The sequence below is a fragment of the Equus przewalskii genome, chromosome 26, assembly GCF_037783145.1.
Source record: "Equus przewalskii isolate Varuska chromosome 26, EquPr2, whole genome shotgun sequence".
NCBI classification, from domain to species: Eukaryota; Metazoa; Chordata; class Mammalia; order Perissodactyla; family Equidae; genus Equus; species Equus przewalskii.
The window spans coordinates 19970257-20114435 of NC_091856.1; the positions used below are offsets into that span (position 1 = coordinate 19970257).

The 144179-nt window shown below is 39.1% G+C and overlaps 1 long non-coding RNA gene across 1 annotated transcript; it reads left to right on the top strand.

Annotated features, from left to right (window-relative positions):
• The first annotated feature begins 23879 nt into the window (after window positions 1-23879).
• Window positions 23880-111672, top strand: LOC139079684 (uncharacterized). The gene is made up of 6 exons (XR_011533527.1): window positions 23880-24020; window positions 28638-28711; window positions 41235-41386; window positions 108760-108923; window positions 109742-109858; window positions 111041-111672. It is a non-coding gene; the product is annotated as an uncharacterized lncRNA (long non-coding RNA).
• Window positions 111673-144179: the final 32507 nt, after the last annotated feature.

Here is a 144179-nt window from a genome sequence, read left to right on the forward strand (position 1 = left end):
CAAAATTGGGAGGCAGCCAAATGGACGTCAAGATCAGTGTTGTAGCCACCCTGCAGAAACAGGATGGAACCCCATCCAAAATTTGTTTTAGATGTAGAGACTGATGACACCACAAACATACCAAGAAGGTAGGAAAAAATTACTTACTTATATAATTAAGTTTTCTGGGGAGAGCAGGGCAGGCTCCCAAGCTGGTCTGAAGACTAGCTTGAGAATGCAGGAAAAGGTGACTGGCTTGGGGTTGTTACTGTGGTCAAGGGGCAGGTGGGATGAGGGTTCCTCTGTGTGGACAGGGGCTTGCATGGTTCGAATCTGCACTGGCCCCAAGGAAGGGAACACCAGGCTTTCTTATAATCTTGCCAGGATGTGGGGCAGAAAAAAAGAGGAAAGACTGAGACTTAAAAGCCATCAGGAGCCAAATGTCGAAAGGTAGAGTCAGACTCTTTATCACACTCAGAAAACAGAATAGCTACGTTTCTTTCTGAAAAGGCTGAAGGTGTTCCTGTTGGCATTCTCCCAGTTGAGAACATTTATGGGTAGATGGTTGCAAGAGAGAAAGGGAGCATTCCCTCTTACAATATCCAACTTGAGTCCATGTGTACACTGCATCTAGGAACTTAAACTTCACAATATATTCTGAACATCTTACCAGGTTAGTCACCATTCTTATAAAACAGTAGTTTTTGATAGCTGCATGCTATTCTATCTTTGGCTATTTGGATAAACCATATATTGTACCAGTTCCCAAACGATGGGCATTTATATTGTTTCTGGGTTTCCTTATACATTTTTGAAATATTTAGTCTATGCCGAGAAGTCATGGGTCCACTCCCCAAGTATTTACTGAGCACTTATTCGGTGCTAGGTACAGGGTGAAAAAAAAATAAAAGCCACCTCTGCTCTCCAGACAGAGAGGACTCTAAGCAAACAAGACTGTGCTGTTGCACCCAGAGGCACATGAAGACAACCAGGAGAGACAACAGATATATTTCCCTTTTTCTTTCTTTTTTTTATTAATTAAATGAAAAATCACAAATACATGCTCATTCAAACAGTTTAAGCTCCACCAAAATACATAGGTGAAAAGGTATAAATGTCACTGAATGCTCGCTCCCCTGAATACCTATCGTTCTAGACTTTTTGGTGTCTACGTGAATAAAAGTACACACAAACACACACACACACAATACACAGTACGTAAATATATCTTCATATAATTTGGAGATTCTTTGACGATGAGTGGGGCTAGAAAATGGATAGATATATAGATGCACAGATTTATAAATAGTTCTGGCTCTTCAAGAATTTTCAGCTAATATTATATCTTTGCAATTATCTACTTTTTGTCAATGCTGTCCTGTTCTCAAAGGAAGAATCCTTGCAGGTTAACATGACCCTTTCTCCACTCTTGGACACTAAGTCTTCCCATTTTTAAAAATTACAAAAAGTGCTACAATATAAAAACTTTCTTACATATTTATTTTATGTAAACATTAAAGTAAATCTGAGCATAGTATCCTAAAACTAAAATTGTTGGGTAAAAGGATAGACGACATTTAATTTTTTTAAATAAATTCTTCCTCCAAAAAAGAGTACTGATTTAAACTCTCAGTGAGTGTTCCTCTTTCGAAATTATCTTGCCATGATTGGTTATTTTTATACTTTTAAATACTGCCATTCTAATGGGGAAAGTCTCTGATTGTACTGTCATATTTTTAGATCTTTAAACACAGATTTTTAATGTTAAAAATCATATTATGTTATCTGTTTGTATGAAGATTTGATGCTTAAGGTGTAGAATGACAGAATTTTATTTCTTTGACCTTGACGTTAAATCAAGAAGAAGCTCCCTTACCACTTTTTAAATATCATTTTGTTTCTAGAAAGACAAAGTTAATGGTTGAATAACTTCTCAAAGAATTCTTTGTAGGGGCTGCTCCGGTGGTGTAGTGGTTAAGTTCGTGCACTGTGCTATGGTGGCCTGGGGTTAGCCGGTTCAGATCCCAGGCACAGACCTATGCATCGCTTATCAAGCTACGCCATGGCAGGCGTCCCACATATAACGTAGAGGAAGATGGACACAGATGTTAGCTCAGGGCCAATCTTCCTCAGCAAAAAGAGGAGGATTGGCAGCAGATGTTAGCTCAGGGCTAATCTTCCTCAAAAAAATAAAAAGAATTATTGGTGAAACTTGAGGGTAATTTTCTTACTACTAATTAAATATAACACAAAAATTCATTACAAACCATTTTTATATTTTACATGGAGACAAGTGTGCAAGGAAATCTGATTGATTATTAAGTTACTAAATAGCTACCTAAAATGGGTTGGGATGACCCAGTTTGGGTTTTTCTATCACGTGAGTGCCTCTACCTTTTTGTACCATTCCTTATTTATCTTTAGGGCAACTTGATGCACGTCGTCTGCCATCTTGATCTTCTTTGAGATATTGTGATGTTTTTCCCCCAAAGTTTGCACTCTCCGTTACAGAATCCCATAGGATCTTAACTTCCTTCATAGTACATAACACTTGTGCAATAATTTGTTTCATTGCTGTTGCCTCTGCTAGACCATAAGCCTAATCAAAAGCCAGCCCTACATGTAATTTGTTCAGCACTGTATCCCCAGCACTTAACACAAGATGCGGTGCACACTGTAAATTCTCGAATCTGTGATGAGCCGTTTGCTTTTGTGAAAGGAAACACAACTCTCCCTTCTACAAAAGTGTTGAGGACAATTGAGCTGCTGTATATATTTAAAATAACAGTAAAATTCCACCTGCAACGTGGTGAGAAGCGTGATTTCAAGATAACTCACTTTTACATGCATGTAGCTCAGCTGTCATTTGGATTCTCTGCCTGAACCTCCTCCTCCCTCCTCACTGATTGCATGACCTGTGCATTTCCATGGGTGTGGAAGTCGAAGGGCTAACCAAACATTCAACAGATACCCAGCGGCTCATTTCGTGGGGCCTCCTCTGCCTTCTGAGCTCCTTCTTTCTCCGTTCTGTTTCTCCAATAACATGCATGATGTCAATTTTAGTGAGACACTCAGCCTTATCTTCAGATTCCACAAAACCCCATCCACACCAGGCAGCCATTGACGTGGTGGAGTTTACAGTTAGGATTTATATCAGATTAATTCAAGTAATGAAATCATTCCCTTTAAAAAATATCCCTTCACACCACCAAGGACATCCACTCATCCTTCCTGAACTTCTTTCATTCTCTTATCTTCCCTTTCTCCAAAGGCTCACAAATGCATTCCTCCCCCATTCTTATAAAAAGCTACTTTGCCTTTTTCCTCTGAATTCCTGGAACCAGCCAACATCAAGTCCCCTGGGACCTCGATTTCTATCACAGACATGCAGTAGGGAACTTTTGCCCAGTAAAAGATAACTTACTCCCTAAAGAGGAAACTGAAGCTGGTTGTTAAAACAATAATATTTTGCTGTACTAGCTACATTTACACATATTACATCTAAAATCTGGGGACATTTTATATACATGCAGTTCAATTAGGTTTCTGTAAACAAAAGAATAGCACAGTAATTACTGTTCTCTCTCTCCATAAACCACTGGGCAGGCCTATGTTATCATTCAGAGAAAGCAGAGCGTGGATCATGGATAAGGCCCAGAAAAACATGCCTTTCACGCCACAGTAATTTGTGAGAAGGGTAGATTCAGAAGCATTTTGCTGAGAACTGCTAAAAATGAAGCGTGGAAGAACACAAGTGCAAAAGTCATTAATTTTCAAACCAGTAAGGACTAGTTTGGAATGTTAAAAAAGAAGATGTGAATTACATCACAACAAATTTATGGGATCCTCCCCTTGAGTACACACGAACAATCTAGCCATCTTTCCTGAAAAATTGATGTAAGTGACACAGGACAAGGTTTGTCTAAAAATTTTTTTAACATTCCATTGAAGTATAACATAGGTATAGAAAAGTGCACACATCAAAGTTGCACAGCTCGATAAATTTTCACAAATTGAATGCACACTCGTAACCAGCAGCCAGATGAGAAGCAGAACGTGGCCATCTACCCAGAAGCCTCTCTCTTATACCCTTCCAGCACTCTCCACCAAGGGTAATCACTCTCCTAACTTCTGATACCATAGCTTCTGACAGATTCATTTGGCCTGTTTAACCTTATATTGATGGAATCACGTAGCAGGCACTTTTTGAGATGCAGCTTCCATAGTTCAACATAACATTCGTGAGATTCTTCCCTACTCTTTTTATTTACTATTATCATCATTATCACTTAATATTATTAATTTCATACTTTAAATAGTAGTTACTGAATTGCAACATTGAATTCCTTCTGTTGGGATATACTTATTTCATCTTTTTTTCTACTGTTTGTATTTTTCTTTTTTTATCTAGAAAAAATAATTCAAAATGAAACCACAGAAAACGTAAATCATCTATAATCCCAACACACACACACACACTGCACACACAGGTGTCTAATCTAGTCTGTGCTTTCCAGGGAGTGGAACTGACTTCAGTTGTGGTAGATTCCGCAGGTTCTAAATCTTAAAGAATCTCCTCCTACTTCTTCCTTTTCCTCTTCTTCTTCCGCTTCCCCTTCCTCCTCCTCATCCTGCCCCTCTCCCTCCTTCTCCTTCGCCTTTTTCTTTTCTCTCTCTCTCTCTCTCTCACACACACACACTCCTTGGGCCATTCTCTGTTCACTGAGATCCAGTATTATTAATAATCCAACCTAGGTCTCTCTGTGTTTATGGAATTGGAAGCTAAAAGAATGACAATCTTCCTTCTCCCATCAGGACCTTATAGATTGAGAGACAATATTACCCTAGGAAAGGGGATGTTGTTACCACACAAAGGGGGTTGGACAATCAGACTGGGTAGGAGAAAGATATGGACATAACAGCATACCAAGGTCAGTGCACATTATAGCTAGTCTGTAGATGATGTCTTAGTTTGTCAGTAAAACAATAATCCAATGAGTTAAGAACAGAGACTTTTAGTCAGTTCTACACCTAATGTCTAGATTTGAGAGATGTCTATTGTTTGATGTAAATACATTTTTACGAGGACTTAAAGAAAGGTTGACATGACTCCAATTTGGTTGGCTAGGAAGTCAAGCCCCGTTATATCTGTAGAGAGAAGGAGGATGAGCTGTATACTGCCAGACTGAAGTCCAAGTGGCTTAGCCAACCCGGAACAGCACTCCCTGCATTGGCCCTGGAGAAGGCTCAATGCTTGAATAGCTTCCCTGGATACTGATGTGCCTACAGGAGTGAGAGCCCGGGCTTATCTACTGCAGACATGCATCCAGGCTCTCCAGCTGGCAGCAGTACTAGCTGTACACATGTCTGACTTCTCCATCTCATTAGACCCTGCTGTCCCTGGGAGATGACACCCTTGACGGATGGATGAAGGTGGAGTGAGAAGGATAAATAATCAGAGTTTCTCTGGTATCACCATTTTTGGTAGTGGATAGTCCTTAATTGGTACAATTATTGCACAGTCCGCTGTTGTCCACATTTTCAGATAACCAGGTTAGGCTTTTCCTTTAATGGATATTGTTGTACATCTTTTGGATGCAGAGAACTAGTAACATGTAGACTTCTTTAATATAGTGGATTCTTGGTAGAGGCTTGGAGACTAAAGTCACTGTTTCTTGGGTATTTATTATAGAAGAATAAATGAAATGAAGGACTCTGATGCTGTGTTAATTTTAAGAAATGTAGAATCATGCTATATTTAAAGGATGTGGAATCCCCATTCATTCATACATTTGATGTGATAGACAGATAGATAGATAGGGTGATGGTTAATTTTCTGTGTCAACTTGGCTAGGCTAGTGTACTCAGACACTTGGTCAAACACTATTCTAGATGTTTCTGTGAATTTTTTAGATGAGATTAACATTAAAATCAGTAGACTTTGAGTAAAGCAGATTACTCTCCATGATGTTGGTGGGCCTCATCCAATCAGTTGAAGGCTATAAGAAAAAGACTGACTTTTCCTGAGAAAGAGAGAATTTTGCCAGCAGACTTCATTTGGACTCAAGCTGCAACATCAACTCTTACCTGAGTCTCCAGCCTGCCAGCCCACCCTTCAGATTTTGGACTTGCCAGTCTCCACACTTGCATGAGCCAATTCCTTAAAGTCTTTCTCCCTCTCTCTCTCCCCTTCCTGTTGGTTCTATTTTTTTCAGGAGAATCCTGACTTGGAGAAAGGGAGAAAGAGAGAGCCTACTAAATACTCAGAACTGTTCTAAGAAGTCCATGAGAATCACTTCACGTCATCCTTAGAAGATGCCCAGGGTTAGGTATTGATATTAGCCTGATTTAACAGTTAAAGCTGGAGCTAGAAAAGATAAATTCCTTGTCCAAGGTCTTATGGATAGTTAGTGGCAGACCTGCATTCTAATTGTGGGATGTGTGCCTCCAGATTTTAAACTCACTTTTCTACAGTGCCCCATTGCCTTTGGGGGACTGAACACATACATGGGTCTCCTTCGATCTGCTTTATACTGATCGCCCCGCCTGCTCACAGCAAGAGCAAACGCCGCCTCCTCTCTCTGCATGCATTCAGAACAGCTCCATTCACACCAGGGGCATTCTTCCCAGCTGCAACTCTGGCCTGGAGTCTCTTCACACAGTCTGGTGCTAATAGAGATCCCAGAAGTTTCTGGCTTCAGTGACAACATCAGAAGCAAAAGAATGCAAAATAGGAGCAGTGAATATTTTCCAAAGGAAAATGGGCTCCTTGCTTGAGCAGACCTTGCTTGACCTTTTGAGCAAGGGCAGAATGTGGGAATACGGCTGAGAGAGAGAACTGAGGCGCCCCAAGCTGCCATGGAAACATGGGCAGGTGTTACACTGGAGCATTGTTACATTCCTCGCTTCTCCCTTTAAATTCTCACAAATTATCTGCACTATTTTGTTTACTTATCTTTATTGACTCATCCAATCAATATATTTTTTGAACATGCATCATTTGTCAAATGCCATGCTTGGTTCTGGAGAGATGACAGAGAATAAGATGACCCTGTTTACTAGTTGCTAGAGTCTATTTCTCTGGTGAGATACACAGGTAAATAGCCAGGCAAATCCAAAACATTGTGATGGGTGATATGGAAGGGAGAATTGTGCTATGAAAGCATAAGGAGGACATAGAAGCAAACGCCATTCCATGTGAGTCAGGGCAGGCTTTCTCCAGAAGATGACATTTAAGCCAAGACCTGAGGAAATAATGGGGTTCTCCAGTAATAGGGATGGGGATGGAAAGAACTGTTTTCTGGGTGGATAGAAAACGAGCTGAGGTTGAAGGGCTAGATTTGAGAGTGCACTTGATGGTTACAAAGAACTCAGAGTTATTCAATGTGACTTAGGTAAGATACCAAGGGTGGGGCGGCATGCGATGGGTGTCAGGAGATGAAGAAGGGGAAACAGCTTGAAGCCGATTCAGTAAATTGCTTGAAGGCAGAATCTGTAACAAAGCTGACATACACAGAAGCAATAAGAGATGGGAAATGAGGGAAAGCATGAGAACACAATTTGTTTTTCTCACCTGTAGGTGCTGGTGTGAGTTTGGCTTCCATTCCTCACTGAAAGGCATCCCCTCCTCAGGAGCTCACGCTCCACATCTGTCAAAGGAGAATAGTCCTGCCCTGTCTACCTCATAGATAATTATGAAGACCAAATCAACAGTGTCTGGGAAATGACTACACACATCCTGATCCCCTCTCTCCTTGGAGGTCTCAAGCTCAGGATGGAGGTACCACTCAGTGTCCCCAATACTCGGAGGTTTTATTCTTCAGAAGCCAAGAGAGTCTTTCTTTGGCAGTGTTTCCCATGGAACACTCTCAGTCTTCAACCCACTGAACAAGACCACCAGCCTCTTCCATTCATTCTGTTCACGAACCTGACGCTCTGGCCACACGGCATTTCAAATCTAGTATGCCAAAACCAAAACAAAACAAAGCAAATGAAACATACAAGAATAAAATAAAATGATTCCCTCCATTGGTCTATAAGTTTGATTCTTCACCCCTCCCCCACCTCCACAACAATACAAAGTTAATGAAAAAGACCTGAGACTTGGATACGATTTCAGGCATCTGTGCCTTTGTGCAGGGTGTGCCCAGTGCCCAGACTTCCCCTTTTGGACCATTTTCTTGAGTTCACCTGCACTAATTTTCAGACCTCTCTCCTTGGGAAGCCTTTCCTGACACCTGGTGCGGCCATTGTTGGGATGTCTCCTCTATGTGTCCATAGCAAACGACATCTCCAGTATCAGTTAACTTCTATGAATCGCTTCTTGGACTCAGAGTGAAAAATGGTCACACATGTTTTATTTTATTAATTAATCTCTCAGATCCCCATTTACATCATTACTGGATATTACTCAATTATATTACTTCATTATTGCACAGTATCAATTTTATAGAGTACCCTTGCCCCAAAAACTGTTAAAAATAAACAAGCAAAATAATAAAAGTAACAACAACAAACAAAACAAGGGCTTATGAAACCCCAAAGTGAAGTCAGTCCAATCTCTACAACAAAGTAAGAGGAGTGGTGTCAGATATGAACATTTCTGTCACGGCTCTTAACTGCCAAATCTAAGCCTCTGGAAATCCCTAATCCTCACTCTGACAGGCCACGCTGGCTCAGCTTTCCACAAAGCCTGCCTTGTCCAATCGCTGTGCCACCTGCTATGGTTCTTCAAGGGAGAATGTGCTCACATCCTCTGAACTAGGCAACGACAAGAGGCCCCCACTGCTGGGCTCTCCTTTTGAAAGTCCTCATGCTCAGTTCTTTCAAGCCCATACCCAGGCCTCTCTCAGGTTATCAGGTAGACCCTAGAATTCTGGTCAAATTAATTATGAAATCTGATGGATCGGCATCTTAGAATCCCTGTGCCCTTCTCTTCTTGGAAATCGGCTTAAGAGGAAATTTGGCAGATTTTTCACGCACATGGGCTGGCTTGTTCTTTCTCTATATGAAGAGGTGATACACCCATCCTACCGAAAGATGTGCCTGTAGTTTCTCAGCTCCTTTTTGAGAGACTCGAACCTCAGTGACTCAAGAGTGATTTACCTTTCCAGTGGAGACTCATCAAGTGATTCCAACACATCTACATGTGCATCTATATTTCCAAGGTACCATCCTACTCTGCTCCTGCCCCTTGAAAGACTGCTCTTGGTGAGTCAAAAGTGGGTTCCTGGCATAAATCTTGCTGAAGAAGAGGAAGAAAAACAAAAATTTAACCTCTGGTATAGATCCTACCACAATAAAATTTATGATTCTGCATTGCAATTATCTAGTTCCTTGCCAAGATGTACTAGTAAACTGCGGATTTGTTCAGAGCAGGAATTATATCTCATTTATATCCTAAGGTATTGCATCTTATTTCTATCCATGCCCACCATTTCTAAGATGGATCCTGATGCAGAGTTGGACTCTATCTAGTAATTTATTCATTTTTAATGAAAGAAGGAAGAATTAATGAAAGCTTTGAATTCCTGCTAGAGTCCTTTCTGGGTACCTTATTCAACATGAAAAAGAATCTGTAGCTGTAAGAATTATATTACTGAAAAAGACATTTGAGTTTTCCTTTGATAAGTCCACTTACATGTTATCTGGCTTCCTGGCTATCTGTTATTGAGAAGCCATGAACTCAGGGCTATCTAACAACAATGCAAATGAAAGTACTAAATGCAAAGCCCTCTAAATAGTCCCAGGATGGAAAGACCCACCCACCATGAAGGAAAGTTGCAGTCTCCTCATTAACAATACCAGGTAAGAGTAATACAAAATCTTTCACACCCAGGCACCTACTTGTCAACAAGGCAGTTTATGTGAACGTGGTGTCCACAGGTTCTGGCTTCACCTCTGCTGCCAACTCACTGGGTAACCCTGGATAAGTCTGTCTCTTTCTGGGCCTCAGTTTCCCTTTCTCTAAAAAGCAGTGGCATAAATATATTATCTCCGTGCTTACGTGGAAAATTATATCCCTATTGACTCAGTTCCTTGAAGCTCTTATGAGCAGCATGCATAAAATTAGAGGTGACATACTGTTGTGGCTCACAGGTCCCTCCCTTCACCATCTACCCTCAGGTGACGACTTAGCCGTGGAAGACTTACTCAATCATTTGCCAGAATGGTGTATCCCGAAAGAAAGGCAGTAATCTGGGACTGGGTGCTTGGAGTTTTCAAAATCCTGAATAGCAGCTATTTACTGCTCCCTGGTGGTTCACGGATGCTTCTGCAGACGTCCAAAGAAAATGTCTCTCTGAGACGTAGACTCCACTCTTATCTTATTGGAGGGCTTAATGAGCGAAATATGAAACACGCTAATGCAATGCCCTCTACCAAACAGCTGTTGAATAAATTCATGTTCACTTGTCCCTTCCAAGGAAACTGGCTTCAGAATGTTGTGTTTAGAAAATCCTTTAAAAATATTATAGGTATGGAGTAAGAACATAGAGCACATGCTAATAACAAAAACAACAGGAAATAATGGGTATTTATTAGATAACACCAAGAAATTAAGTGACCCAAGCAGAAAAGAGGTAAGGCAACTCTGAAAAAGAATATTTATATATTCATTCCTTCTTTTATTCATAGTTCATGAAGGTGATAAGAATAGGAAAAGTCTAATTCTAGTTTCTGCATCCCCCATGTTTTATGTTTTATTACATTGAATGCACAGAAAAACCTAATGATGTAGGAGTGAGTAGCTTCACCTCCACAGGACAGAACTAAGGCTCAGAGAGGCAAATAACTAGCTGGAGGTCCCATAGTTAATGCATGGCCAGCACCTAGAATTTAATCCAAGTCGGCACTGCTCCAAACGATGGCTTCTCCTAATACATCACCCAGACTTCTAGTTTTTCAAATCATTGCATCCTCCTACCCCATTTACAGATGGAGAAACTGTGCCTCAGAGAGAGGTGATATTTGTCTAGTGGTGTGCTGGTAAATGTTTAAAAACTAGCTCAGGGTGGTGGTGGTGACAGGCTGATTATAGTCTATGCTAATTCCCATGGTCTATTTTACTGAACATGGAATTGGGAAGAAACAGGCACAACTGAGCACATCACTGATCTCATGTCTCACAGTGACATGTTACAAGTATATATTGAATACCCACATGTCCCAGATTGATGTGAAAAGAGCTGAAGTGCCTGGGTCCTTGCTGATGTCACCCTGCTAATGGTCTCACCAACTGACAATGCTAACCTCTGATTCCTCCCTTTTCCTACTGACTCAGGCCTCAAGACATGAGGAAATTAAGTACCAAGGTGAAGTGGCAAGATATTTAAGGAGGTTGAAATAAGTGGCCACCCATCTAGATTCCTACCTCTAAGTGCAGAGAGGAAGCGCCCTCCCTCATGGTAGGTTCCCGTCAGCATCAGCCAGATCTCTGCAACACACTTTATCCCAGTGGACTGAATGCCCCATAGAATCAGAATATTTTTTCTTTTTATATACATTGCATCTCCAGCACATAGAACAATGGACTGCTCCATTGTAGGTACTCAATAAATGCTAGTTGAATGACTGTATCTCTGGTCATTATATTAAAATTTCACCATTAAGATGAATTCCTTACTACTCTGTGATATTGGATAGGTCACTTAAACTCTCTGGAAATCAGTTTTTCTGTCTGTAAAGTGAAGAAAATATTAGCTACTACGAGGGTTTGTTGTAGGATTAGACTAACGTGTGTCGAGTGTTAGGTACATAGTAGACAATCAACAAAGAGCAATTCTTCTTCTTCTTCTTCTTTAGCCTTTTCTATTTTCAAGATCACCATAATATAAAGGAGGATCCTTGAGAAAGGCAGATACTGATCATAATACCTTATATCCATTTGGTGGAGACTTTTACATCACGTACCTCAGTTGATTCCCATAACTTCCCTCTGTTAAGATAGGTAGCAAATATTCTATTTTATAGATGAAGAAATGATATCTGAACAATTAGCTCCTGGGAATTCTTCCACTAGAAAGCTTCTCTACTTGGATAACTCTTCTGTGGCATGCATTAAAGCCAAGTTTGATGGTTCTGATACGTCTTCTGACATCACAAGCATTCCACCTGCTGATCATCCATCTGTCTTAGGCAAGTTCAGATTACTTCCATCTCCCTCAAACCCCAGTGGATAGCCTTCTTCTCATCACCAATTCCAACACCAGGCCCCAGTGCCTGACGTTACTCAGTGTCCCTGGCTCCTGGTCATCTTACCTCTAAGTCAGCTCAGCATTGGCCCTTCATTTTCCCTCACCTAGCTATTAGAATCCATCTCCTTCAGGGTCCCAGAAAGTGACTCCCAACTTGTAAAGCAAACCATATTCTATGGTGTTTTTTTCTTTTTCTTTCTTTCCAGCTTTATTGAAATATAATTGACACATAATAGTGTGTAAGTTTAAGGTGTGCAACCTATTGATTTGATAGACTTATATGTTGCAAAATGATTATCACCGTAGCATTATGGAACACCTCCATCACATCACATAATTGCCATTTGTGTGTGTATGTGGTGGGAACATTTAAGACCTACTCTCTTAGCAACTTTCAAGTATATAATAAAGTACTGTTAACTATAATCATCACGTGGTACATTAGGTCCCCAGAACTTATTCACGTTATAATTGGAAGTCTGTACACTTTCACCAACATCTTCCCATTTGCCCCACCCCTGAGCTTCTGGCAACCATCATTCTACTCTCTGTTTCTATGAGTTTGGCTTTTTTAGATATTCCATAAGTGATATCATGAAGTATTTATCCTATAGTGTTTTGAACTAAAAAATTTCTATGATGTTTTATAACTCATGTATCATGAATTACTTTGGCTCCTAGTAACAGAAACCCAAAAACAAGTGTCACAAATAAATCAGGAGTTTTGTTATTCTCATACAACAACAAATCTAGAGGTAAGAAATCCAGAGCTTCTACAGCTATTTGGAGATGGTAACAGGAACCCAGGTTCTTCCTGTTTTTTGTTTTTGTTTATTTTTTGGTGAGGAAGATTCATCCTGAGCTAACATCTGTGCCAATCTTCCTCTATTTTTTATGTGGGACGCCACCACAGCATGGCTTAGTTGGGTGTAGGACTGCGGCCTGGGATCCGAACTCGTGAACCCCGGACTGCCAATGTGGAGCATGCAGAACTTTAACCACCCAGCCCTGGGGCCGGCTCCTCTTCCTGTCTTTTTGCTCAGCCCTTCTTTAGTATGTGTTTTCCACCAAAGTAGCTGAACCACTTCCAGTATTACAGTCATGGTCTAGACAAGAAGAAGGGGGAGAGCATCGAATAAAAGGTATATGCTGGCTGAGCAGACCCCTGTTAAAGACCATTCTCTGAAACTCTACCAACAGTTCTGCTTATGTCTGACTGGATAAAATCTAGTCACAAGGCCACTTCCAGTCGGTGCTATAGTTGGGCTATTAATTGTCACACACGGGCAATTATTTACTGAATGTCAAGGTGCTCTCTCTGTATTATTTCATTTACCCCTAAGAGCAGCTGCTTTTAGAACACATTAGGAATTGTATATTTAAGGTAAGTTTTCTACTTTCTAGAGCTACAAGTGATGCACTGGGTCTTCAGCTGAGATAAACTGCTGCCTGTTCCCATGTGCCTTCAACAACTCCCTTTTCCTCCCTCTGAGAAGGTCTTTAATGAAAGACCACATCATCATTTGGGACTAGCATTTTAATTACACTATAATTAAACTTTTTTTTCCCTGTGGAATCACATGGTCCCACAAGGCTGAGAACCAAGAAAAGCAGAGAATAACCCAGAGTGCAGGAGCAGTCTCCCAGAAGCTAGTCTCACACTGGATACATGGAGGCTTTTTTTCCCCCAACCTTAGTTCTTAAACGTAATCAATCATCAGAATCAGCTAAGAAGCTTTAGAAAAAATATATTTCTGAGTCCCATCCCGAGAGTCTCTACTTCAGGAGCCTTAAGCTAGAAACCACTGCTCTACTTTTTATATGATTTTACAGATCTCTGTGATTCCCTGTGCATAGAGACTAGCTGATATTTTCCGGATACACAGCTTTTGTCAAGCACATTCTGTTTGCTTTGTGAACGCACAGCCTCACTGAAGCCTAATATTTGTGAGATAGATGGCACTGGTTATTCCCGTTTTCCAGATAATGCAACTGAGGCTTATGAGGTGAAGCCACTTGATTAAGGGCACATGGCTACTGGATGGTGTTTCCAAGATTCCAACCCAAGTCAGTCTGACTCTGAGGCCCAAGGGTTTTTCCATTCTGATATGTTGCCATGTCTGAGTCTGTCTCGTTAAGGAGGAAGGACATCCTTGAGGCATGCCAGAATCATTTCTTACCAGCATCCCCACAGACCCCATGCTGACTAATAAAAGCCTACACAAATCTTGTATCACTGCTTCCCAGCAGTCCCTGCCTCCATGGTTTCTCCAGACCCATTCCAAAGGCCCCAAAGTACTGACAAATGTCATCGATGCAAATTGGGAGCAGGTTAAAGGAGGCAAAGGGATGGATGGTAATATCGAGCCAGGCTGGAAAATTAACGTTCCAAACAATTTTCAGTTGGCACAAGTGATTTTTCCTCTTCCAATTTTGTAATTCATGTTTATTTTCATGAAATTCAGTCCATCTGTATCTGATTCATTCACACTTAATTCATCAGCAGACGGCTTCGTCACAGAAACGGATTCCGATGTGTCTCTAGCATTTTACTATGGAATCAGGGTCTGTCTGGAACGCCAGGGCAAGGGGGCTTGTGAGAAACATCTAGAAAAGCAGGTGAAGTGGTTTCACACCTCCCATTCCAAGATGTGCACTCCTCTGTTTTGTTTTCTGTGTGTTTTAGGTAGCTCTGATGGTCTTCACAATTATTTTGCAATCAGGCTTAAACACAAATCTTTCCCCCTCTGCTGGCTCCTTTCTGTCTGCCCAGAAACACGCTCACTTTTCTCTCATCCTAAAACACAAGGTGTCCCCAAACAAAAATATAACAAACCACAATAACCCTTTCCCACTTCCATTCATCCACAAATACATTTCCATACAAACTTCTCAGAAGTTTGCACTCTGCACTTCATCACCTCCACTTTATTTCTCATCCTTCTGTTATGTACATCTGCCTCCTGTGCTCGGCTGAGACCTTCTAATGAAAGTCACCTTTCAATTGCCAAGTCCAATGATTGTGTTCTATTACTATTTGATTGGTCTCTCTGGTGCATTTGCTGCTGTTGACAATTCCCTCCTTCCTCACACCCTCTGCCTACTGGTTTCCTTCCATCCCTCCCCTTCTCTTCCTTCCCTTCCTTCTGGCTCCACCTGTCTCTCTCCTTCCTTACTCACAAAAAATGTATGCATTATGGCCCCTAACGCTTCACTAAAGATTCTCAAGCCAGAATGTTTGGATTCAAAGCCTGCTGTGCCATTCCCAAACTGTGTGACTTCAGGCAAGTTTCTTAAGCCTCTCTATGCCTCAGTTCCCTCAAGTCAAAATTAGGAAAAATTAGGGGCCGGCCTGGTGGTGCAGTGGTTAAGATCGCACATTCTGCTTTGGCGGCCCAGGGTTCTCAAGTTTGGATCCAAAGTGTGGACCTATGCACTGCTTGTCAAGCCATGCTGTGGCAGGCATCCCACATATAAAGTAGAGGAAGATGGGCACGGATGTTAGCTCAGGGCCAGTCTTCCTCAGAAACAAAAAGAGCAGAATTGGCTGCAGATGTTAGCTCAGGGCTAATCTTCCCCCCCCCCCCAAAAAAAAAGAAAATTAGGGAAAATTTTAGTTCTTACCTCATAGGGTTGACATAGGGATTAAATTAATTTATTGCCCATAAAGTTCTTCAAACAGTACCTAATATTAGAACAAGTCAATAGATTTTAACTGATAAGACCAGTACTAAACCACTCTAATGATCTGTAAATGCTTATATAGTAGGATTGATGATGGATGGTAATGTGTTCTAATGAAATCATTGTGATTCTTTTAGAGTTATGTTGGATGCATATTCTACACCATAGGAGACGAAGCCCAAGCCTATAGATGATAAAAAGTCCATATGGTTTTACTCACGTATATGCACCTAAAGATAGAAACTACAGTTAAACCATTGACTAATAATATAATAAAAGGCAAAGCAATGGAAAAATACATAACTCACCAAAACTAATTACAAGAAAGCTAGAGTGATCTTATAAATATTAGTAAAAATAGACTTCAAGAAAAAGAGTATTACCAGAGTAATATAGAGACATTTTATAATGATAAAAGGGTCAACTCATTAGAAAAACATGAACTCATACATGTCTATGTACCAAATTAAAAGCGATAAACAAGTAACAAATCCACAACCAGACTGGCAAATTTTAACTCTTCTCTCCGCACTAAAACTGAAAAAAAAACACACGACAAAAAAAAGTCAGGAAAGTTGTAAAAGATTTAAACACTGTCAATCACCACTGGTCTAACTGACATTTACAGAAAACTACTCCAACAACTGCATGATACACATTCTCCTCAATTTCACTTGGAGTGTTCACCAAGACAGATAACATATTGGGTTAGAGAAAGTCTAAATGACCTAGAAAAAAAATTGTTTTCTTATAGACTTTATTCATTGATCTCAACAAAATTAAATTTCAATGTCATAAAAATAAGATAACTAGCAATATATCTTACACATGGAAATTAAATACCACATTTCTACATAACTCTGGGTCAATGGAAAAATAATGAGAAAAAGTAGAAACTATTAGCAGCTGAATGATATTGAAAGAACACATGTCAGATATTGTTAGAATGCATCTAAAGCAGTGGTTAGAGAAAAAAAAACATAGTTTAAATGCTTATATTAGAATGGAAAAAAGCTTTAGAATCAACTACCTAACTTTCTACCTTAGGAAGATGAACAAATAAACCCAAAATTGGTGAAATAAAGGGAACATAAAATTAAGAGCAGAAGCCAATAAAACAGAAAGACAATAGAGAAAACTAACAAAGCCAAACCTAGGTCTCCAGAAAAGCATAAAAAATTGATAAATGTCTAATAAGACTCATTAGGAAAAAGAGAGAAACCTAAATTCTCCTTATCATAAGAGAAAAGGCATCACTAAACATCCTAAACATATTACAAAGAGAGTAAGATAATATTATTAACAATGTCATGCCAATAAATTCAACTTAGATAAAATGGGGAAAAAATTCTTGAAAAAACGCAACTTAAAAAAACAAATTCAAGAAGAAATATAAAATCTAAGAAGCTCTGTATCTTTTAAAGCCATTGTTTTTAGTCTGGTCCCCAAACCAGGACTATAACATCATGCAGTACTGTATTAAAATGAAAACCCTTTCGCCTCACCTCAAAACTAGTGAAGCAGAAACTCTGAAACAATGCTCAACAATATGTGTTTAAAAGCCCTCTAGGCAATTCTGATGCATGCCAATCTTTGACAACCACTCTTGTAAAGAAATTGAATTTACTGTCAAAAATATTTCCATAAAGAAATCTCCAGACTCAGCTGTTACTACTGGAGAATGCTATCAAATATTTAAGGAATCAATAATAGCAATCACAAACTTTCAGAAAATAGGGGAGGAGAGAACACTTCGCCACTTCTTTTATGAGGCCATTGTCCTGAGAGAAAAACCTGAAAAAACATTCTCAGTAAATAAAATGATAGACCAATATCTTCATGAACTTAGGAGAAAAAATCCTGAACAAAATATTAACAAATTGAATCCAACAATACCTAAGTGAATACAACAATTACATAAAAAAAATTGAGTGACCTCTACCCTAGGAAGAAAAAGTCATTTTCATATTTTAAAAATCAAGCAATGAAATTAACTCTATTAACTGAGTCAAAGAGAAAACACATAATAATATCTTAATAAATTCTAAAAAATCATTTGAAAAAGTTCAATACCTTTTCATGATAAAAACTTTTCACAAAGTAGAAACTTTTGTCAATATGATAAAAGCATCTATGACAGCAATGCTAACAAAGGATGGAGTATCAATAGCCAACAAGGACACAAAAAGTTCTCAGCACCATCAATCATCTGAGAGATGCACACTGGGACCACAATCATGTGCCACTGAAAGAACAGTGACATCAAATATTGGTGCGGTTGAGGAGTAATCAGACTCTCATACATTTTTAGTGGAAGTGTAAAACTGCAGAACTACTTTGGGAAAAAGTTTTGATATTTTCTTATAAAATTAAATACACCTCTACTGTGGTGACTTGGCAATTCCAGGTGTTTAGCCAAGGGAAATGAAAATCTATGTTTCCAAATGAGTCATAAAAAATATTCACAGAAACCTTATTCATAATAGCCTAAAACTAGAATGGATAAGAAAATTGTGGTCTATTCATATCATGGAATAACATTAAGTAATAAACACAACAACAACTTACTGATATGTTCAGCAACATGGGTGGATTGCACAGACATACGCTGAGCACAAGAAGCCAGACACAAAAGAGAATGCACTGTATGATTCCATTTATATGAATTCCTAGTAGAGGCAAAGCTAATCTATGTTGAAAAAGATCCAGAGTAGTTATGCCTCTGGAGGACACTTTAACTGAGGCTGGAGAGAAAATTCTAGGTTGACAGTTATATTCTATAGATAGGTATGTGGGTTGCGTGGATGGATGCATTCGTCAAACCTGATGGAACTGTATCTTAAGACTGTGAATCTCTCAGAATTTAATTTTATCTTTAAAAAAATCTACATTAAAAAAAATCTCTATGCTCTTTGAATCGACAGCCAAATTGCTGGCTTGGTTGATCCTCAACAGCAAAAATGTTGATTAAAATCTACCTTAAGAGAAAAGATATTGAATGCAACATTATAAAGCTCCTCAAAGTCTTCCATATGTCTATTGTATTTGATTTTGTGTGTGTTTTTCACTTTCTTAAAGCCAATATCAATATTTATGTGTAACTTGGGAAGCCCTTTCTTGCCAGAAATGTGTAAGTTCTCTTTTCCTCTTGCTAAATGGGATAAGTCCTACCAAACATTTTTTGAAAATGAATGAGTGGAACATTAATTTCCCAATACTTCAACACCCCAGCTTTCCAACAGTATTAACTGTTTTCATGTGTTTAGTGTTTCATTGGTGGAATTATGCATTTCTGAATATAAATCTCCTTTTTTTGGAAATTAAAGAGATATTTAGTTTAGTTTATATATTCCCTCTACTATATTTTTAAAAGTTAATAACTTTCTTTTTCCCTTAATATCACTCAGCAAGAAAATGCACCAGGAATCATCTGTTGGTGCCCACAATTGAACAGACAAATGAGAACACTATTATCTTGCTTTTATGAAATATTGAATATATTGGAGAATAGAACAAGATGAGGAGAGGTAAATAAAATTCTGGTGGAATTTTTTGTGCTGATTTATATTAAAATTTTTTATATATTACATGATATGTTTTCAAAAATTGGAATTTCATTCAATATCAGCTTGCTCTACAGGCCTAGCAAGCTATAATGTTCTATCACTTCAAAAGGTTTCTGAAAATGTATTGAGTCCCATACCTTGAAAACACAGAGATGAAAACAAAATACTATCCAAGAAACACAGTCTAGAATAAGGGAACACACAGCCACTCTAACAACATAAACTTTAATAGGATATGACTAGTGCTAATACACAGAAGCAGTGGGCTTGGGCCATAATTTTAAGCGACAGCTAACACAATTCCGGGGAAGTACATTTGGAAAGATTCCAGATCCTACTCTACTCTCCTTACCTTTCCCTCCCATCACCTCCATCTTCACCTGGCTTATTTCCATTTCTTTCCAGTATCCAATTATATATCGTGTTTTTAGAGACATCCTTTCTAAACTCTAAGACTATGAGGTATCCTTGTTATATACTTTCATAGCACCATCTAATTCACAACATTTATCACAATTGTAATTGAAGAATTTTGGGGTAATTATTTGTCTAATATTGAACTCACCTGCTGGAGTGTAGGTACCTTGTTTGTTTTAGTCTTTGCTTTATTGCCAATGATTACCATGTCACTTGGTACATATTAGATGACTGAAAGATTCTTATTTAACAACAACAGCAATAACAACAAAGAATGAGCTAAGTCCTGAGGGACCAATGATTTTCAGTGTAGAGCCATCCAGAGATGTTTTCTTCTCTTACCTAAAACTACGACATGCAGCGGGTCGGCTACTCTGTCAGCCAAAATACTGGTTAGAAGAAGCCTACAATGGGCATGCATACCATGTGAGCAAAATTAAACCTGTGTTGCTGTCAGGTGCTAAGAGTTCAAGTTGTTTGTTACAGCAATATAACTTAACTTAGCCTCACTGATACAATGGTCATATCTCAAATTGACCTCTGCCTGCTAACCCAGTATCAAATATGTGCTGAGTGCTATGGAGGTATATACAGATTACTTAAATGTGGCCCCTCAACTGCTGGGTATCACAATTTCAGTCTCTTCTTTCTAATGAAAAAGAGCCCTCCTTAAGTTCAGAAGGAATGCCTTTTTCATATTTAATATGAAATCGTAGAAATGGGTAGTGTAGTTTGAGTCATAAAGTCAAATAGATCTGAGTTATAAAACCTAGAGGTTAACAAGTTTTCTAACCTTTCCAAAGTTTAGATTTTTGTTATTATCATTGTTAAGATGGGAATAATACTAATCACATAAGGGTTAACTCTTTTAAAGTGTCTATGTTAGTCCAGGCAGTAAATCACGTTATTTATAATAAATAAGAAAAGAGAGAAGATGATATGCTGTTATTCTAAGAATTTTCTGTTAAGTTTCCCTACATGAAATCATATCTGATTCATTGTTATAGAAGAATTGTGTCTTACTTGTCTTTATATATCTGATAGTTAACACAGAGCTGGACACACTGCTGGTACATGATCAATGAATGTTGACTTGAACTCTGTGAGGATTGAGAGAAGAAAGGGAGGCATTTCCAGTCTGAGGATGTCAGGGGAAATTACAAGATGTCAAGGAAGTAGAAACATTTGAACTTAAATCTTGAAGGCAGGGAAAAATTTTGATATGCTGGAGACAGGACATGATTGCCAGAGAAAATAGCAAACGCCAAGACATGAGTTAGGACCTTCTGGGGTATGCGAAGCAAATAGTGAGTAGTTCAGTTTGGGTCTATGTAGGATACAAAAAATAAGAACTGTGCAAAAGGCATGCCAAGGTAAGAATACAGAGAGCATCTTGAAGGTCAAGTAAGGAGCTGAGCCTTTAGTCTATAGCAAGAAATTTACTGAGAGTGGCAAAGGAAGAATAAGAGGTGGAAGCCTGTCTTAGAATGTAGGGCCATGTTACGTGCTCTATAATTACAACAGTCCTATGAGATAGAGAATATTATCTTCATTTCATATGAGAAAACTGTGAATCTGAAGTTAAATAACTTGCCCAAGTTATAACCACCCATAAGTGGAAAAGATATCATTTAAATACAACACTTTGATTCAAGCTGTATTTTTTCCATTTAAGACCCAAACAGAAAAAATTTCCCTTCAAGATTTTTCAAATATATAGGAAAACTCATCTTCATAGATAATGCAGCTCTATGGTTTGTGAAGCAAATAGGAGTCTCCTTAATCTATTTTTTTTAAGATATATTTTGAAGATGATTTGTGAAGCGTACTGTTAGAAGAACACAAGCTGTTAATATCAATGCTAATTGGACAAACTGCTTGGAACAGTGTTGTTTAGACCTTCTAGGTCTTTTCTCACACTAGCACAAAAAAAGAGATTATTAATTTAATTACTTTCTCTTTTTAATCTAATTTGCCTAAGTGCCATATTTACAAATCAAAAAGACCATTGATCTCATAGAAATTCATCCCAGTGCTTATCTTTAATTTTAAGTTCTACAGAAGGTTAAAAAGATGTCCAGCCTATGAAAGGGAAAAAATTCCAAGTGCTTGTCTGATAATGGAGACCAAAACTGAGGAATACTTCGGTGGTGCAGGATATGACCTTTTTAGTCCAAGTGGCACAGAACATAGGCAAGGGCTTCAGATGGTTCAAAAAAAATTTAAAAGGATTCCTGCATGTTGAGTATATATTCTTACTGATTCAACACTTACATTCAGAGGATGAGTCTTAGGACAGGGTAAACAGAGGAGGTCAATATCATAATAATTGTCTTTCACTAACCGTCCACCTTGACTGGATCCTTGGTCATATTATTTCTAATCTTCCCAGCATCTCTTCAGAGCATGTATTGCTGTCCCCATTTTGTAGATAAACAAAATGAGAATCAGAATGCTTTAAAAAGTTTTCTACTCTTCCAGCTAGTGTGTGCCTAACTGGAGATTTTTCACACACATTTTTGGAGTCACAAGCTCACATGCTTTCTACTCAACCACCTTGTCCAAGTTCCCTTCAACTCCAATATTCTGCACATCTACCCATCACCACATCCAGTTCTTTCTCTTAAAATGGAAAGAGAGGGTGATTGCAGTTGAGTACAGTACAGAGGAGTTAGCTTGTTCCAGCCAAGAATGAACTCAATGGAACATTGTCTTCTTGCTCTTTCCTTCCCAAGCACTGAAACACATCTATAATTCCTGTTCTTCTATGGTTTATGGCCACTCTTTCCATTACACTCTTGATGAACAACTGTTGACATAGAGCTCTATTAGACAGTCAGTCCTGTAAGACCCGAGGACGCCCCTTCTCTCTTCATTCCACTAGTCACTCACTACTAGAATATCTTTCTTTTTGTTCTATTTCCCAAGCAACAAATAACATTTTCAGACTCTCTCTTCACATGATTCCCCAACAACAATAGTCACCAACTGAACTTGAATTTTATTACCTCTGCATTATTTAAAACAAATTCAGATAATCCTCTGCTTATTACCACTCTCCAAAATTATAGACCTATACCTATTAGGGGGTTCACCAGAAAGGGGTGGTTATGCTCATCTCCTTAAATGGCAATTAACCTCATCTTACCTGGGGTGCTTTATCATTATTTTTTCCCAAAGAAATACTTCCTCCAAGAAAGAATTTGGTGAATGTAGCTTCCCACATTTGATTATATGGATCTTTAATTATTGGGCTGTCTTATTTGCTGGTTACGGAGCATCTCAAATTCTTGGAAATACACAGAGTTTAGGTAAAGAAATAAAATGATTTAATGCCAGAAGTTGCACCAGAACCAGTTGGCCTGAAGTTTTGTGTCTTCTTCCATATGTAGAACAATGGAGGAAATGGAGACTAGATTAAGAGTCTCCATTATAACATATTAAAGGAAATATTGCCTACCATTTATTTATAGTTTCTCACTTACTGTGCTGGGTATCTCCTAAACATGCACTCTTTCATTCCTCACCTTTGCCCTTAAATATAAACATTGTCTCTATTTTATAGATGAAGAAACTGAGGCTCAGAGTGGTGGAGTCCCTTGCCTATTTAGGTCTTCCTAGGGAACTGTGCTCTTCCCACTGTGTGCTCTGACACAGCACTCCTCAAATCCTAGTTTAACAGAGAACGAACTATTTGGAGAATTTTTGGCAAATTAATTTTTATTTGAATTAGTTTGGAAAGAATATCACACTGCTCTGTAAGTCTGAACTTTCATGCTTGGGTTTGTTTAAAGTAGAGGTGGCAGGATGTACTCAGATGGGATTATTGGAGATTATCTCCATAGTCATAAAAAATGGGGCTAAAATTTCCAATGTGTATTTATGTATCATGCCATGGGGCAACGGGCCTGCTGAGAAAGCGACCCATCAGAACAGTGCGTCTTTCTGCAGTGAAGCCCCCTTCATTTTGTCATGGGGGATCCCCGGGGCCAGAGGACATCAAAATGTCATACTGGTAGTGGCAGTTGGAGGACGTTTCATTGCAGTTGTATGATTCTCTGGAGTAACCTTAGAATGTTGCAGCTGGCCTACTGAGGTCCCTGTGAAGGGACTTTGACAAATGCCATGTGGCTTTTCTGGGAACAATCACCTCCTTGATTCTTTTCTGGGAAGACTGCTGGTAAGAAAAATCAAAGTGAGGATTGTTAATATTTTGCTGATACTTGCTCTGTTCAATGTGGGCAATGAAACTCAGCCACTAGAACAGTGTGCCCTGGGGACACAGGTACAGGGGCTTATTCATCTTAATGTTTCCCACCCCTGGCATAACGTTTATCGTTTGTCTTTACTCCAGTTCTCCGTGCCTGACAGCCATCTATGCCTCAATCTAGGGAGACAGTAGAGGGAGGAACACGGATTGCCTTGCAGAGGAGACAATGTTGAAATTAATCTTTGAGAGAGGACAAGAGCTAATGGGGGCAAGGGGCAGTCGTTGAAGGGTCTTAAGAGGAAGGTCAGATTTATATTTTGGAAATCTGACTGTAAACAAACAAAAAATATCCAAACCTTATATACAGCAAAGAATACACAAAGAAAGAAGACAGACAAATGAAATAAAGATTGGCAATAAGGGGAGTAAATATCTCTAACAGAAACAGGAAATTCACAGAAGTGATCTGATTATATACTTGAAAAATCATGCTCAATCTAACTGGTCATCTAGGAAAGGCAAAAGAAAACAGTAATTCATCATCTTTGCCAATCTGATCAACACATTTTAAGATTAAAAACATCTACTGCTGATGAAGGTGTATATACAGTGATGATGAAATTGCTACAGCTTTTTCAGTAAGGTATTTGGTAGCATCTATAAACATTCAAAACTTCTAAAACCCTTTGAGTTGACTATCCCAAACTAGCCATCTATCCAACTGAATTAAAAGTCCAGTATGCAAGGATATACATATGATGTTCATTATAACATTATTTGTAAAAAGCCAAACAGGGGGCCAGCCCAGTGGAGTAGTGGTTAAGTTCACACACTCTACTTTGGCAGCCCGGGGTTTGCAGGTTCGGATCCCGGGCGCAGACCTACATGCTGCTCATCAAACCATGCTGTGGCGGTGTCCCACAAACAAAATGGAGGAAGACTGGCACAGATGTTAGCTCTAGGACAATCTTCCTCACCAAAAAAGAAAAAAAAAAGAAAGAAAGAAAAAATAAAATAAAATAAAAAAACTAAACATAAAAAATTAGGGAGGAATAACCTCTGCTGGTTAGTGACCTTTAACCTTTCTAATCCTTTCTCAGTCTGTACTGACTAATCCCTTGGGCTCCTGGCACTCTGGTTTCCAACAGGCATCAGAAGATGGGAGAAGAGAGAGGATGGGGTATTTATCCCTCATCTCACCCCTGCCCCCTGACGGCACTGGTCTTGATAGTAGATGTGCTTCCCTACTATGACCACAGCTTTACAATGACCATTTCTCTCCCACAACCACACCTCTCACTAGGTTCTGGTAACTATGCTCTGCCCCCTGCCCCTTAAGGTCTTGGGGTGTAATGGATTTTCTCCCTAATTACTTGCTTCATTCAACTCTCCTTAACTCACTTTTTGAGTGTGCCAAATGTTTCCCACTGGAATCCAACTGAAAAGGAGAGTATGAATTGGAGATGGTAAAACTAGATAGGACAGGTGGGTTGGTCCTCACATGATTCCTATGTGACATGAGGGAAAGAACAGGGACACATTCTAGTGACTTTTTTTTTTAGGAAGATTAGCCCTGAGCTAACATCTGCTGCCAATCCTCCTCTTTTTGCTGAGGAAGACTGGCCCTGAGCTAACATCTGTGCCCATCTCCCTCTACTTTATACATGAGATGCCTGCCACAGCATGGCTTGACAAAAGGTGCCATGTCTGCACCCGGGATCCGAACCAGTGAACCCCTGGCTGCCGAAGCTGAACTTGCAAACTTAACCACTGTGCCACCATGCTGGCCACTCTAGTGATATTCAAGACAATATTTTGTGTAATACATAGTCAGTCTCTTTCTCAGGCACCCTCAGTGAATGGTCAACTTGCTGTTTAGTACACTGGGGTCAAGGAAGGAGGGTCAAAAGGAAGGAGAGGTGCTGTCCTGCCAATGAGAAACTTCCAAGGAGACTTAACTTGCCTTAAATGTGCCCCATCTCTAGCTCTAGGAATACTTGTTAATTGTCCTAAAGATTCTGGAGCTCACAGAGGCAGTGAGAGAGCTTGGGGCTTAAGTATGCAGGCTCCTGCAGCCAGTACCCTGAGTTCATACTCTGCCTCCTCGTTGACTAGCTGTGTGATCTTAGCAAGCTACTTCATCTCCCCATGCCCCAGTTCCCTCATTTTTGAAATAGGAATACTACTAATACCTCTCTGATTTAGTAGTTATGAGGAGTAAATGAGTTACTACATATAAAGATCTTATAACCATGCCCAGCACATAGTAAGGGCTTAATAAACATGAGCAGTCATTATTATGTACCCACCACAGGCCACTGTAGACAGAAGAGAGACAGAGTCCAGCGGCAAAGACAAAAAGGAGCAAATGAAAATGATGATGACCTCATTCCGCTTCTTTGCCTATGCATGTGGTTTGGAACCTACGACCATATAAAAGAAGAACATGTGGAAACCATTACCCAGGCAGCCTCATTTCCTTTTTTGATAGGGTTACTAGACTGATGGATTGGGGATGGCTTTGGAAGCAGAGAATCTTGATTTTTGAAAGACAATTGATAGGCTTCTCCCCTGGTCCAGTTCAACTCTCTCCCTTTCCAGGAAGCTCCCAGAGCACCTTCAATGGGATGACCTCTCACTAACTTCTACTCCGGGAGCCTTGTGAACTCTCCTTTGTAGCAGGAAGGTCAATTTGCCCTTTGACAGAGTCATTTATGTGTATGCCTCCTAGACTAGGAACTGCTGGAGGTTAGTGTTGCCAGGATTATGTAGTGGGCAGACAGCAGAGGTTAGCACAAGCTGCCACGACTTCACAACCAGATCAACATGGGTTCAAGTACTGGTTCTACCTCTCCCCAGTCGTGTGTTCTTAAAAAGTTACTTAGTCTCTCTGAGTTCAAATCCTTCATCGGTCAACCTGAGCTAGTAATATATATATATATATTTTTTTATCGCAGCTAACATTTATTGACCACTCATTCTGTTTCAGGTAAGGCCTTATATCACCCCATAATAATGGTACTCTCAAGCCAATAAAACAATATTATAACTGCAAGTTTGTACCTTTTGGCCAACTTCTCCCCATTTCCCCCACCCCCAAGACCCTGATAACCACCATTCTAGTCTCTATTTCTACGAGTTTGGCTTTTTTAGAGTCCACTTGTAAGTGATATCATACAGTATGTGTCTTTCTCTGTCTGACTTATTTCACTTAGCATAATACCCTTAAAGTTTGTCCAAGTTGTCGCAAATGGCAGGATTTCCTTCTTTCTCATGGCTGAATTATGTGTGTGTGTATATATATATATGCTCCACATCTTCTTTATCCATTCATCCATTGATGGACACTTAGGTTGTTTCCTGTCTTGGCTATTGTGAATAATGATGCAATGAACATGGGAATGCAGATATCCCTTCCGGATTCTGTTTTCATATCCTTCAGATATATACACAGAACTGGGATTGCTGGATCATAGGCAGTTCTATCTTTAATTTTTTGAGGTACCTCCATACTGTTTTCCATAGTGGCTAAACCAATTTTCATTCCCACCAACAGTACACAGGGTTCCCTTTTCTCCACATATACATACACTTGAAAGTTGCTAAGTAAGTATATCTTAAATGTTCTCCTCACAAAAAAGAAATGGTAATTATGTGATGTGAAAGTATTAACTAATGCTCCAGTGGTAATCATTTGCAGTATATAAGTGTATCAAATCAACACATTGTACACCTTAAACTTACATAATCTTATATGTCTATTATATCTCAATAAATCTAGAAAAAAAGGAAAGATACTACCACTTTACCAATTTACAGGGATGAATAAACTGAAGCACAGAAAGGTGTTCAACAAAAGCCCACCTAAGTTACAAAGGTGGTAAGTGGTGCAGTCAGAATCTAGCTCCCAGCAGCTGAAGCTAATATTTCTAACCATTGCACCGCACAGCTTCACAGATAGGCAGTGCCTGGCTTGTTGCAGATGCTTGGAGAAGTTGTTTGTTGAACAAAGGCTTACTGGGATGTGCTTAGATGTCAGGCATAAAGCAGTGATGATACAATGGAGGTCTGATCTCACAGACGTTTCCCTCCAATGTAGAATGCAATAATCAGATAAATAAAAGAGGTGATAAGATAGAGAAGACCAAGATAGCAGAGAAGACCTAGTGCAATATGTTGGCCCTAGTAAGGACTCAAACAATCTGTTAACTTTAAATAAGCATAGAAAGGAGCCACGTAGGGCAGCTGTTAAACGCTCTGTTGATTTACAACTGATTAACTCATCCTTTCCAGAGAATGCTTATCAGTACCTCGCTGTCATAAGGAGAGAGTGCTTACCCTGTCCAGGGCTTGAATCATTCTGAAAAATGATATCTGGTTTAATACTTTACAGAAAGTATGAAGTTAGATTTTGAGATATTGGAAGCTTCAGTCAGCTCGAGTGGAAATGATAGAGAAATGCCTGCTTTCTTTTGCAAAATATTATGGAAGTCATTCATTTTAAATATCCATAAACATCAGGTTTTAAATTGAGAAGCCCCAATATTTCTATACCTTACCTGATGCTTTTTTTTCTTCATATTTCAGCAATTAGCTAAGAGCAAACAAAACCATCCTGACTAGCCAAGTCTCTTTTCTGGAACTTCTATATCATTTCCAAGGTAGGTAAAATGTTCCAAGTGCTTTCAGCAAATGATTTCTCATCCACACATCAAGTAATTTATGAAGAAGAAACAATACAATATTTTATGTCATACAGCAGTCATCTTAAACATGTTCTCCCCAACTGGAGCATGCATTATTGGTAGCTTTCAGTTTTCCAAGTCCTTAATTTGGCCCCAGATGCTCAGGCTCTGAATTCCTGGGAGAAGATGTTATCGTGATCAGAAATGGTCTCAGAAATCCAACACCAGCTAACATCTTATGCAGGAGTCAAATACTGAGTCCAGTTAAAGATAGTGGGCCCTGTTAGGTTCTAAACATGCACCAGGATGAATGAATTTAGAAAATTAATTTTTATTGGCAGATAAACACCTCATCTATTTTTCTAAATGCCAGTATGTGTTCCAGAATTGAATATTTGTAATAATGTAGAATGCAGAATACCAAAAGAGAATAAAAAGGAGATTGGCCATGTAACAACAGCATATTGGGGGAAGTGGGGGCGGGACTTGGTGGGGGTAATGGTCAGGAGGCCTGTTTGTCAGAGCTGTCTCTGCCACTGACTGGTTCTGCCATTTGGATAAGTCCTTTGCACATTCTGGGCCTCTTACACTCTCGAGGTCTCAAGTGCTTTCTTTGAAAAATAAGAATACAGAACTACATAAGAGGTTGTATTCTGGGTACACAGGAAAAACCTGGTCTGCAGAATTTTGTGTTAGGGCTTAGAGTTTTTGGTTGTTTTTGATTCTCTTTTGTTTTTAATAAAAAAAAAGTTATTTTTTTGATAAAATTTCTACCTTATAGAAAAGTTGCAAGGATAGTATAAAGGACTCCCAAATATAAGACTCATCAATGACTATATTATCCCTGAACCATTTGAGAGTAAGTTGGAGAAATCATTCTCCTTTACTCTAATTATTTCAGTGTGTTTCCTCAGAGCAAAGAAAGCCATGTATATAACCACAGTACACTTGTCAAAATCTCGTGCATTATTATTGTCATACAAACTACACTTTCGACTTGGCTTCTTTTCCCTTTCATAAAATCCCATCATTTTATGAACATTCCTCTACTTTTTAGCATAATATAAGGTTCCAGGTTTCTACTTGAACATCAATATGAGTTTTGTTTAGACTTGCTTGTCTTTTAAAAAATGCATTTCTCATATAAGGGTAGGTGACTCATTTCTCTGGAAAAATCACAATATATTACTGAGCCTGAACTTTCTTGACCGTCTGCTGGAGGCAATTCCTGCTGAGCTAGAGCCTTGTCAGCTTCCAGTTACCATTACTCACCTGGTCACCATATTATTCTAGTTTTTCTCCTAACTCACTGTTCCCTTCTAGTGTACTTCCCTGGTTCCCAGTGTTTTCCCTCATATCTTAAGCTGGAATCAGCCTCCCTCAGACTCAGTTTTTGGCTCTTTTGTTTTCTTTATTTACATTCACTCTAGCAATGATATCTTCTGGTCTGTTATCTTTAAATACCATCTATATGCCAACAACCCACAAACTTATTTCCAGCCCAGACTTTTCTCATGAACTTGATTTGTATATGCAACTGGTGTCTCAATGTCTCCAATTAGAATTGTAATAGACAGATAAAATTGAACATTCCTAAGATTTTACTTATAGTCTCCAATCGTAACACTTGTCGTCTTTCACATGTCAACTGATGGCAACTCCATCCTTCCACATCTCAGGCCAAAATAAGAGGAAGCATCTTTCCCTCCCATATCCTAACTGCAGAAATTCTGTTGATCTACCTTAAAAATAAATCCAGAATATGAACACTCGTTGTTACTACAACTGCCACAACCTTTGACCAAACCACTGCAATGTCTCATCTGAATCACTGTAATAGCCACGTAACTGTTTTTCCTCCTATTCTTGACTCCTCCCCAAATCTTCAGCATACAGACTGATCCTTTCATTGTGGAAATCTTGCCTTCAGGTCCTTTTATTTTTCCCACTCTTAAATATAATAGTCTTGAGTATTAGATGGTGTTATAATTTTTGTCCCAACCATAAGATGTAATTTATAAAACTTATGAGGAGAAAGAATTTTTACTGTATTTACCCATATTTCTGCTCTTTCTATTGTTCTTTCTTCCTTCCTGATGCTCCAAGATTCCTTCTTTTATCATTTCCTTTGTTTTAGATACAGAATTAGTGATTGACATTTCTTTTAACACTTGAAAAATATGCTACTTCCTTCTGGCCTCCATGGTTTCAGATGAGAAATCCACTGTCATTAGAATTGGCGTTCCTCTATAGATAGCGTGCCATTTTTATCTGGCTGCTTCCATGATTTTTTTCATTATGCTTAGTTTTCAGAAGTTTCTTCATGATGTATCTTGGTGTGGGTTTCTTAGTATTTATCTTATTTGTGGTTTGCTAAACTTCTTGAACCCTATGTTTATGTCTTTTTGTTAAATTTGAGAAATTTTCAGCTTTTTCCCAGTTTTTAATTGGATAGTTTGTTTTCCTATTGTTTAGTATTGAGTTCTTTGCATATTTTGAATACCCGTACTTTATCAGATATGTGTTTTGCAAATATTTTCTCCTAGTCTGTGGCTTTTTTCATTCTCTTGGAAGATATTTTTAAAAGGACTCCAAATCAGCTTCTAGAGGGGGAAACTACAATGTCTGAGATTGAAAAACACACTGTATGGAATTAACAGCAAATTAAACAATGCAGAAGAAAAGACAAGTACACTTGCAGATATAGCAATGGAAAATATTCAAAATAAAAGGAAGGAAAAAGAGGAAAAAGATAAGCAGAGCATCGGTGAGCTTAAAAAATCCTCAAGTGGCTTAAAGTGCATGTAACTGGAGTCTCTGAAGGTGGGAGAATGGGTAAGAAATATTTAAAAAAATAAAGGCCACAGTTTTTCTAAATGTGATGAAAACTATCAATAAAGAGATTCACAAAGCTCATAACCTCAAGACTAAAGAACATGAAGTAAATAAAGCACATTCTAAACAAATTGTGGTAAGGAGTAATCGTAAAAGCCAGAGGGTAAAAAAGATATGACACATAGAAAGGAAGAAAGATAAGAGTAGCTGCTAATTTCTCACTGGAAGCAATGCAAGAGAGAAAACAGTGAATCAATATCTTTAAATGACTAAAGGAAAACTTTTCAACCCAGAACTTTTCTTCAACCAGGGAAAATCTTTCAAATTTGGGGGCCGGCCCCGTGGCCAAGTGGTTAAGTTCACGCGCTCCACTGCAGGTGGCCCAGTGTTTTGTTGGTTCGGATCCTGGGCGCGGACATGGTACTGCTCACCAAACGACGCTGAGGCAGCGTCCCACATGCCACAACTAGAAGGATTCATAATGAAGAATATACAACTATGTACTGGGGACTTTGGAGAAAAAAAGGAAAAAAAAAATCTTTAAAAATATCCCTCATTGACAAATAGAAATGCTTGCTTTAAAAAAATTAAAAGAAAATCTTTCAAAGTTGAAGATAATATAAAGACTTTTTCAAACACAAACAAAGAAGCTAAAATAATATATCAGCATCAGATCTACACTGCAAGAGATGTTAGAGGAAGTCCCTTAGCCTAACCAAAAATATGAGTTTACACAAAGAAATGAAGCATTACAAAAATAGTAATTATATGAGTAAATATAAAGAACTTTTACCATTATTTAAATGATTTTAAAACATATTCAACTCTATAAAGCAAAGACAATATGGTGGTATCTACAACATATGTAACATATGAATATTAAAATGGATCACAACAACAACAACACACAGGCCAGCAGGGAGAAGTTGAAGTAGGCTGTTTTAGGATTCTTATGCTCTGCATGAGGTAGTATAATATCACTTGAAGACAGGCTATGATAAATTAAAGTTGTAGACTATAAACCCTAAATCAACCACTAAAATAATTCAAGAAAAAGTTATAACTAATAAGCAGAAAGGAGACAAAACAGAATCATAAATACTTTCCAAAAGAGCAGAATTTGAGAGAGGGAACAAGAAACAGTTTGAATAAAGAGAAGACAAATATCAAGAACGGATAGATTTAAACCCAATAATGTCAATAATCACATTAAATATAAATGGTCTGAATACCCTAATTAAAAGTCAGGGCTGGTCAGATCAGTTTAAAAAGCAGAACCCAACTACATACTTACAAGAAAACTGCTTTAAATGCAAAGAGACAAACAGGTTAATGTACAGAGCATAAAAAATTATATATCACACTGACACTAATGAAAATAAATATATAGTGCTAAAATTGATGTTAATCTAAACTTATTTCAGAGCAAGGAATATTACTAGAGATGAAGAAACTCACTTCATAATGATAAAAGAGTCAATTCATCAAGAAGATATAAAAATTCTAAAAAATTAGCACCAAATAACAGATACATGACACAAAACTTGACACACAATTACAATAATGAATTTCATTACTCTCCCCTTAATAATTGAGAGAAACAGTAAACACAAAATCATTCAGGATAAACACACTAAGATAAATAAATAAGGATGGATAATACTTGAACAACTCTATCATCCAACTTGACTTAATTGATAGTCATAGAACATTCCACCCAACATCAGCAAAATATATATTCTTTCCAAGGTCACAAAGAACATTTACCAAGATAGACTATATTCTGGACTATAAATCAAGTTCAATTTAAATTAAATTTTCAAATCAAATTTAAATGGATCCAAGTTACACAAGGTGTGCTCTCTGACCAAAATGGAATTATATTTGTTCTCAATAATAGGAAGACATCTGGAAAATCCTCAAACATTAGCAAATTAAATAAAATTCTTATAAATAACAAATAGATCAAAAAAGAAATCAAAAGGGAAGTTAACAAGTATTTTGAAATTAATAAGAACATATATCAAAATTTGTAGGATGCAGAGAAAACAATATTTAGAGAAAACTTTATAGAAATCAACACCTTTTGAAAACAATGAATATCTTAGGGAAACATAGTGAAATAGAAAACAAAAAATCAACAGAAAAAAAATCAATGAAATTAAAAGCTATTTTTTTGAGATCAATAAAACATATTAACCTCAGTTGGAATAATAAGGAAAAAGTAGAGACATTACCAAAATCAGAAGTGAAAGAAGTGACTTCTTTATAGACTTTACAGATATTAAAAGGTTAACAAGGGGAATTATAATAATTGTATGTCAATAAATTCAACTTGGATGAAATGGAGAAATTTCTTGCAAGACAAGAAATTTCAAAGTTACTCAAAAAGAAATCGATTATTGGAATAGCCGTATATTTGTTCAAGTCATTGAATAAGTATTTTAAAACCTTTCAACAAAGAAAACTCCAGAGTTAGATGGCTTTAACGGGGAAATCTCACCATAATATTCCAGAAAATTAAAGAGTGGAGCACACATCCCAACTCGTTCTATGAGGCACAGATACCAAAATCAGACAAAGATATTCCAAGAAAGGAAAACTACAGAAAAATATCTCTAGTGAAAAAGATGCAAAATTCTTCAGAAAATTTTAGTAAATAAAATCCATCAATATATGAAAATGACAAGACATCATGGTCAACTGGGGTTTATACCAGGAATTGAAGACCAGTTCTACATTCAAAAAATCAATGTAAATCATCATATTAATAGATTATAGAAGAAAAAATTGATTGTTGTAATAAATGGAGAACAAGTCCTTCACAAATTCCAGAGTTCATCCTGACAACAATCTCTCAGCAAACTAAAAATAAAAGGGAATTTTCTCAATCTGATAAAGGACTTCTACCAAAAATCTACACTTAACATCACACTTAATCACAAAAGAGTGAATGCTTTCCTCCTAAGATTGGGAATAAGAGAAGGCTACCTGCTCTCAGCCCTTCTTTTCCATCTTATACTGGTGGTGGTCGGAGCCAGTATGATGAGGAAAGAAAGTAAATAAAAGGCACCCAGATTGGAACAGAAGTAAAATTGTCTTTAATCATAAACAACATAATCATTTTTGTAGAAAATCAAATAGAATCTAAAACAATCTATTATGAATGACAACTGAGTTTAGCAAGATTGGAGGATACAAAATCAATCTATAAATATGAATTGTATTTCTGTTTACTAGCAACAAACCATTAAAAATTGTAATTTAAATGACCACTTACAATAACATCAAAAATGGACACTTTTAGGGATAAATTTGACAAAGATGTGCAAGACAAGGTATACTGAAAACTACCAACATTGTTGAGATAATGAAGATCTAAATAAATGTAGATGTATTCCATGTTTATTGATCAAATGATATCCATGAGTTAGGATATCAACGGTCCCCAAATTAACATAGATTTAAAGCAATTCTAATCAAAATGCCAACATATTTTTTTCTTATAGAAACTGACTAAAATTCATAAGGAAATGCAAAGGACCTAGAGTAGCCAAAACAACTTTGAAAGAGAACAAATTTGGATGACTTATGCTATATCTGACCTCATGATTTATTATAAAGCTACATTAATCAAGACAATGTGGTATCATCATCAAGACAGAAAAATAGATCAATCTGGAAGAGAACAGAGTCCATCTGAGTACCTACACATATGGTAATTAGATTTTCAACAAAGTTGCAAAGACGATTAAATGGAAAAAGGATAACATTTTTTAACAAAGCTACTAGAAAAATTACATATGAAAATGCAAAAAATTTAACTTTGATCCACATCTCACATCATATACCAAAATTAGTTCAAAATGTACCACAGACCTACATGTAAAACCAAAAAGTGTAAATTTCTAGTAGAAAACACAGAGGAAAATCTTTGTGACCTTGGGTTATGCAAAGATTCCTTAGATACAACAGAATAAAAGAAAAAAATGGATAAATTGGATTTCATCAAAGTTAATAAATTCTGCTCTTTGAAAGGCATTGTTATGAGAATGAGAAGACAAGATGTGGGCTTCCAGAAAATAACTGTAAATCATATATATAAGGTTTTATCCATAATGTATAACAACCTTTCAAAACTCAATAATAAGAAAACAAACTACCCAATTAAAAAATATGACAGTTTTGAAAGATGCTTTATCAAAGAATGTGTATATCTGGTAAATAAGTACACAAAAAGATGCTCAGCATTATTAGTGCTTAAAGAAATGAAAAGTGGGGGCCGGCCCCGTGGCCGAGTGGTTAAGTTCACGCTCTCTGCTTCGGTGGCCCAGGGTTTCGCCGATTTGGATCCTGGGTGCGGACATGGCACCACTCATCAGGCCATGCTGAGGCAGCATTCCACATGCCACAACTAGAAGGACCCACAACTAAAATATACAACTACGCACTAGGGGGAGTTGGGGAGAAAAAGAAGAAAAAAGAAGAAGATTGGCAACGGTTGTTAGGCACTAACCTTTAAAAAAAAGGAAAAAAGAAATGAAAAATAAAACCACACTGAGCTATCACTATATCTACCACAATGGCTAAAATTAGAACAACTGAGAATACCAAGTATTAACAATGACAGGGAATAACTTTCATGCACTTCTGGTGAGAATGTAAAATGGTACATACACTTTGGAAAACAGTTTGCCAATTTCTTAAAACTTTAAACGTACACCATCTATCACATGACCTATCCATTCCACTCATTGGTATTATTCAAGAAAAATGAAAGCATATGCACACAAGTGCTTGTGCTATAATATTTTTAGTAGCTATATTTGTAATAGTCAAGAAATAGAAACAACCAAAATATTCACCAAAGGGTGAATGGATAAACAAATTATGGTGTATCCACACTACAGAATATTACTTAGCAATATAAAAGACCAGCCTATTGGCACACACCAAAACATGGATAAATCTTAAAATAATTATACTGAATGAAATAAGCAAGCAGAAAAATGCATATACTGTAGCAGTCCATTTATATAATTCTGAATACAACACAAACTTACGTATAGTGACAGAAAACAGATCAGTGGTATGCGGGTGTGAGGATAGGAAGGGGATGGGCAAGAGGTGGAATTACAATGGGATGCTAGAAAACTTTTGGGAGACAATAGATATGTTCATTACCTTGACTGTAGTGATGGTTTTACAGTTGTATACATATGTCAGAACTTGTGAAATACTACACTTTAAATGTGCACAATTTATTATAGTTCAATTACATCTCATCAAAGTTGTTAAAATATCTATCAATAAATTTGATCAAACAAAACCACAAACAGCAAGAAATAAATGTAATAGATGTCCAAGACATCAAAAGGTAAACAACAAAACACATCTAAAAGTAAATTAAACCCAAATAAATGGACAGACATACTATATTCATGAATTGGAAGGCTTAGTAGTGTTCAGATGCGTATTGTCCCGAAGTTGATCTATAGATTCATGGGGCAGACTTACAGACTTATTAACAGACTTTATAAGGGACTTCTACAAATCAATTTTAAAAAAGGCAGAAAATGCAATAGAGCAATAGACAAAAGATTTGAATGGCACATCACAAAAGGAGAACAAAATATATATATATGAAAAGGAGCACAATTTCACCAATCATCAGAGAAATGCAAATCAAAACCACAAGATACCTCTAAACAACCAACATATTGGCAAAAATAAAAGAACAGACATTAGTAAAGGTGGCATTGGACAGAGTTTCTTAACCTCAGCACTCTTGAGACTTTGGGTCCTATTTGTTGTAGGGGCTGTCCTGTGCATTGTAGGATGTTTAGCAGCATCCCTGGCCTCTACCCACTAGATGCCGGTGGCACTCACCCCTCTACCCTCTCCACGCTCCCAGTGTATCACAACCAAAAGTGCTTCCAGATATTTTCCAAGAGAGAAAGATCACCCCCTGCCCCATTGAGAACCAAATACATTGATGGTGGAAATGTAAGTGGCATATCCACTTCAATATTATCTAACAAACCTGAACACATGCATATTCTATGACCCAGAACCTGGGTAGATATTTAAATCCAGGGCAGGTATAAGAATGTACATAGAAGCACTATTTCTAATAGCACCAAACCAGAAACAGTCTATGTTCATCAATAAGAGAATGGAAAAACATATATTCAAAAAATGGAATGCTATATAGTCATGACACATGCATGGATCTCGCAAACATAATATTTAGCAAAAGAAGCCAGATTCAAAAAGAGCATATCAGTTCAGAAACAGGCAAAACAATTTACAGTATTGTAAGTCAGGATAGTGGTTATTCTTGACAGGAAGAAGGTAATGACTAGACGGAGCACAAAGAGGATCCTTCGGTAATAATATCCAGCTTCTGGAACCAGTTTAGGATTATCTGTGTGAATTCACTTTCTAAAAATTCACTGGACCTCACATTTATAATTTGTGTTTTTGTCTGCATTTTTGCTATGATTAAATTAAAATGTTAACTAAAGAGGGGAATAAAGATGCAAGAATTAGAAGAACTCTAGGCAGGCCTGTTTTATCTGCTTACATTTTTGTTTCAAGGCTAGGCTCAAGCTGGGTTTTCCTCTTCTGCCTGACTTGCCCTCAAAGTGTTCTGCCCAAAGACTTCAACTGTTTCTGTACTTAGAGATCGCTGTATTACTGAAATTTTCTGTATACCTGAGAGTTGAAAAGCATAGGCCAGGACATCCGGCAGGTGGTAGAAAAGGAAGCTGAAGATGCATTGTTATCTAAATGTCGCTTACATCTGTGTGACCTCCTCCTCTTATTGACTGGAAATAAGTATCTCTGAGAATACCTTGCAGCCTGTGGCTGGATGGTGGGGGTAGGAGGGCAGTGGGAAGTTATAAGTCATGTCAAGCAGAGGAGGGTAAACACTTACTATTCTTTCTGCCTGGTATTCATTTCCCCTTCCTCTGGGTCAATATTCCAAATTTACTTTGGGAAACCAGCCTTCCTCTTCTCTTAGTCCATGTGGCACACAGCTGAGGTGGTCTCACATCTGATGGTCTCATGGCCAGGCCTAATTAGAAAAAATGGTGGGAATGAGACTATTTAGTGGGCATTTTGTTGATCTGAACTAAACTGGGATTTTGTTAGCCAGAAGATAGTGGGGACAAATTTTGGGATGGCAACTAATGGTGTCTTTGGGTCAGTGTCTGCCATATGAATAAAATGATGCTTGTTTTAAAAGATACACATATACGCCTAGAAAAAAATACTGGAAATATATGGCAAAATATTGAGTAGCTATATTTGAATGGAAACACAAAGGTGATTTTCCACTTTTCTCTGAATTTACACTATTGGAATTAAATATACAGTCTTGTGTCACTTAACGACAGGGATATGTTCTGAGAAATGTGTCGTCAGACGACTTTGACATTGTGCAAACATCATATAGTTCATTTACACAAATCTAGATGATATATGGTACTAATTTTATGGGACTTCCATTGTACAAGCTGTCCATCGTTGACTGAAACATCGTTATGTGGTGCATGACTGTAAATACATATAGATGAAAAAACCATTTTAGAAAAAGAAATTAAAGCAAAACACAGCTATACATGAGGCTGTAAGTAACTTATTTGCCATTATTCTTCTCTGTCCAGCAGGGAGAATTGGTACCTATCAATTACTTAAAATATTTGTTGAACTGTAAAAATAATGCCAGCCAGTGCACACTGGCAAGAATATAACAGAAAATGAGCCCATTTGTAAAAAGCCATTGACATTCAAGGCTGAGTCACAGATGGCTGATTATGTTAGTCTTCCAGATTAGCTCATGTTTTAGCAACCAAATACTGAAGGTTAAGAAAACTCTCTCAGAGTTATGATTAGGTGTAACAGTATATGCCAATAACATTATCATTTGTTTGGCCTTATCAAAATGAATTCTTTAAGCCTTGCTCGGTGAGATGGCTTACTCAGATACTCCTGTTCCCATTTGAAAATGGCACAGACCGCCTAAGAGCTGATATAAAATCACCCCAGTAGATTCATGATATGATCAAGGCTAGCATATCCTCAGCCTGCAGATAAGCTGGGAACAGAGCTTTCTCAAGCACATTCTCCTAAAATATGATAATAAATAGCTTAGTGTGATCTGATTCTATTTCTGGCACTGTTCTAAGCATTTAAGATATATAAACTCATTAAATAACCACATCATCTCGTGGCTTATTATATACCTATTTTATGGCTGAGGAAGATGAAGCACAGAGAAGTTAAGGAATTTTCCCAAGGACACATAGCTAACAGCTGGCAGAATTGGAATTCAAACCTAGATACGATGATTTCTAGGCCAACCCCTCCAAATGACCTCATTGGAAAACAGCATTATTTAACATATGTTTTGAGGCATAAAGATAAGATAGTTCAAAGTGTCTCCTTTTTATATGAACTTGCTCCTCTGATAGAAGAACCTGGCAGGGTTGTTTTCCAAGTAGTTGGGTCTTGTTTACTTTTCTTTTTTAAAAAATTTATATAAATTAACAATCTCTACCCGTTTTTTGGTAGGTGGGAGGAAGATTGTTGCTGAGCTAACATCTGTTGCCAGCTTCCTGTATTTTACGTAGGATGCCACCACAGCATGGCTTGATGAGCGGTGCTAGGTCTGCACCCAGAATGGGAACCTGTGAACCCCAGGCCACCGAAGTGGAATGCATGAACTTAACCACTATGCCACTGGGCTGGCCCTGACAATCTCTGCCTTTTTAACTGAAGTGTTTAGACAATTTACTTTTAATCTAATTATTAATAAAGTTGGGTTCAAACAAAGCAACTTCAGTTCAGTTTTTCAGCTTTGTTGAGGTATAACAGATACACAAAAAATGTACACAATTTGATGAATTTGGACAGATGCATACATCCGTGATGCTATCACCACAATCAAGGTAATACAAATATCGGTCACTTCCAACAATTTCCTTGTGTCCCTTTGATTTATTTTTTTGAGCCCAACTCTTCGAATTTCAGTTTCACTTTGAGCTCAGAGTCTATCCAAATTATTCACTTGCTTGTTAACTGCATACAATGGCACAGGTCATTTCTGTAAATGGATCCCCCAGCAAGGAGACAACTGTGTGCTAAAACTCAGCTTGCTATCCACCCAAGACAAGCATGCACTGGCTGCATTTCTCTTGGGAGGCCTCCTACCACACATTTTCACAAAAGCTCTGTATGCTCTCTCCATGTGCTTATAGTTAATAATAATAATCAGCAATTGAGTGCCTGTGTACTCGTGTAAATCTTCCATCAGTCCTGAAAGGTCTTATATTGCTTTCCATGTTTTCCAATGAAGGAAGTTGAAGCTTAGATACTTTTTCCAAAGCTGCACATCTTTAAATGGAAGATTCTGTCTTCAATCCAGATCAGTGTTATTCAAAAAAAAAAAAAAAAAGCCCATACATACAGGAAAAACAAAAGGAGATATACCTCTTCCTACTGACTGTAGTACTTCTGTTAAATGCAGTACTACAACCTCTCCACATAATCTCCTGTCCATTCAAAATATAAACAACAGCAACATTAGTGACCATCCCATGATGGTCATCCCATCTGATACACCATCTTTAAATGCATTACTCTTTTTATTTTTCAGGGGAGTGATGAGAAGGCTATCAACAGCCTGCTATTTTCTGCACAAACAGAGCTATAGCTAATCCTTTTTAGTCAAACTCCAACCCCAGCAGACACCCTGCTTTGATGCATCAGGAATTTCTTAACATGGACACGAGGAATGGGCTACAAAAGGTAAGGATACCCTCTTAATTCTACGTACATTTATTTTTTAATAGTTAATTTTTATTTTATTTTGAGATAATTTCAGACTTGCAGAAGAGTTACTAAAATAGCATAGATCTCACAGACCCATTACGCAGCTTCCCGTTATGTAAGTATCTTACATTATCAGAAGATATTGCAAAACTAAGACATTAGCCACGGTACAGTACTATTCCCTAAAGTAGAGAGCTTACTGAATTTCCCTTGTTTTTACACTAATGTTCTTTTCTGTTCTAGGATCCAATCTGGAATCCCACATTGCATTTGCTTGTTCTGTCTCCATAGACCTCCCTAATCTTGACAGTTTCTCAATTTTTCTTGTCTTTTATGACCTTAATCCTTTTGAAGTGTAACAGTCAGTTACTCTGTAGAACATCCTTCAATTTGGGTTTTCTTATATTTTCTCTTGATTAGATTGAGGTTTTGCATTATTGGAAGGAGAGAGATGATTTGCCCCTTTTCAGTGTACATGTCTTTCACTTCTTTGCTTAGATTTATTCCTAGGTATTTTATTCTTTTAGATGCTATTATAAATTAAATTTCAAAGAAAATATCTGGCCCTTACCAGGAAAAAGAGGGGACAGAAAATTTTTTCTTTTTAATAAGTCTTCCAAGCCCTGAGTGAGATTTACCTCCAACCGAGATCATGCAGGCAGGATCCGATGAAATTTTCCATTTTGTGAGGCTGTCCTTGCACTCAAAGCAGAGAAATGCACATGGTTTAGACTCTACAAGGCTCTTACTGCATCATTCCAGGGGTTATAATGTCAATATGTATTACTGATTGTGTTAACCTTGATCATTGGCTAAGGTGAGTGATTGATGGCATTCTTCACTGTAAACTTCGTAGTTTCACTTTATAATCATGTATTATTTTGGTAAATTCTTCGACGTTGTGCAAATATCCCATGTCTGTTTAACTTTCTCTGACCCCTTTTAGCATCCTTTGATGGATCCTGCCTGTAGTAATTATTGCTGTGGTGTCCTGATGGTGATTTTCTATTTCTCTCCTTCTTTCTACATATATAAAAGGGAATACCTCTGTAAGGAATTGTGTATGTTTCAATGTCTGTTCATGTGGAACCTGGAAAACTGGCTCTAAGTTTTTTTTCTTTGATGTTCACAGGGAAAAATGACCTTAAAAAGTAGTTTTTAAAACTACTATTTGGCAATGAGAACTAGTTTCAAGGAAAATGTCTGGCCCTTTCCAGGAAAGAGAAGGGACAGAAACATTTTTGTTATTAAGTCTTTCAAACTTTGAGTGAGATTTGCCATTGACCAAGCAGGCAGGATCTGATGAAATTTTCCATCTTGTCAGCTTTCCTTAGATACCTCTACTGATAGCAGAGGAACGCACATGATTTAGACCTTTAAGACCATTACAACATTTCCTCTCCCTTTCCTACCATCTTCTTCTGCTTGAGAACCACATCTTGCTCAGTTATACTAGTGAATTTAAGAATCATTGGTTATAATTGGAGATATTTATTTCAAGGCCCCAAACTCTAAGATTTTTCTAACCTTCTTTTCCCCAAAAGTATCCAGAATGACAAAAGGTGACCTTTTAGATTTGGGGAGAGGGTACAAGATAAGTAAACAAAAATCACTTATATTTCTAAACACTAGAAATGAAAAATCCCAAAAGGAATTTATAAAAACAAGTCCATTTACAATTGCATCCAAAAGAATAAAATACCTAGAAATAAATTTAAACAAGGAAGTGAAAGACTCGTACACTGAAATCTACAAAACCTTGCTGGAAGAAATTTTAAAAGACCAAATAAATGGAAAGATTCTGTGTTCATAGATTGCAAGACTTAATATTGTTAAGATGGTGATGCTGCCCCAAGTGAGCTACATGTTCAGTGCAATCCCAGTTAAAATTAAATGATCTCTTTTTGAAGAAATAGAAAAGCTAATCTTCTAATTCACATGGAATTAGAAAGGGTCCAGAATAGCCAAAACTATACTGAAAAAGAAGAACAAAGCTAGAGAACTCGCACTTTCCAATTTTAAAGCTTACTGTAAAACTACAGTGATCAAAATAGTGTGACAATGGCATAAGGATAAACAAATACACCAATGGAATAGAATATAGAGTCCAGTAATGAACCCAAACAGCTATAGCCAATTGATTTTAGAGAATGGTGCCAAGACCACTCAATGGGGAGAGAATAGTCTTCTTAACAAATGATGCTGGGACAACTTGATATCCACAAAGAAAGAATGAATTTGGATTTCCACCTTACACCATACAAAAAATTAACTCAAAATTTAACAAACAAGGTTAAAAGTGACCAGTTGTCTCCTTCCCCTTCTCATATGAGGCACATTAAAACAAACAAAAAAAAGGTCTGGGTCTAATCTACAATTCAGAACTTTAAGAAACGAGAAATACAGTCATTAAATTAAAACCTCAGTAGACGTATTAAACAGCAGATTAGGCATAATTCAAGAGACAATTATAAGATAGTTCTGAAAATAATGCTAGAGTACAGCACAAAGAAACTAGGAGAGGTAACATAATTTTCTCCTATTGTAAAAACACAACAAAACGAAAGACATAAAAGATTTGAACAACAAAATCAATAAAATTGATTTAATGAACATATAATAATGGATGGCATTTCCAAAATGCTAGGCACTGTTCTACATATTAACAAATGTAATCCTCTCAAAAATGGTATGAGATAGATATTAGTATAAGTCCCAATTCATATATGCTTAAACTGTGGCATAGAAAATTTAATTTATCTGCCCAGTTTTTTTAGCCTCCACTGACACAGCTGGCATGCAGAGTTGGAATTTGAAACCAGGCATTGTGCTTCTGGAATCTGCACTTATAACTGTTTCAGTATTTCACATGCCAACCATATACCCAACAATTAGAGAATACACATTTTTTAACCACATATACACTCTATACATACTAGGTTATAAAGCAATACTCAACTATCTGAAAGAATAGGCATCATACAGCACATGTTCTTTGACTACAACGAACAATTCAGTTAGTAATCAATTAAAAAAGTATTAACTAAAATATCACATGTATTTGGGAATTTAAAAACACTCAAATAAACACAAAATATGTAGTAGAAAGTTTTATCAAAGTAAAACTAAAGCTATTAGTGTAATAAAAACACTAACCTATCAAAACTCTGAGATATGATGAAAATAGTATTTCAAGAGATACGTTAGCCTCAAATAATCATATTAGAAAAGGGAAATGGCTGTAGAGCAATAATGAAGGCGTCTAACAGAAAACTATAAGACTAAAGAAAATAGAATTGAGGCGTTAAATAAATAATAATGATATGAACAAAAAGCAATGAAATTTAAACAAAATTTTTTTTTAAAGTCCACAAAATCAAGAGGAGATTTGTTGAAAATGAGGTCTGGATTCAACCCAGTAAACGGAGAAGGGAAAAGGAGGACTGGCTGGCTGCTTTGGAACAGAGCCAGCAGAAGCTGCTGCATTGCGACTGCCCTGCAGTTACAGTCTGTCAGGACAAAGAACCTATGACTGTTTCCCAAGGAACAGGTGAAGGCCAAGTGAGAAAAAGAACTAAGTGGTGTCTTAGTGGGTCTTGTCCAATAGGTCTGCATGGAGGAACTGGAACTCAGCAAAAGGAAACTGGTGGTGTACCTATGAAGGCCCACAGAATGAGGACAGATCCCAGAGACCTCCTAGAATAGAATTGGAGAAGCCTGGGGTCAAGAAAACTGCAGAGGAGGGGTATTCAATCTCTGAGGAGTGCAGGAAATTACCCTCAAGAGAAACAAACACAAAAACAAAAAGAACTGTTTTACTAAACCTGGAGAGTGAGAAGTCAACCAGGCAGGAGAAATGGTCGATCTCCTTGTCCCTTGTACCCTTTAACCCAGAGGGGAGCAAAACAGAAGCTAGCTAACGGAAGATGCGGTGTATTATTCAGGGTAGGTGAGGTTATGCTGCAGTGGCAAATAACCAAAAGGTCAAATGACTTAACAAAGTTTACTTCTTGTTCTCACCACAGTCTATTACCAGTTGGCATGGGTCTCCGCTCATCATCGTTTGTTCAGGCACACAGGCTGATGGAGGCCCTGTCTTGATACATACTTCCAGAAGACATGGTCATTGTCTAAGCACTGCATTAGACCCCTGTATGATGACTGTCCTTCAGTGGGCCTCAACTGCCCCATCTTTAAAATGGGAATTAATGTTATGGTGCAGGAAAAAGAACAGTACATCAGCATTTCTTAAATTATGTTCCAAGGAGTGTGTGTGTGTGTGTGTGTGTGTGTGTGTGTGTCATATGCACGTGTATGTATATCTCAAATTAGAGAAACTTAATTTAAAAAATATATTTCAGACAGCACACTTTTTCAAAGACCAGAATACAAGTAACTCCTGGTATTTTGTGTTGTCATGACTGTTGTCATCATACTCCTCTAAGACTGTCTGGTTGACCACACAAGATGAGCCCTGGTCAAACAGCATCCTATTTTTATGTTTAGATCTTTAATTCTGAGATGTGGTCATAAACTTCTTGCTTGAAGGCAATCTGACCACTAGAGGGAGGTAACTGCCAGACAGAGCAATTTCTTTACAACATGGACAAGTTCATCTCTCTGGCGCAGACACTAAGGGTTTCAGCAAAATATCTTGTTCTGTCAGGGATTCTGGAGTGAAGGAAACTGATTTTTGCCAAGCTGTCTCACTGATTTTGAGCAAACTGCTCTCAGGCTCTCTGTCTCTGGGTCCCCCTAGGCACACATACCTAAAGGAAACAGGAGAGGCCTTTGTGTTTCTTTTCCTAACCTTTCCCACTGGCTATCTTCGTAAGGTCCTTCAGCTTCCATTTTTAAACCTAACTGTGGAGAAATGGCTCCTTCATGGGCTCAGTGTTGACCTTCTCTTTATCCAGCCAGCTTGTCCTCCAATCCTCATGAGGCAGGTCACTCTCCTCTGAGCAGTAGGGGACTGTAGAGACAAGGCTGTACACTAAAGCTAACACTCAACCCCACTATGGGCAGAGAAACCAATGACCATTAGATGAGCCAGGGACCTTAACAAAAGCAGATGTCTTTATTTAAATAAACAAGTAACTCTTGGGATGTAAATATAAACAGAAACATTCTTCAAAATTAGAGATGACTAATGAGTCAATGAGTCAGTGGAGGGAGGATTCAAGCAGTAGATCTGTCATCAGAAAGTCTGAATCTCAGCTTTCTCACTGATTTTTGATGTTTGGTAGAGTATTTAGTTTCTCTGAGTTTCAGCTTCATCTGTACAAGGAAAGTGATGATACCTCTATTTCAAAGCTGAATACAATAGTGTATGCACAAAGCCAGGTGCATGATAGTACCTAAAAGTTCATCTTAAGAAAAAGAAGAGGGGAAAGAAAAAGCAAATTTTTTGTGTGTACGGTGGAGTAAACAAGAGCCTTGGAACATATTAAACTTGTGTTCAAACCCCAGTTCTGTCACCTACTGGCTATGTGACCTTGGTTGTGTCACTAAACCACTAAATAGATGAGCCTCATTTTCTTATTTGGAAACCTAAGGTATTGATGGCCAATACCTTAAGGCAGATGACAGGGGATGTGATGTTCCCTATTAGACACTTTTCCAAACGCATGCAGATTAAAATTATATTATAACATAAACTCTCCAAGGCAGCCATTACAGTCCCCTTTTTATAGGCCAAGAAACTGAGAGTTGAGTGACTTGTCCAGTGGCAGAGTCTGAAAAGGGACAGTGTCTGGTTTCTGGTCGGATCGCTTCCATGATCTAGTGTCTCATGATGCCTCTAGCTGTAGTATAGACGTGTTCACCCATGATGGCTACCAGAGCTCCAGGCTAAGGCTCTCATTATAGGTGCTGTTGCCACTGCAGAACCTCCCCAAAGCTCCGAGAGCAGACAATTCCTCTGACCATCCCTTTCTCCTCCGGTATGTGCACTGGCCAAACACACCCACTAGATGGTGCCCATATCCCAGCTTTGGTTTACTTTGGTTTCCATCTTCTGTGTGAATTAAAAATTTACCTTCTACATCAGCAGACCTAAATCTCTACATAAACCCCAGCTTGTGCGACTCATATACTTGTAAAGATTTTTTTTTTTTTAAATATTCAGGGTGAACTCTAGAGGCTTAGTTATCTTGCTTAAAAATGCAGACCAGCCCTCTATAAATTCACTAGTGGAGGCCCCTCTACGGCCATGAGCAATCACACTGCTATGTGTGTCTCTGCTCCAGGGTGAGCTGGAAATTATTAGCAGCTTTTTCTCTGAGTGTATAGATCGGTGGGCCTGCGAGAGCCCACCAGCACTTCACGGCTTCTGCTTACTGCTCTGTGAAAGAGGAGAGGTTAGACTCACAGCCGATACCAGGATGAAAGGATATCCCAGGAGATTTGATGACTCCCTTATCCCAAATTCCTCCTCTCTTACTCTGCTACATATATCCATAATACCATCAATGGTTAATGCATTGCACCTCTTTATAATAAAAATAGCAATAAAAACAGCAATAATCCACCTCTGTATAGCCTTGTATAGTTTAAAAAGCATGTCTCTCTCAATTATTTTATTTAACCTACCTGAATTATTAGGGTCAACGTTACTTACTCCATTTTACAGAGGAAAAATTCAGCTCAAGAGAATAAGTGAATTCCTAAGAATCTACAAGCTATTCAACTAAAATGCTACAACTTGAACCTGAGACGTCTGATGATCAGTGTCATATTCATGTCACTGCATAAGATAAAAACCTGTATTACATCCTCAGCAATCAACTTATAATGACAGTTCCTCAAGTACTACTCCCTGTCTTTTTTCCTAATTGTCTCTGAATTTCACCTCCCCCCCAAATTCTGAGTCCCTGGAGGGGGAAAACAACCCCTGCCTTCCATCTTCCATTCTAGTCCTTAGTCCAACAGTCAGTGTTGTGGGAGGCAACAGAGAAGACACTGTCTGTGTTCCATGGACGGAATATCAGAGCTGGAAGGGATCACTGGGATTATCTCACGTAACCAACCCCTTTGTATGTCAGGAAACCAAGCCAGGAAGGAGGAGAAATATTCCTATATGTGAAGCCGTGGGATTACCTCAAATGCCGTACTTTTCATTAAAGCTGGTCTACACCTTGGTAACCCTTAGTTTGGAAACTATGATCATGCCAACCATATTATCCTTTAAAATAGTGTCTAAGTCAAGTTTTCCACTAATGAAGCTTGCCTCCCCCCCAACATACGCGCAATAACCAAGTAAACGTTGTGGTGTGAAATCTCATCAAAGTTGAAATCTTTATGTCATAGCTTTCTTATTTTAAGGTCTAAGGTAAAGTAAGTTCACCGGAAATCTGAGCTGTAATTGGTCTTTTTATTTTTTATTTGTCTCATACCCTCTATTTGTCTCGTAATTACTTCTGATGTTGAACTAATCTTAATGTATCACAGTAGTAGTCTTTTTCATTGCCTCATTCCCCTATGGAGCAGAATATCCTCCAGGACAAGAACTAAATCTTAGAAATCTTTGTAACTCCAGATGCTTAGTATAGTTTTTGGCAAAGAGTAGATGATCAATAATTAATTGCCAGATTGAACTGCATTGCATTGAATTGGACCTGCACATTAAACACCACTTTCCCGGACATGTATCATCAGGATTTTAAAATCCAGCTGGATACAGAAAAGGCATCTATTGAAGGATACTTAAGGTTTAAGATCTTTTGAGACATTTAAGGTTTAACAAGCAGTTTCCTTACTCTATCCTCATGATCCTTACTGTCTCACTAGTCAGATGAAGGCAGATGAATTAAAGATTAAGCTACACAGAAGTGCTAATTTAGTAAATATTTATTGAGCACCTCCCATGTGGAAAAGCAAGTAATCAAGAGTTCTAAAGACTGCAAAGTTCCTATGGGCTACAAGAAGTCAGAATACTACCGGTAGGAGGATGGGTGGAACCACATTTTGAATGGAGAGCTGGATTTGGAGAGGCATAGAGGAATACTTCCAGCATGAATGAGTGTTGCATGGTTTAGGAGTCACAGTGTTCTGACTTTCACATTTGTCACAGTGCTTTGGCTGGGTGGATGTAGAGCTCCATCATTTCAGAGGGAGAAGGGGCTTTATGGTCTTCTAGTTCAACCTTTGATTTTACAGTTGGGGAGACTAAGACCCAGAGAGGGGAGCTGACCTGGCCACCATCCCCCAGCAAGTGAGTGACAGAGCCAGGATCAGAGCCCAGGTTCCTGACTTGAAGCCCAGTGCTCTTTTCACCACATTTCTTGAATAATCCACTGTGCACCTGGTGATGCTTTTCTTTCAGAATCCAGCCACAATTTCGTTTTCTCTGCATGGCAGGCAGCCAAAAACCTTGAACTTCTCCATGTTACCATTTTGCCCTCTGAAGAATGGGATATTAAAGTATTCACTTGGGAGATGGGTCATGGGGTTCCGTCAATAAATGTTTGTGAATTGCTCTGAGCTATTTGGGCCAGAGGGACTCCAGAAATGGGAGACCCCAGTGGTAGTGGTGGTGGTATCTGAGCCTTTTTTGAGGTCTTGCCTTTACTCTGCAGAATTAAAGAGATGGTTTAAGTGATAAACTATTCCTTATGAGCTGTATTTGTGTTGAAAGGACAGCATGAGTTCCCCGAGTGCTTCCTCTCGCACAACCACAGCTATGCACCAATCCTCCTGGGTTCAGAGATGGAACTTTGGTTAAATGCATGGAATTTATTCTTAGTCCTTTTCTTAATTATGACTTTATTTTTATTTCTCTGGTGTTCTCTAGGGGAGGGGTTAGAGAGGAGAGGAAAAGGAAGAAGGAGGCAGGGACATAATGTTATAGATTCAAAGCTTTTTTTTTGTTTCTGAGCTGCTCGCTGTCAGTAAAGTACAGGGATTTAACGGACCTTGCAGAGATGCAAACCTCATTCCAATGACGCCAGAGCTCAGAAGACAAGTAACAAGTACAATGAAAACATAACTTGAAGTGAAGGCAATCATTATTCGACTAATGAATCCCCCAGGCTGATAGGAAAAAACCTGGACCTTTTATTCATCATTTAATTTAATAAACAAAGAGAGTGGATGTTCAGGGTAAGAAGACTATGGAGTCATGCTGAGGATATTTCAGCAAATTGCTATATAACAAGCAACTCCATTGCTATTCCAGGTTAGTCACGCAGCCTTCCCTCCCGTGTCCAATCTGGCATCTCAAAACACTGAAAACCCTACTCGTTCTCATGCTCTGGTCCTTCTTGTTCAAAATCCAGGGTCAGAACATGTCCCCTGAATGTTAATGTTGCGTCCTGTCTTAGTGAGTATCCCTCAATCCTCAGAGCTTCTGTAAAGTACATAACTTGTGTGTAAGCACATTCTGTTACCTTTTCCTTCTCCTCTGTCTCCTCCTCTTCCTTCTCTTTCGGTATCTCCTTTCCCTTCTTCTTCCTCCCTGCCCTTTTTTATTTTCCTTTTTCATCATGATCATCATGCCATATGCTCTAGAACATAGAGGAAGGGAGTCTGCAGAGGAAGACAGTAAAAATAAATTGGACTTTGGAGAGATTATCTTACTTGTGAATCCTGGCCCTGGTTGTCAATGGCTGTGGGAAACTGAGCACATCCTGAAACTGCACAAGACTTAAATTTCTCATCTAAAAATGGAGGAAATGGTCAATTGTCCAAAGGCACCTTGCAAAGATAACCTGAGGGGGTGAATTAAAACACCACTGTGCAATCTGGGATAAAATGAGCACTTGACACATGTGAGTTTCTGCCTCTTCTTTCATGATGGGCTCAGATGATGGAGCCTGGGAGTTCCATCTCACATAAGCATATTTATGGAGTGTATGCATGGCCTTGGGAGAGTTCCCAGAGGACATCTCCCCAGGTACTTCCACAAACTCCCTACTCTCTTTACCTCCTTTCAATCATGGAACAATTAAACCATCTGACCAGTGAGGTGGTTAGCATGATATTTCAGAAGGTAGGTTAAGGAGTAGGAGACAACTGGGATGGAGCCCAGATAGTCCACTGACTAACTCTGTGATGCTGGACAAATGACTCAAATTCTATCTAAGCTCCAGTTTCCACATCCACAAAAATGAGGATAACACCTGCCTCATATACCTTTGTGTTAAGCAGCTAGAGAGTGTGAAGTGCTTCAAATGATATCTGGCACACAGTAAATTTGGTTACTACTATTTTTCCAAGAGTGGCCCTGAGAGGGTAGACACTTAGTGCCAGGACATCGGTGGAGCAAGAGAGTACAGTTAGTTGGTACGGACCATGCTTTCCTCCTGCCTCCTTCATTTATAACTGATGAGTATTGCGTACACAAGGTTGGCCCAGCTCAAGTATTACCTGCTTCATGAAGCCTTCCCAATTCCATCTCCTTCCTCCTACCCACCTCTAGAAGTGGCCACCCTTTCCTCTGAGCTGCTGGGGCACCATGTGTCCTCTTCTGTGTCAGTGAGCACTGTCTAACTGGTACCATAGAAATGGATACTCAGGTTCATTTTTCATGCCAGGACATGAGCTCCTAGAGAGCATAGACCATAGTTTTTACTACTTACTGTAACTCTCGGCCCAAGTTGATTTATTCAGTACACTTGAAACAAAGAGATTGGTGAATGAATGGTCTACCAGTTGCAACTCAAGTGTCTCAGTATGGTAATTTTCTGGACTTGACAGGATTCTTTTGAAGGAAGTGTCATAAGCAATAAGATGTGATGAACCTTGGAAAGTGATTTGGCCTCTTCAAAAGATCCAGTAAGATATTTTAGATAGTGGTTTTGAACTTACTCAGTTCTGCCATTCAGAATCAAGTATGATCATTGATTTGTATTAGCCCCTGTTCAATTCTGAAATGGCAAAGGGATATACTAAAGAAACAAAAAGGGAAGCTTGCTTCTACTCTGAAGTAGTTATTGAAGTTGTCAAAGTAACCCAATGTTGTTGAATGCTGTCAAAGAACCGACTGAAAGGAAAACAACTACATCTCAAATGCCCAGTGACTGAATGGGTAGAGAGGTTTCATTGTGTTGGTCATAAATAGCTTTCACAAAGTTAGAGTGCTTACTTGAACCCTACTTGAACTAGCTGAATGCTGGTGCATTCACTACTCAGAGAAGAATTTCTTAAAGGCTTTGGGTTGCTCCCACTTCTTGTCAAGGAGTGAGCCAATTTTTATGTCTGTTTATTACTTCATAGCCCAGCTGGACCCCAAAAGGATAGCGCTGTTGTGAGCACGGAAAATGCACACAGACACCAAAATGAAGCCAGAGATCTTCTGGAGACTTAGATAAACATTTAGTCTCATAAATAAATACATTGTCAGACCACACAAAGCACTTCCTACCCAGTCTCTTCCTCAGAAGTCACAATCCAAATAGCCTCTTTAATTCGCCCAGGTTCAAACAATCAAGATGTACTTATTGATTACCCACTGGATAACCAATCTCAAGCCCCATGTTCCAAGAGACACAGAAGCAGAAGAAATGGTCCCTTGTTTCTTCTAACAATTTAGAATAGCTGATGTAGAGGCAAAATGCACAAACTTAAATCCACTAGTAGCAAATGCAAGCCAGGATGAATACTAATGCGATATATTGGGAAATGGATTGCAAGGTAAGAGGTCCAAGTCCCGGAGCTGCTACCAACTTGCTAGATGACCACTTACTTATCTGCTCATTTGGTAAACAAATAAGCAAGGACTTACTATGGGTCAGGTACTGTGTTAGCTCCTGAGGATATCTTGAACAAATCATGTAATTTGTTTATTTATTCCCTTATTCAACAAAGAGTTAATGATTATATAATAGGTGAAGCATTGAGCCAGCTGCTGGGGCAGGGGGAAAGATACAGTCTCCAGCCTCTGTGGGTCAGCTCTGTTCATCAGTACAGGGGTGTGCGTTGAGGGGAGAGGGTGTTGGATTCATTGGTCTCAAACGTCCTTTCTGCCAAGAATACGCTAAGCAGTGGATTGGAGGATTTTGTGGTTCATTTGCTAAGTGTCAGGTCAAGAAGGTGAATGGTTATTTGTAAAAACTGGAATGAACCACTGGACTTTGAATTGCAGACTTTTGGATGGGAATCCCCTGAGAGTGTCAGAGCACAGTACTTACATGCCTATGTGTTCCTTTAAGAATGCAAGTCAATCCTGTTCATCCCCTTATACATATACATTTCTTTACAGTTTACAAGGCACTTCCATGTGGACAGTTTTATTTGCTTCACATAACAATCTTATGAAGTCAGGGGTTTTATACCCTCTTTTTAAAGATAAAGAAACTGAGGCCACAAGTGGTTGAATTTACTTACTAACGACTGTGGGGAGTAGAGCTGGGACCAGAGCTCAGGCCTCTGCCTTCTCACTCTGGTGCTTCTGCAATAACAACAGTATTTATTCATACGTATGTGTGTTCTGATGGCCAGTTATGGCCCAGGTGTTTGATGAAGTCCTGGGGACGTCGTGAAGAACCAGGCAGTAATCCCAACGATTTTAGAGTCACTTCTCCTCTAACTCATATTCAAAATTAACAGGAATTCATGCTGCTTTGTAGCCTATAGTGTAGTTTTACATGCAATTTAAAGAATGAGCTACTAGATCACGAGCTCTGTGTGGGCAGGTGCCAGGTAGGATCAACAACACTTGATAAAGCACTTTAGTATTTTTATATCAACTCAATTGATACCGACAGCAATGCATATAACATTATTCCTATTCATTGACAATGAAGTATAGATTCTGAGAGACCCAAAATTACACACATGGTTAGTAGAAGATCTAGAATTTTATCCTAAGTCATTTGTCAACCAGCACTTTATTATGTCCATTCCTTAAACAAAGCTCCGTTCCACTGTGCCATATATAGGGCCTAGGAGAGTGCTTTACCTGCAGTAGCAACTCAATCAGTCATTGTAGGATGAGCAGATTGGAAATGGATTAATTTCATCTGTGAATGGGTTACACATTCAGCCCCTAACATCTGTCATTAAGTATAAGAAATATCTTTCCTCCCAGACAGAGGAACTCTGTGAGAGCTTGAGATATGGGGAAGGAGTGAAAAGAAAAGAAAGCATAAAATATGAAGGAATGATATAGGTGGAGGATATAGGTTTTGGGGTGAGACAGACCTGGGTTTGATCTTAGTATCACCACTTACTTGTGTATACCTTCAGGCAAGTGTTTGAACTCTCAGGTATTATGGGGTGAGTGTATTAAGTGCAATAACGTATGGTAAGCATTTAGCACAGTGCCTTGTCTACACTAAATGCTCAATAAACACTAGTTCTTCATTCTAATATCACAAGCTGAGAGAATCACAGGAGCAAATACAGAGTTGAAGGAAGTATAGCATATATTTTTGGAGAACTTTGATGATGATAAAGTACATGTATAAGGACAGAGAAAGAGATGAAGTTGAAAGAATAATATGGGACCAGATTTTAAAGGGCTGTCAATGCTATTCTAAGGAGTTAGAACCTATCTTGTTGCTACAAGGGGTCTATAGCCAGTCTTTTATAAACATACTGTGGGGATAGCAGGGAAGAGCCTATACGTAGAAAGATGTTGAGAAGCTGCACGAAACTGAAGTAGCGTCACAGAGCTCCTTTCCTCCTGATCTGCCTTCAGTAATGGCTGATGGCAAAAGTGCTTAGTACCCAAATGTACAAACCTGAACCACTCTGAGTTCCTCCCAGACACAAATCTTTATTCACTGTATGGTTGGAAAAGGATATACACATATATTTTATGATGGATTAGCCTTTTTGGACTGTGGCCACACCATAGAGGGTTTTCTAATCTATTTTGAGTTCTAATTGATTACAGCATTTGGAAAAATGTACAGCAAATTGCTCCGTTAATCAAGGTAAATCAAGCTGATGTCATAGATGCTAAATATATGTCTTTGCAGTAATACTATTTACATGGCTGGAACTGAGGCTGCTGTCAGTGTTTCCACTTGACAGCCCTGCCTTCTCAGAAGGAGCTCACGGCTTATCTCTGAAAGCACTCACGGGTTCATCTCTAAGGCTGGGTTCCCAAGTCCTTCTCCCCATATCTAAGGAAGGGGTCTTAGGAGAGGGCGAGACTGCCTCCTTATTTACAGACTCAAAGGCATTGGGAATGAGGCCACACCACAAAGGCTAGAAAGACAGAGAAGGAGACACCCAAGGCAGGTGATTTTATGAAGACAGAGGACTCTGGCACGTCACATCCCTTGGCTGATGAGGGAATTGGGGGACAAGTGGAGAACTTTGCTGGGATACACAAGATCACAGTGTGGAAGCAGACTCAAAGACCACCTAGTCCTTCTGATAAGACAGCTGAAGCATAGAGATGGAAAGGAATTTATCAGAGATCACCCAGCAAGTCAGTTTCAGAGCTAAGACTAAAAATCAGGTGTCCTGACTTCTCATGCAGTGCTCTTTCTAAATGATAGCAAACCTTGTGTGGTTCTTTTCTTATTCTCCTTCTTTCTCATCATCATCCCTAATATTCATCATTATCCCTAATTCTCACTATGTGCCAAGCTGCATAATAAGCACTCAATAATATTACATCCACGTGAGGGTAATATTACTTTTATTCTCATTTTTAAAATAAAGAAATGATGACTGAAAGAAGTGAAGTAATTTGACCAAGGAAACTCTGCTAATGAGTAGCTATAACGGGGATTCAAACTTGAGAATATCTAACTCATATGCTTGCGCATTGAGTCATCATGCTAAACATCATCACTAATTTTACATCATGTCTGCATACGTTTTTTAACTACTCTTTTAACACAGTGCTATGTATTTTATAGGCAGTATTTTTAAATTCCACAGTGATGCTGAGAGACATAGATGATTACTCTCTTGCAAGCTGAAGTGAAGTAATTTGTCAAAGGCCACATAGCTGGGACGTTTCAGAACCAGCCATAGAACCCATGGATATTTCTGTGAGTCTGAGTATGCTAATGAGCATAGGATAATGGAGATAAGAGATAAAAGAACTAAAACTCAGCTCTGTCCTTGAATGGCTGTATCCTGATCATGACCAAGTCATTTTCCTCTCTGGGTTCCAGTTACCACATTTGTACTACAAAGATACAGAAGCTCCTGTCATGGTCTGTGGTTCTAATAGAAAGATCATTAGCAGCAGCAACAAAAACAAGAAGAAGAAATCAGAGCGAGAAAGACATCCAAGAGTATGCATACAGAGCTTCTAAAGCCACTAAAGATGATTGAAAGAGAGGGTTTGGAGTGAAAAAAGGGGATCAAAAAAATTATCCTCAGGTCAGTTTTGGAAGGTCGTCCATGACCTGGGTGGTGCCCCATTAGGGCTAGATCAAAAGCAGAATAGTGATGCAATCAGCTGTTTGTGTACAGATGCTGGCCTCTAAATCCCCACATGGGAACATCTGCTAGGGACAATCACTTGACAAATAAGCAGGCAATTAGGTAGCAGATCCATCTGTGCCAAGAACATGGGACCACCAGCAGTGGGGAGGCTGTAGCAGGGGGAGAGGGCCATGCTCTTATGCTCACGTGAGAGTCATACCATCTAAGGCAGAAGAAGGGAGCTAGGGTCAGAGACAGGATTCAGCAGAGAAGATCATTTGCTGCTTGTTTTGGGGAATGCCTTCATGATTCTCAGTCTTGGCTATAGATTATAATCACCTGCAGATTTTAAATATCCTGATGCCCAGGCTGTATCCCAAAACAATTCAATCAGAGTCTCTTGGAATAGAATGTAGGCAGCAGCATTTTCTAAAGTTATCCAGGTAATTCCAGTAAACAGCTAAGGTTGAAAAACAGTGGTCTGGAAGTTTCCAAATTTAACCACAGGGGTTGGTGACAAAGATAGTGGTCTACATAAAGCTATCATCTTTATTCCACTATGCTTCTCTTTGGAACGACTCCAAAAAATATATATATGCATTTTGGGTTTATACAATCCTCATTTCAATTGTCTATGACTAAAGCAAAGTCCATCTCTTTTGTGAAACAAATGCCAACTACTTCTGCCTTTGCTACTAGCTGACTTCAAACAAGTCGCTTCTCTCTCCAAGATTCTGTCACCTTATCTGTTGTCCTACAGGGTCGTTTGTCGGGAAATAAAATGTGATTATGTATATGCAAGTGTTTAGAACAGGCCTAGAATAAAATAGGAGCTCAATAAATGTAGTTTGAACTTCACTCTGAGTTCCCCGCCCCCCCAAAAAAGGAAAGATTAGAGCGAGTCAGCTTGAGCATTTTTCTTAATGCTATTCTCTCCATCAGACACCATAAGCAATCTATCACCAATCTTGCAGATATTATGCCCCAACTATTTCTTAAGCCTCTTTCTTTCTCTCCGGTCTCACTGCTAGCGCTCAGACACTCATCATCCCTTACCTGAAGCATTGCAACAGCCGAGAGCCAAGCACTCTATATCTCCAACCTAGTAGCCTTGGATCTGTTCTGTACACTACAGATAGAGGAATTCACAAAAAACAAATATCCCTCAGCTCAAAACCTTTCAGGGATCCCCTACTGTCCACAGGACAAAGACCAGGCTCTTCAGTGTAGCATGGAATACTCTCTGTGACCTTGTTCCTGCTGATCTCTTCATATGTACCCATCTGTATAGCTTCTTTCTCCACCCCTGTCCCACCATAACCAAGCTCATATCCCAATGCTCTCAACCTGCTTGTATCTTCCTCTGCATGCACTTGGATGTTTTACACATCAGACCCTTTTCTTATGCTGTTTGCTCATCTCAGAATACCTTTCTGACCTTCATTTTTTGACTAGCTAACATCCTTCTGTTCCTTAAGCTCAACTCAAGTACTACCTTCTCCAGAAAGCCTTCTGTGAATCCCTTTGCCTTGGTTTACATTAGGTGCTGTATCTTGCATTTCCCTCTATCACAACGTTTCACAGTGTGCTGGAATTTTCCAAATGGATTTCTGAATCTCAGCCAGTAGACTGTTAATTCTTCCATGACAGAGGCCCTCTCTGGTCCTCTACTATAGATAGCCAGGATATAGAGGATATAGATGCACAGTTTGACTCATAGCAGATGCTCAGTCATTTATAAAATTTCACCTCAGTGAACCTGAGATACTGTAGAGAGCTTTGTTCCCAAGGAAGAGGTGGTTTGCTCTCTCATGTCTTTCTTGCACTTACTCATGGGGAAAGGCCAGGACTGGGAGATCTGTGTTCAAATTCTGCTGGTCAGTCAGTGTCTAACTAAGGCCAAGGTCCTTAAGGAAGTCCTCTGGGAATATTTTGCAGACAGGAATGGAGCCATGTGGGAATAGATCTCAGCCTTATTTCTTTCCTCTGAACCAAACCAGCTCTGAGTAATGCCTTTGCGATCCTGACCACATCCTCCTTTTCCACTGCCAAAAACAAGGGCTCAGAGATAAACCATAGCTCAAGCTCCAAGACTTCGGGGAAGGTGACTCGCTGGCTGGGCCGGGGCCATATTTTAGGAAGGCCCCTTTAACTCCCTTGGGTCTTAGATTAGACTGTGTCCTCCCAGTCTGATAAAAAATGAGCTGTCAACAGCACGTCAGAAAATATTAATGAGGTGGGCAAGAGATGCCCCCCAAAGGGGAAGGATTGCAGAAATTGCTGAGAAAACACTCAAGAGGATGATATTTCTAAAGAATTTGCCCTCTATTTCTTGTGACTTTCATACAAAGTCACTGCTGATTCCCCCAACTGCATTGAAAATATTTCGATTCTACATTTGATTTCAAAAAATTAAGCATGATTTGAATTGGAAGGGATTTTAGAGATAATCTGGGCCAATCCCAGAGCTTTTGTTTTTCTGAGGGGAAGTGGGAGATTTTGTTTTCCTGCTGACCGACATTTTAATATCCTCTGGTAAACCAGACTCCCATTTTCCTTTGGTGGTAGACAGAATTCAAGGATAGTCCCAAATATTCCTGTTCTCATACACACTCCCTGTGTAACAGAACCAATGGAATATAATCGGATGTCACTCTCATAATTAGATTAGTAATTGGTCAACGTTCAGTTAATCAAAAAGGAGACTGTCTTGGGTGGGCCAGATCTAATCAGGTGAGTTTTTAAGAGAAGGTGAAGTGTCACACAAACATTTCTGCTGACCCTGAGAAAAAAGAAAACTGCCATACTGTGAGATGATAGGGCCATGTGGCAAGGACCTGAGGGCAGCCTCTAGGAGCTGAGAATGATCCCTGGGCAAAAGCCAGAAAGAGAATAGGGACTTAAGTCACACAGTCAAAAGGAACTGAATTCTGCCAACAACCACATGAATTTGAAAGAGGACTCTGGACCTCAGGTGAGAGCACAGCCCTGCCTCATGCCTTGACTTCCACCTGGTGAGAACCAGATCAGACAATCTAGTTACACTGAGCCTAGACTTCTGACCTACAGAAACTATGAGATAAAATTGTTTTGTTTTAGCTGTCAAGTTTGTGGTAATTTGTTATAAAGCAACAGAAGCTAATACAGGACCCATTCTCTTACTGTTGGCTCTTTGAACAGGATTATCTGGCCTGCATCTCCAGAAATGACATATGACCCAAGTTTAAGCTAAGTACTGTGTCCTATCCTTTTGTCCACAGTGACTGGCTCAAGATTGGCATTGGCATGTGACCCAATTTGTGCCTATGAGAATCAGCCTAAGACTTTTTTGGATCTGCTCAGGAAAGAAAATAGCTCTCTTTTCACTGAAATTGAAGTTGAGGGCATTTAGCTCTGGAGCTCATGTCAACCATATTGCCACCATGTGGAGTTTGGGAATGACGCCAACACAGAGGAAAACAGATTTGAGCAACGGAGGAAATAAAACAGATTTCTTGATGAATTTTGAGTCCTGGATCAAGCTGAGCCTAAAGGAGAGACTACCTACAGAGGTTTCAATTACCTAAACCTGTAACTTCCATGTTTGGTTTAAGACTATTTGAGACCAGTCTTTATCCGTTTGTAATATAAAATGCTCTATCTGATATATGGGACAACGTGGGGCCAGAGAAGGAATATGTTGACCCGATCATATAATTAATAAGCTGCATGAATGACATAAAAGGAACCAGGTCTCCCAATGCCCAGTCAAAAGGACTCAACAGTGCCTTATTGCTATGCTGAGTACCTCCCTGGGAACCACAAATTAGTGATTTCTCAAGAGAGAATATAATACAACAACAATAACTGTAGTTCAATGAGTGTTTATTATGGGCCAAGCTCTTTGTTATGAAGTATATACGGTATTTAGTTTTATATTCCCAATAAACCTTATGAATTTGGTATCTCAATTACCTCTATTTTAAAGACAACAAAAGTGAAGCTCAGAAATGTTTACTAATGTGAGCAAGGTCACATAGCTGGTAAGCAGAGGAGCCAGGATTTAATCCTTATCTGCCTGGATCCAAAGTCTATTCTCTTAACTATTGTGTTAATTGTTGCTAGGATAAAACTGAAACAAAACAAACCTAGGAGATGTTTCTTTATTACTTCAAATTTATTGCAAGAATATGTCATAAAGGAATCTTTTTTGATTAATACGGATCCACAAAGTGTGGTGCATATTTCTCAGCCAATCAGCACCTCCATGCTTGAAGAAATCTTTAATCCCTAACACTGAAATATTAAATCACATATCTCTTATTCTTCCTTTATTTTAAAGATTGTACAGGAAGTATATTTGGAAGGAAAATGATGTAACTTGTTATGTGGGAAAAAGATACAAGCTAGCGGTTGGGACACTGACATTCAAGTTGCTCTGTACCCTCAATTCCTTGTGTGACCTTGGGTCAAGCATCTCAGTTTTATGATCTAGAAAATGAAGGGATTTACATTAAAATTGATGAAAAAGCTTTCATGTGTAGAAAACTTTGTTCCATTAGGAAGACATTTTGGTGGGACTCCAAATATTCCAGAAACTTTTTTTTGGCTAAACCAACATTCACTCAAATTTGGATCCCTTGGTGGGGTCTTGGAATAGCTCTGAGATGTTCAGCCATGGAAAAGCCACTCTGTTCAAAGTATAAAAATGCAGTACATTTGTTGAGGACATATCTGTTAAGTTGCTTACAACTTTGCCTACGGCATCCTGACTGTTTATTAAACACACATCACCGATGAGGAAATAGAGCTACTGAAAGGCAAGTCACTTCACTAAGGAGCAAAGCAGAAACACAGGCCCACCTGACTCCAAAGCTTGTCTATCCACCCCATGCCAGGTGATTCCCCTCCCAGCTCCCGCCCCGTAACAGCTTCTTAACTTTTAATTTTTATATCTTCTTGTAAGTCACCTGAAGCATTTTCTGGATCAAGACAAGGCACAAGTCAAATGAAGTAAATTATTTCGGTTTCTAGAGACAACAAGGCACAACAGTGCCTAAAGGGATAACAAGAGAGTTGGTTATTCTTAAATCAAATCATTTTTGGCTTCCATTTTTCCTTTGCATGACAACAGTACCTTTTTCAAAAAATAAACTTTACTTTTAAAACCATTCTAGATTTAAGAAAAATTGCAAGGATAGTACAGAAAATAAATGTATATTCCACAACCAGTTTCCCCTACTTAGACTTAGTATGGTACATTTGCTGCAAATAATGAGCCAATATTAATACATTACTATTAATTAAAGTCCATATTTTATTTACATTGCCTTAGTTTTTACCTAATGTCTCTTTTCTGTTACTGGATCGCATCTAGGATACCTTGTTACATTTAATCTTCGTGTCTCCTTTGGCTCCTCTTTGCTGTGACAGTTTCACAGACTTCTCTAGTTTCTAATAATCTTGACAATTTTGATGAGTACTGGTCAAGTACTTTGTAGAATGTCCATAAATTGGGATTGGTCTGATGTTTTTCTCTTGGGTTTTGGGGAAGTAATGTGCCATTCTCATCACATCATATTTAGAATACACATGATCAACATGACTTATTGCCGTTGATGTTGACATTGATCACCTGGCTCAGGTACAACAGAACCTTTTGAGACCTATAGTTTCTACCCTCTCTGAGTTTTCCCAATCCTTATCTGACTCTACTTGAGCACTGCTTCTCTAGCAAACTATCCTAGATGGCTAGGCGATATGATCTTATGATCGTAGCCAACAGGATTCTACGACAGGCTGGCATCGGGGGATGGGGGGAGATTTCTGGGACATGTGAAGAGGAGATTAATTTGACTTTCCTGACAGTTTTCTCCATTGCCTCATTTGCCGCCATACAATTAACCCAAGAGTTTACATTTTGATTCTGTTGAAGAGCTAATGGTTTTGAGAAGGATTATAAAGCAGTGGGTTATAAGACAGGTTTCTACTGGTTTGTGCCATAGGATGAAGAATCGGGGATGTGGATTCTGATGTGTTTCCCATTCACAGTATTGGGGAAAGCAGACAGGCTTTCAGACCCTCATTATAATAACTTATATTCATATAGGACTTCAGTTTTTAAAATGCTTTTACATATTTAATCTGCATCCCCTCCTAAATTTGTTGAATAATTAGTTTTTGAATGAATGAATGACTTAGTGAATGGGTACATTCCAAGCTCAGGGCAGCACTGTGAAGTGGGAATGTTAAAGAGTTTAGATTTAGATGGAACTGGGTTTGATTCCTTCCTCTGCATCTTACTGCCTCTGGGATCTTAAGTACGTGAGTGGACTTCCATGGGATCTGCTTCCTCCTGGGTGGTCGAATGCATCTCAAGACAAGGGAGAGAGTTTGAAGCGACAATGTACATAGAATAACGGACACCGAAATGACACCTGATTCTTTTTTTACCATGTAGAAGTGGAGTTAAAACACTGAATAGTGTGTCAACATGGTTGCAGTAAGTTGATGATTATAGTCCCCTCGAAAATACTATCACACAAATAAATAATCTCACAAGGGAGGGGCATTTGTTATTATTGGTATCATCACTGCTGGACAAAGGAGAACACTGAGGCTCACAGAGGTTACGTTGAAGGAGGAAGGAGCTAAGACTTGAACTCAGTTCTGACTCCTGAACCTGTGCGGAAAAGAATGAGATTATAACCATGCACCCTTTCCTCCTCAGGAGAGAACTTCCTTATCTGATGTAACTGTGGTGCTCTCTTTGGGGACTGCTTGGGGTATGAAGGAGAGCCATCACTTTTAATGACTCAATCTCCTCCGGTTTGAAGTATACCAGATCCTTTCTAGAAGAGCAGAGGGGAACTAAAAATTCCCTAAAAATGGAGATCACTTTGTTCCTCTGAAAAAAAGCACGCTTTATAGCCACACTGTAGAAATCAATCTAGGATTTGTTTTTTTTTTTTTTTTCTTCTTTGTTTCTTTCTTTAAGAGAAAGAGAATCATAATTGCTAAGATTTATGCAGGAAACTTTTCTCCAGAGGATTTCAAACAATTTTGCAGAGTTTCTTAACCTCCTCAGCCACCCCCTTGGGGTCCCTCCAAATTGCTGTCTCATGAAAGAAGGAGTGCCCTGCTCAGGCTTTTGGGGAAAATGCATTCAACCATTTCTCAGATGTATCATATACATAAGAGATGGGCGGGAGTTGGGGGGGGGGTCTTCAGGCATTAGATCATCTGGTTTATCCCAACACTGGGAGATTGTTCCCAGTTGGATATCTCAAGTGTTGTGAATGCCTGCTAAACTGAAGAGCTTCACATCTGTTATTTGAGGCCAGCCCTTGAGCAGCAAGAGCTACTGATGGAACAGGTATTGCTTTTCTTTTTTAGATTATTCGTGGAAAGCTTGCTATGTGGGGGTAAGAAAAATACAGAGACCATCACTCTGTATACACTATTAGGACTGAATTATACTGATTTTATGATCTGGTGCTAGACGGGGTACAGACAGTGATGTCCACTCCCTGTCCCTAGCCAGTGAGGAAGGGGGGAGTTGAAGAAGTAAGAAAAAGTAAGAGGAGAGATGTGGAAAGACAGAAGAGAATCCCCCTCCATCCTTTCTGCCTTTGTAACCAGCATCATCCCCATCTGTCTTCTAACGCAGCTCTCATTTCTTCCCCTGCACTTCCAGTGTAACTGAGGATTTGATCACTCAGACAGTGGTAGAATTGGTTGCATTTTCTCTTTTATTGCATTTACAGTGGATGTACAACATGTCTTCATTAACTCTCCATGACATTCAGAATAGCTTGACATGAAAAAGACATTCAATCAAAAAGGAAAAACAGTCCCCCACCCTCCCATCTCCAATCCCAAGCATTCCCCAGGGCATGTATTAATTACTGAAGATGAATGCTGGACCTTCATTCTCAGCAGGGGCTTTTAAATGGTATTGCTCTGTCGGGTCAGAAGATGGTGCTTCATCTTGCAAAATAGTAAAGGAGTCTCAACTTCTTGCGGAAGTAGCAGTTAATAATGGCCTCCATTACTGAGTGTCTATAATGTGTCTAGCTTTATTAGATTCTTTCCATGAATTAGCCTACATAATCCTCACACCTACTCTACAAGACATGTTATTATCCCCATTTGCTGGATGGGGAAACTGACTTCAAACACCATGCTCTTTCCAGTACAATAGGTGGCTCCCCATGGTTCAAAACGGAGGGAGATCTGTAGTTCCTCAACGTCATCTTGGGTCCAGGAAGATACTGTCAGAGTGTCTCCATTGGGGAAGCCTGATGGGAACTGAGTAGATGGTTCTCAAGTCTCAATTCATGCATCAACCTTATAAGGAAGGTTTCCTAGCCCCAAACAAGACGGAACTGTTTTCATTTTATATCAAGTGTGGTTGTCACAGCTGTCCACAGAAGAAGCAATGTTCAGGTGGAGTTGACTTGCCTTTGCTTAATTGTTATGTTGCCAAAGTACCTTCTAGATATGCTCCTTTCTTCTCATCCTTGCCCCTCCTCACCTGCGCAATTGTCAACATTCCACAGATGAAGCTCAAGAGATATTAAGAGTCCAGAAGTTCAACACTTATCAAAGTGTTTTCTTAGAAACACTAGTCTCAATGCTTGCTTTCAGAAAATACTTCTTGAGAAATCCTGAATACAGCCCCCCCATCTCCACTCATTATCTCAAGAAACATGTGCGTACTGAAGATTCTGAGATGTTCTGTAGGAAAAAACAAACAAACAAAACACAAACAAAAACATTTTCTTGGTTTCACCACTCTGCCTTTTCTTCTACTTTGGAAGTAAAGGTGAGCAGTGTCCTCTCTTGTTCTTTCCCCCCTCTAACTTGTTTTCCCTGATTAAAAAATGTTCCCTACATAAAATTCAAACTTGCACAAATGTGGAGTCATATGAGCAACCTTGGATTGTAACAGGATTTAATTCTCATTCTCCCACCACAGTATAAATTCTCGTTTAATGGGCACATGGCCTGATGCCGGGAATGCTGTGGGTTCTCAGGAGAGGCGAGTTGAACAGGTGAATGAGTTCTGTTTTTATTAATTTTATTCACTCACCTGTGAGCTTCTTGTGGCCAGAGACTCAAGTCTTACTCATCTCTGTTTCCCCACACCTAACATAGCACTAGTGCGTAAAAGACACTCAATGAACCTTTATCTGCAACAATCATTTGCCCTTTAGGAGAGCTTCTGACCAGCCCTTAAAAGAAGGTCTCTGCAATTAGAGCCAGACACAGTTGTGCTTGTATCTCATTCTGTCATGTACTTGTTGTATTAGTTTAATTAAGACGCTTGGTATCTCTGTCTATTAAATGGGGCTAATACTACCTGCTTTATAGAGGTGCTGTTAGGCTTGCTTGAGTGCACGTGCTTTGTAAACGCTGGTGGGTTACTCAAGTTCGTTATTTTATGATTATAAAGTGGTCTATTCTTGAAATGAGCCAAGTTTATTCAAATAAACAAATATTAACTGAGCATTTCCTCTATGCCAGAGAGAAACAGATAAAGAGATAATGGTAAACTGATCTGGTAAGTGCTGAGGGTCACTAGTGGAATAAGCAGAGGATGCTTTTGGAGCACAGAGAAGGGATGTTTCCTGATGACACAGAGACTATAGATGAAAGAGGTGATGCTGCAGGTATATTAGGAGGGACGACCAGTCCAGGCAGAGGGAAGAGCTTGAGCAGAAAACATAGAGATGGGTAAAACGTACATGTACAGGGAATTACCACTGTTCCAACAGGGTCACCAGACAAAAGGTCCTGTGATAAACTATTCCCTACTTTATGGGATTTTGTGCACAGCTTTGGAGAAGAGGAAGTCAAAGGTACTTTGTCGAGCATGTTGCTTCCCGTCTATCATGTGATAGAGCAGGGACCCCATCCCATAACCGCTAGAGGGTTGTTAGAGCTCAGAGAAGACAAGTTACTTGACCAGGATCACACAGACAGTAGGGGCTAAAGATGGGATTACAACTACGGCCTAGACCAAATGGCCCTGTCCATCACACTTCCTGCCTTAAAACATCTCTCTCATCTACTCTGAATTCAAGAGACGAAGGGACGGGAATGCCTGTTATATAATAAGCCTTCCTTTTGAGGTAGGCTTTTGAAGGGCATTCGGGGTCTGAGCTGGGTCTTTTGTTCCAAATGGCCAAGTTAAATTCATTGTGGCTGCTGTGGAAGCGGGGTCCCATGAAACCTAGCTGGCTGGCCGTAATTAATCATTACAAGGCTGCATAGAAGGAGCCCAGGCTGTTAGAACACCCAGGAGGCTGTGGTTGAGGAGTTCCAACGATTCACAATGTCTCTATAGGAGACTGAAGCTTTGGAAACTGGAGCTCAGCAAAGATTCTGAGGCTTGGGAGCCTTTTTCTTTTGGACACCTTACCCCAAGGAGCTCTCCAAGACCCTGACATTTGGGGGATTGTCAGAGCTTTGGGCTGCCAGAGAAAGGCCCTGTCTCAGAAGCCAAAGTCATCAACCAAAAGGGAATTGAATGAACAGGTTTTTCAGAGGCTGGAAGAGAAACTATTTCGAAAATTTGTTTTGACTTTTGCAGACACTGCCTTTCCCTCTGGCCCTATAATTGAGTGGGGCTGGTGATACTTATTCATCTCTTAGTCTATGGCTGAGTCATCCCCTCCTTCTCATCAAATATTATGAGTATGTAGAGAAAAGGTGTTTATTGAGCAGTCTCACTTCATTTTACAGTGGTACTGGCATTGGGGGTTACAGTTGTTCTCACCAAGCAAATTGCAGAAGGGTCCTACACCTAGCAACCAAAAGGAAAACACCAGTCCATATGTAACTTATCTGGATGACTTAGGCTCTCTTTAGGTGAGGATAGGAGAGGGGAATCTATTAAGTCAGCAATGTTCCTTCCATTCATCAGGATCTCTTTGACAGTTAAGCAAATACTTATGAAGGTACCAAGCAAATGCTTGAGGTATCAAGTGCTCCATATCTTCATATATGTGCCTCTAGTTTTGTCTTCCTTTTTATTCCTTCCTTTCCTTTCTGCCCAGTTTCTTCCCTTGGATTCTATGTGCAAAACTAGACTAAGCACTAAAGAGCTTCTTTTAGGCAAAGGTCATATATGAGAACAGTGCTGTTGGTACAGATCATGCAATGAATATAATCAAATTATTATTTATGCCCTTGGGTTCTACAGTTAACAAGAAACATCTTACAGCTGTATAGTACCATAAACTTTACCAAGTATCTTCAGGTTCACTACCTCATTCAGTCTGCACTTCAATTTCAGAAAGTAAATAGTATTAACACCATTTTACTAAACTGAGATCCAAGAACAATTTTTTATTTTGTGTTGCTCTGAATTTTAGCTTGAGACATATCCATCCACCAACTTGACATCACTACTGTGATATTCCACAGGCCCTTCAAACTCAGCACATTCAAAACTAGCCTAATCACCTCTCAACCCTCCCTCTTTCCCCATCAGTTTTCTTGGGTAAGCTGATCCAGTGGAAAGCCTCTGCTATTCATCCAATCATCTAAGAGAGACACCTTTCCTTCCCTCTGCAGCTTCACATCCAGTCAATTACCATCTCTTGTAGAGTCTCTCTTCTGATCTTGAAATCCACTTCCATTGCCTCCATCCCAGTTCAAGCCATCATCATTGCCAGCCTCCCAACCAACCTCTGTATATTCAGTTTGGTCCCACCAAGTCCACTTTTTACACAACAGACTGGGTAACACAAAAGTCAAATCATAGCACTTCCCCCTCCACACACCCCGTGTGTTGAAACTTTCAATGATTTCGTGAGTCTGTAGGGCAAATTCATACATTTGATTACTCATGACCTGACTACAGTTGCTTATCTGTGATCTGAATATTGGTAGTATTTACTCTATTCTAGTCTCAATTTTCATTGGATTCCCATGGTAGCCCATTTTACATCCCATCCCAAGCCATGAGACCCTGTGTTCAACCAGACTAAAACTTCTCCTCACTTCTACCCATGCCTCACTCATCTGTGTTTCCTACTTCTCTGGCTAACACCTGTGTGCTTTCAGGTTTCATACTGCCTCCCCCAGGAAGTCTTCCTTGAGTATCTTTCTAAGTTGTCTCCTCTAGGTACTAGTTTGTGCTTTCCTGTACTATGGCACCTATTTCACTACAGTTTTATTTGTGCCTTTTTTACTTTTTATTTTCTCTGCTTCCTTTGTGAGTGCAGAGTCTATGTCTTATTCAACCTCAGCTCCAAAGGATCTAGCAAAGTCTCGCACATTGTAGATCCTTGATGCATACTTGAGAGGTGCAGTAACCTTGTCTGAGGTCCTCCACTCAGAGTGAAGGAGCTGAGACTCAAACCCAAATCTTGTTTCTCCAAGTCAGGTGCTGCATGGGGGAGAAAAATATCCAAGAGGCCACATTGCAGGAATGATCAGAATTCTTTCTGTTCTCAGTTGATGGATGTGATTTAGCATTTAACTGAGAATATAATGAAGTACAGTTGACTACCTAAATGACTTCCGTGAAGAAAGCTTTCCTAGCTCTCATCTTGTCTCCATTCTCTCTCTGCTATCTTCTCTAGCTGTTCCCTTCAGGACCCACTCTCTGCACCCCACGTTGTCTTTGACTCTCTTGGAAGAACAGAGAGAAGTTCCCAGAGATAAGTTCTTGCTTTTTCTGTTTTTCCTGGAAAGGTGAAAGAAATGCAGGTCTGACTAACGAGCCTCATTCTCACCTACTCCTCCTGAAGTTCCCTTACTCCACAAAGGGAAATGCAAACAAATTAGGGGTTGCTGTGTCTGTAAAACCAAACACTTGGAGGAGTGCTTTTCTCCCTCATCATATACTTCCACCAGTGTTTACCTAGCTAGAAACTTTGACATAAGTAAAACAGCTTTCATCATCCCAGGGAGAGCTGCAGAGTCCCAAAAAGAACAAGCCTGGTATGAAATCTGAAGACTGTTGCAAAGTTGACCATTTCTTTAAGAAGAAAACTGAGGCCAGAGGGTGAAAGAATGTGCCTAAGGCCACTTAGTAAGAAAGCTGCAGAACTGGGATCCAGGTGTATGGATTCCCTATTTGCTCCTTCAGCTGTTCTAACAACTCTGAGGATACCCAAGGTTGACAAGCCAGAAAAATGAATTCCAATTACTCTGGATCTAGAGGGAGTTAGCATCTCAGTGAGTTTTTGAGAGCTTTGGACATTTCACTGCATTTTGAGGGATGGGATGTTCCATTAATCATAGAAACTAATAATATGCCTTCATTTGACCAATTTTCTCACAGCCAACACTGAATGTCCACTATTTTTCATTACATTCATAATCTTTCCCAGGAGGGAGGAAGGGGAAGGGGGAGGGAGGTGAGGAGGGAGGAAGGAAAGAAGGAAAGAAAGAGAGAGAGAGGGACGGAGAGAAAGAGACAGAGACAGAGAAAGAAGACAGAAAGAAAGAAGGAAAGATAGAAAGAAAGAAAGAAAGAAAGAAAGAAAGAGAGAGAGAGAGAGAAAGAAAGAAAGAAAGAAAGGGAGAGAGAGAGAGATAAGAAGAAAGGAAGAAAAGAAGGAATGAAAGAAGGAAGGGAAAAAGGAAAAGAGAAAGGAAAGATGAAAGAAGGAGAAAAGACAGAAGCAGGATGACTCCATGTGTGTATTGGGCTGTGGTGGGGTGGATGGGCTGGTTTAAATTTGTCAGTTGCTGGCTCAGATGCCCAGTGCCCTGCCTCTGAAGCATGTTCCTGTTGAATTTTAAATGGGAGTGAAATTAGGCCTCTACATAAGACCTTTCACATTTCTATTTCCTTGGGTGTTCCTAAATGGCACACCAGGATGGAAAGCAGTGCTGTGCATTTGACCCTCCAGAGAGGCCACTATGCTCTGAAGAAGAAATTAGTCACTGCCTCTGTGTTATTAGTTGAAACACATCTAAAGCCTGGCCATACAGATGTTAATCTTGGGCAATTTGAGGCTTTAAGACAAATTAGGAAAGAAAATTTAGGTTCTAAGGAATCTTACTGCTGATTTAGCCCAATCTCTTTTTTCAAAAAAGAGGAAAAAAATTAAAGGGCAGAGTGGGAAGTGACATGTCCTAAGGTCATACAGTGAGTTACCGACAAATAAGGATGGATAGCCCTGTTTCCCAGTTAAGTTTTACTAGTGACATGAGACTTTAGGGCACTGAATGTCCCCACGGTTAATGGTAGAGGCTCTGTGGACAGAACAGGACATGGTCCTTTTTCTTTCACTATTTTCCATGACAAAGTATAATCTATAAGGTCTTTCATGGTTCACTATCATTTTTGTGGACATTATACCCTGCCCAGGGCCCACTGTGCCCCTCTTCCAGGGTCCGTCCCTTTGTTCTCTTCTTTATTCACAATGATTACAACTTCCCCCCTTTTCCTTGGACTTTCTTTACAGAGCTGCACTTAATTGGGTCACTGAAAAGCCTCTTTCCTTCAAACACAAGAGCCTGAGGCAATGCTTACATTCTAATACTTTCTTGGGACTTCTACCCCAAAGGTGGGGTGAGGGGAAGAGAAGTGAAGCAGGGAAGAAGGAAAGGAAAACACAAGATGATGAATTACTGAGCTATCCACAACTTCTCAAAATGATGGCTTCACAGCTGATGGCTAGCTCATGGAGGATGTCTCTGGAAAGGTTGTATGGAATCATCACGTATCAGAAAAGTTATTCACAGTTGAGGGAAGGGGAAGGGAAAGCAACTTATCTGTTTAGTCTTCACCTTCTGCTGTATCTCATTGGTCATAACGTTCTCCAAAGAAGATAATTCTCCAATTTTTCCAGTTAGCATCATCTCACACCTACAGAGATCATGGCAGCAGTTAGAGAATCCATGGATTGGTGGCATCCAAGCAAGGTGGATGCTGGAGCTGCTGGAGCCCACATCACAGTGGGGATGACAGAGGCCATGTAGCATCCTGGCCTTTGCCCCTGGGGAGGGCCCAGGAAAGTCAAATGTTAGGTGATGAGGTTACAGAAGGATCCAGGAAATACCAGCTCGGATCATTGTCTCAAGCAGATCTGAGATGTGCCAACTATAATTAGAAGCTTCTGTATATCCCAGACGGAGAATGGCAGAGCCATGATTTAAAGAGGGGCCTTAAGAGAGAACTTTTCTATCTGAATCCTTTGCTTTGCCAAAATACGTCAACTTTGTATTGACCCATCTGTTCTCTTGTCCCTCTGTCCTTCTCTCATTCTCTACCTCTCCCTTCTCTCTCCTCTATGTTCCTATCTCCTTAGATGAAACTTCTTAACCTTAGTTACTAAAGATGGATCGATACATCTCCCACCCCCATTGTCAAAACTAAGGAAAAGTTTGAAGAGATAGACTGAGGGTAGAGTGTCTCAGAGTTTGGACACTATTGGTCTCTAGTGAAGAGTGACACTGTACTTCTGCTCAGAGCAATCCTCACCCCACCCCCATATTGCAGATCCTTCCTTTTCTCTCCTATAATCCAAGTCCAACATATTTTCCACGACAAACCTAATGTTATCACCTCTATTTTTTTCCCATGCTTCCACGTAATCAGTAGTTAGTGAGCATCTACTAAATTGTAGGTACGGGCCAAGTTTCTGGGACTAGAATGGTATCCTAATGCTGTTTAAGTTTAGCAGGAAGAACTATCAAAAACAGAAAATTACAGTCTACTGTGAAAAATCCTGGACTGTGGGAGATACTGGGTGCCCACAGGAGGGGCCCCTGAACTGCCTGGGAAAAGATTTAGGAAAGACTCCTCAGGAAAAATGGCATCTGATGCGTAGACTGAAGGATGAGAAGGGGTTAACCTAGATCCGTGTAGAGGAAACGATGTGTCATGGCTGGGAGGCAAAAGAGGGCATGGTGGTTCTGAGACCTCGATGTGAACTGACCAACTGAAATACTTAGAGCATGAGAAGTGTGGTAGTCAGTCTCCAAGATGATCCCTGATGATTCTAGTCTCCTGGTATTTATTTACACTCTTGTGTAGTTTCCTCCTACATTAAAGAGAGTGAATCTGTATTTTGGAAATGATGGTGTGTGACTTCCGAGGCCAGGTCTAAAAGACATTACAACTTGTACCATGCCCTTTCTTGGATAAGTCAGTATGTGGGGATGCCAGCTGTCATGTCATGGGGATACTCAAGTAGTCCTATGGAGAGGACCACATAGGGAAGAACTGAGACCTCGTGCCAAGAATGAACATTCACTTGACAGGTGTATGAATCAGTTACATTGGAAATAGATCCTCCAGTCTCAGTCAAGCCTTTAGATAACTGCAACCCCAGAGGACTTCTTGATGGCAACCTCATGAGAATTCTGAGCCAGAACTCCCCAGCTGAGCTTCTCCTGGATTCCTAACACACAAAAATTGTGTGAGATAATAAATATTTATTGTTTTAAGGTACAAAATCTTGGGATAATTTGTTACACAACAGTAGACAACTGATACAGAGGAAAGAAAGCATGCACTAAGACTGGGGAAGTAGGCATGGGGCAAATTATTTAGGGATCTATAGGTCCAGTTAAGATGTTGGAACTTCTGGGACAATAGCAAAACATTAATGGGCTTTAAGGAGAGGAGTGATGTCATCAGGTTTATGTTCCTGTGGACTCTTCAAGATCAACCGTGTTCTTAAGTTTCTCTTTCTTGCATAGTGTTGAACACAATGCTTTGCATTAGGTGTGACCAATGTAAATTTCAACTGGAGAATGACACACTGTAGACAGCATAGGATCTCTCAGTAGCAGCAAGAAAGGAGGATCTCTGGTTCCCAGACTAAGTAAAATTGATGGAATGCAGCTTTTACATGCTCCCACTCCCCACCAAACGTATATTTATGGATGAGTGAAGTGAAACGCTTGCTGTCAAGCATGTTCAGTGCAGTCCTTTTACAACGTGGGTGTGGGGGAACAGGAAGAACATCTGCCTAACAGACATATCATAATATCACATGATTTTTCCAAATATATTTATATTCTTGGTGTGGGAGTTGGAGTAGTGATTTGACCCCAAAATGTCAAAATATGTGAAATAAAACTATAGCATCACATGGTCTTAGAGTAATAAAGAGCCCGTAGAAGTAACTTAGTACAGTTTCCAGCCCAGTGCTGGATTCATCTATAGAGAGGCTAATAATAGCACTTACAATTTATTGAGTATTTAACTGTTAGGCACTCTGCTAAAACCTTTACTAACATGAGTCGATTTATTGTTGAAGCACACCTGAGAGGTAGATATTATCATCACTTTTTTAATGAATAAATAACCAAGCCAAGGTATAGAAAGCCTAGGCCAGTGCTTCTCAAACTCTAATGTACATATGAATGGCCTGAGGACCTTTTTCAAATCTGGTTCTGACTTAGTAGGTCCGGGCTGGGGCCCCAGTTTCTGCATTTCTGACAAGCTCCCAGGAGATACTAGCACAGCCTAGGTAAACAACACAAATCTCAAGGTAGGGATGTGGTAGATTCAAAGCCTCTTCTACCTGACTCCAAAGACTAAGCTCTTAACACACTAACCGCGCCATCTCCTCCCCACCAGAGTGGTGGTTATCCAGTCTCTACTTGAATGCTTCCATTCACTTGGAGTCCTCTACTTCACAAGGTTGCTCCCCTTCCCAATTCTGAATAGCTATAAAGTGACAGGTTCTTTCTGGTGCTGAGTCAAATTCTGTACCCACGGAACTTCAGTGGACCACTATTGAACCAGTGCTAAAGAAGCATTTGTGTTAACATCAAATTATCGTTCCTTCTGATTACTCCATTTGTCAAGGAGCCACAGAGAGGCAGAGGAGACAGTTTGGATACCAACACATTTCTTGAACTCATAACATTAATTAATGAATGACTGGATAAATTATGGGGGACAGAGGCAGAGTATTCTAGAACAAGTCCAGGTATTTACTAACCTGAGCCAGAACTAACACAATGGTAACGTAGAAGAAGGGGCCAATTGTAATCACACTATTTTTTTCCCCCACACTATTTCTAGTCCCCAATAGGGATATCACCTTGAACATATTGATAAACAAAATATTGTACGAGTTATATTAATCAGATCTATTCATAAAAATTGGCCCTGTTGATCAACTGAGTCTATCTCTTGCTCCCATTCATATAAAATAAGGTATGAAAAGCTGCTCACAAGACAATGAGTTAGGGCTCTCATGGGCTGCATTCACAAGCTGTGAGTAGTGAGAGCAGCTGTCCTATAAACTGGCTGTATGCTCTCCACTACCAAGTTAAATTATCTAGTCTTGAGGAGAGCAGAATATTATATATAAAATACATCAGGTTGGGAGTCAGAAAACCTGAATTCCAACACTGCGTCTCTACAGCTAATCTTTTTGTGTCTTCATTTAACCATCTGCAAAAAGAGGGGTGGGTGAGAATCAGACCAAATAGTCACTCACTTCTCTTCCAGACTGGAAATTCTAAGCATCAGCCTCAAAGTGCAAGCAAATCCTTGGGTTCCAAAGGAGACAGGCACGGAGCATCTCACAACCAAGAACCAAATTGCCCATCACTTTTCTTCGCTTTCTAACAACAGCAACAGGGAAAAAAAAATCAGAGATGTTAGAAAAGAAACAGCAATGTTGATGGAGGATTCTAATGTTACTCACTTTTCCAGGGGAAGATGTATTTCTCTCAAAAGCCAGCCAAGATAAAAGATTCACAGACGGATGATGGCAATTCATGCCGTCTTGCCACTCAGTTCAGAACGTACTGAATTAATAGACACTTGGAAACCTCTCTCAGTTCCATATTCCCTATTCACAAATAGGAATTATGAGGTCTTTGACATCCTGCTGATATTATATTGTTTCTTGATGTTCTTTGGGTAAATTTCTTTAAGTGTCTCTATCCTCGGTTGAAATGATATCTTCTAATTTTTTCCATCAATAATCCTTAGTGACTTGTAGAAAGATGGGCCCTAAAATGCTGCCATCTACCATAGGGAGACCAAGTTTCCATTTAGATGATAAACCACAAGAATTTTAGAAGCTATGGGCCAACTTTTATGGAGGTTTCTTGTTAATATTACTCACGATATATTTTCCCTCTATTACTCCAAAGCCATATCCCTTTCAACGACTGGAAAGAGTGTGTATTGTCTGAGTTTTGTGTCTGTAGAGGCAGAGGCTTGGGGAAAATGAAGCTTCTTGGGTGTTGATTCAGCACCAAGAAAGTGCTTCGATTATAGAACTTCAGGATCAAAACTGTAATAGAGCTAATTATTTTAAAATCAGACTTTAGAGAGTGAAGGGCAAAGAGCAAAGAGATGCTCATGTTTATTGGACATCAGCTATGTGCCAGGCATACGCTAGTACCTTTATCCATATCTAGCTGTTTGAGTCCTGAGACGGAGCTCTTACTAACTCTGCTTTCAAAGGGAGGAAATTAAGTGAGACTGTAAGAGTTTAAATAACTTGCGCAAAATCACACAGTTAGCAAGTTGCAGAAAACCAGTGACTCCAACAGGTCTTTTGAGATCTAGAGTCTAAACTCTTTTCAACATTCCTGGCCCTGCCACTTATTTGCTAAGCTCCCTTGGATGAGTTACTTAACCCGGCAGAGCCTCCACTTCTTCACTTATAAAAAAAAAAAAGCTTTTACCCAGAGTAAACAGAGTCCTTTGCAACAAATAAGCACATTGAAAACTGTTAACTATTACAGTTATCAACATCATCATTAATGCAGCAAGCTACTTCTTTTAAATAAATTAATTAATTTCATTTAATTTAAGTGCAGTGCCAAGGCAGAGGAGGAGAGAAGAAGAAGAAATACAATGCTATTTTCTCCCTGGATTGTACGCTGACGTGTTTGGCTTCTGTGGTCATGAAAGTGACACTTCAGGACTCCACCACGTGCTTCTCGGACCTTAATGGGGGCAACATTCATAAAGAAAATCCCTCTTTTCCTCCTTTTATTTCCCTCCATTTACACTCTCTCTTCCTCACTTCTTACTCTCTAGCCCCTTGTTGATTTGTATGAGGCCTCCTCGTCCTCTCTTATCTCTGAATGCATTCGCATCTTGAGAGATGTGGGATATCCACGCAGAGTGGTCAGGAGGTTAGAAGCGACTGGTCAGATTCATGTGGGTGAGAAGAGCCCTCACTCAGAAAGAAGGCAAAGGAGCATAGGTTGTCCAGATTTGTCCAGAATGATCCAAATTTAGCTTCCTGAGTGGCCAGTGTTGAATAGAACTGTGAATGAAGGAGGGTCCTCAGAGATCATCCAGTATCCTTGGTCCATTTTACAGATGATGAAGCTGAGGCACAAGGCAAGGGACTCTCACCCCAGGGAGTGAAGGCAAAGGCTGCTGGCTGTCAGTCTTCTTCTGATAAAGTCTGGTGCCTCGGTCCCTATTTAATCTTCTCCTTGGAGATGTGCCACCGTGACCTCAGGGATTTGAATTGTCACTTTTGTCTCTGTCCTTTGACCCCCAGCTTCCTGACTTGGGAGCTCCAAAAGATATTCATCAATCTTACTTTCTTTATCTACTCCAAAACAGTCTAACTTTTCTCAAAACAGGTTACTCCCTTTTTCCTATCCTGAATTTCAACCCTGGAATATTCTCTAATAAGAACTCAACTGAGGGAAGTCAATCGAAAACAAATAGGTTCCAGACATATAAAACTAATATCTGTGTGTACACATTTAAACACGTGCATGTGCGTGTGTGTGTTCCACAACATACTTCCTATTGGCGACGGACTTGCTTTTGATCACTGGACAAGCAGGTCCACATTCTTTTTTCAGAATTTAAGCCCTTACAGATGTGAGGGTTTGGTTAGATTACATTGTTTCCATCTTACCCGAAAGTCCAGGGTGCATCTAACTTGGTTGCTATATTTGTGAGTGCTCTCTTTTCCAACCTACCACCTTGGATTATCAAATGTACAGATCAAGTTGGCCACCTAAGGGATGTATATATCACCAGGTAGCAGAGGTGCATTTCAGGGAGCTCCAACCCTATTTTTTTTTTTTAAATGTTGAAGTCCCAGCATCGAATGCCTTGGAGAAGTTAAAATAAAAATGATAATAATAAAGCTAATGAATTCACGTTGTATTCCATTTGGAAAGCTTTGTATTCTCTTTGGTGGTGTTCCTCACCCCTTTTTAGAGATCAAAAGCTCCTCTTTTGGACCAAGGGAAAAATCAGGTTTTAGAAATTGCCACACTTTCCCCACCCTCCCTCGGCATAGGCGGCAGCTTCGGCCTCTTGGATCTTAGCAATTGCATTCCCTCTTTGTCCCTGAGGTGGTACATGGGAGGACCCAGGCCATTGTCCGAGGCTCCAACCTTTGTTGGATTCTTGAGAAAGAGCTGCTAAGGCAGACGTGAGGCCGGCTTTTAAGTTTTCCCGCCTCGAAAACTCTATTGAGGCGTTTTGTGTGTTACTTGTGGGGGTCAGCCTTCTGATCTGACCCCTCACATCCCTGGGTAATTAGAGCATGCAGAATAGCACCTCCTCCCTGCCTAATTGGCTCCCTCAATGAACCCTTCAGAGAGGAAGTTTGTCTACGACTCACTTGCCCTCCACAGCAAACTTTAGGCCCCAACACATTCATCTGTCTATGTGATGGGATGGAGACTTAGGAAGTGATTAGACGTGGGATCAAACAAGCCCCTGATTGCCCTATTAGGAATGGGGCCCATTAACTCTTTGAGAGCTTTCTACCACCCGGGTGGGAAACTGACTGCAACTGAAGACACTTTCTCAGGCTTGGTGATGCTAACTTGTTTAAAACTTATTCCCAGAAAGCATGGTAGCTCCTGGGATCGATCTGGAAATCAATTAGCATGGTATAAAAACAGCAACATCTAGCTTGATATTAATAAACACTTTAGGAAAAGACAGGAAGCTACCAGGGAAGGGAGTTGAAGTAGAAAATATTTATTTTAATAAATCATGCTACTCTGGTGACAGGAATGGGGTATAGAGAGGCAATAAGGATTCCGTTCTGTGACTGTCATTATGGTCACCAGCTCTATGCAGTTTTGTGCAGTTTAATTCAAGGAAGCAAGTGTGAATGCTCCTGAATAGCCCTAGACACAAACCCTCCCTGGACACAATCCTTGCAGACTGCCCTCAAGTCAGGTCACTCCATCTGGTAATGGCCACATCACATTTCCTGCTGGAAAGACTCGGAAGGATTTTTAGCAGGCTCTGGTGCAGACAAATTAGGTCCTGGTTCTGTAGGTCATCTCTTGGTTTTCATGAATGATTTACCTCCCACTTCCCTGGCTGATGCCCAGGTCATTCACAGACTGTAACTTGAATCTATCCTGACAGGTTGTGACTTTTAGGAGTTCTTAAGTGGTGACTTATGTGAGCAAGGAATGCTAAATGTTAAAAATAAAGACAAACACCAGGCTGTTAATGCTGGTTACTTCAAGGGTGGTGAGGAAGGAAGGAGGAGTGAAGGGGTTGGAGAAGACTACTTTTTCTTTATACAGCTTGGAGTATATACTTCTTATGGTAATGCAATAAGTTTTCATTTTGAAAATGTGAGCAAAACTTTAAAAAATGTGTTTATGTATTTTTCATAAAGAGAACATATAAGTTGGCTTTTATTTATCTTGGCTTTTTCATTCAATGCATCTTGTGACACATGAATTAATAAACATTAGATTTTGCTAATGATAAAAACTCATATTTCAGAGTTCATATAGGCCATCCCATATATTTGCACATTGAATCTCAGTTCCACCACTTATTTGCTGGCTAGTTTGGGGCAAGTAGTTTATTCAATTTCATCAAAGATCCAAGATCTTAAACTAATAAATAGAGATATTATGTAAATATCTTAGGGGTTGATATGTGGATTAAGAAAAGATAATGCATATATAGTGTCCAGAACTGCACTGAATACTAGGCTTTGTCAATGGAGCGAATGTTGGTGTTCTCATCGGAGTTGAGAGAACTGTGGACCAAGGGAGTTAAGTAAAATCAGCCAAGTGGATACAGAGACTACACTCTAGGTCTTCTGACTCCAAGCTTGCATCCCTCTCAGGACTCCAGGTGGGTCCATCTATGGATCCTTCTCTCATCTCAGGAGTTATACAGGGCATGGTTGCTTTATCTCCATATAAGAAGAAATAAAAGACAACTTCTAATGCTGGCTCAAATAGCCCAGAACTCTCTTCACAGCCTAATCAGTGTTATATTTTCTCAGGAATCCTACTGTTTTTGCAACTGAAAAAAAATTGACATTTTTAGGGTACCACAGACGATTTCCCCATCTGGGAGGGCAGTATTTTTGTGATTTTTCTCACTGTGGGATTTTATCAAATTAAATCCACTAGAAATGGTTGGATCCCTTTCCCCCACATTGTGGGCTCCTTGAAAGCATGTATTATTTATCTATTTACAGTGCCTGACACTTGTCATAACTTTTGGATGGGCAATAATAAAGGTTTAAACGGTGAAAAAATTTAAAAATTAATCAGTCCACGGATATAGTGTAGATAATTTTCCCAACTAGATTTTAAACGCTAATGGTGAAACAGAGTCTTATTCATTCTTATATCCCAAGCAACACGTGCTGTGCCTGGGGCATAGTAAAGGCTCAATAAATGCTTGTAGAATTAATTCTAGCTACTATTTAAAATCTAAAAAAAAAAAAAAGAAGAAGGCATCTAGGAACCACGACTTCATTTGCTACCTGCAAAGCATGTCCTTGGATGATCATCCAGACAGGAAGCCAGGGCCAGGCTTTTAATCCTTTTGACCAAAGGAAAGGTAAAGGAGGGAGGAGAGAGGAGATAGGGAGCTGGAGGAGGAGCAGGAAGGGACCTTGTGGAGGAGGTGGTGAAAGAAAGAGGAAGGAAGAAAGGAGGAGAAGAAAGAAAGAAGATTGGTGCCCTAAATCCTGTCTCAAGAAAAATGCATCCAAGGGGCTGTCATGCAAATGAGCCTTGGCATGTGAAAGGAACATGAAAAAAGGTCAGAACTCTCTGAATTAACAATAGAGGTGTTTGTGACATGCTCAGTGAAGGATGTGACAAAGACTTTCTATTTTCAGGCCCTACTATAAATTCATGCTCATTTTACACACATGCATACCAACTTCCTGCTATTTTCTCTCTTCACATACACCCAGGCACATGCACACACACACTTTTTATCTTCATAAGTATATACTTTAGAGGCAGCAGTATCTACTGGAAATTTTCTTAAGTTTCACATTCAGGTTCATGGTTCAGAAAAAAGACCAGGACTGGAATCAGTTGATGGTTTTCTCCCTGTCCATTTAGCAAGGACTGTGCAGTCTGTGAGCCCTTAGAGGCATAATGCTGCACCAGAAAGTGTACCGGCCTAGAGTCAGGAGACCAGCTTTCCAGTCCTTTGAGTTCTGGCACCACTAACCTGTAGACCCAGACTGATTCTATCTTTTTCCCTTACAGCTTCAGTTTTGCGCTTGTGAAGGGAAGAATTCAGATTAAAAGATCTTTAAGGTTTCTTCAATTTTGAAATCTTCTACGTTGTCTTCTTTCCATGACTGCTTAGGCTGACATCTTGGAAGGAAGGTGCCCCAAGGGTTGGTAGCCACTGTCTATTGAGTGTGTTTTGTCAGGGTTCATGCTAAGGGTTTTATGTGCAATATCTCATTTAATCCTACAGCAACCCTGAAAGAGGCCATTGCTCTCCCATTTTATAGATGAAGGCCAGAAGGTCAAAAATGAAGTTTATTGTAACTCTTGAGGGGGCCCTTCTTATAGGAATGCTTTGATAGGATCTTCATGGGCACGAACTCTACTCAGGTATCAGCTGACTGCCTTCCTTCCTTCCAAGTTCTCTACCTCATGGACCACCCAGCTACAGAAATAATAGTAATGTCAAGTCAATGCCCAGGGAGCCATTTGTTAATTTCCTTTCCTTCAAGAAACTGCCAGTGCAAAGTCTGTAGTCTGGGAAATAGGAGACACAGAGTTTACTTTCTCTCCATAAACTCACTGTTTGTCCTAGAGAAAAACAGTCCCTTCTCTCGGATTCAGTTGTCCCAATTGTAAATCAGGGGGGAATATGGCCTTGATCTGAGGCATTATAGTGTAGTGGATAAGAGCACAGAACATTTAAATCCCAAGTCCCTCCTTTCTACAACTATGTTCTTTGCAAGTTACTTAAACTCACTGGAACTTAGTTATTCTAGCTATGAAATGGGAATAATACAACTTAGTGCCCTGCAGGGTTCTGGCAAGTATAGAGTGAGCTAATGCATGTGAAGTGATCAGCAGGATGCGTAGTACCTGGTGAAGTACTAATTAACTATTACCAGTATCCTCGGGACAAAAGTGCTTGTGAATAACATGTAGAGACCAGCTGATTTCTAAAAACTCCCCCAATGTCATTTAAGAGTGGGTTCTGTGTACAGGTTTCGAACCCTGATCCACAATTTATGATCTAGTCATAAATTGGGGAAGGGCATTCTAAGAGGAGGGCTCAGCATGAATATAGGATGGAAGCAAGAGAGCAAGTTATGCTGGGAAGTAAAAATAGTTCCATACGGTTGGAGCACTGAGCATGTGCCTGTGGAGTGGGGTGGGACTCAGTGCAGAAAGAGACTGGGAAAACAGGCAGGGGAGCATCATGGAGAGCCTTCAAGGGCAGGTTATAGAGGCAGGGCTGTATCCTGAAGGCAGTAGGGACCAGAGGAATGTCAAGATCAGGTTTGCACCGTAAAGTGAAGAACAGTGGTGATGTACATATTTCTACAGAGCACACGCTCAGCTAATGAGCTGGTTTTATTAAATTGTGCATGGATTTGGGAATGATTTGGGAGGTTGGGCTTGAAAGAGTGATGAGGTATCCTGGGGGCTCTCCTCAAACCACTTCTTGGCACTGCGGCTGGTGGGATTCAGAGGGAGGAGAGAGAAACTGGACCCGGGGAGGCCTGCACAGAGGCTGTGATAATCCCCGGAGAGATGCTGTGACTCAGGCAGTGGCCATGGGCACGTGGAGGGACAAGTCTCAATTCACCATCAGGTTGGAAGGGCAGCCTCTCTCGAAGCTTGCAGCCAGTCTGGCCTTCATCTTTTGTTTCAGAAACCTGGCTGCCGAGACATGTGCCCACCCTAGGGCTGCTCTGTGGACCCAAGGCCCAGCCCAATATGAAGGACAATGAGCTTAGTGCCCAGGCCCCTGGGGACCAGCGCCTGCAGAAGGAGAACAGGCATGCCAGGTAGGAGTTTCTCAAAGGCTCTTCTTCCTCCACCCCTTGATTTTGGGAACGCATAGAGAACCACTGTGGTTTGGATGTGAGACTTGGAGCTCAGCAGCCAAATGAAGTCAGGCTGTCCGTCTGTTCTAAATTTAACTCTGTAACCACGTTTGGGCACAGTACCTTGTCTGAGGTTGTTTTCTACCCAAAATGTATAATGTCAGGGCGTGCCAGGGAGGGATGCGGACGATGACGGCAAAGGGCCTAGGAGAAGAAAATACGGGCAGCCACTACAGCCAGTCTGATGAGCGCATAAACTCCCAACTCTACCCTCCGCCCTGAAACCTCACTTGGTCAGCGATGACTGACTGACTACAGGCAAGCTGCCTTCTTTCAACAGAATTTAACAAAATTACCATTTCAGAGTCTCTGTGCCTAAGCGTGATTCAGTACTGCTTTCCTTAGCTTCTTTTAGGAACATAAAATTTGGAAAATATTAATAACTGCTATTTTAAGCATTCTCCATGTACAAGGCACTGGGCTATGCATTCCCTATTTGTTATCTCATTTAATCCTCACGGCAACCCTATGAATTAAGTACTATTATTAGCTTCTTTCTAAAGACTGGGAAAAAATTAATCTTTGAGTGATTAAATCACTTGCCCAGGGCCTCATAGCTGGCCAGTAAAAGATTCTAGACTTGAATTCAGTATTATCTCAAACTGAACAATAGGGCATAGATTCCCAAGTAGAGGGAGGCACTGCCATGGACCATCTGAGTCAGCCTGCTGGTCGTGCAGAAGTAAAATATCATCATCCCATTATAGAGATGTGGAAAGGAGGACCAGAGAAGATTTAGAAGCCCTAAATCACACAAGAAGTGAGCAGAAGAGCAAGTTCTGGAACCAGGATGCCTGTCTCCAAGAAAATGACTCAGAATAAACAGCCAGTTTGTTGTCAGGTATCTTAAAAAAAAAAAAAAAAAAAAACTTTTTATTTTGAACTACTTTTAAACTTACTAAAAAGTTGCAAAAACAGAACACAAAGTTTCCATATATCCTTTACCAACCTCCCCCAATGTTAACATCTTCTATAACTAGAGTCAATGATCAGAACCAGAAAATTAACATTGATACCACACCATTAACTAAACTAAAGGCCGTACTGAAATCTTACCTGTTTTTCCACTTATGTTCTTGTTCTGTTCCATAATCCTATCGGGATCCCACATTACATTGAGTTGTTACTTCTTTTTAGTGTCCTGCAGTCTGTAACACTTCTTTAGTCTTTCTTTGTCTTTCACAACTTTGATACCTTTGAAGAGTATTGGTCAGTTATTTTGTAGAATGCCCCTAGTTTGTGTTTGTCTAGTGTTTTCACGTAACTGGACTGAGGCTCTGCATTTGGGTCAAAAGTGATGTTGTATCCTCCTTAGTGCATCATATCACCAGGTTTATGATACCTCTGTGTCCTATCACTGGGGACGTTACCGTTGACCCCTTGGAGAAGGTGATTTCTGCTGGGTTGCTCCAGTACAAAGCTGCTGTCACTCTCGCCCTTGTAGTTAGGAGATATCTTGGAGGAGGTACTTTGCGACTTCATCTGTCCTTTCTTCTCCTCAAAGTTTCACTCATTAATTTTAGCATCCATTAGTAAAACTTTTATGCAACAAGTATCCCTGTGCTGTTTGCTCACTCCTAAATTTCAACTTCTCTCTTTCCTTCTACTTGTATCATGTGAATTTTATGTAAGGAAGGACTGTCCATTCACCCCCATCTACCTATTTAATCAAATATTTTCTATTATCCTATATTATCCTCATGAACCCATGGATATTTATTTTATTCTGTGGATTATAATCCAATACTATCATTTTCTATTTTGTTGCTCAAATGGTTCAGCTTTGGCCATCAGGAGCTCCTGAGTGTTTGCTGCCAGATCTCTTGCATCACAGTGCTCCTCAGCCTTCTTTTCATTAATCGCAGCAGATGCCTAAAATAGAAATAGCAGTAATTTCTTTGGTTCGTCTTTTTCTCTTATTTCCTACACCCTCTTCCAACTTCATTCCTTGTTTCCAAAGCCTGTTAGTTTCAGCTCCAAAATGTCTCTTAAATCTCCCTAGATAGCCTCCTCCCAGTTTGGGATGCATCACTTCTCATTTAAACTACTATGACATTTTGGTCTTGCTCTTTCCAGTACCCTGCCTCCAACCAATCCCTTTTCCACACTGCAGATTAAATAAAGTACTGAAAACGTGAAGATCAGATTGCCCGTCTACAAAGGCTCCTGCTTGCTCTCAAAGAGAGAACTGGTATTCCTTAGCCAGACTTGTCAGACCACCATGATTTGGCCACAATCAACTTCTTCAGTCCCATCTACTGCTTCTTCATCTGTTTTGTGATCCTGTCCCCTGACTTCCTCACCTTTCCCACAATAGGCTATGACATTTCATGTTTTTGTGCTTTTGCATATGCTGTTAATTTTGCTTAGAATGCCCTTAAAGAGTAGATAATAAGGGAAGATGACAAGGGAGGTTTCTTACTGAGTTAGTTTAGTTAGTGCTTTCTCTATTAATCATGCAGATATTTTAATATCCCAGCTCAGAGCTGGTTGCAATTTATGGAATCAATGAAGGAGATTCTCACTCAATGGATATTCATTTATTCAAAGGATCCTCAACTATTTTCACAACTTTGTGGACACCTAATTTATATTTTCTGGAGAAGAAAGGAGGTTTTATGGAATATCCTTAATTATTCTATTTGAATTGCAAACTTATGGCAGAGCCAGCAGAATTGTGGACTGTGACTGAGGTTAAATTCGTCTTTTTTGAATCGATTGCCTCTACTTTTGTGGAAGAACACCATCACCACTCTCATTATCACCTCATCATCTCCATCATTGCCTAGCCACTACTACCAGCACCAAAAGTTCAACACTACCACAACCACCACCACCATCACCAATAAAATTTGCACTACCATTATGACTGCTACCACCAACACTATCAAATCTAAGACCCAAACTAAACAACCATCACCTCACCACCTCTATCACCATCATCACCAGGCCCCACCACACCACTAAACCACCAAGAACTAGACTTTATTGAGTATCAACAAGTGTGCTAAGCATCTCACATATGTTAACTTATTTATTCCTCACTTCTTATATATATATATATATATATAAAGATATATATAATATATAAATAAACTGAGACATGAAGAAATTAACCAATCTGCTCAAGATTACTCTATTACTAAGGGTTGGGAAAAATAATAACATTGAATATAAGTACTGAGTGAATTCATATGTCTGCTGATTCAACTCTCATATTGTCTCATATTCAACTCTTATATTTTACAAGTGGAAAAAAACCTGAAAATAAGAGAAGTATGGAATGGTTCAAATTTTGCTCCGACTCTTAAACTAGCACTAGGTTTACTGTGCTACATAGACCCATTTTCCCCTCTGTGCTCTGAAGTTATGTTTAGACTTTTCCCATTGTACAATTCTATAGCATCTTATGAATGCATGTACTGGAACAAATAATAGAACGAAAGAAAATGAGCACAAAACCCCAGATTAAGACTTAAAAGACATGAGTGATTTTTCTTCCTCCCAAAACCCCAAAATTAAACTTGACAGTAAGTGAATTTTTTTATTTTTATTCACTTGAATTCACCCCATTAACACTGTATGATCTTCATGTGCTGTCTCAGAATGAACATCGAGGCATCACTTAGTCTGCCAGATCGCAGCTCAGCGTCCAAAAAAGAATTCTGAGTCCATGACTAGAGAGAAAAGGCGAAGTCTTCCAATGTGATTTACACAGATGGAGAGGCAATGAAGCAGAGAAATGAAGGGAGGTAGCGCCAAAGGGCAAGGATGAGTTTGGAGAGTTCTCTTTAATCTCAGTGGTGGGAAAATGTTTGGGCTTGAGTGACAGGGATTAGTTGCATATTTGAGGAATGAAATGGTTTGAGGCTTCTGAATGGCTTTCTTCTTCAGGTGAGGCATAGCCAGATCCATGGGAGAAGGAAGTAAAGCTGACATAAATTGAAAAGAGTTTAGAACTGGGGCTTCCGGGAACTGGATAAGGAGTGTGGGCTGGCCATAGAGCCTCTAGCTAGGTCTCTGAGACATTCTGCTGGGCAGGTTATGAAATTCTGACTACATCCTACCCATCTCCCTTTTGTAAATTCTGGTTCATTCATGGCCCTCTCTGTAGTAGCCTTTCTAATGTGCCCATTCCTCTGGACACTGAAGTCTCAATTGAGGCTAAGATCAAGACTTAATTGCCTACTCTAGATTCACTGTGAACACCTGGTCGACCTCATAGTCATCTCTCATTTCTATATCTCTATTAGAATATTAATAGATGTAGGAGGTGGTAGAAAGAGCACCAAATGTAGAGACAGAAGGCTAGAACTTGGTTCTGGAATGAAGAAGACAAGAATCTACACACAAGGCCACATATTAATTTTGAGTCTTATTAAATGTGCAGTTTTTTCATACAACTTAAATACTTTCTCTAGGAAACTTTACTGGCTCCTAATTTTGCCATCACCCACCAAAACTCTCCCTCAGTATTTTGGTCTTAGAAAAATTTTGTACCTCACATTGAATTTGTCATTCAGATGGTCATTAAGTAATTTTGTGACTCTACTATGCCACCAATATAGAAAGAAGGAAAGAGAGAAAGAGGGAGAAAGAAAAGGAGGGAGGGGAGGAGTGAGAGATGAAGGAAGGAAGGGAGTGAGTCATGGTGTGCTGCCTTTAATGAGATTATAGTCGAAAGAGGAAGTCAAATAATAATGAACAATTATAAAAATTTGAAGTGCCTCAAGTATTGTGAAAGAGAAGCACAGAGAAATTTTTTCTTGGAGATCTAACTTGGTTAGGAGAGTTAGGATGGCTTTTTCTGTGTAGTCACATTTAGACTGAGACATGAAGGATGAGTAGATTTCACCCAGATGAAAAGAGAAAAATTGTTCTAGGAAGAGCAGAAAAGCAATGAGTAAGCCTAACAAATGAAAGAGAACATTAGAGGAACTTCACCTGCGGATGTGGGACTATCAGGGTAGGGGTAGGGGGAGTGGTGAGAGTTGAGGAAGGACGACTATGCAAGGTCTAGACCATGCAAGGCCTTATACGCTATGTAAAGGATGTTTGACTCCAGGCTGGTGCTGTAGTTGTGTTTACGGGTCCAGTGCTTAGTACAGCCTTGCACATAGTAGCTTCTTAATAAATGCAAAGTTAAATGTGCACGTGAGGCAGCAGTTGACTGAGAAGAATACACTGAAGTGTTGCTCTCCATTCACTACTCACACAGACTCCTCTACTGTAATATAGGTATTACAGAGAATAGAACTTCACATACCTGAGCCTCAGTGTCCTCATCTGTTAAATGGGGCATTGTGATAATCACAAGAGGCAGTACAGGAAAAGCACCAGGTTCCTAGCAGGTTCTAAGTAAAAGTTCTTAACCTTTGCCTCCCTCCCATGTTTTTAAATTGAGATAATCATTAATTCTGTCTTATAAAGTAAGAATTACCCTAAATTGTTAGGTAAAGTATAAACACCAGAAGATCCCCAGGCTGAGAGGGAAAATTAAATAACAATCTTACTAATAATTATATATATCCTGTGTTCTTTACAAAGCACATTGCTCTTAGGAAGCTAAAGCTCAGAAAGTTGAAGTGATTCAACTGTCACTTAGCGATTTAGTGTTAACACTGGGAGAAGAATCCAAGTCTCCTTACTGGTCTAGGCCCCCTCCCCTCTTATCCCTCTCATCTCCAACTTCTCATCTCCAATCTCCTTCCATCACTACCACTCAAACCAATGCTTAATTCCCATTTTGCTTTTAAATATGTGACCCTAGGCTAGTCACTTGGGTGTTTTTTGTGCACCTCTGTTGTGTCTTCTGTAAATTAAGCACCAGAAGACCTTATTCATGTATTCTCTTCTCAGACTGGCTAAGGTGCTCACAGGAAACAAAGCAAGTGAGAGAATAAATTAGACTGTCAGTCCATCGTGAATCCTTACACAGCTATGGTCATGATATCTGTGCTGCACAGTCCTGTAGGAAATGGACAAGAGTGGAAGGAAGAGAAAGGACATTCATGTATACCCCAGGGAAAGTTAAGGTCTTGTCGCTTACATGTAGAAAAAGAATAACTTGGAACCCCAATAGTGCTTTGGACTGAATTCAAACACTAAATGTTCTAATACTAAGGGCCTCTTCCAATTGAAACCTTTCGTCTCAATTTGGTCTATAAAATCTGGCTTCCCCCATATCCAATCCCTCAGCAAATCATTCCGATTTTACCCTTCAAATACCTCTCACATCAGTTTTCTTCTCTCCACCCATTTGCTGTTGTTATGATCCAAGGTCTCATCCTTTCCCTAGGTCTCTGCACCTTATGTTTCTCCTGTCTCAATCTATTGCTATACTTTGCCAGATGAATCTTTTTTATATCCCAGTTCTAGTCAAGTCTTTACCAAAATAAGGATATGCTTCCCAATCAGCTATAGCAGAGGTTATAAATTCCCAGGCCTGGAATCCCAGGCCCTTCACAACAGTTCATGCTTTGCCCTGTCAACCTTCTCAGGCACTGGTCTCCTTTATTTTCCCTAAACTTAAGCCAAACTATTGCCTTTGTTTCCTAGCCCTGTTCTTTTGATCAAACAGCTCCTTCTGCCTGGAGTCCTCCCTACCCCATCCCCAAACTCTGCTTGTTTACATCCTCAGCTCAGATGTCTCTTCTTCCATGCAGACCCCAATGATTCTACAACCTTATTGCCAAACACCATTCTCAACTTTCCAGCTGGAAATGTCCTCCAAAGTCTTTCTAGTCCCTTCTCTTTATCTTGATCATGCAAAACATTGGTTTATTCATTTATTTAAAAAGATATCATCTGTGGCAATTTCTTGTCTCTGATTTTATACTAGGATCCCCTTGAGGACAGGAGCTATATCTGATCTTCACATTATCCCCAGAGGCTAGCACAGTGATTGACACACAAGAACCCAATACATCTCACAGGAACGAATTGGCTATTCTGAGTCCTTCCTGTAAAACGCAGCAAAGAGAAAGTCTGTGAAGAGAGCTGAAGGTAGCTCTGATGGAAACAGGAATAATTCCTGAATAATGGCAATTCATAACATAATTTAGACAGAGAGACGGCAAACTCAGAGAGGGTTTTCTCTCTTCATGTTTATCTTTAGAGGCCTTGTGTGCATTAAGGCTATGAGAGCCTGGGTCTTGCTCAAAATTGTTTTGTTTTTCTTCTTTTTCCTGGCCCTCCCCCACCTCACTTTCTTTTTACAATGTTCTTAAAAAGTTGAGAATGATTTATCTTAGCATTTTTAAGTTTATTTGTGGCTGCAATTGCGAAGCTCATCATGGAAGTTTTATAAGAAGTCTGAGTCCATTGTCCTTAGAAAACGAAAATGATTAACATTGATTTGTTTTGTTACCCAATTGTTTAAATTATAATAACTCCCCATCAAGGTTTTTTAAGTACAGCTGTGTTTATGGATTAAGATCTACTGACTCAAATATTTACAGTGTTCCAAAAATTACGAGAACATACAGTGTCAGGAATTTTCCATAGGCTGCTCCTTCGAGCTGGAGTGGGTTTCTGTTCAACTTGAAGCAAAGGCTTTAGGACAATTTCAAAAGACATCGACAGGTCTATGTAATTGTATCCCCAGACAGTCACCAAATGGAACAGCTCCAAAGAAGGGAAACATTGGCTAAAATATCCATATTAATAATAATCCATGGCTATTTTAAAGGAGCAGATATAGAAGGCTTGACGCCCTAAGACTGTGAAGGACAGACCCTACTAGCTTATAAAATCTAGCCTGTTGCTTTCACTTAACTCTTTCTATATTGCTTAAAGATGCCTCTGCCTAGACATATTTGAAGTTTGACTGACCTGGAAAAGAAACAGAGCTCCTCTATTTTCTAATTCTAAGACTTGGGACAAAGTACTTCATCTTTCTAGACCTTTTGTCTTTATCCTTGGAATAAAGGTACTTATGGCAACATGGGAAGACAGCACGATGTTCTGCATGTATAAGTGTTCGATGAATGCTTAATGGCCTCCTTCTCCTTTAAGCCAGATTCTGCCCTTGGAGACATTGGTTTTGAAGTGGCATTTTTCCCAAAGGAAGCTTATAAAAGGGTAGAAAGAAGACTGTCTTGTGAATATGAAAGTGAGGGTCCAGCTTGTCTCTGCAGTCACCTTGCCATATTCTTTAGTTAATCCACTTCTCTTGATCCTGTCATGTATCTACTTTTTGTTCTCAGCTATAACCTTCCTCAGGGCTGGGGCTATGCCTTATTTGGCCTTGTATGCTGTGCCACAGTGCCAAGTCCATGGTAAGACCTAAAGTGTGTTTTTGGAAGAAATGCAGACAAGGAAGGAAAAGAGGGAGGGAAGAAAATGCAAAGGATGAAAGGGTAGGAAGGAAAGAAGGAAGGAAGAAATCTACAAATCTTGGATAAGCAAACTTGCCCTACCTAATTCATAGGATAGACTGAAGATTGAGAGAGAAAATAAAACCACACACATTATGTTGAATGGTAAAATCATAAAAATAACCTACCAGCCTATTACATCTTTATCGTTCTTTATAGTCTACAAAGTATTTTCAATCCATTCTCTAATTTGATCCCCCAAAGTCCTTTGAACTAGGTTGGACAGAGATAATTACATCCACCTGATCGGTGACTGCACTGATAGATCATGAAATTATTCACCCAAGGCTACCCAGGTCAATTGTGGGTTAGCTCTGTGGCCCTTATTTTCTAACTTGAAATGCAGAGCTCTAGTTAATACACTATACAAGTTAGATGCACCTTGAGAATTCAGAGAAAGAAAATATAAATTTAGCTAAAATAATGAGAAGAGAGACAATGAGGGATTACAACATTTTAGGTGAAACGGTCATCAAAGTGTTAAGTGTCCAGAAAGGGAATTAAATTCATACAAGATTGCAAAAGTAATTGGCAGAAAATAATGCTTATCCTAAAAGACTAGACAAATGCAAATAACTAGTACAGTTTGTGATATTTTGATGAAGGGTAAAGAGGAAGGATTTGAAGTCAGACACGCCTGTTCTTCAGTACTAGCTCAGCTACTTGTCCATTCTGTGACCCTGAGTTGTGTGAACTTTGAGGCTCAGTTTTTCAATCTGTGAATGGATATAATCCATTTATAATACCCACCTCACAGAGCAATTATGAGGCTTAAATATAGTAATCTATGGAAAGAATTACGCATGTTAATAATATGGCCATTACCAATGGAGGGAGAAATATCTTTGAGAACCTCCTTGCATGTCTGAGGTGAAGTGAGATTTTGTCCTGTCACGCTATCATTCTAGGCAAGAACTGTGTCTTGTCCCTGTCCTGGCATTCTCTTCATAACCGTATAACAACAAGAATAATCCCTGTCAATCCACCTGACAACAGATGTAATCCTGAAAAATGCTGAAACAGGTAACTCCCCTGCATGGGAACATTCTGTGCCTGGCAGTAGGAAAGGCTTCGAGGGTGGCGGTGGAGGCTTGTCCAACCCTGCTTCACCAAGTACCTCATCCTCCTGGAGACACTCTCACCCAGGAGTCCTAGTCAATATCCTAGCCCCTGGCTCTGGCTCCCTTTTGTATCAACCTGTGTCTGCCTCTGATTTCTTTACGACGGTGAATCTCACTTGCAAAAATTTGTTCATTCACCCGTTGTTTCACCCAGTCATTCATGTAACCAAAACATGTTCACTGCTTCCGTGTGCCTGGTCTCATGCTGATTTCACACATCAACAATGAATTTAAGGCCAGGGTCACTGAATCCTTATCCTAATAGCTGAGGCTTTAAAGAACTGCCTGGTTAAAGGAAAGGTTGTAGACTTGAGTAAAAGAGAAGTGAATCTGAATTCTCTCTAGAATTACAAATTTGGAAAAGCAAGCTATTTTGTCTCTATGAGCCTCAATTTCTTCACCTGATAAAAGGAGGCAGTCTCTTCTCTTAAGGGTTCCTGAAAGGATCACTGAAGAGAGGTGCTTGAAGTACCCAGCAGAAAACAAATGTTCATCACATGTCTCTTGTTCCTCGACATAATAATTCAGACGAAAAGAGACTTGGTTGTATTAAACGAGGTGATAAGAAGAGTAAAGAGCTGGCTAAGACATTTCTCTCTCATTAGCACGTGCACAATTAATTATTTTTCAATGAATGATAAAAGAGTGAGAATCTTGAGGGCCCTTACTGTGTCTTTACTTCTGTGTGTTCTTCAACACTTCTACAAAAATAAATCACTCAAAAATGTTTGATCATGGAGACTTCATAAATTCTGAGAAGCAAGGAATTACAACATTTTAGATAGATAGGGGTCCACAGAAATGGTCTAGTATATCCCCACTTTTTTCAGGCAGGATCAACATGGCACACTTAAAAGGGATATTTCAGAAGAGGTTAATGCAGAAACGATTTATGAAGGCATGATCAGGGTCAGAGGAACCACCAAGAGATGGTGCAGCACCATGAGACTAGCAATAGCAGGGAGCTACTAGCACCCTCAGGTGCCTGATGGGGTGAATGGAGGGAACAGTGTTACCGGACTCTAGAGAGAGCAAAATATGTTTACAGGAGGTGACCGCCGACAGGGGCTAGCCATGCTCTCACGTGGCCTGACAGGGAACAGCAGAATAAAAATCCCAGTCTCAGTCTTCTCCCTCGCTTCAACCTCTTGTCAGTGCCTCCTATTAGCCAAACCCAAGTGAACATCAGTGAGCAAGAGACCTCACTGATATAGCACATAGAAGTCAGCCTTGGTAAGAGAGCAGAGGGGAAAAAGGAAAAGGATGGTGGTGCAAACGAGGAACAGTCAACACGAGAAAAAATGAGGCTTGGGGAGGAATGGTGACTTGCCACATGAAGGTTCCTTAGCAGAGCTGGGGACCACAACTACTGCTTTTACAGAGCAGTTACTCCATGGCAGGCACTATCCCATATGCTATTACTTGTATTAATTAACTGGTTGAATTCTTACAACAATCCTATGAAGTAGCACTCTTATAACCACCAAGTGAAGCTGAAGTATTCCACATTAAGTTGTTCTTGATCCAGTTATATAAAATGCCAGAAGCATTTAATCAGAGTTGACAAAATGTTGATAGAGGGGGAAAAACTGCAGTAGAGCATGGAGGATGCAACTCGAAATTCCAAAGCTCCTCATGGATCAGAAGTGGGGGCATTAGTCACCTAATGGGACTGTGGTAGACAGAATAACAGCTCTCCAAAGATGGCCATGTCCCAATTCCTGGATCATGTGAATATGTCACATTACATGGCAAAAGAGACTTTGTGGATGTGATTAAGATTACAGATTTTAAGACAGGAAAATTATCCTGGCTTATTTAGGTGGGTCTTAATGACGTGGACTCTTAAAAGCAGAGAACTTTCTTGAGCTAGAAGTAGAAGAGCTGTGGCAGAAGGGTAAGCCAGAGAGACTGCAAAGGTGAGACCAATCCAAAAACAATTGCTGGATCTGCGATGTAGGAGGCTATGTGCAACAGCTAGAAAGAGACCTCTAGGAACTAATGGTGGCCTCCAGCTAACAGCCCAGAAGGAAATAGGGATTTCAGTTCTACAACATCAAGGAGCTGGATTCTGCCAACAACCTGAATGAGCTTGGAGTGAATTCCTCCTTATAGCCTCCTGATAAGGATTCAAGCCAGGAGCTTGATTTCAGCCTTGCGAGACCTGAAATAGAGAATCAGCTGAGTCTACTCATATTTCTGACCTAGAGAACACTGAGATAATAAATGTGTATTGTTTGAATTCACTAAGTTTGTGGTAGTTTGTTACGGCAGGAATATAAAACTAATACAGGGGTGCATATAACTTGGATTGGAACGCCAGAAGCTCTGAGCTCTGTGGAGACATTCTTGTCCAAGCTCTTCATTCTACAGGAATCCTTGCTACCATATTCCTGTTAAATATTGCTTAGACCCACCAGAATAGCCCAAATTAAAAAAATAACTGTTGACACCACCACATGTTGGTAAGTATGTAGAGCAACTGGATATGAAAGTCTAAAAGAAGGGGGATGTGGCAGATCCCAGGGCTAACAGGCCAGGGAAAGAACTTCAATGGCATTGGTCAGCACCTGTGTCAGCACGCCTATACTGGGTTGCAGCAGTGGCCACCACCAGTGTCTGGGTCTCTGGAGAGGTCTCACTTCTCACCGAGATGCGCCCAGAGCCTACCAGCGACACTCCCTGAAGAGCGAGACATTCTTTGGCAACAGTGGGGGAAATAAGAGAAATTCTTTAAAAGTTTCATTACTTCTACTACTCCTTCTACCATAATCTCATTTTACAAATCTTAAGATTGGCCAAAACACACTATTTCTACTCCCATCCTTCACCCTTGATGGAAGGAAGCCATAGGGCTTCATGGTGTCTTCCTCGATCACAGGGAAGGCTTTCATCTGTGTGGTGATGCCGAAGTCAACCTTGGCACGGGTGAGGAGCATACCTGTCTTATGTAAACCTGGAGAAGAGTGATTGTGGACACGGGTTCCTTTTCAAGGAATAAGTTTTAGGAAAGAGGATATGGAAACCGATTATCTTCAAACCTACTTGTTTTTCCATGTGCCTCCAGCAATTCCTGTTTGAAGATCACTAGCCTAGCCTAACTTTACATTCCATGTTCTAACCTATAGACAATCCTAGCCAGGATTTCTGACCTCAACATTTGCCTGACCTCTTATCCTAACACTCAGAAGGGCTTCATTTGTTTGCATTCTGCTGCAATTATGATTCATTTTTGTCCTCCAGTTTCATGTACTGTAGTGGGCTGAGTTGTAGTCCCTCAAAAGATATGTCCATGTCCAAACCCCTGGAACCTGTGAGTGTTACTTCATTTGGAAAAAAAAGATCTTTGAAGATATAAGTAAGGGTCTTGAGATGAGATCACCCTGGATTACCCAGGTGGGCCCTAAATCCAATGACAATTGTCATTATAAGGGAAGAAGAGGAAAATACAGACACAGAGGAGAAGGCCATATGTAGATAGCAGCAGAGACTGGAGTGACACAGCCAAGAAGAATTCTGACAGCTTCCAGAAGTTGGAAGAGGCAAGGAAGGATTCTCCTCTAGAGCCTCCAAAAGGAATGAGGCCCTGCCGATCCCTTGGTTTCAGACTTCTGGCCTCCAGAACTATCCAGTTGTTTCATCTGTGTTTTGCCACCTATTTTGTTTCCTACAATCTACCATTTGGATTACTTCAAGGGCAAGCCCCATTTATTGTTTCTAACTTTTAACATTCTCTTAGTTATTCTAATATACTTATTTTTAGTATGCTAAATTTCACTTTAAAACTCCATTGAAAGACAAACATGCCAAGACAATTAAATGTGGGGAAGAACAGTCTTTTCAACAAAGGTGCTGGGACAGCTGAATATCCACATGCAATAGAGTAATGTTGGACCTCTACTTCACACCATCTACAAAAAACTTAACTCAAAACAGATCATACACCTAAAAGTAAGAGCTAAGACTATAAAACTCTTAGAATAAAATATGTAAATCTTCATGATCTTGGATTACACCAAAAGGACAAACAATGAAAGAAAATAGATAAACTGGACAAATCAAAATTAAAATCTTTTGTGCTTCAAAGAACATCATCAAGGAGTGAAAAGACAACCCATAGAATGAGAGAAAATATTTGCAAATTATATATATGATAAGGATCTAGTATCCAGAATATATAAAGAACTCTTACAACTCAACAATAAAAAAACAAATAACCTAATTTAAAATTGGTAAAGGATCTGAATATACATTTCTCCCATGAACTTATATTTATACAGATGTATTTATATACATATACATCTCACAGAAAAAAACAAGTACTGACAAGGATGTGGAAAAATAAGAACCCTCCTCTGGTGCTGGTGGGCTTGTAAAATGGTGCAGCTGCTTTAAGAAACAGTCTGGCATTTCCTTAAAAAATTAAACATATGACTCAACAATTTCACTCCCAGGTATATACCCATGAGAACTGAAAACATGTCCACACAAAAAAATTTACACATGAATGTTTACAGCAGTATTATTCACAATAACTAAAAAGTGGAAACAACCCAAATGTCCATCAATTGATGAATGGATAACAAAATGTGATAGATCCATACAATGGAATTTTATTTAGCCCTAAAGAGAAATGAAGTACTGATATATGCTACAACATGGAAGAACCTTGTGAACATTATGCTAAGTGAAATAAGCCAGCCACAAAAGGCCACGTATTCTGTGATTTCATTGATATGAAAAGGCCAGAACAGGCAACTCCACAGAAAGAGAAAGTAGACAAGTGGTTGCCAGGGGCTGGAGGGAGAAGGGCAATGGGAGTCACTGCAATGGGTAGGGGGGTTGTTTTTGGAGTGATGAAAATGTTCTGAAATTAGACAGTGGTGAGGGTTGCACAATCTGTGAATATACTAAAAACCACTGAATTATACAACTTTAAAAGAGTGAATGGTATGGTATGTGAATTATACCTCAATAAAGCTATCATTAAAAAAAAAAGAAAGTCTACTAGAGGCAAAATTAAACTATGACGGAAACAATTCAGAAGAGTGGTTGCCTCTAGGATGATAGGGGTGGAGACTGACTGTGGAGTGGCATGAGAACCTATTTTGGTATGATGGTAATGTTTTATATCTTGATAGAGGTTTGGTTCACACAGGTACATACATTTGTGAAATCTCATCAAATGGTACACTTGGGATTTGTGCATCCATTGTATGTCAATTTCACCCCACAAAAAAAGGAATGAATGCATAACTCCAGTAAATGATATGCAGGCTAACATATTTAGAGGGAAGCGCACTGATGTCTGCAACTTAATTTGAAATTCATAAAAAACAACCCTGTATTGTCAAATAAATAGAAGGATGAATGAATGAATGGATATGGGATAAAGCAAGCATACTAAGATGCTAATTGTAGAATCTAGGACATAGGCATATGGTATTCACTATACAGTTTTTACAATGTTCATTTATGCTTGAAATATTCATAGTAAAATGTTAGAAAAAATATCGCTTGGTCTCTGCTCGGCTATTTATAATGATGGGGTACTCATCTCATAAGACAGCACATATTATTGTCCATCAGCTCTTGATGTCAGAATCATCTTCCAGCTATCGAGATTTTTGCTTTACTTCCATCCAGTGGTCCTTGTTTCATCTTCTGGAGTCCCATAGAGAAAGTCTACTCCCCAAACCCTTCAGAAGGCTGCCTGGAGGAGTGTAGGAACACGGGCTATGGAGGGTTCAAGACCTGGCTCTGCCCCTGAGGCCTCACTACTCTAAGTGAGCTTCTCTGACCAGCAGCATAGACATCACTTGGGAGCTTGTTAGAAATGCGGGATCCCAGGCCTCATTCCAGGGCTCCCGAATCAGAATCTGCAACTTAACAACATCCTCGGGGATATGAATGCAAGTCAAAGTTCAGGGAATGAGCAAGGACAATAAGGCAAAAATAGAAATGGGGCTTGTGTCAGAGTAGTAGCATTAGGAAGAGAGGGAATTCAACAGAATAGAGACATATTTAGGAGGAATAACTTATAGAACTAGGAGATTAGTTGAGTGAGAGTGAAGAGGGATAAGGGGAGTCAAAAATGATCCAGAAGTTTATAGTGCGGGCGACTGGGTGGGTAAGAGGGAAGCTGGACCTAAGGCAGACACAGGGTCTGCTGCTTTGGCTGACATGAATATAAGGCCAGACCTATAGGAACATCGCCTATACTATACCTGTAGTACTTAGTTGCTATACCTCCTGTGCTTTACTCGGATATCCTCTCCAAGTATAAAACCCCTGCTTCTCCCTGTTTGGCTCTTCTACAAACAAAACTCTTGTGACCCTCTCTCCCATGGGTTTTGCCCTTGTTTTGCTCATTCAAAGGCACTTTCTGAATGAATAATATGGCTTCCCTTCCATTTCCTGCCTCCTCCTCCTTCCAATTATATAAGCACAACAACCAGTGTTTTAAGCATTACAAAAAAAAAAAAAAAAGGTATAGATCAATTCATCAATGTTTCTAAATGAGGCTTTTGCACGACAGAATGTCTGCCCAGGGACTAGGGCTATGCTTTCTTAATACTGATGACCTTGGTTACCAGGACTTCCTGGAGGGTCTTTTGTTTTCATGTGGTTTTAATGAACGCACAACACTATTTTCAACTCAGAGTAAATGTCTAGCAACACGTCCCATCCTCACCCTTCATGAGCCCTTCACTGATTTTGCAACTTCTATTAACTCTAATGGTCCTTGGTGGTGAATGTTCCCTCTGAGCATGCTGGGAGCTCACCTAATTGGGTCTATCTCATTGTGGCCTGAAATAGCACCAGGGAGAGTGAGGACCTCGGACTAACTATCCGGATATCTCATCCTTTAAGGTTCAGCTCAAATAGCTCAAATAATATATGTTTAGTGAAGCCCTAACTTCCCTCCCTGCCTCTAAATGTGGCTCAGGCAGTTAGTAACCTCTTGGATTATGTACACACTTCTCTTCTAACTGTAGAGGGGGGAAATATATACATTAACCTAACAGCTGACACACAAATGCTTCCTGGGGTGGGCAATGTTTTGTCTAGTCTATCAAAACCTTGATTAACTCCTTGGGTTGGAAGGTAAGACCCTGAGGGCATGGTTAGAAAAAGTCAGGATATAAAAGAGATGCATAAATTGCTCAATATTGGAAAATCAGTGAAATTGAGGGATAGAAGAGAGCAGAGAAGCGGCGGGAAATGGGTAACAAGGCAAGGGATTGGAGACTGAATCCTGGGCACATCTGAAGCTTGAAGCTTGCACTCAGGCCATCTGAATACTAGGAATTGATGGCACACCTGTAGTTCTCTATCTTTCCCTGGACAAGAAAGGGCATGAAATCTTTATGCAGACACATTTATAAGCACAATATCTCACTTATTTGAAGATAATTATTTCTTTTTCTTTTTTAAAAAATTCCTATTAACTTATTTTTTATGCTTTTTTGGTGAAGAAGATTGGCCCTAAGCTAACATCTGTTGCCAATCATCTTCTTTTCGTCTTTTCTCCCCAAAGCCCCAGTACATAGTTGTATATCCTAGGTGTAAGTCCTCTAGTTCTAGAAGCTTCTCCACAGTATGGCCTGATAAGTGGTGTGTAGGTCTGCACCCAGGATCTGAACAAGCAAACCCCAGGCCACCAAAGCAGAGGGTGCGAACATAACTTCTAAGCCACCGGACAAGCCCCCTAAAAGATAACTATTTCTAACACAGCCTATGACCTAGGGATAGAGAATGAAAGTCTTCTAAGTAGCTGACATAAGAATATAAACAACCCCCAATAATAATGCATAGCTATCATTGACAGAGCTTGGATAAGGCATGAGACACTTTGCCAAGAGTTTTTCCTCATACATTACGTCTTGTAATATTTGAAAAAACTCACATGCATATTTCCCATATTCTTGATAAGGAAACTGAATCTTGGGAGGCTAAATGGATGCCAAAAGTCTCAGAGTTAGAATATAAAGGAGCTTGTACTAGAAATCTAATGCCAAAAGGCCTATTCTTCACCAAATATTCTTAACCAAAAGTATCTTCTCATGGTTAAGCAAAAGTGCCTACTAAACCCAATCTCTGTCTTTTTGCCATGTAATAGCCCCTAATGTTCCAGAGTAGAGCATATTTACACTTACTTTATACAATAACTTAATGATGTCTGACTATCTCATTGATTTATTAAAACACTCAAAACTAAAAATTTAATGAGGAATAGCGGTGAGGAAATCTGAAAGGTAGATCCACAGACAACCCCAACGAGTACTGGGAAACTGAATCCCAATGAGGGAGACAAAAAGAGCAAACGCAAAACAAAAAACGCAACCCAAACAAACAGAAACAATCTGTGAGAAAATTAGAGGTCCGAGTCAAGCAGTCGGAGCTGTCACTGTACTCTGGTGCAGAACGTTGCAGAATGTTACAGAATAAAATATATTTCAGGGGGCAATAATCCAACACAAATGGCTAAAATTAACAGTGGTGGGGTGAAAGAGCTCTAGCTACGAGAGAGGAGACTTAAGTGTTCACCCTAGGCTTGCACATGTCAGGGCTGTGTCCTGGGATCTCACCATTCTGAGTCATAGTTTGCTCCTCTCTACAGTGGAAATACTAACTGTGTCTGTTTCTGAGGGTCCTTGTGAAGAGGAAATGGATGACATATATAACATGCTTGGCACATAGACTATGCTCAATACAGCTATATTAAATCACATTTAAGGACAGCTTTGGAGCCCAAATGGGAAAGTTCTGACAATTGGAAGGGTTTTCCAACCTGGAATAAGTCTCCTCTGAAAACAGTATCTGCATGGTGCATTCACTCATCATTAGGAGAAAACAGGAGGGGCTTTCCCACTCCTGTGTTATCTATCTTGACTTTGTGGAGAGAGCCATAACGTGTCAGACACACTAGCTCTCGTTCTTCATATCCCAGGCAACATTGCCCAGGAGACAGAAATAGCATTCATCGAAAGTCGCAATTACCTCATTTCACTGGCCCGTTTTTGCGAGATGTGCCTTGCCTCCCAGTGACTGCACGAGGCCAAAAGTCCAGCAAACAGAGCCGCTGCTTGTCCAAGAAATGGCCCTACAAAGAGGAGAGGACAGCATGTTCCCTGAGCAGATTGGGACCCTTGGCTGTTTCACGGGTGTTTTTGTTTTTCAGGCCAGAAACAGTGTCTGAAAACTCCTGGGGATTTCCCAAGCCCCATTCGTCAGCCCCATTCGTCAGCGGCAAGGCTTCCTCTGACATCATCTCTGAATGATGAGGTGCAGAGAGGGGGTCACACACAAGGCAGTCCCGGGGCAGCTTTAGCACGATTGCGGGAAATTAGAGAGCTAGTGCCAGAGTGGTCAGAAAAACAAGGAGAACTTTCCGAAACAGTGTCTGGCACATGGTTGGCATTCAAGGAGTAGTTCTTGAATGAAACACTGAGAGATTAAATGACTTGACTTCCAAATCATGTATCCAGTATACAGTAGAGATGACATTTCAACTGGGATGACCAACTCTCCTGATTTGCCTAGGACTAAGGGGTTTCTGTGTATATGTGCCTTTGAGTGCTAAAATCAAGAAAGCCTTGGGCAAATTGGAATGAGTTAGTTACCTTAATTTCAACCGAGGTGTATCTGATTCCAAAGCTCATGCCTTTAAAGATAAAACAAAAACCTGTCTTCAAGGACACTTGAGTTTAATAGGAAAACTAAAACACGGAAACAGACAACAATCTTATAAATTGAAAGGGCCTACTCGCTTGAGAGGAGGGGTCAGCAGTGTAGCCAAGCATCATTTGCCAAGGACCATCACTCCTCCTTTCTCAGAGCACTCCAATTTTGCTCAGGAAATCCTTCCATTAAACATGTGCTTCAGTGAGTCAGTCACAGAAACTGCAGCCCCCTTGCCAGTGAATGGTTTAGGAATGAGCATGTGACATACTTTTGGCCAATGAAATATGAGAAGAGGTCTGATGGGCAGATTCTTGAAACAGTTTCCTGGTTCTTCAAAAGAAACCAACATCAACAAAAGTTCTTTTCACCTGCTGGATACATTTATATCTGGGAGTGACACTTAGAACTGTGGTGGCTGCTTTACACCTACCAAGGGAACTAAAGCTAGGTGGGAAGATGGGGAAAGTGGAAAGGATCTGAGTCTTTTATGACATTGTTAGCTATTAAATTAACTAACCTGCAGTCATCTTACCTCAGGACTTAAGATAATATATTGTCTTTATTATTGAAGCTATTTGAGACAAAGTGTTCTGTTATGCAATCAATAACATCCTGACAGATACAATATCCAAAATGTGATATGCCATCAGAGGAAGGAGAGATGCTCATGGATGACAGAGCCAGGGAAGCACTCATAAAGGATCCAACACTTGAATTGTGCTGTGGAGGATGGATATGCTTTCAAGAGACAAAACCAGGCCTAAGAAATAGCACTAGTAAACTCTAGAGGACATATAGCTCTGGGTAGAGCTGGAAAACGCAAGGAGTCTAAAACTCTAAAGCTAGTTTATGGAAGAGATTCGTGGAACAGGAAGCAGGAAATATAGTTGGGATGGAGAGCATGGGAGGCTTTGAATTCCAGGCTAAGTAAACTAGATTTTCCCCTTAGATGACAGAGAGTCACTGAAGAGGGATGGCTAGAATGTCATCCTACCTCTGCCTAAAATTACTGCTGACCATTCTGATTTCTCCTTCATTTAAATTCACTTAGTATTTAGCGCCATAATTCTCAACTTTAGAGGCATATTATAATCACCTCTCTCTATATATATATGGCATATATATATGTGGGATGCGAGCAGAGTATATTGCTCTGGAGAGAGGCCTGGATGTTTTTTATTTTCTATTAAGCTCCTAGGGGATTCTAAATGGCAATCATGTTTGAGAACCACTGTCTTGGTCATCTATAATTTTGTATATTTTCAGCTTATTTACATGAAAAGTCTACTAGAATGTCAACCTGGAAGGAATATTGGATATTTTCTAAGCAAAGAACTTTCATTTTTGGCTTACTACTGTTCCACCTACCTCTAAAATAAAGCAAAGGCATTGCAAACTCTAAGGGGCCATGAAAATGTACCAGGTGTCACCACCACCACCATTATCATTTTAATTGGGATTAAAAGAAAATATATAGATTTGTCCAAAGCCAATCCGCACATTAGTATCAGATCTGGGACTGGGAACAACATTTCAAAATCACTTATCTAGCATTCTTTCCACTAAATTGAATTGTTGACATTTCAGTTATGCACATTTCCCATAATGTTCTGCATTTTTGTGTAGAAAATACGCATTATATTTCTTTGCATCCTCCCAGCTACCTCCTCCTACTGTAGTATTCCTGGGTACCTGCTTCTTATATGATTAATTAAATCTCATTTATCCAGTGGTTCCAACACAGTAGCATACACTGGAATTACCTGGAAGGCTTGCTAAAACACAAATTTCTGGGCCCCCCAGAATTTCTGATTCAGTAGGTCTGAAGTGATTGACAGTCACGAAATATTCCCAGGAGAGATCTATGCTACTAGTCCAGACAACACACTTTGAGAATCAATACACCTGTTCAAGTCCAGAGGTGGATTTTTTGTCTGAGAAGAGCCATTTTTTAATCAAATAAAACTGGTTTGTCTCCTGGCTCTGGCACTTTTTACCTGTGTGACTTGAGCAAATTACCTCTTCTATTTAAATCTCAGTTTTCAAATCTATAAAATGGAGCTGCTAATAAATGCCTAGAAAGTTTATTAAAGACAACACAACGTGCCTAGTACAGTGGTTGGCACACAGAAAGGACTCACTAACTATCCATTTCCTAGTTCCTTTTCCCTTTGCTGACTTTCCCTTGACAATCTACCTTTCCCACAGAGAGGTGTTATCTAGCTCCAGTGGTAGACTCATGACTCCTCTTTTGGCTGGCTCTCCTTCAATGAGCTTGAGTTTACATTTCTTCCACCAAATTACTAACATGCATATGGAGCCTATTTCTAGGAAATCTTATGCAAATCATTTCAAAGGGGGAAAATATGATAGACAAATTATGTCAATATTTTCCTCAAAGCAGTATTTTGGAGATAAAACCTACCCCATATGTTCTGTTTCACTTACTTCGGCATTTTTAACAGTTTAACCATAGCAGCTGCTCCTGATCACTAATTGCCTGCAACATTAAACAATGGATGCCTATCAGTTCCCAGATTTTCCTTCTGTGTCAACTTCAGAACTTCCAGAGACTTCCAAGTTTCTCCAGGTTGCTTCATTCCTCTTGTGCTAAACTCTGTCAGCCTGTGATTGAGCAAAAGATGGTGTGGGACAGATTAGGTGACCTTTGACATGAGCCTTGGTGAACCAGAGCAGATACAGATGGGGTTCCAGACCCTGAGACAATCTGGCTCCACACACAATCTTTTCATGACTCAAAAGACCTTGACTAAGTTTCCATCACCACTGCTGATCAACGGGTGATTTTCCCTGTGAATTTGCTGGGACCTTCTTCATTACAAACTATCTATGGCCACGAATCTGGTCCAGGCTAGAAACTTGAAATTCATTGTTGATTCTTTTTTCTAATCCACCATTTCAAGTCGGCCTCCAGGTCCTGTCACTGTTTCCACTTAAACTCTTGACTCTGTCCGTTCTCTTAGTCTCCACTGCTCCTATGCAAGCCACCATCTTTTTTAGCTAGGATCACTGCAACATCATCCCAACTCATATTTCCTGACTTCTGTTGAACTCCACTCCACCCGTGCCTCACCCAGTTGGGATGATCTTTCTAAGACACAAATTGTACTGTGTCATTCTTTTGAATCCCTTTCCAGTGACTCCCCACTTGCCTCAGAAACTAAGTCCAGTCTCATCATCCTGGTTGACTCTAAATCTGCACTGTCCAAATTGGTAGCTGCTAGCTATATGAGACTATTTAATTTGCACTTAAATTAATTAAAATTATATAAAATGTAAAATGAAGTTCCTCAATCACACTAGCCACATTTCAAGTGCTCAATAACCCTGTGTAGCTAGTAGCTGCTAGTTTGGACATTGAAGATATAGAATATTTCCTTTATCACAAAAATTTCTATTGGAAAGCCCTGCTCTAAATATTGAAAGCTGGTTAACATTATTTAGCTTATTGTAATGCTATACATGGCCATCATATGGAGAAATGGTGTCTGTAAGCCCTGCTGAAGGGAATGTAAACTGATGTGAGCATTCTACAGTGCAACAATTTTAATGAAATTAAGAACGTTTTATAAGCTCCAAAGAACTTTCATACAGCTTTCAAAGGGTATGCACTCAAGGATGTTTGTCATGGCATTATCTGCACTAGCAGGTTATGAGAGACAACCTAAATGTTCATGACCATGGGACTGAATGGGTGAAATATGAAAGATGCATAGTCCAGAATACTATGAAGCAGTCAGAAGCAAATTACTAGATGCACACACATACCTAACTATAAACATGGCATTATATTCTTACTGTGGAATATTACTTCGCAGTAAAATAATAATTAAAAAATTACTAATACATGCAAAAACTTGGATGTATCTCATAGACATTGAGTAAGAAAATCCAGACATAAAAAGTACGTACTGTATGATTCCACGTTCGTGAAGCTCATTGAATATGCAAACTAATCTATGGTACTAGAAATCAGAACAGTGGTTGCATCTAATTGGGGGATTTACTGTAAAGGAACAGAAGGAAACTTTCTGAGGTGATGAGAATGTTCTATGTTTTGATTAGGGTGTCTATTACATGGGAACGTACATTTGTCAAACTCATTTAACTATATGCTTAAGATCTGTATATTTTACTGTATCTAAATACACTCCAATAGAATTAGTTATTTTTTTAAAGAAACATAGTTTTAAAGGCAGAGATTAGTTTCAGATGAGATCTATAGCCATGTATATATGCATTCAAAACCACAATATGTATTTTACAATTATATTCATATATAGAAGGACATATAACAAAAAAAATTGAATCAATATTTTTGGTGAGGATCAGGGGAAGTAAATGCTAGTAGGGATTAGGGATGAAAGAGACAAAAATTAGAATAAAGTCAACTAGAGAAGCTCCTTAAATGGACTAGAAGTGACTGAGCCACGACTAGGAAGTGCAATCAACTCAACTCAACTTTCTGCACCCAAAACCAATAAGACTTTCACTGGGAGAGAATCTGCCTCTTTGTTCCAGCAGTGGCTAAACTGGGATTGTATAATACTGGCATTGTCTCCAGCCATGCTTCTCTACTCCCTTCTCATGGAGTGATTGTAGTGGTAGAAAGGAGAAATGAGGTGGAAACAGAAGGAAGTAGAGCCTAGAAGAGAAACAGGGGATGGTGAAACAAGAGAGATGGAGGTACAGCAGGTGGGGGAAAAGGGAGGAGGGGAGAGAAAGAGTGAAGACAGGGAACATGTAGACATTTGAACCTTCAGAGTTTCTGAGCTAGCTCTATCTCTGGAATTCTCAGTAATATAAATAAATACATTTCCTTTTTTTTCCCCCCTTAAACTGGTTGGAGTGGGTCTCTGTTATTTGCTCTTAAAAATGTACTAATGCCATAGTGTAGTTTAGTATTTTAAAGACTCTGTGTTAACCCCTACTCTAGCATTTTAAAAACTTTTTATCATGGAAATATTCAAACATATACAAAAACAGAAAGACTAGGGGGCCAGCCTCGTGGCATAGTGGTTGAGTTCCACGCACTCTGCTTTGGTGGCCTGAGCTCACAGGTTCAGATCCCCGGCAGGGACCTACACCACTCGTCAGCCGTGCTGTGGCGGTGACCCACATGTAAAGTGGAGGAACACTGGCACAGTTGTTAGCTCAGGGCTAATTTTCCTCAAGCAAGAAAAGAGGAGGATTGGCAACAGATGTTAGGTCAGGGCTAAACTTTCTCAGCAAGAAAAGAAGAAAAAAATAGAAAGCCTAGTAAAATAGAAAGGCTAGTAAAAGGACTACTCAGCTTTAAAGAGTTGCAGTATATTGCTAATTTTGTTTCATTCATCTCAACTGTCTCCCCAACTCCCATACATTCACACACTACTGGGTTAGTTTGAAGCCAATGCCAGAAATTTTACCCTTTCAAACATAACTACTTGAATATATATCTCTAAAGTTAAGAACTCTTTTTAAAAATATAACTGCAATACCAAGATCACACCAGAAAAAAAAAGACAATTTTCCCTTAACATTACCAAAAAGACAATATTCAAATTCCTCTGATGGCATTATAAATATAATTTTACCATATTTTTTCAAAGCAGGATCCAAACAATATCCAAAAGAATTAATCTGGGTAATATATCTCTTAAATTTAGTTTAATTTACAGGTTCTCTGTCCCTCCGTGTATGTGTATGTACATGTGTACGTGCATGAGCCTGTATGTAATTTATTTGTTGAAGAAACTTGGCCATTTGTTCCTGCAGAATTTTCCTGATTCTGGGTTTTTAGACTGTGTTCTTGCATGATAATTTACTCTTGTCCTCTATTTTTTATGAACTGATAAGATTTATTTCAATTCTCTGGCAAGAATACTTCACAGGAGGTATTCTGCAGTTCCCTTTGCATCACATCAAAAGAAAATGACTGTCTGATTCCATCTCTTCCTGTGATGTTAAGAGTGATGAGTACATTCAGGTGTTTTCAGTCTGATGCATCTATTTTAAAGCTCTTTATCAGCTTTTTACCTAAGGCTTGAGAAACCATTGATGATCATTCATTATTTCATTAGAAGAGGCAAAATGTTGATATTCTTTTACTGCTACATTTAATAGCTGCAATTGTTCTGTGAAGAAGGGTTTTCCTTCCACATTATTTGAATACATAACGTACATTCTTATGGGAAAGATGAGTTAATTCCTGATTCTCCCCCATGTTTAATAGTTTTCAGAGGAAGCTGGTTCTGATAAAAGTAAAAAATGAGAGTTTGGAATTTTTGTTTAAAAAATATCTTTATGAGCTCATGGATTATAAAATATTTTATATGTTTTAATCTGTTTAGTTTATCATTCTCTTTGTGGCCCAAATGTCCCATTTTCTCCAAGGGCAGCTCCTGAGCCCTTTTGACACAAGCTCATTCATTGATAGACTTGCTTTTGAGTACGATAAGATGTCCCAGCCTCATCTCCTATGTTTCTGACCCTAGATCTGGAAGTAATTAATTATTTCTCCAAGGTGCCCTTTATCTTTTTAGAAGGAAACGGCATTTTGAGACTACAACCACCTGGGAACTAAGGATGTTCACTGTTGCTGCTCAGTACTGATCAGACATTGTTTATTGGCCTTTTCAATTGGACAGAACTAGGAAATATATATCTTTTTAAGAGAAAATATTTCCTTATTTCCAATCAAATTTAGGTGAGTTGTGGTTTTGCTAAACATCTTGATTTTAAACTTTTATTTCATCTGCTAAAAAAATTTGATTCCTAAGTAGTTATCTGCTTTATCCAACTATAGTAGACAACAGTAGTAGAATAAGAAAATCAACATTATTACTATCAATATAATTGTTGAAAACAAATACGATTTTTTTCGCAGTTTATTTTGTCCTTGGTATATATTACTACATTGTCATATTTCATAGTCAATTAAAATGTCTTCCATGTGTAGCTAAGTGTAGCTTAGCTAAGCTAAGCAACTTAACACACAGTTAGATCCATTTGCTACATTTTGCTTTTGAGTTTTATGGATTGCTATTTTTCATTTCTGATTTATTTTTTTAAATATTTAAAATATTTGCATGGCTCCAAAGTCATATTTACAAAATGAGATATATTCAGACAAAGCTAGATTTTATTGTAACTTCTACTTGTCCTCTCCCTCCTCCCTATAGATAACCATTTTAATTGTTTATTTGTGCATATTCTTCTATTTTTATAAATGTGCATATGTGGATCTTAGATAAGAGGTAACATACGCTATATATGCTGTTCTGGACATTGTCAACCCTTATTTCAAAAATGAAGAATCCTTCCTTTGAAATCTCCTACTTTTCTGCACCTACCCCAATTATTTAAGTAAAAGTAGTGGCTTATGTGGAACAAGTTTTCTTAACAAAATGCACACTTATATTCTGTAGCCAATGGGAAAAGGACTTGAAAAGTTAAGAAAGTTCCTTTGAAGGCTAATGTCTAAAACTATTAAGATTCACAGCAGAATTTCTTTCCTCTTTGCAGTCGAACAGATTTTCAATGAAGAAAGTGTAGGTTTTACTAATGGAAATGGCCTTCTGTGTATACCGAACTGAGTTTGTGGACATTAAAAGCTATTTGACATGCACCGATCTTTTACCGGTAAGAATTTGGGAATAGCAATTTCTTTCCTGCTTCTTTGATCTCCTCTCAAATCCCATGGTGGTATATTATGGCTGCAGAGAACTGTAAATGTTAGCAAGCAGCAATTTGAAAGCCCTAAAAAATGTAGTTGCAAAGGCAATTCAAACATCAGGTATCCTTCTCATCATCTGGACTCTGGTTTTAGAGCTATTGAGGGAGTTCTGTCAAATCTCAAACTGCATCGGATTGCTGATCTGGTATGAATACTCAAGTTACTCTGAATAGCTGCATTTTCAATGCATGAAAGCAGCTGTTACTTTTCTTCTGCCCTTTCCTTAAAAAATAAAAAAAATATACATATACAAATACATGCACATATATATACCTATGCATGTACACACACACACACATATTTCACTGACAAGGGATTTGTTTCTGAGGACAAACATGGCAGTTTTGAATAAGGAGGTTGAAATCTACCCAGTCTAGATATATGTCTGATCCCTGATGTTCTCTCTCTGAGATCTTTTCATACCCATCTGCAGTTTGGGAAGCATCTTCAGTAAGTGTGTTTGGGGAGGTTGATGACAGGGAAGAGAGACCTTGTACACCTTCTGCTCCAATAATTGTAAAGAAACTGAAAGATAATAGAAAGGATAATTGAAAATCCTATACTCTCTTTCTCTTCCCCATACATAGTACAATAGAAGATAAATACATAGTTTATTTTTAGCTGTATAAAACAAATTTTATTTTACTAATATTGTTCACACGCAAAGACATACACATTGTACATTTAATGTCTCTAACTCTGTCGATGCTATTTATTGGGGTTTCCCATCTTCCACCACCCTGAATTCTCAAAAAGCAGTCTGTCTTTACAAAAATGGAAGCTCCTTGCTTCAGGGAAACTGAAGAATGAGGAAGAGGGTGATGGTGAGCATCCGCTTTTCCTTAAAGATCTTTGTCACCAACACTTAAGGACCTTTTCGACCTCAAAGCCCCTCAGTAGGTAGACAAAACAGATATTGATGTCAAACCAAAGAGCTGCCTCCATATATTCTAATCAAGTAAATAATAACTCCAGAAGAGATTGAGCTGCTGTTTATGGTGCCCTTTGGAATTTTAACACTGTTTGGTTAAATATTTGAGGAAAAATGCCTTTTATAATCTGACCTACTCACACTCTATTCCTACTAGATCCTTTCGTGCCCTCTTCAAACCACCCTTACTTCTCCAGAATTAAGAGAGACACGATCAGGAGAGACCAATGAACTAGGAGCTGCAAGAAATTTTTGCTCAACTAACAACTTGCTGTGTGACCTCAGGCCAGCACTTTTCCTCTCTGCACCTCAGTTCCTTTCACCATAAAATGAGAGCCTTGGAATAATGATCTCCATGGCTCCTTTCAACTCTGACATTTGGGAGATCTACAAAAATGCTCCAAGATATTAGAAGCGTTCCATTTAAACACCTGGCCACTTTAGAAGGGCTTTGCATATATATTGTATTTCACTTGCTAAATCGCCAAATAAACCTGACACGAGTGAGCCCCAAGAGGACACAAGACCAAATTGTAAATGTCTGTTTGTGATGACGGAGGTCTTGTCATCTGAGCATTGATTTTAGAAAGCCGTCGGGTGCCTCTCAGAGTAACGTAAGATTATAAAGTGATGTATTACCCATGAGAAATCCTTTCCCATTTACATTTCATTTTCCTCTGTGGTATTTAACTTATTTTTTTATTACGTGCAGCCATCATAAATATTTATACTGCAATGTATGATTGGTCAATAAAGAAAAATCAATACGGGTTTTTGCTGCCCAGGAAAGAGACTGTGCTTTACCTGATTCTAATCAAAAATCTCTCATACACACACACACATACAAAGCACAGGTGGGATAGGGACCCAAGAGAAAAAAGGAAAACATATATTATTTATCTTATATTTTTATATTGTATATATTTTACCCTTATACACACTTGTACTGATGCACAAAGGCTTTTGGTTTAAAATGGTATCTTGTTAGTAATCCTCAATTCAGTCTAATTGCCTTCCTATAGTACCTATAAACTACAGAAAATGATAAACTTTAAATAACTCAGAAAGTTAACCACCACAGTCACCCCATCATAATCATGGTTGTATCTGCCATTAGCTATAAGGAAAATGAACTTTAACCATTTCTTCTTAACTGTCTTCAGAGGACTTCACAGCTAGCCCATACAATGAGGGCCATTAGGCTAGAAGTTAAAATGAGGAATGAAAGAGGAGACATTAAAATGGATGCCTCAGAAATAAAAAGAATCATAAGGGACTATTATGAGCAATCACATGAGAACAAATTGGATAACCTAGAATAAATGGATAACTTTCTAGAAACATACAACCTACCAAGACGGAATGAAAAAGAAATGGAAAGCCTGAACAGACTGATAACAAATATGAAAACTGAAGCAGTAATAATAAAACATCCCAACAAAGAAAAGCACAGGATCAGAAGGCTTCATGGCTGATTTCACCAAACACTCAAATGAGAAATAATACCAATCCTTCTTAAAGTCTTCCCAAAAAATAGAAGTAGAGGGAACACTTCCAAACTTATTTTATGAGGCCAGCATCACCCTGATATCAGAGCCAGACAAAGACACCACAAGAAAAGAAAACTACAGCACAATATCTCTGATTAACTTAGATGCCAAAGTCCTCAATAAAACACTAGCAAACTGAATTTAACAACACATCAAAAAGATTATACATCATGACAAGTTGGGATTTACCCCTGGGATGCAAGGCTGATTTTAACATACTCAAGTCAATTAATGTGATGCATCACATTAACAGAATGAAAGATAAAAAACATGATCATCTTAATAGATCTAGAAAAGGCATTTGACAAAATTCAACATCCACTCATGATAAAAACTCTCAATAAAATAGATATAAAAGGACATTTCCTCAACACAATAAAGGCCATTTATATAAAGCCCACAAATAACATCATAACTAATGGGGAAAAGCTGAATGCTTTTCCTTTAAGATCCAACATAAGGAAGAATGCCCACTTTTATCTCCACTTTTATTCAACACTATGTTGTATGTTGTACTGAAAGTACTAGCCAGAGCAATCAGAAAGAAAAAGAAATAAAGAAAACATAGGGTAAAACTCCTTGACACTGGCCTTGACATTGATTTTTTGGATATGACACCAAAAGCTTGGGTAACAAAAGCAAAAATAAATAAGTCAGACTATATCAAATTAAAAATCTTTGTACAGAAAAGGAAACAATCAATAAAATGAAAAGGCAATCATGGTTGGGAGGAAATATTTGCAAACCATATGTCTGATAAGAGGTTAATATCCAAAATATAGAAGGAACTCATACAATTCAACAGAAAAAAAGCAACCCAATTGAAAAATGGGCAAAGGACTTGAAGGGACATTTTTCCAAAGAATACATACAAATGGCCAATAAGCATATGAAAAAATGCTCAACATGACTAAAGATCAGGGAAATGCAAATCAAAACCACGATAAGAAACCACCTCACACCTGTTAGAATGGCTACTGTCAAATAGAGAAGAGATAACAAATGTTGGTGAGGATATGGAGAAAAGGGAACTCTTGTACACAGTTGGTGGTAATGTAAATTGGTACAGTTATTATTGAAAACAGTATGAAGCTTCCTCAAAAAATTAAAAATATAACTACCATATGATCCAGCAATCCCACCTCTTGGTATACATCCAAAGGAAATAAAATTATTATATCGAAGAGACATCTTCACTCCTATTTTCATTACCACATTATTCACAATAGCCAAGACATGCAAACAGCCTAAGAGTCCCTGAAGAGATGAATGGATAAAGAAAATGTGATAGATACATACCGGGCTAGCTGGCTGGAGTAGAATATTATTTAACATTAAAAAAGGAGGAAATCTGCCATCTGTGACAACATGGATGAATCTGGAGGACATTATGCTAACCGAAATAAGCCAGACAAGCAAAGAAAAAATCTTCATGATCTCACTTACGTGTAGAATCTAAAAAAAGTCAAATACATAGAAGCAGAGAGTACAATGGTGGTCACTAGGGGCAGAGAGGTGGGGGAAATGAGGAGGTGTTGGTCAAAGGGTACAAAAGTGCAGTTATGTAGGATGAATAAGCCTAAAGATTTAATATACAGCATGATGACTATGGTTAATAATAGTGTACTGAAGCCTGGAAATTTGCTAAGAGAGTAGATTTCAGGTGCACTATCCACACACACGAAATGTAACTATGTGAGGAGATGATATGTTAATTAGCTTGACTGTAGTAATCATTTCACTATGCATATGTATATCAAATCATCATGTTACACACCTTAAAAATGATCAATTTTTACTTGGCAACTCCCTCAAAAGGAAATACACCTATTGGGAGTGTCTAGTCTTTCAAGCTGGAAATATTCACCCCAGGTATAAAAGTTCTGTTGTGAAACAAGAGTTTGGTGACTTCCTCAGCTCTGCAGGACTTTATCTGTATTGAGGATGTTCCCTGAAATTTGTCTCCATAGGGCAAAACCCCACTGAAACATGCTTCTTAAGTTCCTGCACTACGTAGCCTCCTCTTTTTAAAGTTCTGTAAACTTGACTAACTAAATTTGACATTTTATTGAGAAAAAAAGAGAGAAGGTAGGTGTCTCACATAGATATTTAGATATTTGGGAAGGATCACAATATGGTGTGGTTTATGTGTGGTGAGTTCTGGATGTGTGACCCTAGAAGGACCCAATCTACGTGAATCAGCTCCCATGTTCCACCCTATGTCAAATCAGAAGAACTTCAGTGCAAAGATAAATGGGCACATATGAGTGTTGGTAAATGTGTGTGTGTGTGTGCACGCACACACACACACACATATTTACAGTGGTGTAGAAGAAAGAGCATAGGATTGGAAATCAGATGGATCTGATTCAAATCATTTTATTCTCTAAGGCTCAGAGTTCTCATCCATAAAATAGCATTAATGAAAACTGCCTCATAAGGTTGTTGGGAAATTAAATGAGATAAATATAAGCCACCTAGCCCCATGTCTGGCACAGTGTATGTGCTGAACAAACACTCAGTTAACTTCAGTTTAATAAAACAATATCTTATCTACACCTGTTCTATGAAAAAGAAAACGAGACGTATTATCTCTATAACCAGGAGACATTCTTTAGTATCATTTAACCATAGATTATGAGAAATAAAATAAGATTACAAAACATTTATTTTATTATCATTGAAATGCCAGATACATTTTGGTAGGACAAATGTGTGGTATAAATAATAAATACATGAAGTTAATATACTCTTAACAAATCAAAAGTCTCTTGGGCTTTTCTTGTCATTGTGGCACAATTCTGCCTGCCAGAGGAACAGAAGGAATAATGCTCTGTCAGTTCCTGGGTTAATTACCAGTCATCACATTGGCTGTTTTATGAGAAAAACATGTATTGTAATTGTCACATGTTCGGATCTAACTTTGCTAATGACCCTTTAAGAAGATCTTTGTTAATTATCTAATTTGTCTGGCAAATTAGTCTGATTTAAGACCCCAATATGCCTGCTACATAGTCCAAAGGCCCTATAGTTTAAGATTTTCAGAACTTATGTGAAAATATTATTGGCTTTAGTTTTCCATTATGGAGGCCTAATTCTTTATTACATTCTCTCCCACCGCCCATCCCAATTCCTAAATTACATCTGAGGAAGCATGGAGACAGGACATAGGAGAGGCCCACTTGGGTCTAAGCTAAATGAATACTGCTGTCAAAACCAAAGAATCATGAGTCTTGAAGGTATTAGAAGATGGTGCAGAGAAAGCAACAACAGCATAGCCAAGAACAAGAGAAAAACAAAAAAGAATTGAAGGAACATTAGCGAAACGATCCTTTCAGCCAGGGCAAACTGAAGCACACTGTCCCAGCTCATTTGCCCTTGTCCAGCCACACTGACTTAGCCCTCAAGGAGGGAAGGTCTTGAGGAAAGGAGGGAAGATAAATGATAAACAGCCTCTCATCTGACGTACGGAGTGTTTAAAAGGGAGGGAGTGGTGGAGTTTTCCTGGTAATATAGATTGAAAGACTTCTCTTCCCTCCTACCCTTCACCCCTGAGTCCTGCATAGCAAGACGACAGCATCTTGAAATGGATACTTTTGTGGCATTTTCTTATAGGAGAGAGAGGAAAATTCTTATATTTTAGTCTTGCCTGAGATGTGACAGTAATCCATATCCCAGTCCACCCCCATCCCCCAACCTGCTCACTGAGATATAAAGGCACATGCTCACCTTAGACCTGTCCTCTCCTAGACTGAAAGAGAGTAAATCAAGGGGTGAAGAGGGGAAAGCCTTTTAGACAGCAGAGCAGGAGACCTGAGTTGGAGTCTGGGGTCTGGCTCACCACTAAATGGCGCCATGAACTTGGAAGATTCCCTTTCTTCTCACCTGCGGTGTCCTCATCTGTTACATGAAGGGGTACAACAGTTTGAACTGCCATGTGATAGGCCTACAAATTCCTGACTGCTAGCTGAATTTCACTGAGGGGGAAGACAGCTTTCAGCAAAGCAGCTTTTATAGCATCTGGGTGCAATAAAGCCCACACTTTGGAACACTTTAGACCTGAGTTTTAATTCTGGGCTCAAATCTTGGGTAAATTAAATAATCCTTCAAGTGCCTTGCCTGTAAGGTCTAGAAAATATCACAATTTTCTCAATGTTATTTCTTGTGTGTGTCAAAAACTAGACAAACACAATGCTGGACGCAGAGTAAGTCTCTGATAAAAAGACAGAGGCTCTTATAGAACCCTTCACCCTGCCCTCGGACACTAGTTTGAGCATGTGGGGGCTGGTGCTATAGAAGCTGTCTTAAAACCATGAGATAATAAGCACATTAATGAAAACCTGGGTCCTTGATACTATCATTGAGCCAGAGAACCAGCCCTGGAATTGTTGATTACCAGTCTTCTGGATAAATCAGTTAATAAATATCTGTATTGTTTCAACTGCTATCCCCCAGGACTTGCTTGTTTCTAAGCGGCATCCCAGATGGTACAGAATAAGTGCCTCGTTGTGGAGCGCTCATGGAAAAGACTCAACTACGGACTTTTAAAATTATAAGTATTCAGAATGGTAGTTGTAATTTAAGTAGTGTGTTGAGGCTTTTTTCTGCCTTTCCTCAACTTGACTGTGAGCTCCTTGGGGGCATTAATAATTTCTGTCACGCTGAGTCCAAACTGCAGGTGACACTTTGTAAAACTTTCGGTCTATTGACAGGAAGCAATTTTACCTCTACAGTGTGATTTTGTTCTGAAGACTGATGGAAAGGATGTGAATCCTGGGTTAGAATCCCAGGCACTAAGCCTTTCCTGCTGTGTCGCCCTGAGAGAGTCACCGGACCCCTCTAACCCTTAGTTTCCTCATCTGTAAAATGGTGACAATACCTTCCATGTCCCAGAGCTACAGGGATTCAGAGATATAAAGTATGGAAAAGATGATACAAATGTTATAAACTTGTAAAGTGTACCCCTACTCCTATTTTAGTTATTACCCCAAATATGACCATTGGAACAAACCAGAAGAGTGAGATTCCTCTTCCAACTCTGGGTCTCTAATGTGGCTGACTGCGGTCATCACTCTACATTCTCTAGCATGCTTGGAGGCTTTGCTCCAAAACATCTGGCTGTTTTATGACTTTAATCCCAATTTTGGATTCCACAATACCTCATACAATAATTTCCCTTTAACCAGAAAATACTTTACATCAGACCAGATAAGAAAAGCAAGAGCGTGGAATGTAATCCTTTCAGTTATCTTTGACCTCTCTTCGACTAAGAGTTCAATGAACAAGTCACTTTTCCAACATTAAAACAAGGCGGTTGTACCAAAAAGGGCCAGCGATTCCTTTATTTCATAGTGGTAAAAGCATTTTAGCAAGGAAGCAGGTTTAGGTTCCTTTTCTGTCACATATTCACTATGGTACCCTGGGCAGGTAACTCGCTGAACTACTGTCTTCTCATGAATAAAATAACAGAAAAAATATAGGCTTCATGTGGGAACAAAATGAAATCACGCATGTGAAAGAAAGGCCCAGTAAACAAAGAAGTTCTGTATGGTATCATCTGTATTAAAATCACATGATTTGTGAATCACTTCAGTGGCCTGTGTCTTTTTTTACAAAAAGCAACTGGAACAACGGTTTGCAATTCGCTGTGGGTGCTTCCCCTTAGTTTTCCCAGGAAATTTATTTTAAGAACTCTTGTTTGTGTAACGGAATCAACTGATCCAGAAATGGCCTGAAAAATAGCAATCGGATATGAGCCATTTTCTTTTCATTCCTTTTCTATCCAGTATGTGTAGAATATCCCTGTTGAGGCACATCTTGAGACTAGAAGGTAACCTAAAGAAAGAAAAGTATACTGAAGCAGCTATAAGATATGAAAAAAAAAAACCAAAAAACCACAGGTGTATTCAATTCCAAGGGCCTCTGAAACAAATTATGACAAAGTTGGTGGCTTAAACCAACAGAAATTTCTTCTCTGCAGGTCTGGAGGCCCAAAGTCTGAAATCAGTGTGTTGGCAGTGTTGGATCTTTCTGGAAGCTCTGAGATAGACTCGAATCCCTGCTTTTCTCCCAGCTTCTAGTGGCTGCCAGCAATCCTTGGCATTCCTTGGCTTATAGATACATCACTCCAATCTCTGCCTCCATCTTCACATCACCTTCCCCTCTGTATGTCTGTGTCTTCTTTTTGTCTCTTATAAAGACATTTGTCATTGGATTTAGGACCCACCAGGTAATCCAGGATGATCTCATCTCAAGATCCTTAACTTAATTACATCTGCAAGGACTCTCTTTCCAAGTAAGGTCACATTCATAGGCTCAAGGTTTTCTTCTGGTATAGGTGAAAACCAACAACAAAGATGTAAACAAATGGACAAGATAACTGCAGATAATGATAAACACCAGGAAAACAAAAGGCAGCACAGTGAGAAAGTGACTGGGTTGATGGTCCTTAGATTGGGTGGTCAGAGAAGTGTCCCTGAGGCCAAGACATTTGGCTGAGACTCGACTGAGCAGAAGGATGCAGCACTGCAAAGACCTGGGATCAGAACTTTTCCACCCAGGGAAACAGCTGAAGAAATGCCCCGAGGTGGGAATAACTGGCTCTTGAGGAACAGAATGAATGTCGATGTGACTAAAGCAGAGTAAATAGGTGGAGAGCAGTATGAGCTGTCCTCTGAGTGAAGACAGATGCCAAATCATGTAGGGCATGAGCAGCCAAGCTAAGGAGTTTGCAATCCAGACAATTAGATACTTTTAATCAAGGGAATGATATGGCATTTTTAAGAAATCCCTTTGACTGCTTTGGAGAAAAGACGGGGTAGATGATAATCCTGGAGACTGAGAAAGCAATTGATGAACCATTGTGATAGGCAGGGTGAGAGATGGGTATGGCTTGTACCTGGATGGCAGCAGTAGAGATGGACAGGGGAGGAGAGGTTTAAGGATGTATCCTGTGGGTGGAGGAAGTAGGACAGACGAACAGATTAGATGCAGAGGGAGTAAAGGAAAGATGAATCAAAGATGACTCCTATGCTTTTGGCTTGGACAACTGGGTGAGTGTCATATGAAAGCATTTTCTGAGATGGAAAGCCTGGAGGAAGAAGGAGTTTTGGATAGATAACAAATAGCTAGCTCCTAAGGTGAGTTCAAACTCATCTCTAAGGAACCAGGGAAACTGTTTAAGCTTTAAAAAACATCAATATGTTCACCTTTATATGCAAACAAAACAATTTTATGTTTTCTGTCTCTGCTAGGTACCTCATTGTGGTTCAATCCCCAGACTCAGAACAGGGCCATACATTGAGTGGGCCTTGAAGATAAATATTAGTTGAACTGTATGAGAGTAAAATAAACTTACACTGGTCACAACTGGAGTTTACAAAGCTCTTTCCCATCTATATAACCACTTATCCTCACATTAACCCTACAGAAGAAATAATATCACTGCCCTTATTTTACAGAAGAGAGAACTGAAGCCAAAGAAAAAAAGTGACCAGCTCAGGCTTGTATGATTCCTCTGGGTAGGCTGATCCTGAATGCAGGTAACCCGACCCTCCGGTTGCAGCCTTTGTCGAAGGGACAGAGTCCTGGAAACTCTCCCAGCGTATAAACCTCCAGGAGCTTTTCCCTCCATCAATTTACATCAGCCAGACTCTGACTCACAGCTGGAGAATCAGCCTCCTTATTATGTACTGAATTCCATGAATATACATCAAGCGCTGTTTTTTATAACAGGCTGAAGTGGCGTCCTCTCTCACTCTCCTTCTTCCATTAAATAGAGAGGATTTTTCCTTGGAAAACTGTGCCCAGGTTGAGGGAACTTCTCCCTGACTTTGTGTAGACTCTGACATGCTTTAAATTCAATGACCTTCGTTCAATCCCTGGGGCCTCAGGAACAGCCAACCCACATGTGGTGGGAAGCGAGGCGAGAGGGAAGGAGGAATGTGAGGGAGACACAAACACAGCACAATGTTTTCTTTCTGAGAAACTTCATCAAGGCTCTGATTCCAGTGACCTCACCTTTAAGCAATGCCAGCTCCTTTGCTCTAAATCAAAGTTGACTTGTGGTGGTGGCTCACATGTTTTGAGGCTAATGAGCCTGCAGCTTTTGATGCTACAAAAGAAATCCTGAGGGTAGTCAGCATCTGCCCTCTGAGATCAGGATGGTAAATGACTCTGACATCTGCCGATTTCCACCTTTCAGTCCAGAATCCAAAAGGAAGGTGTACATGGGACATTACGCTGTCCATATGGTGAGGACCATTCTGATTGAGACATTTACTGCAACCTACCTGGGCACATTCTGCACTCTCCTTTCAAAGAAATGACACTGAATTATAGAAATAAACTCTCAATGGATCTCCTTGCTTTCATTCTTGTCTCTCACTCTTGAGTCTTCTCTCAAAGCGCTTCGTGTCACTTCCCTGCTCAAATTCTTCTAGAGCTTACTTGTCACAAATAGAATATAATCCATGGTCCTTTTGATGTTCTACAAGGCCAGTCATCATCTGACCCCTGGCTATATCTCTGATCTCTTTCATCACTGCTTCCAACACACACTCACATTCAAGTTACTCCAGCCTGCTTGCTATTCCTAGAGCATGTCAAGCACTCTCTGACTCATAGTCATTGGAACTGCTGTTCCTGTTGTAACTGAATGGAAGGTTCTTTCCACAAAAGTCTTACGGCTCATTCCTTCAGTGAATTCAGGTTTCTGCTCAAATATGACATCTTAAGAGCATCCTGGCGCTGCCATGGTGAAAATCTCTTTCCTAAGATTTAATAGTACTGTGATGATTAATTTTAAGGGTCAACTTGACTGGGCCATGGGGTGCCCAGATATTTTCACAAACAGTCTAAGGGCTTTTTTGGATGAGATTAACATTAAAATTAGTAGACTAAATAAAGCAGATTGCCCTGCTTATTGTGGGTGGGTCTCATCCAATCAATTGAAGGCCTGAATAGAAATAAGAAGGCTGACCCTCCCATGATAAGAGTGAATTCTTCCTGCTTGATGGCCTTTGGAACTGGGAAATCAGCTGTTTTGCTGCTTGATGGCCTTTGAACTGGGACAACTGCTTTTTTCTTGCCTTCAGACTGGAACTGAAACGTTGACTCTTCCTTAGTCAAAAGCCTGCTGGCCTTCAAACTAGAACTACACTATTGCTCACCTGATTTTCAGGCCATGGGACTTGGACTAGAGCTAAACCATTGGGTCTCCTGGGAATTGAACTTGATGACTTACCCTGCAGATCTTGGGAGGTGCCAATCTCCATAACTGTGTGAGCCAATTCCTTATAATAAGTTTATTTTCACACACACACACACACACACACACACACATATGTATGTTCCCCACATCCTCAAGTTCTGCCCCAGCCCCTCCTCCCTGGACCCCCAAGTCCCACCCAAATCCCTCCCTGTCCCCATATATATGTACATATGGCCTCTTGGTCCTCTTTATCTGGAGAACCCTGACCAATACAAGTGTAAATTAAAAATAAACGGAGCTAAAATGTGGAACACACTCAGTATAGTGTGCCTGGCATGATAGTTACTCAATTTTTGGTTTGCTTTCTAAGCAGGAATAGGGAGGTAGGGGGAGAATAAGGATGGACAGGGACACTTCTTCAAATAGGAGAGTGAGTAGATGTTCTGTGATAAGAAAATCACAGTGCAAAACAGTTCCCAAAGGATTCTGCATATGGTAGAGAGATTTTTTTTTTCCTTCTTATCTCTCCAAAGCCCCTCAGTACACAGTTGCATATTCTAGCTGTAGGTCCTTCTAGTTGTGCTATGTGGGATGCTGCCTCAGCATGGCTTGATGAGTGGTGCTAAGGCAGCACCCAGGATCCAAACTGGCGAAACCCTGGGCCACCGAAGCAGAGTGTGTGAACTTAACTGCTCGGCCATGGGGCCAGCCCTGGGAAGAGAGATTTTTAATTTCATCATTCTTAAACAAGTATATTTTCCCCAAAGTGATTGGCTGAGAATAGGAGGTCTCAGATTCTCCCCAGAGCTTACAGTGAGAGGCTAAGAAATCCCAAAGGTGGAGATTTTTTCCAAGCATTATGTTACAAAAATTTTCAAACATAAAGAAAACTTTAAAGAGTTTTTAACTGAACACCTATATACTCATCACCTAGATCCTACTATTAATAATTAATGATACTTCTCTCCTCTGATACAAATCTGAACTCCCAAAAGAAGTCCAATCTGTAATCAATAACTGCGACAGCCTAAAGTTATGTCTTTTAATGATTCTAAATCTGTCTTCAAGTTTCCATTTATCACTCTTAACAAGTTTGTTCATTTACATACTAAATCACTAAGGAAACATCTTTTAAATGCCATGCCCTAAGCTGATGAAAAAGCAAATTAATTTAATTCCTCCTTGTCAATTTTATATAAATTTAAATACATTTTCTATAAAAGATTTTTCTATTAAAATGCCTGCTAGGACTTTTAATTAGATTGCATTGAATCTATAGATCAATTTGGGGAGCACTGTTATTTTAATAACATTGAGTTTTTGACCCACAACTAATTTCTACATTTATTTAGGACGTTAATTTTCGCAGCAATGTTGTGGGATTGGCAGCGTACAGTTTTTTGTCAATTTCTTCCCTAAGTATTTCACATTTAGATGCTATTGTAAATGGTATTCTTTTTTCAATTTGAATTTCTGACTCTTTGTTGCTGATATATAAATTAAAATTTTAGTTGTTTGCATTATTCTTGTATCCTGCAAACTTGCCAAACTAACTTATTAAGTCCAGGTTTTAATTTTGGGAGGTGTAAATTTTACTAAATTTGCTGCTTAGAAGTTATCTGTAGATTCAGGTAGTTTACTTTCCCTCTTCCAATCTAGGAATCTATATTTTCTTTTTCTTATCTTATTATATTTGCTACAACCTCCAGTACAGTGTCAAAAATGAATGGTGAGAGTAGACATCCTTTTCTTGTTTCAGATCTTAGGGGAAATCAGTCTTTTACCATTAAGTACAATATTAGCTTTAGTTTAGTTTTGTTTTGTTTCTTGGGTTTTTTTTAATTGCAGTAACATTGGCTTATAACGTTATGTAGCTTTTGGATGTACATTGTAATATATTTCGAATTCTGTGTAGATTACATCATGTTCACCACTCTTGGGGTTTTTTTCTTGTTTGTTTTTTATAGATGCCCTTTATCAGATTGGGAAGTTCCTTTCTATTCTTAGTTTGCTGAGAGTTTTCATAAGGAATGAATATTTGATTATGTCAAACGCTTTTTCTGCACCTACTGATATGATCATGTTTTTATTTTTTTGGTCTGTTAATAGGGAGAATTATATTATTTTCAACTATTAAACCAATATTGCATTCCTGGAATAAATCTCATTTGGTCATTATGCATTATCCTTGTCCTATATTGTTTGTTTTATTTACTAAAAGTTTATTTAGAATTCTGTATCTATATTCATGAGGGATACTGGAATGTAGTTTTCTTTTTTTGTAATGTTTTTATCTGGTTTTGGGATAAGAATACTGCTTTGCTCATAGAATGAGTTGGGCAATAGTCCCTCCTCCACAATTTTCTGGAAAAGGTCATGTAGAATGGCAGTTATTTTTCCCATAAATATTTGGTAAAATCACCAGCAAAGCCATTGGGGACTTTCTTTGTGGGTTTTCTTTGTGGAATATTTAACTACAAAATCAATTTATTCAATAGATGTAGGTTATTTGCTTTATCTGTTTCTTTTTGAATGAAATTGGGAACTTTCTGTTGAAGGAATTTTTCCATTTAATCTAATTGTTGAATTTATTAGCATAAAGTTTCTATAATATTCCCTTATTATTCTTACAGTATCTGTAAAATCTATAGTGATGTCAATTTTCTCATTCACAAATGATAATTTGTGTCTTCTTTCTGTCTCTCAGTCTTTCACTGTCTCTCTGTCTCTGTCTCTGTCTATATCTCTAAGTCTTGCACTGTTAATTAATTTTATTGATATCCCAGAAGAAACAAATACTGGATTTAATGATTATCTCTATTATCTTTCTGTTTCCTAATTTATTGATTTCCAAGCTGATTTTTAGCATGTCTTTTCTCCAACTTACTTTAGATTTAATTTACTCTTCTTTTCCCAGTTTTTAAAAGTGGACCCGATATCACTGTATTGAGATCTTTCTTTTCTAATCTAAGTATCAGTCCTCTAAATTTCCTCTGAGAACTGCTTTAGCAGTAGCTCACATATTTTCATAGATTGTTTTTATGTTTGTTCAGCTCAAAATTTTTTCCAATTTACCTTTTTCTTTCCTCTTTGTCCTATGGTTATTTAGCAGTGTGCTATTTGCTTACCAGACGTTTTTGTATTTTATGGATATCTTTCTAATTTAATTCCACTCTGGTCAGTGAACATACTTGGATGACTTGAATCCTTTGAAATTTATTGAGACTTGTTTCAAGGCCCAGAATACAGTCTATCTAGGTAAAACGTTTTGTGCACCAGAAAAGAATGTTCATCATCCTGTTGTTGAGTGAAGTGTACTATAAAAGTCAATTAAGTCAAATTGCTTGATATTTTTGTTCAAATCTTTTAAGTTTCTTCTTGTTTTGTGTCTTCTCCCTCCATCAATTATTGAGAGATGGATGTTGATGTCTTCAACTGCAACTGTGGATTTGTCTACTTTTTATTGTATTTCTCTTGATTTTTGCTTCGTGTAGACTGCAGGTCTGTTATTAGGTTTAGGATTGTCATGTCCCCTTGATGAATTCCCTCCTTGTATGAAATGACCTTCTTTATCCCTTGCGATATTTTTTACTCTGAAATCTACTTATCCTGATATTGATACAGCCACTTTAGCTTTCTTTTAATTAGCACTAGCATAGTATGTCTTTTTACATCCTTTACATTTTAACCAATTTGTCTCTTTATATTTAATAAAGTGTGTGTTTCTTATAAGCAGCACATACAGTCACGCACTGCAAAACAACAGTTTGGTCAATGTTATGGATTGCACATATGACAGTAGTCCGACAAGATTAGTAACATACAGCCCAGGTGTGTAGTGAGCTATACCACCTAGGTTTGTGTAAGTACACTCTACGATGTTCACACAACGATGGAATCATCAAACGAGGCATTTCTCAGAACGTATCCCCATCGTTAAGTGATGGACGATGTAGTTGGATCTTGTTTTTTCCTCCATCTGAAAATGTCTGCCTTTAATTGGGGTATTTAGATAATTTATATTAAAAGCAATTATTGATATTATTAGCCTTAAATTCATCATTGTTAATTAAATTGATATTTGTTTTCTATTTGTCACATTTGTTCTTTGCTCCCATTTTCCATTTTTTCTTCATATATTTGGATTAATTTTTTTAGGATTCCATTTATTTCTTTTGTTGGTTTATAAATTGCAACATTTTGTGATTTTATTGGTTGCTTTAGGATGTGTATTTTTAACATATCAGTCTATCTTCAAGTGATATTGTGTCACTTTACCCCTTTGGAGTTTTATTTATTGTTGGTACACATTTTACTTTTACATATGTCATAAATCTCACATTATACTATTTTTATTTAATTAATCAATGATCATTTAAAGTACTTTAAATAGTAAGAAAAACTCATCTATTTACCCATGTAGCTACCATTTCTGGTGCTCTTCATTCCTTTGTGTCGATCTGTACTTCATTCTGGTATGCTCCTACTGTCTGAAGGAATTCCTTTGACATTTATTTTAGTTTGGGTCTGGTGGTGGTGAATTGTTTCAGCTTTTCTGTGCCTGAAAATGTCTGTTTATTTCTTTGTTTTACAAATACATTTTCACTGCACATAAAATTCTAGGTCAACAGATTTTTAAACTATAATTTCAGTACTTTAAAGATGTTGCTCCACTGTCTTCTTGCACGACTTCTTACTGTTTCAGCGCCTTTGCCTGCTACCTCTAACATCTGTGCCAGTTCTTGTTTCAGGTGATTAATTTTTCTCCTTATTAGGGTCATATTTTCCTCTTTCACGGCATGCCTGGTAGTTGTTTTTTTCTTTTTGAGGAAGATTAGCCCTGAGCTAACATCTGCCCCCAATCTTTCTCTTTTTGCTGAGGAAGACTGGCCCTGAGCTACCATCCGTATCCATCTTCCTCTACTTTATATGTGGGACGCCTACCACAGCATGGCTTGCCAAACGGTGCCATGTGTGCACCTGGGATCCAAACCAACGAACTCCAGGCCGCTGAAGTGGGATGTGCAAACTTAACCATTGTGCCACCAGGTGGGCCTGCCCGGAAATTTTATATTGGATGATAAACATTGTAAATATTACCTTATTGGGGGCTAGATATACTGATATACTTATAAATATTAGCTTTTTTCTGAGATGCAGTTAAGCTAGTTCTGTGTCTTACTTTTAAGATTTTATAGTTGAGACCAGAACAATCTGCAGTCTAGGGTTAATTGTACCCCAGTACTGTGGGAAGCCCGTTCTGTATTTTCTACCCAACGCCCCATGAATCACATGGTTTTCTAATCTGGCTGATGGGAAACCACACTATTTCTGGTCCTGAATAAATATCAAGTACTGTTTCCTCTAACTTTTTTGGTTGTTTTCCCTCAGTTTCCAGTATTTTCCTTACATGCAAGCAATGTTCACTAGTCAACTGAACACTAGAGAAAAATTCTCTGCATATTGTGAATTCCTTTCTACATGCTGCTCTCTCCTCACCAGCTCACCAATATTCCATTCCATGAACACTAACCACTTTTTTCTCCGCTAATTCACCACTCTATCACCTCAATTCAGAGAGTCCATGGGGCATTGTCTGTATTTCCTCTCTTTGTGCTATGGCCCAGAAAATTTCTCAAGACAGCCAGCTGAAGAAATTGTAAGGCTCATCTAACTGTGTCATCACTGACCTTTTTGGCCTAATGTCCAGTGTCTTGAAAATCATTATTTCGTGCATTTTGTCTGTTTGTTGTTGTTGCTTTAGGTGGAAAGGTAAGTTTTCTCTGTTACTCCATCTTGGCTGGAAGTGGAACTCATATAGACTTTCAGAAGAAGGAAAGCAAATAGAATGAAAGGATTTAGAGATCAGATTTACTTGGATTTTATTTCTGGTTTATCCACTTAATCTATAAACTTATAAAAGTGTTTTTTCTCCTTTCCATACCTCAGTGGTCCAACTATAAGATGGAGAAAATAATACATCTCAAATGATTGTTGTGAGGACTAAACAAATTGGTAGTGATCATCCAACAGAGTACACAATCAAGGTCAGCTTGTTCCTGTTCTCTTGGTGGCACACTGTATCTTGATTTGTTGAACTTATGTCAACTGATCGTAGCCCTTTCCATCAGTGTTCCTGCTTAGAGACAACTCCTCAAATGGTTCTTGTGGGCTCAGTAACTTGAACTTGACAGCAGATTTCAAATTTATTTCTGCTAAATATTATTCTGTTAGAAACAATTCATCCTGGCCCCACTCCATTCCTATTTCTCTCGATACTGACTCTGATGCTAACTATTTTCTCTCTACCCTCAAGACAAAACCGTCACTTATAAATTGGCTAAGCATGCCTTCCATGTAAAGTGTAATGCTCCATCTTGAAGTGCTGTATTGTAATAAACACCTAAATATCTCATTTGCCCTCATATTCTGATCAAAAGTCCAGAAAAATAAGACCACTCATCAAGGGCATGATCAATGCATTAACTCCCATTCAGAAAATGCAGCCAGCTAATTTCTCAACATGTGACATCAGAATCAATAAAGAAGCATCTTTTGACATTGAACAGTGTGAAGAATGACTTGCATATTATGAGCCAGCATGATCTTTAGATGGCATTAATATCAGACAGATGCTGCAAAGGTCTTCAATAGCAGCGTGAGTAGTCAGATAAAAAAAGAAGAGACTTCAGGAGGAAGCTGATAACACTTGCTAGCACTGATCATCAAATGGTTGCTTGGAGCTTTCACTGACACCAAGTTAAAACACTAGTTGCTGGATAATACTTCCTTTTAGAGTGGGAAGCTTCACATAAAATAAGTAATTGATATTGCATAGGTACTTATGGTGAAATGACAGAGTTATTAAAAAAGTGGGGTAAATTATGCAAATAGAGGTATAATAATGAAAATAATGGATTCCATTATAATACCTAAAATTTATATATTCTTTTCAACTTTTCAGAGAAGTGTAATACATATATCCAAAACTATAGAGAGCATTTTTACATATTATAAATGTTTTCCATGAATATTTGAATCCTTGTTATGAGCTTTAAGTTTGAATAATGTTATCCTGAATTTAAAGGCACAGATACTGAGCTGAGAGAGTTTAAGCAACCTGCCTAATAGGTGCCATTACTATTAGGCATATGAGTTAAGTCTTGATTGTGTGTGTTTGATGATTCCAAAGCCAGTGCTCTTTACCAAAGTTGTCTTCTGGCCCCTCTTTTGTGAAATGGACATATTCTATCAAATTTAATTATTACAGAAACTCTATCAGCAGATAGTATTCTCTATGCTTTACAAATAATGAACCCAGCATTCAGTGTGTTTAAGTAACGTTCCTCACACTCCTATTGTCTGACAGAATGGTGGTTCGAACCCAGATCTTTTTATTTTCTTGTAAAACAATGAATGACTTCAATCCAGACCAACTAAATTATCATTTTTGTGCTTAGGAAGGAAGGCATGTATCTAATTTTTTTTTCAAATATCTCCGGGAGATTCTAAGGTGCATTCAGTTTTGAGAACACTGAATTACAGATTTGAGGGAGGGCAGTGAGCAGAGTAAAAGTGATATGAGAACAGTCATCAGGGTCCCGATTTCATCCGGACCTGAAAGCCATGTAAATATGTTGGGCTTTATCTGAAGGGCAGTTGGAACCACAGAGGAGTTTTAAGCAGAGAAGTAACAGAATCCCATTCACCTTTGAAGCTGCCATGTAGAGTACTCACGGATCAGCAAGTAAAACCACCAAGAAGAAGAGAGTTGCAAAGATGATGGTGGTGAGACAGACAGACAGAAAGGTAGATAGATCCCAGGGATAGAAGGAAAGTAGATTTGAGAAATCTTAGATATTAGGATCATAAATACCTGGGAAATGATTTACTGTGAAAGGCTCAGCAGAAAGAGGAGTCAAAATTAATGCTCCACATTTTCGTCTTGGTTTTGCCGTTCACTGAGATAAGGTAAAGTGGATAATGGAGCAGGTTTGGATAGAAACTGGTTCAGTTTTGAGCATTTCAGTTAGAAGTACTTGTGGGATATATAGGTAGAAATGTCTGGGAGGTAACCAAGTACACAAGACTGAAGCCCAGGAGGAGAGAGATCTGGCCTGGGTCTATGGAGTTAAGAGTCCTTTGCAATAGGTGGTGTTTGAAGCCATGTGTTTTCTGTTGTTGTTAGTGGTGGTAGTTGGTTTTTAAGGATTTGCATTTGTTTGGTTGGTTTCCTTTCTTTTTTTCTTTCTTTCTTTTGCTATTTGCTTGTTTGTCTATTATTGTTGAAGAAAATATTCTGAAAAAGAGAGAGCAAATAGACTTTACAAAGTGTATGTGCTTGTAACTTGCTGCTTTGTTGTTATTTTTGTTTTCTTCGGAAAGAGAAAAATAATTCAAACTTATACATAGGTTTGATTAGGTTTTGAAATCATCACGTATGTGATACACATGGAATAGTAAATGGTGAAAAATGAATTTTTCGGAGGTGGTAGGAAAAACGTCTGAATCATGAACATGTATATTCAGTCTGGTCATAATGGAAGGTAAGGATAAATTTCAATAATCAACATTTGCTCTCCTTGCAAATGTTTCCAAGTAGAAGAGTTTATCCGCTTTCTGCCATAAAACCAACCCTTGCTTTCTACACTATAGATACCATCAGACATTTTGCAAAAGAATACCATGACCTGGATTCTGTGCCTGCGACATTGGGTTTAGCAGGTAACCATTTCTGCTAGGATTTTCTAAACTGCTCTGGGAAATGCCTGAACAGTATTTAAGTAGTTGTGAAGATGTGGGCAATTAAAGAATACTACTCTGACAAAAATTTAGCAAAGTGGAAGTAAAACATTTTGAATATTTTGAAGAGATCTTAATCACATTGGATACTCTCATTTTACACATGGGGAAATTGAGTCTAATGAGGGGAAGTAAGGTGCCTGAGGGTGCAGAGCTGGGATCAAAGAAGTATCTGTCTGGATCCAATGTTCTCCATTGTTACAAAGTCCCTGAATTGGGAATAGTGGGTCCAAAGTCCTGGCATAAGTCAGGGTAAAGAATAGTAGACAGGATTTAGATCGACTCAAGCGGGCCAGATGACAGGATAGGGAGCACAATAAATCACTGCTGTTCTAATTAAACTATGCAGGATGCCACTCCCACTGACAAGAGCTTTTCCTCTCATCATACAATTGTAGAGAAAAGAAGACCTCACACACAATTACATTAGTGTTTGATGATGTCAAATGTGAATCTGGAAATGGAAAAATGAGATTAAATCAGTAAGTGAGGCTTAGTCACCTACCGGGTGGAACAAAACCACTCAGGAGGTAGAAGGAAGAAAGTCAGGGGGTGGGCCTGGCTGTCCACTTTACACTGAAACATTGCACTTTTTAAACCAGTGGACCTCATGAATTTCCTAAGAGAGGAAATACTGCTAAAAGGGAATATAGCCCTTCAGATGGAAAGAAAACATATGATTCCAGCACATTTGTTTAGTCTTTCTGCAACTCAGATAAAGCAAAAAGCTCATTAATTTAGAATCGGTGATAATTTGTACAGGGCCTATTCTGAAGTTTACCTTTGCTTTATCTGGCTAAAAGGATTTGGAAAGCAAATTAACAGTGTAAACAGGATGGCTGGCAGCAATATTTAACCTCTTTAAGAGAGCAAACTTTCTCCCAATATCTTTAAAACACAATTTATACATACAGAGATGACATGCTAGTTACAGATTATTCTTATCTATCTATTATAGTAGGTCCCTGATGATTTCTACCTAGGACACTTAGCTTACTTTGACCCAACGTATGTGTTTCTGAGAGAAGTCAATTTGCATTTGTTTTATAATCATCAAACTTTTAAAATATTGATACTAACTGGGACAGGACTTGAGTATCATATTAGTTCCACTTAATAACCTATGGCTTTAGTTCTATCAAGAAAGAAAGACAGGGTTTTAAGCAGCATATGGTGTAGAATAAAGAGTGGATACGGAACCAGAGGTCTTGGGTTCAAGTTCATCTTCCTGTGTTTACTAGTTATGTTACCTTGCACACATTTTAGGATAGATGGGGATTAATCTCCCCTGTAAAACCATCTCGAATGGGGATAAAGACAGCTCTGCTGTAGGACTCATAGCACTGATACAAAGATGAATTTTGCTAACAGATATGAAAGCGCATTATGCACTATGAGGCAGTATTAGAATGCAAAGTAATTCTATTATTACTTTTATCATTATTAAAGACTGAAACTCAAAGCAAAAAAAAAAAAAAAAGGTTACCTTTTATAAACCAATTCATTATGGAAATGCCACTGTTTGGCACTTTCCTGCTAACAGATTTCCAGGTAGAATGGCACATTTCTTCGAGTAGTTAGCTGCACTAAGCTATTACTAATCACTGCAACCTTCACTGGAAATTCCTTGACTTAAGGAGTTCAGATGCCTTTCCTTCCTCTTGCTCCACTACCCAGGCTCTCTCTAATGGCTGTATGTGTACTTGGACAGACTTCTACATGACTACCCTAGTTTGCCTTGTAAATCTTCCCTTATACTTCTGTATCCAAACCAAGACTATGGAATCCTTGATTTATGCTCTATGTCTTATTCATCTCTGTGTCGAAAGGGCTTGACAAATAGTAGGCACTCAATACAGACTTATAAACAAATAAATGAATAAGACAAGAACATATATGAGATGAATGGGAGAGAAAATTTCATATTGGGCACACAATCATGGTACAAACAGCTTCTCAAGCCCCATTTGAAGAACAATGCCCCACTCACAGTCCCTGCCACATAGAAAGCTGCTGTTTCTACCATGTAAACCCTTGACCACAATTTATTGGACTTAGGGTGGGTCCCAGACCCAAGGGCAGACATATCCATAGGTGAACTAGACAACAAGGTTGGGATCTCATCTTCCCTGGCCATAGAAGAATGGACAAGAAGTGGCCACTCAATCCAAAGCCAGCTGAATCACACACCATTACCACCAACATCCAATTCCACCTTTTCCTTGGTAACCCAATCTGATGTTTGTACAGGTATCGATCCTTTAGGAAAGTTGACTTTACCTCCTGGTCTGAAGTAAAACCTATGGTGATCATAGTGATCTCATTTCCTTTACCATCATTTGGTTTAGGCATGACATGTTTCAGAATTCCTGTTGACGAAATGTGAGGTTACCATCATTTGGTTTAGGCATGACATGTTTCAGAATTCCTGTTGACGAAATGTGAGGTTGATGTGGGGGAGTTTTCTGATGAACTTCTGGAAAAAGTGTCTTCATTCTTAAAAAGAAAACTTAGTAAGTGTCATCTTCTACAGGATGTTGTTATGTTTGGATGAGATGTTTAGATGAGCTACAACAATGATCATGAGGGGGAGTGAGCCTTGGAATACACACAACATGCTGAGGAGAGCAAAGCAGACTGATGTAAAGAACCCAGATCCTTGGGTCATCAAAGAGAAACTGAATTAAATGACCCAGGAGAGGTGCTACTTCAGGACTTCACATTACTAGACGATAGGCTTTTCTTATTGTTTAAGCTAACTGAATCAGTTTCCTGTTATTTGTAATCAAAGGACACAGATGAATCCCTGGAGTCATCTCCAAACATATAGATCAGTAGTTATCAACTAGAACCAATTCCCCCCCAACCAGGGGACAGTAGGCAAAATCTAGAGACATTTTTAACTGTCACAACTATGGAGTTGCTACTGGTATCTAGTGGGTAGAGGCCAGGGATGCTTTTAAATATCCTACAATAGATATAACAATCCCTTGTAAAAAAGAATTATCCAGCCCATAATGTCAATAGTGCCAAAGTAGAGAAGGCTTGACCTAAAAGGGGTCTCACACATAGTAGAAAAAAACACCTTTTTGCAGGAGGAGACTTGAAAACTGCTGTGGTTTTGGAGCGTTTCCAATGAGTCCATCATATTTTCCATTAGTAGAAGGACCAGGTATTGATTAAATGGTCATGTATATAACACCTTGTCCCCAGGTCCTGAAATAGTTAAATTGAAATAACTTGGAGATCAACCAACAGTGGAACAAACAATACTGAGGAAGAGGTGCATCAGATACACAGAGGTGCTTAATTAACAGTTTTCCATGCTTTGGAGTTAAGCCATTTGCAATGCAGAGAAAGCTCTCCAAATGTGGATACATGTTCTGGTCTCTGAGCAGATATTTCATGACTCTACTTTGGAAATGCCTGAATCATGTCCTTGACTTTGTTCCTGCAGTGGATATCTCTTGTTTTTGTCTCCTTAGCATCCCTTCCCTCTTCTTTTGGGAATAGCACTCAATTTTCCTTTGGGAAAACACTTCTCCCTATAGGGGTACTTCCTAGAAAGTCTTGATGGAACTATCAGTCAGGGGGTCTTATTCATACTTTCTTACAATGTGTCTCAAGCTAGGCCAATTAGTCTTCATCTCCTTGGATTTAAATCTTGAGTGCAGTAACATAAGAATGGGAAACATCCGAAGCCGACTCATACTGAATTGGGATGATGTCCTAAAGAGAATGCCTGCATCTCCTTCTACCTAGATCGCTAATTGCTTCTTGTTTCTAACCCAATTATTCAATAAACCTCTCAATTCTGTAAGTGGCACTCACATATTTTCATTTCCCACTCCCTCCCACTCAGGACTAGTTTCAGTTTCTTATATGCAAAAATCCTCAACTTGTACAACCACAGAATTAGGTACTAGGTAGTGAGTCAATACATTTGCATGCTCATTCTAGCTTTGCTCTTAATTGGCTCTTAGGGTCATGGGAAGGATACCTTTCCTCTCTGAGCCTGTCTCCTCATCCATAAATAGAAGTAATGGCCTTCCTAAAGGCCCTTCTAGCTCAAAAATCTTAAATTTCCAGTAAATATTAAACCTTCTTTGACTAGAAAAGACAAACTAAACTTTTAAGATAGCCAGGAGGTGGTGCTCCAGTATCAAGATGATACAACCACTAACAGTGTCCAAGTTGGACTGCCCCTGTTGGGGATAAGGTCTTCCAAGAATCCGGCAGGGTCATTTACACACTGTCTTGTTGATTGGGCACATTTTCCTCCTCTATTGCTAAACACAACTCTGTGTGTGGCTAATGTAGGAAGTCTTTGCTAGGTCTCTGTTGGGATGGATAAGTATTCTTCCTCAAATATTTCCCTATTGGACAGTGGAAATATTTTTTATCAATATACTGAAGTTACAGTGATGTTGGGTGGAGATGGGTGGTAGAATTATGCACGTGGCAGATACATCAGAGTGAGAGAAGTAGCTCCAAACCCGACAGAACGATAAAACAAATATGGAACTTGCATTCTGGTACCAGATCTGCCATGTATTTGCTGTGTAACATTGGAAAAGTGATCCTGTATTTTCCTTCAGTTACCTCCTTTGTAAACAATTACATTGGATGAGATCAGTGGTTCCCAAATTTATATTTTGTCAGAGAAAAACAGTGGAAAAAATCTTTCCTCAAAGAAAGTCATACATGAAATCCTCATATATAAATACTTCTCAAAACTCTTTACATTACAAGTGGCAGAAATGGAATTCAAACAAGCTTCAAAGTAAAACAGGGGGAAAAGAAGTAAAATATGTCAGACATGGCTGATTCAAGGATCAAAAACTGTCATCAGAGATGCATCTCTCTACCGCCCATGTACCCATATCTACTTGGCTTCATTCTCAGCCAGACCCTCAATGTGTGGTAGCAAGACTGTTCTAGAAGAGAAAGGAAGAGGGAACAGTTCTCTCCCCTACCCCTAGTCCCTGTCTCTTATACTCTGAGAAAGTCCAATGGAACGGCACACCTCTGTTGTTAAAGAGACAAGGCTGCATGCTTGCCAATCCTAACAGAATAACATGGAATGGGAAGGAAATATTCCATACGGAAGACAAGAAGAAGGAAGGAAGGATAGAAGGAAGGATATCCAGGACTACCAAAAAAATAAATAAAACTAGAACTCCTCTGATTGGAGGAGGAAAAAGACTCATCCTCCCACCAGGTGGTCCCCCAGAGACCTCTATAGAATACTTAAATTTTGAGGAACAGAAACAAAAAACCATGGGACTAGGGATTTATAAAACTTCTTGCAGCTCTGAGGGTCCAGAATTCTAAATTGAGAAAAAGGTGACACAGTTCTATCCTCACTCTCTCTTTGTCATATTAAACCTGCAGTTTCCCCATTTTCTATGGGCTATTTATTTAGAAAACACACTGATGACTTGCCATCTTTGCTTATTTTCTCATTCTCCAAAATGATCTGTAACTTTGTTTATACTATGCTCTTTCTTTATACATAGTAGGAAACCCAGAGATGATTCTATTATTTAAATGATGCAATTGAGGAATAGATAATTAAATAAGCCAGTTACCAACGGATTGGTATAAAACATTATATGTATAATGTCCAAATGAAATCAGCTTGTCTGACCCAATCATTTCTCATCTGAGGAGACTGAGATCCAGAAAGCGGAACCTGTCTTCCCAATGCCACGTAATGATTTAGTTCCAAAGCAGGAACTAGAGGCTCAGATTGCTGCTTCCAAATCCATTATTGCTTCTAATTGGTGCTTCAGTGGGTGTTGCAACTAGTGATATTTTTTCTTAACACAATTCTGATCATGTCACTTCTGTTCTTAATTACTTTCATGATTTTCATGATTTCCCATCTTTATGGAATGGTACAAATACTTTAGCATAACAATCAAGAAGCTTTTTGACACAGGTCCCAGCCAACTTGTCCAGCTTCACCCCTACCACTCTTTGCTTTTCCCTTTATGTGCCAGCACAACTGGCTTTTCCAGGCATCTCTCATACATTGTGGTATTTCTGGCTTCCAGTATTTGCTCAGACAATCCCTCTGTATAGAATACCACCCTCTCTCTCTCTTTCATCTCATAAACTCCTTCTTCTCTAAGGCTCAGTTCAAGTTTTACTCCCTTTGAAGAATCCTGTGACATGTCCTCTTCCAGTAAACTAGTTGTGATATCACTCTTTGCTTCTCTCATGACATCTGATGCTTATTTTTATGGTTACTCTTACCAAATTCAGTAGACGTCATTTTACAGACTAAGCACTGTGCATGTCATTTTGAATAAATAAATTAAATTGATGTTAAGCATTGTGAGAGAGAAGGTTAGGGACAAAAATGCTTTTCCAGGACCTCTGAAAATACACTAGAACAGGCATCATGAATAGTTCTCTTTCTTGAAAGTCTGAAGAAAACATCAAAATCCTCCTCTACACCATGATCGAGCCACCATCATTTAATTGAAGTCGGTAAACAAGTGGAAACTTTACTTACTATCCCCATCTATATCTAAAACAAAAGTTGAAGTATATTTCTTCTAAGGTGTCATATCCATTTGATCCTGCACTAATGAAGATCTTGATGCTTAATAGCAAAGAACACCATGATTTTATAGTGATGTCTGCCAAAGTACAGGAGGGGATAATAATGGCACACATTAGGTCCATTTGCTGACTCCACCTCAATTCAATATTCTCAATCTTTTAATCCCAGTTCCACATTTGAAAGCTAACTTTCACATGCCTGACACACTCCAATCAGATCACAGTGATGGCTCACTATTGGCCATCTTTCTAGAGGTAAAACAGACTGCAATTTACATGCAATCCCCACCTCTAACTATAACAGCACTCATTCCTCTCCTTATGAAGAAAGTGAAGTCAGCCCTAGATCGTGGCTACAATGCAAACCGTCTACTTATCTGGCTCTCTACTGAGTATCCTAGTGTTTTATGTTCTCTGCTACCTCAAGTGGAGATGGAACTGAAGGATATAGTGAGCACCTTTTCCACCTTTTCATCCAAACTCCCTCCTTATATAAGATAAGCTCAAACTATTTCACATGTTTCTGTCCTTCAGCTAGCACCTTACAAACGTGATCTTATTTCATCTTTATTGCAATCCTATACGGTAAGTATGATTATTCTCACTATGCTGGAAATCAGAGAAAACAATTTATTTACTCCAATCAGTTTATAAATTCAAGAGCTGGAGTTTGAATCCATGTTATTCTAAATACAAAATGTTATTTTAATTCTGCTTAATGAATATTTTCCAAACGACCAAGTGGATGAATAAATGGGTAGTCAGGCTGTAAGCCCTGTTTGAAATATTTTCCACCTGTAGCACAATTTATGTATTTGACTGCCCATAATTTACGAATTGTTCTAACTTTGAGCTCATGCCAGCGAGACAGCAGAGTATAATCCCACTTGGAATTTTATCTATATCTTTCCTGATGTCTCTCTTTATTTAAAAGCTATCATATCAAATATACATAGCATACCAAAAATCAAAATATATACACATAGACAATAAGAACATGAAAAGATGCTCAACATCATTAGTTATTAGGGAAATGCAAATCAAAACCACAATAAGATACCACTTCATATTCACTATGATAGCTACAATTTAAAAAAGAAGAAAAGAAAGAGAGAGAGAGAAAAAGAAAATAACAAGTGCTGGCAAGGATATGGAAAAATTGGAACCCTGGCACATGTCTTGGAATGCAGAGTGGTTCAGTCACATTAGTTTGGCAGTTCCTACAAAATTTAAAGATAAAATTATTATATAACCTTGCAATTCCACTCCTAGATGTATACTCAATAGAACTGACAAAAGTACTCAAATAAGTGCATGTACACACATGTTTATTGCAGCACTAATCATAATAGCCAAAAGGTCCAAATATCCACCCAAATGTCCATCAACAGATGAATGGATAAACAAATTGTGGTATACACGTGCAATGGAATATTACTCATTCATACAAAAGAATGAAGATTGATAAATGCAACAATGTGGATAAGTGTTAAAAAACATTATTCTAAGCAAAAAAAGCCAGACAAATCATCACATACAATATGATTCCATTTATATGGAATATTTGTAATAGATATATCCACAGAGGCAGAAGAAAGACTGACTGTTGCTGGTGCTGGGAGAGGAAGGGAAGTGGGGGAAACCAATTAATGGGTAAGAGATTTTACTTTGGAATGATGGAAATATTTTTAAACTTGATAGAACTGATAGTTGCACAACACTGTGAATATGCTAAACGCTACTGAATTGTTCACTTTAAAACATTTAATCTCATATTGTGTGAATTTCACTTCAGTAAATTATTTTTTGAAAAATAATTTATTTGTATATATTAACAATAAACTGAAAATTAAAATTTTAAAAAGTACCATTTACAATGGCTTCAAAATTATGATATACTTAGGGATACATTTAACAAAATATGTGCAAGGACTATACACTGAAATCTACAAAACATTGCTGACAGAAATTTAAAAAGACCTAAATAATTAGAGAGATATACCATGTTCATAGATGAGAAGACATAATTCATTAAGATAACAGTTTTCATCAAATAGATTCAAAACAATCCCAATCAAAATCCCAGCAGGACTTGTTGTAGAAATAGATAGGCTAGTTATAAAATTTATATGAAAGTGCAAATAACCTAGAAGAGCCAAAATGTTATTGGAAAAAGAACAATGTAGTTGAAGCACCTACCCTACTTGTTTTCCAGACTTACTATAAAGACATAGGACAGTGTGGTATTGACATAAGCAAAGAAATACAGATCAATGGAACAGAATTGAAAATCCAGAAATAGACACACACATATGTAGCCAATATATTTTTGAAAGGGGTATCTTGGTAATTCAATAGGTGAATGACTGTCTTTTCAACAAACAGTGTTGGAGAAATTGGAGATCCATGATAAAAAGGAAAAAAAAATACATTGACCCTTAACTCACACCATTACAAAAGTTAACCTGAAATGCATCATGGAGCTAAACAAAAAAGTCAAAGCTATAACATTTCCAGCAGAAAACATAGGAGGAAAGTCTCTCTGATGCTTGTTTAGAAAAATATTTCTTAGGACACATAATCATAAATCAAAGCAAAAAATATATATATAAATTGGATTTTATCTAAACTTAAAATGTTGCTCTTTGAAAGACATTTTTAAGAAATAAAGATAGTAAATCAGAGAATAAGCAGGAAGAAAATATTGGCAAAATATACATCTGGATAAGGATTTACATTCAATAAATATATTTTTTTCCTTACAACTCAATAACAAAAAAACGAACAGTTCAGTTGTTTAAAAAAGTGGAATGGCCAATAGCACAGGAAAGGATGTTCAACATCATTAGTCATTAGAGAAATACAAATCAAAACCAGGAGATAGCACTATACACTGACCGAATGGATATTACTATCTTAACTGACAATAACAAGTATTGGTGAAGATGTAGAGTAACTGAAACTCTCAATCATTACTTGTGAGGATGCAAAATGGTAAGCCACTTTGGATAGTAGTTTGGCAGTTTCTTACAAAATTAAATATAGATTTACCATACAATCCAGCAATACCATTCTTAAGTATTTATCCAACAAAAATGGAAGCCGATATTCATACAAAAGTCTATACTCAAACGTTTACAGCAGCTTTTTTTTTAATAGTCAAAATGCAGAAATAACTCAAATGCCCATCAATTCATAAATGCATACAGAAATTGTGGTATACCCACACCAATGGAATACTAATCAGCCATAAAAAGGAACAAACTACATTTCATTGATGAATTTCAAAAGGATTATTCTAAGGGAAAGTAGCCAGACACAAATTCCTACACACTATATAATTCTATTTGTAAGAAATTCTAGAAGGGGCAAAACTATAGAACAGACAGAAAATTTGTATTTGTCACAAATCTTTGCTGGGCAGAGGGGTTTGACAACTAAGGGGCAATTAAAATGTTCTTATCTTGATTTTAGTGGCGTTTACATGATTATATAGATTTGCCAAAACTCAACAAACTGTACACCTAAAATTGGTGAATTTTATTACATGTAAATTTTACTTCAATAAAATTATGTTTAAGAAGAGATTGGGACAATTAGACTAAAAGAAACAAAAAAAAATTTGTGAGCTCTCCATGTACCAAATTATAATCTGCTCCATTAGATAACCCCACACCTATACATCTCTTCAAATCAGAGCTTTCTCTACTATGAGTTTTGAATTGGGGTGGTGTGGGACAATAGTCTTAAGATTCTCAGAACCATGGACTGTCTGAGGAAAGTTTAAAGGTAACAACTTAAGAACTTCCAGTGTCCTAATAACGAGTCGTATAACAACACCTTTGATTTGATCGTGATCCCATCCTCACATTTCACTAACTGAACCCAGAATTTGATATTTCCCTGGGGCCATTCTTACTTTTCTACTCCTATGCCAACTGGAGTAGATGGGAGTGAAAAGTGGTTTTATTCTCCACCCCTGTATGTCCTAGACTGGAAATAGTTTCTCTAGATTCTGCTTGGAAACTGAACAGGTCTTTGGTAATTTATTTCTCCATTCCCTTAATTTATCTTAGCAGATAAAAGAAGCCAATTAACACTGTCAATATTCTTCCTAAAAATGTCCTTGGCAAGATTCACAAGTTCATTAGGTCCTTTTCTTTGTAAAATTTCTACTTTACTATCGGTGATAATGCTTCCATTCATAATACAGGTGACCCTTTTTCCAGTCTCCAACAGCAATTTCTACACTTCTTTGACGTCTTCCACTAACGGTTTCTTCACCACCCTTCTAGCCGCTGCTGTCAGCCTAGTCCCAAAGCTAATGCCATATATTTTATATTTTTGTTATGGTAGCGCTAATTTTTTTTTTCAATTATCTAGTGCTACCTAAGATACTTCCCAACACAGTGGCTTAAAACAACAATTTCTTAATTAATTTCTCTAATTTTTGGATCAGCTGGTGGTTCGTCTGCTCCACATGGTGTTGACTGGGGTCAATAAGGGAGCTTCATTCAGTTGGGGGCTTGGCTGGGGCTAGAACAGCCCAGGAGCCTCACTCAGAGCCTCAATTCTCATCCAAGTGGGCCCTCTCTTCCTCTCCCCACACCTCCCTCCCTCTTCCTCTCTTTCAGTGTTCTCTTACCATTCAGGAGTCTAGCTCCAGCTTATTTACATGGTCCTGCATTCCAAAAGAGCAAAAAAGGAAGCAATCAAAACTCTTAAGGGCTAGACCCAGACTGGAACAGGGTCACTTCTGCCACATTTTATTGGCCAAAGCAACTCACAAGTTTAGAACAGAATCAAAGGTAGGAGAAATAGAATCCACTCTCTGATTTTATAGAGTGACATGAAGATACAGAGATGGGAGAGTTCCTGGTGCCCATCTCTGGGACAAGCCACTATGCTATACTATCCTTGAAATTTTCAGGTATTATAGGCTAAAAGATCCATTTTCAACACATTCATTTTTTTTTAATAGTTTTAATTAGGTTTCTGTAACTAGAGACTAAAAGGGTCCTAATACATACAAAAATAAGTGAATATATGGGACAATTGGCTAAGAGTGGAAAGTAAGATTAAAAAGAAAAAATCCTGGAAAAGTGCCAACACTGAATGTGAATTAATTATCTGGAATTTCAAGTCACAAAGCATGGTGTACTCTCCACAGGACCATAGATTAAATCCCAAAGAAATGTTTGAAAAGTCCTTCATCCAGTCTTTCCTAAAACATTCTTTAGGACCTTGTTTCTACAGGATGCCTTTAAGTGATTCCATGGAAAAATGAGTTTCACCGCTAAAGGACTCATTGGGGCTTTTGATAGCTAATATGCATCATGAATCATAAAGTCTTATGTGTGTCATAACGTCTACCACACTCATTTTACCACAGATTCCGTATTTCAGCATCTTGAGAAGTGATGTTCCATGGGATATGCTCTGTGGAGTTCTAGTATACTTTGAGCTCCTCACTTTAAATTTGGGGGATCAGAGGCTCAGAGAGTTTGAGTCACACGCTGGACGTAAGTAGGAGCAGAACTTGGGGGCTGTCTCTGACTGTCGAGTTTGCAGTTCTATCATCCTCCATCTGGCTGAGGTGTGGACACTATTGAATTAATTAAACAAGGAGGCCGTTGGACTGAGGCAGCTCTAATGGTATGGAGGGCTATGTAACCAAACCAAAACCCAAGCCTGTAAATGCCTCAAGGTTACGAAATTGAAACCTAAGGATGACCAATCGCAAACAGCCAAGCAGCTCTAAGCTATAGCCAATCAATAATTGCATTATTTTTCTTCCGCCTTTTCTCTACAAAAGTCTCTCCCCATCTCCTGTCGGTGGAGCACTCCTGACCACTCTTGGTTTGGTGCTGCCCGACTGGAGTCGACCTTTGCTCAAGTAAATTCTTAAAAATGTTAATATGCCTCAGTTTATCTTTCAGCAGCTCTGGTGACAGAAGAGGTGAACCGAAGGAGAGCCCTGAGGGCCTCCTCCCCGGCCTCATCCCAGGATAAGCAACAAGGTGCAGGTACCTGTTGAGCTCTGAGCTTGCTGCTTTCCTCCTGGCTCTGGAGCTGGAGAGTAAGTCCCTCTGGGATCCTGGACCCCAGCTCCACAGCTTTTCCATCATGAACTTTCAGACCTTACCGGAAGTTTCTTTTTCTGGACTGGGTCCAAAACCCGCTGAAGTCAGACTGAGACCGACTTAAAAACCAGACCGGGTCTGGGGTCGGGGTGGGTTAGAAACCGGACTGGATTACCGTCGGACTGGGTCCAATTTAGAAACCTGACTGGTTCCGGATTCAGACTGGGTCTGACTTAGAAATCAAACTGGATCTGACTTAAACTGGACTGGGTCCAGTGTGAGGCCTCAGGTGAATAAAATTGTGTTTTAAAGCTAAACAAGTAGGTTAACCTTATCAAAGATAATCTTGAATTACTGTGACCACAGTGGAGAACTTGGAATCATCTCAGACAAGCTGATCCATTTGGGAGGCGCTCTAGAGAAAAGGATGCCTCAGCCAGGCACTCACTATAAAGGATAGAGGGAAAATTATTCTTCCTCATCTACAGTTTCTGGTGACCAGGATGAGACCTGCTGGGGCACCACTCTCCCTCTGGACCCTGCAGGCAGCATCCTGGGAAAATTGGCAGAAGCCAGCAAGGCTTAAAAATTCTTAGCAAAATCGTGCCAATCCAGATTCAGATTGGCAGATAAAACCATAGCTTATCAATCCTGTCTCTCCCAGGGACAGCTATTGTCTCGTTTGTCTCATTGTCTCTTCTTGGCTTGGCAACCATCAGGTTGGTGGCCCCCCCAAATATTGCCAGACAGAAATGTGGGTTGCACTTCATTTGCAGCTAGGGTCCTACCAACTTTTGCCAGTTCTCAGGGGAATTGTCTTTTTTTCTTTTCGTTATCTTTGGGAGTGACTCTGGATCTTGGGAGAGTAGTATCTTTTCCATCCTCTTTGGGGAACTCTTGTGTCTGTGTGGTTGTTCAATACTGCCAGGAATACTTACTATTTGTCCGGGCTGAAACCTGGCAAGATATTCAATATTCAAAAGGTGTTTTGTTTTTTTTAAGTGGCTCTATAGTCAGGAGTTGGCCAAATTGGAAGCTAATGGTCAGAGCCTGATAGCAACTTTTTTTTAAGACCTC